The sequence below is a fragment of the Rhinopithecus roxellana genome, chromosome 14 (assembly GCF_007565055.1).
Source record: "Rhinopithecus roxellana isolate Shanxi Qingling chromosome 14, ASM756505v1, whole genome shotgun sequence".
NCBI lineage: Eukaryota > Metazoa > Chordata > Mammalia > Primates > Cercopithecidae > Rhinopithecus > Rhinopithecus roxellana.
Window position 1 is genome coordinate 76,337,946 of NC_044562.1, and position 126,626 is coordinate 76,464,571.

General features: G+C 39.4%; 1 protein-coding gene and 2 pseudogenes across 4 annotated transcripts; 2 read left to right on the forward strand and 1 right to left on the reverse strand.

Moving 5' to 3' along the window:
* Positions 1-915: 915 nt before the first annotated feature.
* Positions 916-113,448, forward strand: SLC25A12 (solute carrier family 25 member 12). 4 transcript variants are annotated; one of them, XM_030916591.1, is made up of 19 exons: positions 1,058-1,216; positions 2,168-2,221; positions 28,652-28,794; positions 40,158-40,273; positions 47,697-47,800; positions 51,481-51,620; positions 59,149-59,295; positions 61,519-61,657; positions 62,296-62,389; positions 73,435-73,519; positions 85,432-85,513; positions 87,128-87,286; positions 90,353-90,405; positions 90,944-91,024; positions 103,693-103,833; positions 105,866-106,004; positions 109,846-110,004; positions 110,132-110,222; positions 112,341-113,448. In XM_030916591.1, the coding sequence occupies exons 5-19, from the start codon at positions 47,749-47,751 to the stop codon at positions 112,540-112,542; spliced, it is 1,764 nt and encodes a 587-aa protein (XP_030772451.1). In that variant the 5' UTR covers positions 1,058-1,216; positions 2,168-2,221; positions 28,652-28,794; positions 40,158-40,273; positions 47,697-47,748; the 3' UTR covers positions 112,543-113,448. The 4 variants fall into 4 exon arrangements, with proteins under 4 accessions (XP_010375897.1, XP_030772449.1, XP_030772451.1 ...); XM_010377595.2 differs by lacking the exon at positions 47,697-47,800 and having other exon boundaries at positions 916-1,216; XM_030916589.1 differs by lacking the exon at positions 47,697-47,800 and having other exon boundaries at positions 916-1,216; positions 85,435-85,513.
* LOC115893339 lies at positions 39,435-39,534 on the forward strand (annotated as a pseudogene).
* On the reverse strand, positions 68,003-69,155 carry LOC104673521 (annotated as a pseudogene).
* Positions 113,449-126,626: the final 13,178 nt, after the last annotated feature.

The window sequence follows — 126,626 nt, forward strand, 5'->3', positions numbered from 1 at the left end:
CCAACCTAGTCAACATAGTGAAACCCTGTCTCTACTAAAAACACAAAAAATTAACTGGGCGTCGTGGCGGGTGCCTGTAATCCCAGCTACTCGGGAAGCCAAGGCAGGAGAATCTCTTGAACCTGGGAGGTGGACGTTGCAGTGAGTCAAGATGGCGCCACTACACTCCAGCCTGGGCGACAGAGCGAGACTCAGTCTCAACACACACACACACAGACACACATACACACAATACACATGTGATTGGGATTGTGGAGAAACATTGACCATCTGTAAGCCCCTAGAGGGTGGGGGCTATAAGTTATTTGCATTATTTACAAGCAGGACCATGTCAGGCATATAATGGATACCCACACAAGTTTGAATCAATATGTAGTCTAATACAGTCATATTGGCAAGACTCGGGTTTGGTTCCAGATAGAGTTACTACTTCTACTTCTTAGATAGGGCTATAAATCGAATGGAGAATTACTTTCTGTTCATGTATGGACAAGCGATTCATTGCCAGCCCTGTCAAAGACAAATGGAGTTTTTTCTCATTGTACACAGGATTTGGGTGATTAGGAAAGTGGAGTGAGTCTACTAATAAGCCGTTATAATAGGACGCAAAGCAAAAATAAATTCAGCGTATTCGTCCCATGCCAATTTAGAAGCATATTTCTCAAGTTATGTTTACTTAGGTTTTCCCTAGGGTGAGTGGTTCCCAATCTTTTTTTTTTTTTTGTCGGTATTTGCCATCAGTTGTCATTAATTCATTGTTATTAATGGGAAGTGCTCTTTGATCCGTGGAAATCTTGCCCAATATAGGCCCCAAATGTTCCTTTAAGCCTTGGGGAAAACGACTTTGGCTGGTCGGTGCCCAAAGCCACACCCACTAAGAGGCCTTAGGAAACCCGGGGCTTTCCTGGCGGCGACCTAGCTGTGGCAACCACGCGGCGCGTCAGGATCCCACGGGTCGCGCTTGTCCTCCCCGTGGGAGGCGCGTCCCCCTCCTCCGCCCGGCCGGTGGGCCCGAGGCCAGCTGCCTTTCTGACCTGGACACCTGGCCCGTCTCCGCACGCGGCGCGTCCCGAGTTCATTTGCATAGGGACGAGCGCGGCGACGGCGAGAGGGAGGGCGGGCGCGGCCGGGGAGGCGGCGCGCGCGCGCCCTGACAGCTCGGCCCTGCTCGCTCACTCGCTCGTCCCCGGCTTCCGAGCACAGCATGGCGGTCAAGGTGACTCCAACTCTCTGCTGCTGCTTTTATTGCATAAGAGACATTCCGAGCGTCCTGCCTGCAGCCCCCCGCTGCTTCCCATTTCATTCATTGCCTAGGTCTTAGATAGCTTGTCCTGGGGCTCCGGCTCGCTGCGGGGAGAGCTGTGCGGGGCTTGGACCGGAGGAGGGGATGCCCGGCTGGGGGAGGGGAAGGAGGAGGGATTGTGAGTTGAAGAGGCTTGTATGGTAACACTGGTCAGTGAAGGAAGAGTAATGTCCTGTCCTAGGTGCATGGGATTGTGAGCCCGGAGTTGGAGGGCATCAGAAAGGGCGTGGGAGGAAGTGGGGAATAAAGCTGGGGATATCTAGGGTATCAGTGAATTGCGGTGGGGGAGGGAGTAAGTATTGAGTAATTTGGGGCCTCAAGGCCAGGGCAATGGTTGGCTTTTGCGTAGCAGATTGCAGGGTATCGAAAGTATTTGTATTTGTGGCAGCTCTTATATTTTAGGTTGGATGGGGAGAGGGACGCGGAGATAATTACATGTTGGGTTTGCTCTTCATGGAGAAAGGCTGCTAGGCCAAGTGATTAATTTGGGTGATTTAACTTTCCTGTTGATCCACTCCTGTTAGCTTCTTGATTTGAAGGGTGGTTACAACTGTGTTGCTGGTAGATGTGGAGTCAAGTAAAAGATCCTCATTGCCTTCCCTTTCCAGTCCGGAGGAAGCGCTGTCCGGTAGATTTGCTGTGTCTTAGGCTATTCACACGTTTTTCTGCCCTCTAGTCATAGTTATCCAGTTTGACAGTTCTTATCAGCAATTAGGGCTTTTAGTTTGTTTTAAACTAAATGATAAAAGATAGGAGCATTGATTGTTAGCCATGTGAACTCTAATCTGAAGAGATTGTGTGGTCTCTGGTGAAGCATTAACTGGCTTTTTTTTTTTTTTTTTTTTTTGGCTTTTTTGCTTACAGGTGCAGACAACTAAGCGAGGGGATCCTCATGAGTTAAGAAACATATTTCTACAGGTAAATTGGCTTGCATAGTGTGCCTTTCATTGCAAAAACAAAAAACAGACATGTCCTTAGTCCTAGTCATGCCTTAACTTTGAGGAATGTTCAGTTTTCATGTATTCTTTCAAACATGACCGGACAGTATAGCTTATACTTCTCTTATTAATTTTTGATTAAAGGCCTTCTTTTAATTAAGGGTTGGTAAAAGGTTTTCCTCAAGCTACTGCTTTTTTTTTTTTTTACATGACTTAAGATATGTATTTAAAAAAAATAATTTCCAGCTTAAGCACAGAGACCAAGATAAAATTTCAAAATGTATTGGCACTCTTGTATGGTTAATAGTTATGATAACTAAAATTCTCTTCCTTGAAAGTTGCATGTTTACGAAGTTCTCCTGCTTATGAGCTATCCTTCATGTAATTTGACAGATAAGAATATTATAGCTATTCTTAATTTGTGTGTCTTATATTGTATCCTTAAGCCTTTGGGGATTTTGTTACAAAATGTTACCTCTTAAGATTCTTGCAATAGTCTACCTTAACTTTTAAGCTTTTAGGATCAGTGACTTGGCTGTAGACTTAAAAAGAAAAGAAAAGAAAAAAAAAGGTTGGCTTAGTTTTTTGTTTTGCTTTCTTTTCTTAAATTTCAAAAGTTTCCTATGCAGGAAGTTGTACTTAAGAAGTAGATGTAAAGGGAGGCAAGCTAAGGTGTTTCACCAAATACTGCGTTTCTCTCTGAAATCTTTTGAGAACTTTCTATTCTGGACGTAGGTTCTTATGAAGACACTTTGACCTTGGGCAGGTCCCTGCTGGGTATTATTTTCCTCTGTGAAATGAGAGGTGATCTCCAAGGTTCCTTCCCATTCCAAAAGTCTGATTCTATATTAGGAATAGATTCTAACATATGCTGATGAGCCTGGAATAGATGACGTTTTTGAGACATGTGGTTTGCTTAAGCTATTGTTGGGGAAGACGCTGCATAGTTGACCATACGTATGTGTAGTTTATGAAAAATAATTTGTGAAAATAGGAATCTTAAAGGTTATAAAATCTGAGAAGGGAAGCATTTTTTTCCAGAACAGAAGTAATTATAATGACAGAAATGGTCCATTTATGATTTGAAGACTTTATTCCTCGCAAGCATTGTTGAAAATAGCCAAAAATATATCAGTATTCACCATACCATGTGATTACACTCAATTTGTGAAGAGTTCATGTGATATAGTTAATTTTATATTCTACACTAAGTAGATGTGGAAGAAATCAGTTGAAATGCTGCATGATGTAGTGAAAAGAATACTGTCTAGGTATCTGAGTACTGCCTAGGAATACGGAGTTAATTCCCAGCCCTGCATTTATCTGGCTGTTGTATGCTTAGGCTAATCATATGGCCTTCCAGAGTTTCAGCTTCTCATATGGGACTCAGTGGTACATAAGGGAATGGGAATTGAGGGCTTTCTAGCTTTAAAAATTCTGTGGGAAAAAAAGTACTGTGATTCTGTATGGATTTGTTTTTTGTTTTTGAGTGGGGGTAGAGATGGGTTAGAGGTATGAGGAGAATGGCCAGGACTGTCCCTAGCTCTTTAACAACTTTTTAAAAATTTTTTGAGATGGAGTCTTGCTCTGTCACCCAGGTTGGCATGCAGTGGCGTGATCTCGGCTCACTGCAACTTCCACCTCCGGGGTTCAAGCAATTCTCTTGCCTCAGCCTCCCTAGTAGCTGGGACTACAGGCATGTGCCATCACACGAGGCTAATTTTTTGTATTTTTAGTAGAGACGGGGTTTCACCGTGTTAGCCAGGGTGGTCTTGATCTCCTGACCTCGTGATGCACCTGCCTTGGCCTCCCAAAGTGTCCTGGGATTACAGGTGTGAGCCACCGTGCCCGACCTTGTGTGTGTTTTCATTGTTGATTTTTTGAGACGGCACCCAGGCTGGAGTGCAGTGGCACAATCTTGGCTCACTGCAACCTCTGCTGCTTCTTTGACAACTTTTAAATCAGCTTTTCATTTACTGTTTTACATATTATTATCTTTTTACACATTATTTTGATGATGCCTTTATTTTTATATTGAAAATTTGTGGAATTTGTAACTGCTTATTTAGCACTAAGTATGAAACATTGACCCAAGCATTATTGATAGATAAGAGAGCGATAGAATGTAAATACTCACCTTCAGAAAGGTCTAACACAGCAAGAAAGATAACAATATAGGCTGAGTGCAGTGGCTCACACCTGTAATCTCAGCACTTTGGGAGGGTAAGGCCAGAGGATCCCTTGAGCCCAGGAGTTCAAGACCAACCTGAGCAATATAGTGAGACCTCATCTCTGCAAAAAATTTTAAAAATTGGCACCAAGCCTGGTGGCATCCACCTGTGGTCCCAGCTACTCAGGTGGCTGAGGTAGGAGGATTGCTTGATCCTGGGAGGCGGAGTTTGCAGTAAGCCAAGATCATACCACTGCACTCCAGCCTGGGCAACAGAGCAAGACCTTGTTTCTCTCTCGCTCTCGCCCTCTCTCTCTCTCTCTCACGTACACACACACACACACACACACACACACACACACACACAATACAGTATTGCTAGTTGGATCAATTTGAGGATAGTTACTAAGTAAAAGATGTTTATTCCTGGCTTGAATACTTCAAACTAGAGTTATTTGAAACTTTGCAGTACTGTTTAGAAACAGTTTTATAGATGCATATAGTTGATTAATATTTTAGCTATAATAGAAGACAAAAATACATGCTAACCATGTATTTCTTTAGCACTTAACATATTTACCCAACCAGTATTTACAAAGGGTTATTTGCTGTGTACCATGCACTTTTATTCAATACAATACTGTGGGGAAAAGAAAGATACCAGACTGTTACTATGTCTGTATAGAAAGAAGTAGACATAAGAGACTCCATTTTGTTCTGTATTTGAGATGCTGTTAATCTGTGACCCTACCCCCAACCTTGTCCTTGCAAGAGACATGTGCTGTGGTGACTCAAGGTTTAAGGGATTTGGGGCTGTGCAGGATGTGCTTTGTTAAACAAGTGCCTGAAGGCAGTATACTTGTGAAAAGCATCACCATTCTCTTAATCTCAAGTACCCAGGGACACGTACACTGCCAAAGGTCACAGGGACCTCTGCCTAGGAAAGCTAGGTATTGTCCAAGGTTTCCTCTCATGTGATAGTCTGAAATATGGCCTCGTGGGAAGGGAAATACCTGAGCGTCCCCCAGCCTGACACCCGTGAAGGGTCTGTGCTGAGAAGGACTAGTATAAGAGGAAAGAAGGCCTCTTGGCAGTTGAGATAGAGAAAAGTGTCTGTCTCCTGCCCATCCCTGGGCAATGGAACATCTCGGTGTAAAACCCAATTGTATGTTCTGTTTACTGAGAAAGGAGAAAACCACCTTAGGGCGAAAGGTGGGATTTGCTAGCGCAATGCTGCTCTTTATGCACTAAAAAGGTTTATGGAGATGTTTACATATGCATATCAAGGCACAGCACTTTTCCTTAAACTTATGTCACAGAGATCTTTATTCATATGTCTTACTGCTGACCTTCTCCCTATAATGATCTTATTATCCTGCCACTTCCCTTTTTCTAAGATGGTAAAGATAATGATCAATAAATACTGAGGGAACTCAGAGACCGGTGCGGGTGTGGGTCCTCTGTATGCTGAGCGCCAGTCCCCTGGGCCCACTTTTTCTTTCTCTATACTTTGTCTCTGTGTCTCATTTCTTTTCTCAAGCCTCTCGTTCCACCTAACGAGAAACGCCCACAAGTGTGGAGGGGCAGGCCACCCCTTCAAATACTGTTCAGTAGCAGACACCAAGTCAAATATCAAGAGAGAGAATAGAGCCAAGACCTAAATGCTGATGGACAAGTGATTGGACTAGCTGCTCTCTGAGGCCCATTCCATCTCCAATGGTCTGTGGTTGAGGGAATCAAGAATAGTGAAGGCAAAAGACTAACCTGTGGTAGAGCAATCAGATTGGCTTCCTACATCGTAGTGGCTGTGTAATAATATTGACAATGGCTAATATTTATTGATCATTTAGAGTGTGCTTGAGATTGGCCTAGTGCTTTAAGGATACTTTAGTTTTCGTAACAACTTTATGAAGCAGGTTTAATATCCTTGTTATATAGATGAGGTTAAATTAATGTCAGTTAATTCAGACTATGTGGTAGAGCCCAGATTCAAATCAATTCCAGAGCCCATACCCTTAACCCCTTACATTATACTACTGGTAGGATATTGAAATGGGGTGACATTTGAAAGACAGAGGTATGTCAGGGGATAATGGCAGTGTGTTTGTTAAGAAATTTTAAAAAATCTGGTTACTTAGGTGATGAAATTTTAAAAGTTTCTTTGCCCTGTAACTGTCTGGAATAGTTAGCCAAGGAATTTGGATTTGAAACAGTAGGGAGCCACTGTGGGTTTCCAAGTAGGCAAATTAAAGTGGTGAATTGTGGCAGCTTTTTGTATATGTTGGATAAAGTATGAAGAGATTGGAAGTAGGTTAGGTGATCAGCTGAGAGGCTATTGAAATAATACTTGTGAGAATTAATGACCTACAGTGGCTGATGACTGGGGAAATGAAAAGCAAGGACAGTACCAGCAACTTGTAAGGGAAGAATCTGTCAAATTTGGTATTAAATGTGGAAGTAAGGGAAGAAGTAGTGAACCTGTCAGTTTTAGGATAGATGTTAACTGATAAGGCATCTATTTGGATAATTTTTTTGAGGGGTGGGGTTAGTTTGGTTTCTAAACAAATGTATCTCACTAAGTTAAAGTTGGATTTGGACAGATACAAATTTGTGCAGGTGGTAGATGAATTCCTTGTAGTTAAAAGGATTAAATATAAAGCAAGGCAGAGGATCAGGGGCTGATTTAAAAGTGATATCTCCAATTGAAGTGGGAAGGAGGAGGAGGAGAAATAGGGAGAATGGTCCCATGAAACTTTAAAGTAGCAGTTTCACAAAAAGGGTGTAATTAAAGGTTAAAATTTAGATTATTCTGTTATTACTATGATTTAGTTTGGGGAGGATTTTGGGGTCACTTGAGTTTAGAATTATTTGAACTACGTAAAGACTATAAAGAGATGTAATTTTAAATTTTAGAATACAGTTGAAAACTCTTTGTAAAATATAGATCTGTGGCATTAACTGTCTAAGTTCACAAACAGTCAATAAAAATTCCTACTTTCAAATAAGAATATTTCGTTAGAGTCATGGGTCAAAAGTCATTTGTAAAACAATAAAATGGCCGGGTGCGGTGCCTCACACCTGTAATCCCAGCACTTTGGGAAGCTGAGGCAGTTGGATCACTTGAGGTCAGGAGTTCGAGACCAGCCTGGGCAACATGGTGAAAACCTGTCTCTGTAAAAAATATAAAAAATTACCAGGTGTGGTGGCACACGCCTGTAATCCCAGCTACTAGAGAAGCTGAGGCAGGAGAATTGCTTGAACCCAGGAAGGGAGGTTGCAGTGAGCCAAAATTGTGCCACTGCACTCCAGCCTGGGTGACAGAGCGAGACTCACTGTCTCAAAAAAAAAAAAAATTAAAAAATGCATATGTATATATTCTTATTTGAAAGTACTGGTATATCAGATGGGTGCAGCAGCTCATACCTGTAATCCCAGTGCTTTGGGAGGCTGAGGTCGGAGGATCACTTGAAGCCAGGAGTTCAAGACCAGCCTGGGCGACAAAGCGAGATTCCATGGCTACAAAAAGAAAAAAAAAAAAGAAGTATATATATATAAAAATTTAACTGGGTGTGGTGGTACATGCCTGTAGTCCTAGCTGCTCTGGAAGCTGAGATGAGAGGATCACTTGAGCCCAGAAGTTCGAGGTTGTAATGAGTTATCACCCACTCCAGCATGGGTGACAGAGCAAGACTTTGTCTCAACAAAAAAAAAAAAAAAAGGGAAAAAAAGAAAGAAACTGGCAACTGACTTATCTATATATCTATGTTTAGTGAAATTATATGAGAATTGGTGCGAGAGTTCATAAGCAGGGCTTTATAAGAGTAAAGCATTATTATTTTGAATATAGGGAAATAGGTTCATTTTTCCTGTGGTGTTCATTACTTCTCAAGTTTTGATGAGCTATGTTTCTATTAGTTAAAAAACATCAACAACAACAATATGCACTAAGATTCTGCCTTTTTCTGCCCACCTTCACTCTGCTAAGTTCATGAAATTGGAGTACAACAAATGAATTCTTATGTGTTAGGCTGTGCTGTAATTTTACAACCGGTTCAAGCTAAGATTTTACCATTACCACCCTTACAACTGTCATTTTTTGATTTATCCCTTTCTTCTTTTAACCTCTCTCACCCACACACTGTCATTGATCCAATTTAGCTACATCAGCAGTATACAGTAGCAAAAGGAGACAATAGAAGCAGTGAAGAAGGAGGTGAGGTGGGACAGCAGGAACATCACAGGCCGTTTGTTATGTCTGACAAATTTCTAAATGAAGAGTTAATTTTGTCTGTCCCTTGTGGCAAAGCAGATTTATCAAAAACATTTAAATGAATTATTTTTAAATTTCTCTCCTTTTAGTTAATAGGCTTCTTTGGTTTGCTGGTATATTGTATGATAAAGGCAATATATGTTAAGACTGCAACTATATTTGCCAGATCAAAAATTTACTGAAATGTAGACCTCAAATATTATTTTAATTTTGTTCTTTTTTCATTATCACCAGTGTAACAATGAAGATCGTATCCCATACAAAATTATGAAAATGTGCTTTTTTCCTGTCTTATTTTAAGTTAGAGAATAAAGAGGAGAAGATACTGTTAATGTAAAGCAAGGAGCGATTCCTCCTTAGAGTTTTTACAATAACGTATTACTTTTTAATGGAAAGATACGTTCTTTTATTCAAATAGTTTATGTATTTTATTTATTTTTGGCAGTAGGCTGGGGCTGAGAAGGCAATAAAGCAGGGCTTTTAGCAGGAGACCCTTACTCTTTGTTGAAATATACATTAGGGCTGTGTTTCCAAAAGTGTGGAAGGTGTACCACAATATTAGAGTAACAATAAGATTATCAAGTATTAAAGGGTGATACAGTATTTGTGGAAACAAAGACTCTGAAAAGCAATCTGGCAGTGGTTTAAAATAAAAAGAAAATATCATTTGAACAAACAATGGTATTTTCTTTTGGATTATTTATCCCAGAGAAATAAAAATATTTGTAAAAATATAAGACTAGCCGGGCACGGTGGCTCAAGCCTGTAATCCCAGCACTTTGGGAGGCCGAGACGGGTGGATCACGAGGTCAGGAGATCGAGACCATCCTGGCTAACACGGTGAAACCCCGTCTCTACTAAAAAATACAAAAAACTAGCCGGGCGAGGTGGCGGGCGCCTGTAGTCCCAGCTACTCGGGAGGCTGAGGCAGGAGAATGGCGTAAACCCGGGAGGCGGAGCTTGCAGTGAGCTGAGATCCGGCCACAGCACTCCAGCCTGGGTGACAGAGCGAGACTCCGTCTCAAAAAAAAAAAAAAAAAAAAAAAAAAAAAAAATATATATATATATATATATATGACTATAGGGCCAGACGCAGTGGCTCACGCCTGTAATCCCAGCACTTTGGGAGGCCAAGGCATATGGATCACGAGGTCAGGAGATCGAGACGATCCTGGTTAACAGTAGTGAAACCCTGTCCCTACTAAAAATACAAAAAAATTAGCTGGGCATGGTGGCGGGCGTCTGTAGTCCCAGTTACTCAGGAGACTGAGGCAGGAGAATGGTGTGAACCTGGGAGGCTGAGGTTGCAGTGAGCCGAGATCGCGCCGCTGCACTCCAGCCTGGGTGACAGAGGGAGGCTCCGTCTCAGGAAAAAAAAAAAAAAAAAAAGAATATATACGTACAAGGTTAACTGCAGCACTGAGTTTTTCCTCAAAAAAAAAAAAAAAAAAAAAAAAAAACAAAACCTGGGCAACATGGCAAAACCCCATCTCTACAAAAAATACAAAAACCTAGCTGGGTGTGGTGGCATGAGCCTATAGTCCCAGTTACTTGGGAGACTGAGGTGGGAGGGTCACCTAAGCCTGGGAGGTTGAGGCTGCAGTGAGCTATGATTGCACCACTGCATTTCAGCCTGGGTGACAGAGTGAGACTGTCTCAAAAAAAAAAAAAAAGCTATTATATTAAAGAGGAGTGATAGAAGACTTATGGAATAACCATACCGTGTAAGTTATGCAGATACTAAAAAGGATGAGTTAGGCCTAGACCACCAATTTAGAGAAAATTTTCAATGTACTATTAAGTGAGAAAGATGGAAATAAGTATATATAGCATGATTCTGATTTGTAAAACAAAGTCATTTTATATATGTTGTGTGTTATGTTTACGTATAATATGTTTGTGTATGATTTAATGAACACTGAGACTGAGAAAGGTATGAGAGGATAAATATTAGGTTGTTAACTTGGGGGAAGAATAAAGAGGAAAATAAAAATAGTCTCAATGTGTATGTATTAAGCCTTGAGCAAGTGAGTAATTTAAAAAGGAAGAATCTAGCAATTCAGAGCCTGAAGCTAGAAGAGGATTTCCCAGCATAATTTGGATTGAATAAACCCAGTATGAGACACACAGAAAAGGATCTACAGTTTCATTAACCATGTTATTATAATTGAGGGTCTTCACCAGTTCTCAGAAATATGGAACTTGAATATGATAACCTATTGATTGATTGATTGATTGAGACAGAGTCTTACTGTGTTGCCAGGCTGGAGTGCAGTGGCGTGATCTTGGCTCACTGCAACCTCTGCCTCCCGGGTTCAAGCAATTCTCGCGCCTCAGCTTCCTGAGTAGCTGGGATTATAGGCACATGCCTAGCTAATTTTTGTGTTTTTAGTAGAGACGGGGGTTTCACCATCTGGGTCAGGCTGGTCTCGAACTCCTGACCTCAGGTGATCCACCTGCCTCAGCCTCCCAAAGTGCTGGGATTACAGGCATGAGCCACCATGCCCAGCCTTTTCTAAATACTTTAGAAAGTATTTACCATAAACTATATAGCGTTCTCGTTAAAAAAACAAACAGTATTAGGCATTAAAGGCAGACTAGCAGGATGGTGAGACTTTGTCCTTGAATCAAGCAGAAGGATTCAAAAATAATTGAAAAGATATGAAAATTAGTGTTATTAAATGCCATGTGATGTTCTACTACCAATCAATACACTTTTTCTTTTTTTTTTTTTTTTTTTTTTGAGATGGAATCTCGCTGTCACCCAGGCTGGAGTGCAGTGGCTTGCTCTGTCACCCAGGCTGGAGTGCAGTGGCTCAGTCTCAGCTCATTGCCAGCTCTGCCTCCCGGGTTCACGCCATTCTCCTGCCTCAGCCTCCTGAGTAGCTGGGACTACAGGTGCCTGCCACTACGGCCAGCTAATTTTTTGTATATATATATATACATATATATATATATATATATATATTTTTTTTTTTTTTTTTTTTGAGACGGAGTCTTGCTCTGTCACCCAGGCTGGAGTGCAGTGGCCGGATCTCAGCTCACTGCAAGCTCCGCCTCCCGGGTTTACGCCATTCTCCTGCCTCAGCCTCCCGAGTAGCTGGGACTACAGGCGCCCGCCACCTCGCCCGGCTAGTTTTTTGTATTTTTTAGTAGAGACGGGGTTTCACGGTGTTAGCCAGGATGGTCTCGATCTCCTGACCTCGTGATCTGCCCGTCTCGGCCTCCCAAAGTGCTGGGATTACAGGCTTGAGCCACCGCGCCCGGCCCTTTTTTTGTATTGTTAGTAGAGACGGGGTTTCACCGTGTTAGCCAGGATGGTCTCAATCTCCTGACCTCGTGATCCGCCTGCCTCAGCCTCCCAAAGTGCTGGGATTACAGGTGTGAGCCACCGTGCCTGGCCAATCAATACACTTTTAATTGCCTACTATGTACCAGGCTAAGCACTTTACTAGGTTCTACCTTTATAGAGATAATATAGAGCTGCTTAGTGAGGGTAAGGACAATACAAAGGACTTCAGTGAAGGTAGAACCTCACATTCTTTCTTTTCTTTTTGGTGGGGGACAGAGTTTTGCTCTTGTTGCCCAGGCTGGAGTGCAATGGTGCAATCTCAGCTCACTGCAACAACTGCATCCCAGGTTCAAGTAAGTGATTCTCCTGCCTCAGCCTCCTGAGTAGCTGGGATTATAGGTGTGTACCACCACATCTGGCTAATTTTGTTTTTGTATTTTTAGTAGAGATGGGGTATCATCATGTTGGCCAGGCTGGTCTCAAACTCGTGACCTCAGGTGATCCACTTGCTTCGACCTCCCAAAGTGCTGGGATTACAGATGAGAGCCACCATGCCCAGTCTAGAACCTAACATTCTATGGGTGAGGTAGACAATAAAAAAAGCCCACAGAGCAGACCACGAGGTCAGGAGTTCAAGACCAGCCTGGCCAACAAGGTGAAACCCTGTCTCTACTAAAAATACAAAACTTAGCTGGGCATGGTGGCGGGCACCTGTAATCCCAGCTACTCAGGAGGCTGAGGCAGGAGAATTGCTTGAACCCGGGAGGTGGAGGTTGCAGTGAGCTGAGATTGTGCCACTGCACTCCAGCCTGGGCGACAGAGGAAGACTCAATCTCGGGAAGAAAAAAAAACAGGCCCACAGATTGGGTGGGCACACTGGCTCATTCCTGTAATCCCACCTCTTTGGGAGCCTGAGGCAGGAGGATCACTTGAGGCCAGCAGTTTGAGACCAGCCTGGCCAACAAAGTGAGATTCTGTCTCTACAAAATAAAATAAAATAAAATAAGAAAAAAAATTAGCCAGGTGTGGTGGCATATGCTTGTAGTCCTAGCTACTAGGAAGGCTGAGGAAGGAAGATCATGTGAGCCCAGGAGTCTGAGGTTACAGTGTGGCTAGGGTCATGCTACTGCACTTGAGCCTGGGTGATAGAGTAAGACCCTATCTCTTAAAAAAAAGAAAAAATAAAAGCTTACTACAGATTGTGACACGTGCAAGGAAATAAACAGAATGATGAGAAGGGCCATCGTTTTTAAAATCATTTTTCAAGAGAGTGGTCAGTGAAGGGCCCTTAGGAGGCAATATTAAGAGCTAAGAGGGAATGAGGGTGAAGTGGTGGAGGAAATTCCAGAGGGCTCGCACGTACAAAGCTTAGATATAGAAAAGGGTTTGATGTGTTCAACAAACAGAAAGGAATGACCAGTGAGAGCTGAGGCAGAAGGAGCCACATCCAGCAGGGCCTTGTGTAGACCATAAAGAAAACTTTTGATTTTTTTCTGACACCAGCATGAAAACCACTGAAGGTTGTTCACTTTGTGAGTGGAATGATTACATTTACAGTTTAAATAGATCATACTGCAATAAAAACTGTTTCTTATACATTTCTGTGCTTGTTTATGGATGACTGCTTTGAGTAGACAGTGATTCTTCAAATTTATTTTATTTTATTTATTTATTTATTTGAGACAGAGTCTTGCTCTGTCGCCCAGGCTGGAGTGCAATGGTGTGATCTCGGCTCACTGCAACCTTCACCTCCCAGGTTCAAGCAATTCTCCTGCCTCAGCCTCCCACGTAGCTGGGATTACAGGTGCCCGCCACCATGCCTGGCTAATTTTTGTATTTTTAGTAGAGATGAGGTTTCACCATGTTGGCCAGGCTGGTCTCAAACTCCTGACCTCAGGTGATACTCCTGCTTCGGCCTCCCAAAGTGCTGAGATTACAGGTTTGAGCCACTGCGCCCGGCTGATTCTTTCAATGTAATGTCCTCCCGTCTATAAGAGTTCCTAGAACATCTTGAGCTGGATGAAACTCCTTTTCTTTTTTTTTTTTTTTTATTATACTTTAAGTTCTAGGGTACATGTGCATAATGTGCAGGTTTGTTACATATGTATACTTGTGCCATGTTGGTGTGCTGCACCCATCAACTAGTCAGCACCCATCAGTTCATCATTTATATCATGTGTAACTCCCAATGCAATCCCTCCCCCCTCCCGAAACTCCTTTTCATCCAGGAGGCAGCAGAATGTACCTGGAGCATACATGGGATTTGTAGTCTAACCTGGGTTTGAATCCTCATTTGAAACCTTTTGGCCTCAGGTGTTTACTTTTGGAGCCTGTTTTCTCATCTGTCTAAGAAGGGATTACTACACCTAGCACATAGAGATGTTCTAAAGATTAAATAAAATAATATGTAAACTATGCAGAACCAAGTAAAGCTTAGTTCCTTGTCTCTTTCCTTCTCTTCTAAGTTGAGATTAGGGTGTTTTGTTTGTTTCTTGAGTAAGATCTGAGTCCTTTGTCTTCTCCAGATGACTGTGCTGGACCTAGTCAAGAGACTAAGATGTTAATATGTATTTATGATTATGTACATATAATCAGTTAATTACTTACATTCTTGAGACATCCATCTGAAGTTATTGACAAATACCTATTTCTCCCAAGTCTATGAGGTTCTAAGATGTTGTATAGTCACAGTCTAAGGCTGGGAGACCCGAGAGACCATGGAAGATGTTTGACGTTTTCTTCTGAAACTTCATTTGCTCAGTCTGGACATGAAAAAGAGTAACAGTCCAACCATAGGCTCTGAAATCCCAAGACACAGACTTGAAATACATATTATTTTTTGTGCGTAACTTTCTTTTCTTTTTTAAATTCACCACCTCCCTGTTCTGTGCAGATTTCTGTTAGTATTGTGGAAATTTCTGAAAGCATCTTCCACGGAAACCATTACTATGGCCAGCACTGGGTTTCTAGAACTGGAAGAAACACACATTTGGAAAAGATGTTAGTCAGTACTATTTCAGTCTTCAGTGACAGGAATTTTGGTTAAACATGCGTAGGCCTCGAATGTATTGGCTCTAGCCATGAGTGGATCAGGAGCTTAACTGCTATCACCAGGGATCATGTACCTCTCATCTCTTAGTTTTGGTTTCTGTTGTGCTAGCTTCATTCTCAAACAGGCTTTGCCATATGGAGCATCCCCAGATTAAAATCCTATCCATTCACCTGGAAGCCTAGGGGTGACTCAGGGAGGCTGGGAGACAGAGATGGCAAGAGATTCTGTGCCTCCAAGTCAACACTGCTGTATTTGGTAGCTTTCTAGAACATTCCAGTGCAGCTGTCATACTATCTGCAAAAATGCCTTCAGTGAAATGAGAAAAAATAACCAAAATTAGGACCCCTGAAGAAGAAATGTATCCTCACCTCATTTTTTCTTCAGATACCTCTCAGTCTTCTTTCTAGTCTTTTTCTTATGGTGATCTTCCTCTCCCCATCTTCTTTTCTGTCCTCACGCTACCTCTCCCATCCCATGGCTGATTATTTTCAGTAGCTCTATTCAACACAGATTGCTGTTGATTGTCCTACAAAGAGCCAGGTACTGTGCAAGGTGCTAGAGGTATGAAGATGAATAAGACATCCCTGTTTTTAAAGGACTCATAGCCTAGAGTTACTTAAATTACACATCCCTACATTAATATATTTTGTTTTGTTTTGTTTTTAAATAGAACATTCTGTATAAAGCTGAAGGCTTGAAGTCCTTCCTGAGCTCTACCCCAAAAGCCAATAATTCCCTGCCACCTAAGAGGTAACCACTGTTCTTCGTCGTGTTTCTTTCTGATCTTTCCCCATACATTTACATAGAAAATATGGAATTTTGGCCGGGCGCGATGGCTCACGCCTGTAATCCTAGCACTTCGGGAGACTGAGGCGGATGGATCACCTGAGGTTAGGAGTTCAAGACCAGCCTGGCCAACATGGTGAAACCCCGTCTCTACTAAAATGCAAAAATTAGCTGGGCATGATGGCGGGTGCCTGTAATCCCAGCTACTGGGGAGGCTGAGACAGGAGAATCGCTTGAACCTGGGAGATGGTGGTTGCAGTGAGCTGAGATCATACCACTCCACTACAGCCTGGGTGGCTGAGTGAGATTCCGTCTCAACAACACCAACAACAACAACAGAAAGAAAATATGGGGTTTTGTGGTTTTAAAAAACATAAACAATAATAGCTAATGCTTACTGTGTCACTGTTATGTATCAGGCACTATTTTAAGTGTTTTATGTAAATCATCATATTTAATCCTCAGAACAACTCTATAAGGTAGGTACTATTAGTATTCCCATTTTACAGATGAGGAAACTAAGCCCCAGAAAGGTTAAGTAACTTGTTCAAGGATATACAATAAACGGAAGAGCCTTGCTTTATATATTTTAATGCAATTTGCCTTATTAACTTATTATTATTTGGAGATACAGGTATGTTAGTGTGTAAAGAATTGTTTAATTATTTTTCTGTAGCCTTTTGAAAAACTTTGTTATGAAAAATTTCAAACATACACAAATCTAGAGAAAATAGAATAATGATAGATAGATACCATAGATGATTAGAGGGAGAAAGGAGGGAGGGGAATAGGGTGGAAAAACTATTGGGAACTGTGCAGACTCTCTGGCTGATGGGACATGTACCTACACATGTACCCTCTGGATCTAAAATATGAATTGATATGAGCCTGGTGTGGTGGCTCATGCCTGTAATCCCAGCACTTTTGAAGGCCGAGGTGGGTGGCTCACTTGAGGTCAGGAGTTCGAGGCCAGCCTGGCCAACATGGTAAAACCCCGTCTCTGCTAAAAATACAAAAATTAGTGTGGTGGCGCATGCCAGTAATCCCAGCTACTAGGGAGACTGAGGCAGGAGAATCACTTGAACCTGGGAGGTGGAGGTTGCAGTGAGCTGAGGTCTGCCTGGGTGACAGAGGGAGACTCCATTTCAAAAAAATAAAATATGATTTGAAATTTTTTTAAAAAAGGTTTGTTGTAATTCTAACTGAATTAATATTCTTTAAAATCATACAAAAAAAAAAAAAAAAAGAGAAAACAGTATAATGAATCACCAACTATCTGTCATTCCAGTGTCACCAATTATCATGGCTAACCTTGCTTCATCTGTATTACAGCCACACTGGCTTATTTTGAAGCAGTTCTCAGACATCATCTTGCAGTATCCATAAATAGTTCAGTATGTATCTCCAAAAGATAAGGACTCTGAAAAACCAACCAAATCATAATACCATTATCACACCTAAAAAATGTCTTATCATCAATTTCTTTTGAGTGTTGAAGTTCTCTGATTGTTTCATAGATTTTTAAGTAGCTTTTGTTAAAAACAGAATCCAGGCTAGGTTCATACATTGCATTTGGTTGATCTGTTTCTTAGATCCTTTAATACTTTCTGCACCCTACTATGTTAAAGGTCCTTATTTCTCTTTGGTAAAAATCTTGGTATTTAATCAAGGCTTATCAACATTGAGGCATTCCATCCCCCTAGGAGCAGCACCTTCATTGTCAAAATGACATGATTTGCCCAAGCTTATACATATATATGCTCCTTGTATGTTCCCATGGTTACATAGACCAAGAGACGAACGTATTTATTTAAGAAATGATGCAAATTAATTAGTCAACTTAATCTGCCCTGGGAAGCATTCTAGTTCCAGTTATTGGGTTCTTTGGGTCATTATTTTATTTCCAAGGTTTTTGGTTATTTTGAGTGGAAAATTGTGTTGGTAGATCTTCTTTATTATGGTAGCTTCAGTTGATTTCAGTGATTAATAAGGGTCTTGACCTCCCTGCTGTGTTAGAAATTGCATAATTCAGTAGCTGACAGTAGGGCTTACTATAGTGGACAGTGAAAATATATTAAAACAACAACAAAAATAAGCACATAGTATTCGTGGAAGCAATCTGAGTTAGGAAAGCAGAGCACTGAAGAATTTTTTTTTAGCAAAATCAGTAAAATGTTTTGTTTCTAGTTTATCCAAAATATGCAACTGAAAGTTTTAATCAAAATTAGATATATACAACTGCTTTTCCCTAACGCTCAGGTAGTTGATTTTAGTAACATCGGAAAATTTTTACATTACTAATTAAAATCCCTGTTTTAAAACATTAATATGGCTTAATAAAGTTGTTAAAAAGTCCAAGTGGCCATATGTGTTTAAAATAATTTTTTTCTTATAAAATATTTATGATAGAATGCTCTTTTATTCTAATTGAACTCACATAATAAGATAAGGCAAATTACACATTGTACTGTTTAACAGGGTTTGTGTGTCAGATCTGCTATGGTCTTTGCTCCTTACACAGAGTGCTTGTGTAGTAAAAGGGCATGCATTCCCTACTAAATTTGGCTTCCGTTGGAAGTAAGAGCCGTAATAGTGAAGGACAGTAAGAGAACTATCTTCATATGCTCAGTTCTTGCTTTGGTACATATCGTCTTCTTTTATTGTTCAAATAATTCATTTTTCTTTGTGGGAAATGCTCTATGAAATATCTGTAGTTACTAAGCTTCATGACATTGTCATTTGAGTTACTGAAATTAAAAGGATGTTAAGATCTGAAAATGTCAGTTCATCTCAGTTGGAACAAAGTCATGGAGGAACAGTTTGTTTTGACTCATATTACAGCCACATGTTGGTTAGACAGAGATAAAGCTGCCTAGACCAGTCAGGACTGATCTCATGGTAAGCCCAGGAATACTGGCAGCCAACCCAGGGAAACTTTGGCTTGGAGAGAGATGAAAGGTTAGAACAGTAATTTCTTCATGTTTGGGCGAAAGCAGAAAAATTCACTAAGCAAGGAGGGAAATTGAGATCCTATGCTTTTCTGTTTCTAAGCATTTTACAGTAACTATTTCAAATTATATTTTACAATTTTGAAGTACTTTGGTGTTCAAGGTGTCATTTTTGCCTCACAATGGGACAGCAGTTTTTCTGCAAACCCTTGTTAAAGAAGAGGCTCCAAGAATCTGCATGTTTTACCCAAAAATTCTCGAGTTAATGGCACAGGAGTTTAGAACCCAAGTTTTCTGACCCAGTTTTAGTGTCCATCATGCCATCATCTCTGAGCTACTTGACAACAGGCACTGTGTCTTGTTGATCTCTGCATCCCCAGTACTGGGCACCAGGCATAGTGGCTGGCACACAGTTTCAAAATCAATCCAAAATAACCTGAAAGATTTGATCTTAGCAGATTTTTGGCTTAAAAAGCAGTGTTTCTAGATATATTGCCTTAGTTTTGGTGTGCATACTTGAAAAATCCTTAATCTTGATATACCATATAATTTTTTAAAAGTAACCAGTTTTCTAGTCCTAACGCATCAGAATTTTTCTTTATAGTCTCTGGAATATCTTTTAGAGGTATAAAACATCAAAGGATCTGTTTATGAACTCAAACTATTTAAACAAGTAATTGGTATCATTTAGAGTATTTGGGCTTTATACTCATTGAAATCATTGAATTTTAAGTTAACCTTTTTTTCTTAGTGGAAATTTAGGGTTGTGTGTCAGTCTTTGTAATGTGTAGTTAATATAATAATATAGGTTGCATACATCCTTTTTCTGCCCCCCCATCCCCCCCCGGGACAGAGTCTTCTTCTGGTCCCCCAGGCTGGAGTGCAGTGGCAGGATCTCGGCTCACTGCAACCTCCGCCTCAGCCTCTTGAGTAGCTGGGATTACAGGCGCCCACCACCAGACCTGGCTAATTTTTGTATTTTTAGTAGAGATGGGGTTTTGCCATGTTGGCCAGGCTGATCTCAAACTCCTGAGCTTGTGATCCACCCACCTCGGCCTCCCAAAGTGCTGGGATTACAGGTGTGAGCCGCTGCGCCCAGCCAGTTGCATACATCCTAAAGGTCACATAAGGTTAAATTTGGTAAGTTGCAAAGGAGTTACTGCTATCCAGTTTATTACAGTCAGTTGAAGCCTTGGTATGTTGATCTGTTGGCTTGGTAGGCAAAACATTTTTAAATGGCATGATCTTCTCATTTGGAGCTAGAGGTAGTTCAGTGTAATTATGATACACATCTGTATATGAAACCCTGCCATCTTTTATAGACAATAATTTTGATTAAATGTGTAAGGATTCTAATCTCTCATAAGATCTATTTTATTTCTCAAGCTTTAGAATGCTAAGGCTTTCTCAAGCACATGCTAACTATACTCAATGTAAATTTAGGTATTTCTGGAAATGTCAAAGCTGTATGTTCTTTCACATTTCAGATACTTGAGTTGGGCTTGGAAAAAGTTTAATAAAGAAAATGGACCAGCTATTTCAGATACTGTCAACTACTTTATGTCAATGTCTTCCATGTGTCCTTGACTTCTTGCCCAAGAGGGAATACAACTGCTTAAGAGATATCTTTGAAATGGCAAATGATGAACTCTAAAGTTACTTGGAGTATAGGCATACTTGGGTAATTTCATCTAAAGTCATTTTAGTTCATCCTTTGAAAAGACAGGAACAAAATGAAAGTTATATTATGAAACTATTAAATTGCTTGATATACTAAGTGTGTATGTGTGTGTGTGTGGGGCAACCTAGTGGGACCCCATCTTTACAAAAAAATAAAAATTGAAAAACTTAGCTGAGCATGGTGGCACATACCTGTGGTCCCAGCTACTCAGGAGGCTGAGGTGGGAGGATCACTTGAGTCTGGGAGGTCGAGGTCTTCTGTGGGCCGTGATCCTGCCACTGCACTCCAGCCTGGGTGACAGAAAGAGACCCTGTTTCCCAAAAAAAAACAAAACCCAGACGCCTGATTTAAATATATCACCAATTTTTGAGGTACCAGCTTTATTAGCATAATACCTAAAATATTTTAGCATTTTTGACTGTGGATAGACAGATTCTAGTTTCAGATATAAACTCCCTCTTTGGTTCTGCTGTTCAGGCAACAGGCTTACAGACATTGCCAAGTAATTGTCTCTAATTTAATGAGTTAATTAGTTAACTGTCTCCTGTAGAAGTCAAGTACTGACTCCTTATGGATGGGAGAAGACTTTTTTCCTCTAAGCTGTACACTCTATCTTTCAGTTAAAATTAAGTTAAAATAGACTAGGAGAGCTGGAGAAAACACTGGCAAAATACCTCAGGGTAAGTGGTTCTTTGGCATCATTTATAACCCCGGATACTGGCACAGCCTATTTCAGTACATGTCAACTAAAGCATTTGTTTTCTTTGTTAGCCTCTGTGTCCTTTGTGCTTTGTGCTAAGGCTGCTCTATTTCCTGATAGTTTTAAAGTCAAGAATGTTGACATCTTGGCAATTCCATACATACAGTATACTTAAAAATTTTTTAAATTTTGGGTTCAAGAGGTCCATGTGCAGGTTTCTTACAAAGGTATATTGTGTGATGCTGAGGTTTGGGCTTCTGTTGATCCTGTCATCCAGATAGTGAACATGGTACCAAACAGGAATCTGTTCGCCCCCTGCCCTTTCTCTCTCTCCCCACTCTAATAGTCCCCAGTATCTATTGTTCCTGTCTTTATGTCCATGTGTACCTGTTACAGGTAGAGGGTCTTGACTGCAAGTTCTCCAGGTTCTTGGCATTTTAACAAAGAATTGGACAAAACGCCCAGCAAAGCAAGGAAAGAATGAAGCAACGAAAGAACGAAAGCAGGAATTTATTGAAAATGAAAGTACACTCCACAGTGTGGGAGCCAATGAGCAGCGGATTAAGGGCCTGGATACAGAATCTTCTCAGGTCCAAATACTTCCTAGAGGTTTCCCATTGGCCACTTGGTGCTTACCTCATGTAAATGAAGTGGTGGCCCACGATCGGTCTGATAGGTTGCTTTTTGCAACCAATCAGAGCCTGAAGTGAAGTTGTAAAGGACACACTCCTGTGCAAACATCTGATTGGCTGCAGAAAGCAACCAATCAGAGGCTAAAGGAAAGTTATGAAGTTACGAAGTTGTACTTATATGCAAACTGACTGCAGTCAGTCTGATTGGTTGTGAACAGCCAATTTCCAATCTGCCGTGCAGAAAAGGTAGGGGTTTGTAAAGGGAGTAGCCTCTGGTACTTTTGTTACTTAGGTGTGGAAAGTTAGGGTTATCCTTTCAATTTAGTTCTAGGAAGTTGGTGTGAAACGGCCTCCAGACCCTATTCTCCTGCCTCATACCCAATATTTAGTTCCCGCTTTTAAATGAGAACAGGTGATACTTGGTTTTCTGTTTCTGCGTTAATTCTGCTTAGGATAGTGGCCTCCAGCTGCATCCACGTTGCTGCAAAGGACATGATTTCAGCCTTTTTTTTATAGCTGCATAGTATTCTATGAAGTAGATGCCATACATGCAGAGCACTTTTATTGTGTGTTTATGTTTTCTATTTAGTGGTTGTAGTCCTGGAGGTCAAATTCAGATATTAGAGAATAGACACCTGTGTGGCAAAAAGAACAATTGTTGCCAAATTTTGTTAATACAAAATCTCTGAAATGTTTTCATGTGCTCGCCCCTTTTGTTATCTGTTAATGAAACAAAGAAGCAACACAAGCACTTGTGAAGAGAGAACAAAGATCACCATAATCCCATCTCTAGTATTTTCTTTTTTTAAGTTTGAGATGGAGTTCTGCTCTTGTTGCCCAGGCTGGAGTGCTTTGGTGCAATCTCGGCTCACTGCAACTTCTGCCTCCCGGGTTCAAGAGATTCTCGTCTCAGCCTCCTGAGTAGCTGGGATTACAGGCACCTGTCACCACGCCCAGCTAATTAGTATTATTATTTTGAGACAGAGCTTCACTCTTGTTGCCCAGGCTGGAATGCATTGGTGCAATCTCGACTCACTGCAACCTCCACCTCCCGTGTTCAAGCGATTCGCCTGCCTCAGGCTTCCAAGTATCTGGGATTACAGGCATGCACCACTACACTCGGCTAATTTTGTATTTTTAGTAGAGACAGGGTTTCTCCGTGTTGGTCAGGCTGGTCTTGAACTCCTGACCTCAGGTGATCTGTCCACCTCGGCCTCCCAAAGTGCTGGGATTACAGGCGTGAGCCACTGTGGCTGGCCAATTTTTGTATTTTTAATAGAGATGGGGTTTCACCATATTGGCCAGGCTAGTCTCGAACTCCTGACCTCAGATGATCTGCCCATCTTGGCCTCCCAAAGTGCTGGGATTACAGGCGTGAGCCACTGTGCCTGACCTAGTATTTTCTTACTTTGTATTTTGTGTTTAGTTTTTCCTTCTTTTTAATTTTTCATAGGAGTCAGGCCCTCCTTGTCAAAGGATTTGAGCGTTTTTATGATTATATATAATGTATACTTGTGTGTAGTACCTGTATATTGCTAAGTTTCTTTTCAAAAGGACTGAATTTGACAAAAGCAAGATGTATAGGACAGTATAAATAGTATGCTATCATTTATATAAAAAGAAATGGATAAGAATTTCATATATACACACATATATTTAGGTGTATATATATTAACATATACATAATTTACTCGTTTATGCATAAAACATCTTTAGAAGGATACATAAGAAATCGATTGCCTCTGGGGTGGGGAATTGAGTGGGAACAGAAGTAGGAGGAAGACTTTTTACTGTATATTCTTTGCTACCTTCTGAATTTTGAATGGTATGAATGTAATACTATTAAAATAATAAATAAAAAGCTATTAGCAATAGGTAAAAGTACCCACTGTTTTTTCTTTTTCATGCCCACTGTGTTGGTTCAGGCCTCAACCTCTTTCACCTGTATCTTTTATTTATTTATTTTTTTGAAATGGAGTCTTGCTCTGTCGCCCAGGCTGGAGTGCAGTGGTGCGATCTTAGCTCACTGCAACCTCCGCCTCCCGGGTTCAAGTGATTCTCCTGCCTCAGCCTCACGAGTAGCTAGGACTACAGGCGCCCGCCACCACACCCAGCTAATTTTTTGTATTTTTAGTGGAGACGGGGTTTCACCATGTTAGCCAGGATGGTCTCAATCTCCTGACCTCGTGATCCGCCTGCCTTGGCCTCCCAAAGTGCTGGGATTACAGGTGTCAGCCACTGCATCTGGCCCTCACCTGTATCTTCGTAATAGCCACTTACTACTCTCCCTGTTCCAAGTTAGTTCCTCTCTCTTCCACTCACCTTTCATGTTGCCATCAAGGATAGCACAGATCAGATATGTCTCTCCTTCTTAAACTTTTAGTAGTGTCCCACGGCTCACAGAATAAAGTTCAGACTCTTCTGTTTAGCATTCAAAGTCTTCCACCATTTGGTCTCAAACTGCCTTTTCTACTACATGTATTTCTATATGCTCTCTTTATTATCGTATCTCTCTCCAACTAACCCTTCTCCCAGAAAAAAAGGGTATTTTTTGTTTCAACATCTGTTCACATTAGTTTTTTGTGTTTTTGTTTTTAGTTTGAAGTACCCATTCTCTCCACTTGCAATTGAAATTGGATTTAACTTTTAAGTTCCATTCCAAGTGTTGCCTTTCTCCCTCCATTCTCTGGCCCCATCCCACCAGTCCTGGGAATGAATCACTCCTTTTTGGTTCCCATAGTATATTTCTCATGCCATTGTTTGCAACTCATATTCTAGTTACTGGTGGACAGAACTAGTAACAGTAACTAGTAATTGACTAGTAACTAACTTGTCAGTCTCCTTATATTCTGTTTTAAGACTTCTTGTATCCATCCTTCTTTCCAATTGCAGCAGTCTTCCTCATATTGTGCCTTTCCTCACTCCTGCCTGTGCTTAACTCTGGTGGTTTTGTGATCTTGGTGGAACATGTCCAATTATCTCATACATGTTAAGAAGAGGAAGAAAAGAAGCAATTGACAGGAATTGATGGAATCTACTTACTATTAGTATAAATATCTTTCAGTTTGCTTTTTCTTTATCCTATGTTTATATACTTTTTTTTTGAAACTTATTGTTTTTTTTTTTTTTTTTTTTTTTTTTTTTTTTTTTTTTGAGACGGAGTCTCGCTCTGTTGCCCAGGCTGGAGTGCAGTGGCGCGATCTCGGCTCACTGCAGCCTCCGCCTCCCGGGCTCATGCCATTCTCCTGCCTCAGCCTCCCGAGCAGCTGGGACTACAGGTGCCCGCCACCACGCCCTGCTAATTTTTTTGTATTTTTAGTAGAGACGGGGTTTCACCGTGTTTGCCAGGGTTGTCTCGATCTCCTGACCTTGTGATCCTCCTGCCTCGGCCTCTCAAAGTGCTGGGATTACAGGCGTGAGCCACCACACCCAGCCTATTGTTTTCTTTATCCTATGTTTATATATTTATTGTTTTGAAATTTTAAAGATTATTTTGTCTTCATTGTGTAAGTGTGTGAAATATCTAGAGGCCTGGGAGGTCAATAAACTTGTCTAGGGACTCACAAAGGGTTAGTGGTAGAGCCAAGGTTTAAACCCAAAACCCCTTCAAGAATGGCTTTTATAGTCATGTATAGAGAACATGACTTTATTTTGGGGTAATATTTCTTGAATGCTTTTGGTAGCACCAATTAGTGGGAAAAAAAAGTCCACGTTGGGCTACTTCTTTTTATTTTTGTTCTGTAGCACAAGTCATCAAGCAACCCCTGGGCTACTTTTTTTTTTTTTTGAAACAGGGTCTTGCTCTGTCTCCCAAGCTGGAGTGCAGTGGTGCAATCTTGGCTCACTGCAACCTCCGCCTCCCAGGTTCGAGTGATTCTCCCACCTCTCAAATGCTTTGAATGCTAACCAGAAGAGTCTGAACTTTATTCTGCAAGCCATGGAACAATACTAAAAGTTTTAGAAGAAAGGAGAGACATAATCTGATCTGTGCTATCCCTGATGGCAACATGAAAGGTGAGTGGAGGAGAGAGGAACTAACTTGGGACAGGGAGACTAAGAAGTGGCTATTACAAAGATACAGGTGAGGGCCCGGCACGGTGGCTGACACCTGTAATCCCGGCACTTTGGGAGGCCGAGGCAGGTGGATGACGAGGTCAGAAGATCGAGACCATCCTGGCCTAACATGGTAAAACCAGTCTCTACTAAAAATACAAATTAAGTGATTCTCCCATTCCTCTCAGTCTCCTGAGTAGATGGGACTAAAGGCACAGGCCACCACGCTTGGCTAATTTTTGTATTTTTAGTAGAGATGGCATTTCACCATGTTGTTCAGGCTGGTCTCAAACTCTTGACTTCAAGTGATCTGGCCGCCTTGGCCTCCCAAAGTGTTGGGATTACAGGCATGAACCACTGCATCTGGCCACTGGGCTACTTCTTATGCAGGCTGATACAGCACTTGTGGTGGTAGTCTCTGTGGCGTTTTTTGTTTGTTTTTCATTCTTTTGGACAGGGTCTTGCTCTGTCACTCAGACTGGAGTGTGGTGGCACAATCATGGCTCACTGTAGTTTCGACCTCCCAAGTTCCAGTGATCCTCCCTCCTCAGAATCCTGCATAGCTGGGACTACAGGTGTGCACCACCATGCCCAGCTACTTTTTGAATTTTTTGTAGAGACCTGGTCTCTCCGTGTTGCCCAGGCTGGAACTCCTGAGCTCAAGGGATCTTCCTGCCTTGGCCTTCTAAAGTACTGGAATTACAGGTGTGAGCCACTGTGCCTGGGCTAACTCTTTTCTTATTGAAAGAACAGGTGGCTTTGTTTAGTCAGATCCACAAAGGGAGACACTTGCAATACTTGACCAGAAAGCAAACCAACAATCATTTGCCCTGATTCTTCTTCCCCATCTTGTTTCCCAGAAGCAACCACTTGTAACTCTCTTAGCTATTTCTTTTGGTATTACCTTTCACATTTCTATATTGATATGTCTAGACATTTTTGACTTTCTGTTACAGTAGCTGAGGTCCTAGCTTCCTTATACTACTTCCTCTCACATTCCTCTCAGTATATTTATAATTTTTTCTTTCAAGACAGGGTCTTGCTCTGTTGCCCAGGCTGGAGTACAGTGGCATGATCTCTGCTCACTGCAACCTCCACCTCCCAGGCTCAACCAATCCTCCCACCTCAGCCTCCTGAGTAGTTAGGACTACAGGCACATGACATCATGCCCAGCTAATTTGTGTATTTTTGTAGAGAAGGAGTTTTGCCATGTTGTCCAGGCTGGTCTTGAACTCCTGGGCTCAAGCAGTCATCCGCCTTGGCCTCCCCAAGTGCTGGGATTACAGGTGTGAGCCACTGCACCTGTCCTATTTATAATTTTTATTAAATTAACATTTGATATCTGTATTATTATGACTATAAATACTGTTTATTTTGAGCCAAGTCATAGATTATGATATTTTCTATTTTTGTACAATAAAAATAATTTCTCATAGTTAAAAATTACCAAACTTTTGATTTGCCTAGTTATTTGTGTACCTATTACCAATTCATTCATTTGCCAAATATTTACTGAGTGCCTACTATAAGCCAGGCATCATTCTTGGTGTTTGGGATGTATCAGCAAACAAATTAGACAAAGATTCTTTCCCTTGTGACACATTCTAATTGGGAGATAGACAATAAACATAAGTAAAATATAAAGTATGTTAGAAAGAGGTGCTGAGGGAAAAAAAGCAGGGCTGTTGAGAAGCATGATGCCCTTGATTCATGATTCTTTATATGTGACCTGGTTTTTCTCTCTGAAAACTTGTGGAATTTTCACTTCATTTGGATGTTCTGCAATATAACAATGATGGGCCAGGCCCTGGTGTAGATGTTAGTTTTAATTTTTCGTGCTTGACATTTTGTGAGCCCTTGTATTCTTCAGTTCTGATCTTACTGCTTTGTTGATTGACTGAAGTAATGATCAATCTGATGCAACTCAAGGAGAAGAGCTTTGGTTGTTCATGTTTGGTTATCCCATAGTATATAAAGCACTTTAATGAGTTTCTTTGATGCAAGTATTATTATTACTTTATTTAAAAAATTATTGAAGTAAAGATTACTGATGTCAAAGAATATTTTAATTTATTTCCTATTTCCAGCTGCTGGAACTTGGTATGATGAAAGGTCTTGTTTGTTATTCCTTTTTCATTCATTTCACTTCGAAGGTTTGGCAGGTTACATGTCTCCCTGGTGCTCTTGTAGACGGGGAGCCTCTGGGAGTCACTTTCAGGTCCTGGCTGTCCTTTCACTTTTCTTAGTCTTTTCTTATCTTTTATCTCACCAATATATGTGTTTTTAATTGAGATAAAATTCACATAACATAAAATTCACCATTTTAACCATTTTAAAGTATACAATTCAGTGTTTTTTTTTTAAAGTATATTTACAATGTTGTATGATGTTACCACTATCTAATTCCAGAACATTTTCATCATCCCCAAAGAGAAATCTGATATCTAATAAGCAGTTAACGCCCATTCCCCCTCTCCTTTCAGCTCCTGGCAACCAATATTCTGCTTTCTGATTCTATGGTCTTACCTATTGTGGACATGCCACGTCAATAGTGTCACATAATACATGGCCTTTAGTGTCTGGCTTCTTTCACTTATCATAAAGTTTTCAAGGTTCATACATGTTGTGCATATGTTAGTACTATAAAATGTTTTAAAATCAGACTCTGAATATTTGATTTTTCAGTATCCAGATAAAAATTCTGCATTTATTATCTTTATTTTGATTTTAATACTGGCCTTTAATTTACCTTTTCACAAAACATCTATTGGATATAAAATGATATTGGATAATTTTTCAGTATACGTTATTTATTTGTTTTTTTAGTATGCCAGTACTGAGGTTGATGGAGAGCATTACATGACTCCAGAAGACTTTGTTCAGCACTATCTTGGACTGTATAATGACCCAAATAGTAACCCAAAGATCGTGCAGCTCTTGGCAGGAGTAGCTGATCAAACCAAGGATGGGTAAGTATCTTCATGCATTTTCTGAAAACTAATGTTCTGGAATATATTGTTAAAAATTTAAAAAACTGGCCGGGCACAGTGGCTCACGCCTGTAATCCCAGCACTTTAGGAGGCCGAGGCAGGCGGATCAGCTGAGGTCGGGAGTTCGAGACCAACCTGACCAACATGGAGAAACCCTATCTCTACTAAAATACAAAATTAGCCGGGCATGGTGGCCCATGCCTGTGATCCCAACTACTCAGGAGGCTGAGGGAGGAGAATCGCTTGAACCTGGGAGGTGGAGATTGTGGTGAGCTGAGACTGAGCTATTGTACTTCAGCCTGGGCGACAAGAGCAAAACTCCATCTCAAAAATAAAAAAAAAATAAAAATTAAAAAAACCCACAGCCTTACCTGTGAGTATCTAGAATTTTAATATTAGTAAACATGTAATTAGTAATTACCAGTTTACTCATTAGTAATTAGAAAATATGTATTTAAAATAAATATATTATTATTATACTTTTGGGATACAGAAATCATTACGAAAAATGTATTCAAAAAAATTTTTTTGGAAAAATAATGGGAAGCTTTATGTTGAAAAGAATGAAGATACCAGGCAAGTAAGTATTCTTTATAGGTCAAATTGTGAGCCAATAATTTTTAAACCACACTAACTGGAGATCTATGTTTTGTTTTGTTTTGGTCTACATTAAAGAAATATATATATATAGTTTTTTTTTTTTTTTTTTTGAGATGGAGCCTTGTTCTGTTGCCCCGGCTGGAGTACAGTGGCGTGATCTCAGCTCACTGCAACCTCCACCTCCTGGGTTCAAGTGATTCTCCTGCCTCAGACCCCAAGTAGCTGGGATTACAGGCATGCGCCGCCACACCTGGCTGATTTTTGTATTTTTAGGAGAGACAGGGTTTCACCGTGTTGGCCAGACTGATCTCGAACTCCTGACCTCAAGTGATCTGCCTGCCCTGGCCTCCCAAACTGCTGGGATTAGAGGTGTGAGCTACCATGCCCAGCCTTTAAAAAATGATATATATTAGTTGTATAATTAAACTATGTATTTTATTCAAAGTTTATAAAAATGGTGTTATTTACTGTGATTATCAAGGATACAGACAATTCTTTTTTTTGAAAAAATATTTCACGGGAAAAGCCACATTTTATGTTGAATAATCTGAGCAGAATGAGTTCCAAATAACCAAGTATATTTCTTTCATTCATTCAATAGATATTGAGTGCCTACTATGCCTCAGGTACTGTTCTTCGTGCTGGGATTATTAATATATCAGTGAAAAAGCCACAAAACGATAATAAGTGAATTATGGTTTGTTAGAAGGCTATAAGTACTATGATGAAAAATAAATTAGGGGAGAGTTTAGGGAGTGATATTTAGTCATTTATCTCTCTGTTTATTTGGCAAACATTAATTGAATAGCCATTGTTTGTCAGGCACTGTTGGGCCTTACAAATACAAACATAAATTAAATGAGGCTTCTGGCCTTCAAAAGAAGGTACTAGCTTAGTGAGAAAGAAAATGACTAAACAAATGAGGTGCTGTCATAGCTATATGAGAGGTGTAGAGGTAACCCAAGAAAGCATGGTTAACTGTTTTGTGTGGTCAGGACAGCATCACAGAAGAGGTGATACTTGAGTGAAATCTGGCAGGATGAGTACAAGCTTGTTAGTAGTTGGATAAGTAGGGACAAGAATTCCAGGAAAGGGAACAGGAATGGCATGAAACATTAAGGGGCACGTGTGTGTGCGCATTAGTGAATGGCAATGGAGGAGAGTTGTGTTGCAAGTACTTTGATGTGGCTGTGGCGTGGCATTGCCTTGTTGCTGGGGGAAATGTAGTTGGAGTGGCTGAAGGCTTTTGACTCTGTCCTGCAGGTATTTTTGGCCTGCTAGCGTGTGGGTGTGCGAAAACACAGAAATAACAAGGGGCATCTTGCTAGAGTGTCAGTTTACTCAACTAAGGGGAGAAAAGCAATCATTATTTGTATTAAAATCATATATGGCTGTATTATGGAGTGAATGTAATACTTGCATGAATTAGATAAAGAAAATTTTGGCTTGTTATGGCAGTTTCGATCTACATCTCCAGGCCTCCAGGGCCTAGGCTCTTTCTCCTTCCTGTTGAGGTGCTTATGTGACAACCTTTGAAAACTAGGCAGTAAGTAGTCTAAAAATTATTTCCATTGCCACAGATGTAAACAGATTTTAGAAATGGTAGGTTGGAATGGGACAAGACTCATATGCAATAGAATCAATTTAGGTGGCTATTGTAATAGTTAAAGTAGAAAGATTGGTGTCTAAGTTCTTTGAGTTCAGGATTAGTAATGTATTCAGTTTTATTGTCCCATAGAACCTTGCACAGTGTGTGAAATTTACTATGTGTTCAATAAATGTTTGTTTTGGAAAGATTTTATATCATTTATAAATGGCAGGTATTGGGGAACTTGTATACATTTTAGTTCTACTCAAAATATATCAGCTGATAAATCACTGTGGATCATTCAATCATAGGATCTTTCAACAGTGATTAGACAATAAAGCATATGAAAATTAATTATACCTATCAGAATTCCTTCTTCAAAATTAATAAAGGTAACATATATTTAGCTCTTTTAGAAATTATCAGAGTATTTATTATTATTAATCTGGTCTAAGACCTGATTTCAGAATATCCATATATTTTCAGATGTTTCCTTTTGTGACTGTCTGCTCTATTCTGTCTCAGTAGTGTATCTTCTTTGAGGCTTCATATGGTTCTCCTAGGTTGAGTTGCATTGTTAAAGTAGGACATTTTCTTTTCTTTTCTCTCTCTTTCTTTTGTCGGAGACGGAGTCTCACTCTAACACCCGGGCTGGAGTGCAGTGGTGTGATCTCAGCTCACTGCAACCTCTGCCTTCTGGGTTCAAGTGATTCTCCTGCCTCAGCCTCCCAAGTTGCTGGGATTATAGGTGCATGCCACCATGCCTGGCTAATTTTTGTATTTTTAGTAGAGACGAGGTTTCACCATTTGGCCAGGCTTGTCTCGAACTACTGACCTTGTGATCCGTCTGCCTCGACCTCCCAAAGAGCTGCGATTACAGGCATGAGCCACTGCACCCAGCCCATTTTTCTTCTTATAATCATCTTTTTAAAAAGATATTCTCTGCTGAGTGCAGTTGCTCACACCTGTAATCTCAGCACTTTGGGAGGCTGATGTGGGAGGATCGCTTGAGGCCAGGAGTTTGAGACCAGCTTGGACAACATGGTGAAACCCCATCTCTACAAAATTAAAGAAAAAAATTAGCCAAGTATGGTGGTGTGTGCCTGTAGCCTTAGCTACTTGGGAGAATGAGGCAGGAGGATTGATTGAGCCCAAGTGTTTGTGGCTGCTGTGAGCTATAACTGAGTCACTGCACTCCAGCCTGAGGGACAAAATGTGACTCTGTCTTAACAAAAAAGAAAAAAGATATTCTCTTTTCTCCCTCCTTCTGTTTTGTACCCCTTAACCCAGGGCAGTGATGAAATACTAGAATAGCTTACTTGGTACATTGTTTCCTGCCCCAAAATGTGTTCCTTGGTTCTATGGTAGTTTTTTGATGATGAGTCCTATAGATATGTTACGTGAAATGGCAACATATAATATTGCTTATAACCACTCAAGACCAAGTCTGAATAAGTGGAACTAGTATAGACAAGTTCAAGTGATTTGGTTGAGTGTGTGAGAAAAGCTGGTCTAGGAGTGGTTGAAACATGCTCTTTTGTGCTCTGCAATCCTTCCCCCATGTTTTCTAGGATGTTAACTGTTCCTTCTCTCTTGTTCCACATCTCCTTTCCCCCACTAGATAGTAAAATAAGTAGGAATGTTTGGATATGGGTGCTTGCTGTAGAAAGCCGTGTAACATACAATACAGCATTATATATTATAAATAGCACAATCAGTTGTCTAAAAGTAAAAGCCGGTAGCCAAGTATTATTTGTGGGATTGTGGCTTAAATTTTGAAGCTCTGGTATATAATGAAAAGCAAAATGATTTTATGCATTTAATACAGATCTCAGAGAGTGTAATTGTGTGATCTAATCTAAAATATTTAGACAGTTGCTTGCTTGAAATTGTAACTTGTAGAACCATAGTTTCTATATTTAGTCCTAGTCAGAATTTTATCTGGAGGTTCTGTTCTCCTGTGATGTAGAAAACTAGTTTTCTTTTCTACTAGTTTTTCCCCCAAGTGTTTTCCTTTATGTTACACAGGCATATAGAGAAACTTTTTATGCAGAAATCTTGATTGTTTTAAAAATTGTAAAATTAACATATTAATATTTTGTCATTTTATTAGTTCCTATTTACTAAATTGAAAAGGGGCTTCGTAGAAAATTTTAAAAAAACACACCAAATTCAGAAAATATATTTTTCAAAGTTATAAAAAGAATACATGTTCTTTCTAAAATGTCAGACAATGGGGTAATATGGTAAAAAGTGAAAGTACCTCCTTATCCCCATTACAAGAAAAACGAATAGAGTGTGAACTAATCAGTAGTTTCTTCACTCAACAGTTAGTAGCTTGTGGTTTGCATATGTTCTATTAAAATCTTGATTGGGCTCTTCTAGCAATAAAGGAATTCATGGCAGGATAAAGGGAAAAGGAGCCTTAAAAATATTCTGGAGCCAGGCCTGGTGGTTTACGCCTATGATCCCAGCACTTTGGGAGGCCAAGGCAGGAGGATCTCCTGGGGCTAGGAGTTCAAAACTAACCTGGGTAACATAGCAAAACCCCATCTATACAAAAACATTTAAAAATTAACCTGAGCATCATAGTGCTTGTCTGTAGTCCCAGCTACTCAGAAGGCTGAAACAGGAGGATCACTTGAACCCAGGAGTTCCAGGTTCCAGTGAGCTCTGATTGCGCCATTGCTCTCGAGCTGGGAGACAGATTGAGACCTTGTTTCTTAAAATAAATAAATAAATTAATTAATTAATTAAATAAATAAAATTCTGAAACATGCTTGCTTTAAGCATTGCAGACTTTCTTGTTTTCAGAAAAATATTGTTGCATTGTAATGCAGTAAGTATATAATGACTGTGGGCTTAAAATAGAGGAGAGTATCAGAGAGACTGTCAAGTGGCCAGTTTTTCTCTCATTCCTCCCAACATTTTATTATGAAAATTTTCAAGCATTCAAGAAAGTTGAAAGAATTTTATAGTGAATACCCATATATCTACCACCTAGACTACCACATAGATTATATTTATTATTATTTTATTATTAGTTATTATTATTATTATTATTATTTTTGAGACAGGGTCCCACTCTGTTGCTCAGGCTGGAATGCAGTGGCGTGATCATGGCTTACTGCAGCCTTGACCTCCTGAGCTCAAATGATCCTCCTACCTCAGCCTCCCAAATAGTTGGGACCACAGGTGCCTGCCTCATGCACAGCTAATTTTTATTTATTTTGGTATTTTTTGTAGAGATAGGGTCTTTCTATGTTGCTTAGGCTGGTCTTGAAGTTTTGGGCTTAAGCAGTCCTCCTCCCTTGACCTTCCGAAGTGCTGGGATTACAGGCATGAGCCACTGCAGCTGGCCAGATTCTACTATTAACATCTAACTATTCTTGCTTTTTCATATATCCATCCATCCCTCTGTCCTTCATCAGTCCATCTTATTTTTTTATACATTTCAGAGTAAAGTGCAGACATTGATACAGTTCTTAAATATTTTAGCATGCACATTATTTACTAGTGTTTAATATATGTTTTGAGGGTTTTTTGTTGTTGTTGTTTGTTTTGAGACAGAGTGTGTCTCTGTCACCCAGGCTGGAGTGTAGTGGTACGATCTCGGCTCCCTGAAACCTCCGCCTCCCGGGTTCAAGCAATTCTCGTACCTCAGCCACCCAAATGGCTGGGATTACAGGCATGCGCCACTATGCCAGGCTAATTTTTCTTTGTATTTTTAGTAGAGACGGGGTTTCACCATGTTGGCCAGGTTGGTCTCCTGACCTCAAGTGATCACCCGCCTCAGCCTCCCAAAGTGCTGGGATTACAGGTGTGAGTCACCATGCCCAGCTTTTGAGTGTTTTTCTTTAAATGTAAGACTCACACACAGTAAGAAAATGTGAATCTCAAAGGTGTATTTGCTGAGCTTTGACAAATGTACACACCTAGGTAACCTCAAGTGATTTTTTTTAATCGTGTTAAAATATACGTAACATGCCGGGCGCGGTGGCTCAAGCCTGTAATCCCAGCACTTTGGGAGGCCGAGACGGGTGGATCGCGAGGTCAGGAGATCGAGACCATCCTGGCTAACACGGCGAAACCCCGTCTCTACTAAAAAATACAAAAAAACTAGCCGGGCGAGTTGGCGGGTGCCTGTAGTCCCAGCTACTTGGGAGGCTGAGGCAGGAGAATGGCGTAAACCCGGGAGGCGGAGCTTGCAGTGAGCTGAGATCCGGCCACTGCACTCCAGCCTGGGCGACAGAGCGAGACTCCGTCTCAAAAAAAAAAAAAAAAAAAAAAAAAAAAAAAAAACAAAAAAAAAAAAAAAAAAAACAAACAAAAAAAAAAATATACGTAACATTTACCATTTTAATAATTTCTAAGTGGACAGTTCAGTGGCTTTAAGTACATTCACATTGTTATGCAACTATTATCGTATCCAAGGCCAGGCGCAGTAGCTCATGGCTGTAATCCCAGGACTTTGGGAGGCCGGGGTGGGCGGATCACCCGAGGTTAGGAGTTCAAAATCTGCCATGGTTAATATGGTGAAACCCCGTTTCTACTAAAAATACAAAAATTAGCTGGGTGTGGTGGCACGCACCTGTAATCCCAGCTACTGGGGAGGCTGAGGCAGGAGAATCGCCTGAACCCAGGAGGCGGAGGCGGAGGTTGCAGTGAGCCAAGATCGTGCCATTGCACTCCAGCTTGGGCAACAAGAGCAAAACTCCATCTCAAAAAAAAAAAAAAAAAAATTATCATATCCATTTGCAGAACGTTTTTATCATTCCATACTGAAACCCCATACCCATTACATAATGACTTCTCATTCTCTTTCCTTCCACTCCAACCAGCCTCTGATAACCAGTACTCCACTTCTTATTGCTGCTATTTTAGCTACCTCACATATGTGGAATAATGCAATATTTGTCCTTTTGTGTCTGCCTTGTTTCACTTAGCATAATGTTTTCAAGGCACATCTATGTTGTAGCATATGTCAGAATTTCATTCCTTTTTAAGGCTGAATAATGTACTCAGTTGCTTTATTTTTTATTTATTTATTTTTTAGAGATAGAGTCTCACTCTGTCACCCAGGCTGAAGTGCAGTGGCACAATCACAGCTCATTGCAGCCTTGAACTTGTCGGCCCAAGTGATCCTCTTGCCTTAGCCGCCTGAGTAACTAGGACTACAGGCATGTGTCACCATAACAGGCTGATTTTTGACTAATTTTTAAGTTGTTGGTGCGTTTGTGTATTTTCATGATACATCGGAATATATATCTCATGTGATACAGATCTGAATATATCTGAAGGTAACTGAGTGTTTTTTTTTTTTTATTTTTTTGAGACGGAGTCTCGCTCTATCGCCCAGGCTGGAGTGCAGTGGCTGGATCTCAGCTCACTGCAAGCTCCGCCTCCCGGGTTTACGCCATTCTCCTGCCTCAGCCTCCCGAGTAGCTGGGACTACAGGCGCCCGCCACCTCGCCCGGCTAGTTTTTTGTGTTTTTTAGTAGAGACGGGGTTTCACGGTGTTAGCCAGGATGGTCTCGATATCCTGACCTCGTGATCCACCCGTCTCGGCCTCCCATAGTGCTGGGATTACAGGCTTGAGCCACCGCGCCCGGCCAGTAACTGAGTTTTGAGGGATGGCTGAGTATTACCCCAATAGCTTCTTACAATAATGGTCTGCTTACTAATGCCAGATACCCTTTCTGGTTTTCAATTATAATTTTAAAATTGGGAGAGGGTTAGGAGATAATACAGTAATGGAAGAATACCAAATTGAAGGCAGGAGTTAGGAGTCTTCAGGTAGCCTCACTGATTTGCTAAATGTCTTTGAGGAAGATCATTTAAGGTTTGCCTTTCTAAGGGTCCTTCTGGCTCAAAAGTTGCGTGAATATATGATTTGCCTTTTGAATATGCTGGCAGACAAAATGTAGATAATTTAGTAAATTCCATAGACTTTCTATTTTAAACAAAGGGCTACTTAATTGGAAACCTATAAATACAAAAAACTAGCCGGGCGACGAGGCGGGCGCCTGTAGTCCCAGCTACTCGGGAGGCTGAGACAGGAGAATGGCGTGAACCCGGGAGGCGGAGCTTGCAGTGAGCTGAGAGCCGGCCACTGCACTCCAGCCTGGGCGGCAGAGCAAGACTCCGTCTCAAAAAAAAAAAAAAAAAAAAAAAAAAAAAAGAAACCTATGTGACAGGAGTCTCAAATCCACAAGGACAGTGTGGTCTGTAGATATATGACTGATGAGCCCTGTTTGGTTGCTTTTCTGAAGGAAAAAGACTGCTTGTCTTCAAGGGGCTGGTGCTACTTGGGACCAGAAACCTAGTGTTGTTTACACTTGCAGTTTATCAAAATAAACCAGAAAAAATTGAGTATATATGGGAAATCTTGTGATTTCTTAATGTCAACTAATGCAACTAAAAAATAGTACTTTTCATGCCAAAGAAAACACATCTTTGGACCAAATTCAGTCTGCCAGCTAATAGTTTGTGACCTTTGCTAGTTAAGGAAGAAGTTTTTGGCCTCTTCTCATAAATATAGAAGGTTTTATATTTATGAGAAGGTTTTATATTTATAAGGTTTTATATTTTTATATTGGTTTTACTACTGAGCATGAAATTTGTTTTAAAGCTACATATTCTGTGTTTCAGGGTAGGTGTATTTTTTATGTCTTGATGCTATTTTGTAAAAACCAATATGTTATGCCTTTTTAAAGAAAACCCATAATCAGCCTATTTTTTATTTTAAAAATTATTGGCCAGTCTGTTTTTTTCTTCCTCAAACAGAAATCACATGAAAGATATACTATAGAAAATCCTTGTGTCAATTAACACATTTTGAAATATATAGAATAATTAACACTGGACAATCAAGGAAAGATGAGTTTCATAGGAAAATACTTCATTGAAGACCAGTATGCAGATCTGTGTGCATATGAGACACATTTTTATAATGCTGTTACTTGGACAGTCACTACTAATGAGCAGCAAGATGGTATGGAATCTTTGTAGCAAGCTTGCTGTGAAAGATCTAGCATATGCTGGCTCTGTAAGGTCACTGAAGGCAATTTCTGTGTAGTTTTGACCACTGGTTAATTTTATAACCTTGAGTATGATAGGACACGTTAAGTTCTAGAAACCCAACATATGAGTTTCTCCCACTTTTTGTTAAGTTTTGTTTTGTTTTGAAATGGGTCTCACTCTGTTACCCAGGCTGGAGCGCAATGGCTATTCACAGGCACCAGCATTGCATGCTACAGCCTTGAACTCCTGGGCTCAAGTGATCCTTATGCCTCATCCTTCTGAGTAGCTGGAACTACAGGTGCAGGACATTGCACCTGGCTCCCACCGTTTTTGTTTTCATTTTTCCTTTTAACATTTTTATTTTTAAAAAATTAAAATTTTTTTGAAACAGGGTCTGGCTCTGTTACCCAGGCTAGAGTACAGTGGCATGATCTCAGCTCACTGCAACCTCTGCCTCCTGGGCTTAAACTGCCCTCCCACTTCAGCCTCCAAGTAGTTGGCACTACAGGTGCACACCACCACGGCTGGCTAATTTTTGTATTTTTTGTAGAGATGGGGTTTCACCATATTGCCTAGGCTGCTCTTGAACTCCTGAGCTCAAGTGATCTGCCCGCCTCGGCCTCCCAAAGTGCTGGGATTACAGGCGTGAGCCACTGTGCCCTACCTCTAAACGTTTTATTTTAGTTTAATTAATTTATTTGCTGAGACAGAGTCTGATCTGTCACCCAGGCTGGAGTACAGTGGCATGATCTTGGCTTATTACAGCCTCTACTTCCTGGGCTCAAGCAATCCTTCCACCTCAGCCTCCTGAATTGTTGGGATTACAGGTGTGTGCCACCATGCCCAGCTAATTTTTTATTTTTACTTTTTGTAGAGACGGAGTCTCCCTATGTTGCCCAGGTTGGTTTTAAACTCCTGTACTCAAGCAGTCCTCCTGCCTCATCCTCCCAAAGTGCTGGGATTACAGATGTGAGCTTCTGTGCCTGGCCAAAATTTTTATTAGTAATATTTCAAACATGTATAACACAGAGAATAATGTAAGTTCACCTGCTTTTAATCATTACCCAAATAATTATTTGTTTTTTTATATCTCAATCTCTTCTCCATCCTCTCGATTATTTTGAAGTAAATTCTAGATGACGTATTTCATTTGCAAATGTCTCACTGTGTCTTCTCTAAAACATAAGAATGCTTAACAACAACCAAAAAAACCTCCTAAAAACATTGATTTCTTAATATCATCAAGCATTTGCATTATGTTGGTATTTCCATTTCCCAAATTGTCTTATAAATTAAATTTAAAAACTTTTTTTTTTTTTTTTTACTTTGTTTAAATTGGAATCCAAATAAGGATGTGTATTGTGATTCATTGTTATATCTGTTAGGTCTTTTAAGATTGAGATTCCCTGTGCCTCAGCAGCACATATAATAAAATTGGAATGATACAGAGATTAGCATGGCCCCTTAAAAAAAGAAGAATCCTCTTCATAGCTTCATTAAAAGTTATTTTTCAGCAACTATGGAATGTTTCTTCTGTCATTTCCTACAGTCTGCATTTATGTGGTGGTGGTGAATATGTTCCTTTGTTCGTTGTATTTTCTGTAAATCAGTGACTAGTTGTAGAGCAGTGGCTCTCAGCAGGGGTGATTTTGCTCTCCAGGGGATATTTGGCAATGTCTGGAGACATTTTTGCTGGTCACACTGGTCACAACTTGGGGATGCTATTGGCCTCTAGTGGATAGAGGCCAGGGTTGCTGCTAAACGTGCTACAAAGCACAGGAAACCTGCACAGCAAAGAATTATCTAACTTAAAATGTCAACAGTACTGAGGTTGAGAAACTGATCCAGAGACTTGATCAGATTCAGGTTTAATTATATTTTGCCTGGTTCTCTCTCTTTTCATGATGTTAGGAGCTATTGATTATTGCCCAGTTTCATTAATTTGCTAGGGACTTACAAAAGTGTAATATTCTAATTCTCCCTTCCTTATCTGACGTACCTCTATAAAAAGAAACTACCCTTTATCAATTAATTGGTTACCCTGAGCTACAGTTCATATAGTAAAGGCAGATTAAATGCCTGATGCTTTCCCTTTCTTCACCAGCCAATGACATTTTATATTTTATTCCAGGTTGATCTCCTATCAAGAGTTTTTGGCATTTGAATCTGTTTTATGTGCTCCAGATTCCATGTTCATAGTGGCTTTCCAGTTGTTTGACAAGAGTGGAAATGGAGAGGTGACATTTGGTAAGGGAAAAAGAAGATTATAAGTGATAAGTTAATGATGCTGGTCCAGTCTTCAATTGCTAAATCTAGTAACTAAACATAGATTACTGCTTATTTAGGACCTGATCCACAATTGAGTTTCCTAAAAGGATTTATGCAGATAAAGATGGCTTTATTTTTTCAAAGCATTAAACTGTTGCCAAAGATGAGAAAGTGTAGGAATGCTGTTGCTTTAGCTCATTGAGTCACTGACACTTTCACATTCCTAAAATAAATGGTGTAAGATTTTCTTGTCCTGGGCCAGCCTGGGCAAAATTCCTCACGAGGTAGATTTTGAACAACTTGAAACAATTTTCTCATTCTTTAAGTGATTTTTAGATAGGGAGTTTAGAGCTTCTCTTGTAGCATCCTTGGAAAATTGCTGCTATGTCATTGTAACACCAAGAATGGAACTGAAGGAGTATATCAAGGCAAAATTAGTGTTCTCTGAACCTGAATTTTAGATTTCAGTTTTAGGAAAGAGGCTAGAATATTAAAATTGCCATCTGACTTGGATGTAGAAATTTATTTAAATCCTCTAGTAGACGCATAATCTAACACACTGTTGATGTTTCACAGGTGTATACACTAGGATTTTTATTTGTAACTATATATTAAAGACACTTTTTTACAGAAATTAGTATATGTTTAGTAAAAGTATTGGCTAATTTTTCTTGGAACAATTTTTTAAATAAAAACCAGGTAGTAGTTCAAGGACCTTGAGTACTGTCCCCACCTTTTAAAAATATTTGAATTGTTTTTGTTGTGGCAAAAAACACGTAAGATAAAATTTACTGTCTTAACCATTTAAAATGTACAGTTTAGTAGTATTAAGTATATTCACATTGTTGTGAAAGAGATCTTCAGAAATTTTTCATCTTGCAAAATTGAACTTAAGCCCCCTTTTATAGTGTGAATTGGCATGGATATTTGTAGAAATACCCTTGAAAAATCAGACTTTCCCTGAGCTGTGGCACTAAACACTTATTCAATCAGAAGGACCAGTAGTGCCTTGACTGTAATTTTGGTGGACACATTTTCTAGCTTGGCATTGATTGTTTTCTTCTTCCTTCTGCCCATTGACTCAACTATCTTCTGTATGAGAAGACTTTCCAAGAAAATGCTATGCAGAGTTTTTGTTTTGTTTTGTTTTTGTTTGTTTGTTTGTTTGTTTGTTTTGAGACGGAGTCTTGCTCTGTCGCCCAGGCTGGATTGCAGTGGCATGAACTTGGCTCACTGCAACCTCTGCCTCTCGGGTTCAAGTGACTCTCCTGCCTCAGCCTCCCAAGTGGCTGGGATTACAGGCATGTGTCACCATGCCCAGCTAATTTTTGTATTCTTAGTAGAGACGGGGTTTTACCATGTGGGCCAGGCTAGTCTCGAACTCTTGACCTCATGATCCGCCTGTCTCGGCCTACCAAAGTGCTGAGATTACAGTCCTGAGCTACCGCGCCTGGCCCGCTATGCAGAGTTATTTAGATTTTTGCATATAAATCTTGGCATCCTCCTCCTTTGGAGCAAGCTTCAGCCATCTTGCCTCCTGAAGAATGTTGACTTTCCTCAGAAACACCTAGGTTCTGTGGTTAAAGACACAAAACCTCCATCATCTCATTCAGCATTAACCATGTACTACTAGTAATGCTGCGTTTTCTATTTTCAGTAGGTATCACACATGCTCACATATCTCACAAATGTGATGCAGAAATGCTTGGAAAATAACTTGATTCAGATATCTGAGTTAGTGAGAGTGCCCTGTGCTTATATCCTGTGTGCATTAAGAATTAGATCTCACAATCAAATTCTAATTTTTGTCCCTCTACCTTAATATCATGGTTCTTTGTGTCTCCTCCATTTAATTACTTTTCCTAATTTCTATTATTATAAAATTAGTAACTCAAGTCACTTCATCCAACAGACTGTCAAGACCAACTTAATAATAAAGACACATGCCATTGTTGATAAACAGATTAAAATGAGTGTAGGAAGTAGCTAAGTTTATATATGCCTTATTTAATGTAAATGAAAGCTTGTAGTTATTAGATCTCAACTTTAGTTAGTTTTTTTTTTTTTTTTTTGGAGGTGGAGCCTCACTCTGTTACCCAGGCTGGAATGCAGTGGCGCTATCTTGGCTCACTACAACCTCTGCCTCCTGGGTTTAAGCGATTCTCCTGCTTCAGCTTCCCAAGTACCTGGGATTACAGGTGCCCGTCACCATGCCTGGCTAATTTTTGTATTTTTAGTAGAGATGGGGCTTCACCCATGTTGGTCAGGCTGGCCAGTCTCAAACTCCTGACCTCAGGTGATCTACCCACCTCGGTCTCCCAAAGTGCTGAAATTACAGATGTGAGCCACTGTGCCCAGCCAACTTTAGCTTGTTATAGGTCTTCTGTTTTTCTTTCAGACTATTATTTATGAGTTAGAATTTTTAGAAATATAATTAGGATTAAACACAAATCAGTTTTAGTTTTTATAGTACCGGGTATAAACTGAAGAACATATCAGCCCTCAAGAATCTTGCTTTCATTCTTTTCCTCCATAATCTAGAGACAGGAATATTATTATGGAATAAGAAAAAGATGAAGCCAGGTACGGTGGTGCGTACCTGTAGTCTCAGCTCCCAAAGGAGTGATTTCAGCTCCTTGGGAGACTGAAATGGGAGGATCTCTTGAGCCCAGAGTTTGAGGCCAGCTTGCACAACATAGTGATACCCAGTCTCTAAAAATTAAAAAAAAATTTTTTTAAGCTGTACCCTGTTTCTGTTCTGGGTTCCCTGGCTAGCTGGTTGGCTCTCTTGATGGTGCTCACCTATTTCCTAAGGACTTTGACCATTTTACCGTCTGTCCCTGCCTTCCTAGTTTTAAGGATCCACTTTGAGACAAATTTTCTTAAGTAGAATAAGAGAAATAATAAAAGAAAGTTTCCTTTCATATTTTTAAGAAGAAAAATATTGAAATCTTGTTAAATGCCATTTAACAAGATTTCTAGGGACTGCTTATTTCAAGCCATATTCAAGACTACAGAATTTCTACATAAGGAAATAATTAACTTGGAGTTTATTTTTATAGGATTTTGGATCTGGGGTGAAGGTCAGTTTTCATGTTTGTACCCACTTAATAAAATGAATTGTGCTTATGTATTTATAGGCACATGTTTAGGTAAATGGAAATTTTAGATCAATTCTAAATAGAGTTAAATCCTTTTCCACCAAATGGCCTTCTGTTTTCTAGTTTGGAGCTATTTATAGTTTTCTCTTATGCACATGAGAGAAAGTTGGAAGACAATATTAGATGCAAGGTGTAAGGAAGGGGAGAAAACCTGTTATGCCATCAGCATCTCTTCTAGACTATGATGATAATGTTATCTCTGTACTTCCTGTATATTCTCATTTATGCTTTTTTTAGATATGATTTTATACTCATCAAATTATATACTTAAACTGTGCATCTTTGCAAGTATTTATATAAGTAGTAATATTGAACATTTACTTGAGTGCTTATATGAGGTTTTTTGTTGTTAAAGATACCTCTGCTCTGGGGAGAAGCCTTAGATTGAGGCCTTGGAAATCCGTTTCAGAATGTGAAAGCTCAGGAAAGGGTTCTGGAGTTTTTTTAAGAGTGAATAAAATATTAGTTAATTGTTTCCTCTTTGATGTTTCTTTAATAAAACTTCTAATGCATGCTGTGGATAATTACTTAATGGCTTGTATATCTGTTACTGCCAGGTGGCATGAGCCTTGTAGAGGCCATTGCATGACTGGTGTGTGCTAGCTACAGTGTAAGTTTGCCTTGGTCTCACCATTATCCACAAGTGTACTGGAGATCCTGTTCAGTACTATTAGATTCAGGTAACCTAGATAAGCAGTTATATTACATTGTGTTGTCAGTAGCTGCCGTGCATTGAAAATCCAAGTTAAAAAAAAGGCCGGGTGCGGTGGCTCATGTCTGTAATCCCAGCAGTTTGGGAGGCCAAGGTGGGCAGACTACTTGAGCCCAAGAGTTCCAGATCAGCACGGGTGACATAGTGAAACCCCATCTCTACTAAAAACACAAAAATTAGCCGGGCGTGGTGGCGCATGCCTGTAGTCCCAGCTACTCGGGAGGCTGAGGCAGGAGGATAGCTTGAGCCTGGAAAGTAGAGGTTGCAATGAGTTGAGATTGTGCCATTACACTCTAGCCTGGGGGACCAGAGTGAAACCCTGTCTCAAATTTTAAAAAAAGGCCTGTTGCCTTACTAAAGATTTAATCTTTTTTTTTTTTTTAAAGGGGCCAGGTGCGGTGGCTCACGCCTGTAATCCCAGCACTTTGGGAGGCCAAGGTGGGCAGATCACAAGGTCAGGAGTTTGAGACCAGCCTGGCCAACATGGTGAAACCCCGTCTCTACCAAAAATACAAAAATTAGCCAGGCGTGGTGGTGGGTGCCTGTAATCCCAGCTACGTGGGAGGCTGAGGCAGGAAAGTAGCTTGCAGCCGGAAGCCGGAGGTTGCAGTGAGCTGAGATTGTGCCACTGCACTCCAGCCTGGGTGAAAGAGTGCAACTCTGTCTCCAAAAAAAAACAAAAACAAACAAAAAATCCACAACAAACTGTTGTCTATTTACTAATAAAATGAGTATGAAACATGTTATATGTTCTGAGTTCTCTATTAAAATCAACATTGTGTTCCAAATTTGGTGTTTGCCTAGGGATGGACACTCTTCAAAGTAAGTTTTTCCATGGACACATCCTCACCCTCTTACTGAAGAAACCTCAGAAAGCAGAGATTCCTTTAAATGTAGTACTATGTTTGACCGTTAATACATATAGCAAATAAAAATGTGTTCCATTTCTGCCCCTGAAATAGGCTGTTTTTCCCTGAAGGAGAGAATAAATTGGGGTGGGTTAGGCACAACCTCTGTTATTATTTTAAGGAGCCAGGAGATGGAAGTGTAGTTATGAAAAATGTACCCTTTCTCACTGGAAGCAAAGCTATAGACATGGAATAATATGAAATTCTGTGGTGGCCAGGTGCAGTGGCTCACGCCTGTAATCCCAGCACTTTGGGAGGCTGAGGTAGGAGGATCACCTGAGGTCAGGAGTTCAAGACCAGCCTGGCTGGGCTGGGTGCAGTGGCTCATGCCTGTAATCCCAGCACTTTGGGAGGCTGAGGCAAGCGGATCACAAGATCAAGAGTTTGAGACCAGCCTGGCCAATATGGTGAAACCCCGTCTCTACTAAAAATACAAAAAAATTAGCCAGGCATGGTGGTGTATGCCTGTAATCCTAGCTACTTGGGAGGCTGAGGCAGGAGAATTGTTTGAACCCAGGAGGCGGAGGTTGCAGTGAGCCGAGATCAGGCCACTGCACTGCAGCCCAGGCGACATAGCAAGATTCCGTCTCAAAAAAACAAAAAACAAAAAACAAAAAACCCAGCATCGCCAACATGGTGAAACCCTGTCTCTAGCAAAAATACGAAAATTAGCTGAGCGTGGTGGCATGCACCTGTAATCTCAGCTACTTGGGAGGCTGAGGCAGGAGAATTGCTTGAATCTGGGAGGCAGAGGCTGTAGTGAGCCAAGATCATGCCACTGCATTCCACCCTGGGTGACACAGTGAGACTCTGTCTAAAAAAAATAAAGGAATTCTGTGGTGGCCAGGCATGGTGGCTCATGCCTGTAATCCCAGTACTTTGTGAGGCCAAGGCAGGAGGATCACTTGATGCCAGGAGTTCAAGACCAGCCTGGGCAACATGGTGAAACCCTGTCTTTACTAAAAATACAAAAAAATTAGCCAGTTATGGTGGTGTGCCCCTATAACCCCAGCTACTTGGGAGGCTGAGGTGGGATAATCTCTTGAACTCGGAGGCAGAGGTTGCAGTGAGCCAAGATCACACCACTGGGCCGGGCGCAGTGGCTCACGCCTGTAATCCCAGCACTTTGGGAGGCCAAGGTGGGCGGATCATGAGGTCAGGAGATCGAGACCATCCTGGCTAATAGGGTGAAACCCCGTCTGTACTAAAAATACAAAAAAATTAGCCAGGCGTGGTGGCGGACGCCTGTAGTCCCAGCTACTTGGGAGGCTGAGGCAGGAGAATGGCATGAACCTGGGAGGCTGAGGTTACAGTGAGCTGAGATTGTGCCACTACACTCCAGCCTGGGCGACAGAGCAAAACTCTGTCTCAAAAAAAAAAAAAAGATGACACCACTGACTTCAGCCTGCATGACAGAGAAAGACTTTCATAAAAAGAAATGAAAATTCTATGATAATAAATATGTACTTTAATTTGGTAAGAAGTAGAGCTTCACCTGAGTATTCAGATTAAATCAGGAAGAATTTTTGATATTTTTTTTCTTTGTGTTGTTTTTGGATATTGCAGAGAAGTTTTTTGGGTACTTTTTGCTTTTTTTTTTTTAGTACTCAAGGCTATTAGAGTAGCTTAAGAGTTCAAGGTTAAAAAAAGATGGATTGTTATTAGTTTTTATGCTATTTGATGATAGACTGTTGAAGCATCTAGCTTCAATAATAATAGTATGTATGTATGTATTTATTTTGAGACAGAGTCTTGCTGTGTCGCCCGGGGTGGAGTGCAGTGGTGTGATCTTGGCTCACTGCAACCTCCACCTCCCGGGTTCTAGTGATCCTCCTGCCTCAGCTTCCCGTGTAGCTGGACTGCAGGCATGTGCCACCACGCCCGACTAATTTTTTGTATTTTTAGTAGAGACAGGGTTTCACCATGTTGGCCAAGCTGATCTCAAACTTCTAACCTCAGGTGATCCCCCTGCCTTGGCCTCCCAAAGTGCTGGGATTACAGGCGTGAGCCACCATGCCCAACCGATAGATAGTCTTTAAATATGAACTCATCTTTCCTGAGAAATAGACCTTTACATATATTTGACAGCAGGACTACTCTATTGACTATGCAGTAGTCCCTTCTAGAGGTAGGTAAAGGGCTAATAGAAATACTTTCTCTCAGAGAAACAGGAGGTCATTCAGAAAACTAATGACCATCTGAGAGTAGAACCCAGAAGTCTGGGACTGAGTCTGCATGCCATGTTGGTTGGGACTTCCTCTACAAGTTCCTGTTGTTGGTCTTTTTGTTGTTGTTGTTTGTTTTCCTTTGTTTTCTTTTTTGGCTCCCAGTTGTGCCTCCTCTTTCCTCCCAATTTTTCCTTCACTGAAAAACTTACTTCTACAAAGATATTCACCATTCATGGTGGGAGTCCTAAAAACGTCTCTGACTTCACTTTAAGAACTGTGCAGGTGAAACTCAGCTACTGAGGAACTATTCCCCCTGACAATAAGAATGTTTGGTCTCAAGCCTATAAGTTGGTTGTAGTGGCTCCTGCTGGGCTGGAATCCTTGGAATAAGGATGTCATTGGGCTGATGGTAGGTGGGCTGTGTCACAGGGCTGATGGCTTGTATACCTACAGGAGGAGTTCTCTGGCCACACCGTTGGTACAGCAGCTCCTTCCAGGCTCATTCATGGAACAGGCATGGTGGCAGTCTTGGAGAAGAGTGCCAGCCCCGGTCAGAGGTAATTTTGTACTGCAGAAAGGTGAACAAGACCAGTAGGAGGTGCCCATAAGAACCAGGGGAGGGATGAGGGTGGATGAGATGGGGAGACACAGTATGGGCTGCTGGGGAAATTAAAACCTCTGTTAAGACATATTTACATAATATATATGATTTAATGTGTATTTCATCTAGTCCAATCATCATAAGTGACTGATACAGCTAAACTGACTAATGTTACACATCTGTGAACATTTTTACTTAATCACAGTTGTCACCATTACCTGCTCTCCTGACAAATCATTGTGCTCCTCTCCTTTGAGCAAAGAGAACATAATGACAGGCTACTTTTGTATCTGGCCCCAGTTCCCTTTTCAATGGAAGTATAAACCATCCCTTTCATAAGCCCATGCTCTGCAGGAAGTGAAAAAGTTGTCTATTGTTCTCTATATGTCAGAAAACTAATGGATTCCTGGTTCTCTTAGCTATGCCAACCTAGTATAAAATACTATATCGTGATTTTGCTGCCAATAAGTTGTGACTGTCATTTCCCTTTCTTCCAGGCCAGAACTATGCTACAGAAATAGCATTCTTAAACATGGCAAAAAAGATCCTTGTTTGCCACTGGAAAGATGGGATTCTCTCTGGGGGTGGGTGGAACTTGCTATGCAGTTTCAGTTAGATGTATTTGATGTATTTGAGACTATTGGTGTTCCCTTTCATGTCATGCAGGATCTGATAAAGCTGGGTAACATAAAAACACCAGTTGTTTGAGTTATTACCTCATACAAGTATAAGCTCTCCAGTTCTGGAGCTTTTATATAATTTTATTTATCACATTCTGATAAAAGTAAAGTGGCAATTTATGAATTGGACTTGAAAACAATAGTTTTAGTAATTATGTCTGTGTATCTGAATCAGCCTCAGGCACTTGGTAGTAGAAACAATAATAACAGAAGAGAAGTAGAACACATTTCCAGAAGTGCCAAAGTAGGTTTGTAATCTTACTAGTTCTAGTAATTATAGTAGTCCATGATGTGGCTTTAAAAAACCCTAAAAGTATCAGGGTAAATAAACTACAGCATGTAATAGTGATCATAACAAAACCGTATACAAAACTCTCAAGTGACCACTTTGGGAGAAGTAGAAAATGTCCAAATACTCATGGAAAATGACACTTCTGTATTTGGGGAGATCACTATGACTAATTTAGTCCATCATTTTGATTGTTTCAGAGACATTCTAAGATCTTATTTAGAGATGGCTAAGAAGTTTATGAAATAGGATATCTAAAGTTTTTATTACAGAGATATTTTCCAGATGTAAATTATACATTATAAATTTAGTTCATAAATATCTTTTTTGTGATAATAGAAATAATTTTTTTTTGTTTATTTTTGTTATGTGACAGAGCCTTGCTGTGTCACCCAGGCTGGAGTGCAATGGCATAATCTCGGCTGACTGCAATCTCCGCCTCCTGGGTTCAAGCAATTCTGCCTCAGTCTCCTGAGTAGATGGAACTACAGGTGTGCGCCACCATGCCTGGCTAATTTTTGTATTTTTGGTAGAGGCAGAGTTTCACCATGGGGGCCAGGTTGGTCTCCAACTCCTGACCTCGTGATCTGCCTGCCTTGGCCTCCCAAAGTGCTGGCATTACAGGTGTGAGCCACTGTGCCCAGCCAAAAAATTTTTTATAGTTAAATTTTCTTAGCTTGGATGCTTTTGCATTTTGGACTTTATTTTATATAGTTTTGCATTTGAAGTTCTGATATTTTCTTATTATATAAAAGGGATTCAATTTCATTCTACCATTATATAAAAATTATCTAGGTAGTAATATATACATTTATTATCAAATAATTATATTTTAACTTTTGAAATAACCTTTAAAAGGTTACCATGAAATAACTATTCCCTTTAATAATTGTAATGTTACTTAATTAAATAAATGTAGTAATTTGTTCTAATGTGCTTTCCATTTTTAATTTTTTTTAACTTGAAGATGAAACACTTCTTTTTGTTAGACCTTAAAAGTAATAAATTAATTAATTTGGGACTAGAAACAGCTAATTAAGTTAGATCCTAAAAATCTTTAATGATCTGCTACAATATTTGTAGCCCTGAATATTTTCTGCTATCTTTATTATTTTAATTGTTTTATAAACTTTAACATCTTTTACAACTTGGAAGTTTCACATAGATTTAAGGATCATCTTTTGTGTTGGTTCGAAACCAGGATCCCACAGATTGCTATTGGGTTAATTCTTCGCTTTTTAAATTTGTATTTATGTAAGGTTGAAAATGCTTGACCTATTTGAAAACTCTGAAGTATTTGTCCCTACTTAGGGAGGAAATGAATCCTGCATTCCATTTGAAAGAAAAGATGAGAATCCCATCTCCCCAGTGACATCCAATGCCTTCTTCCAACTTGGCTGATTGCTGCAATCTATTCAGAGCTATTATATTGACTCTAGGCTGGTAGAATGTTCAGTTCAGAATTCTTACATTCCCCTATCCCAATAGTAATGCTTTTATAAAGAAAAAGTGTATGTATATAAAACTAAAGGGAATCCATTAAACCATTTACAATATGAGATCAGTATCTTCTTTAAAGAATTTGCAGAAATTAGAGAAAATAGCATAGTTGGAGATTATAAAACCTTAAACGTGTATTTACTGATTCTGTAGTATAACTGATAGCTATTGATGGCAAAACCCTTTCACTAATAAAATTGGCTGAAATTTGAAAATAATTTTGTTCTTCAGACATCAGTAAAACAGGCTTCCTGCTTTCTTAACTTCGTTCATGATTTTTTTTTTTTTTTTTTTTGGCATGAGCTTCTAAATTAGTTTATCCAGTCTATGCTTGTTAAAGTACCAGTCATTTGTGAATTGACTTTTATTGTAAGTATAGATCTCTGTAAGAATGTAAATGACGTTGTTAGTGCATGAAGACAAGCTGTCAGAGGGTTTTGGGTGTATGTTACACAGTGCGACTAGTTCCTGTCTAAAAATTAGTGTACTGTATTTAACTCTTTATTTAAAAGTGAATCACTAATTTAACTTATCTCAAAATATTTTAATAGTTCAGACTAATAATCATGGATTTTATGGGGATTTCGAAGCTTTGTGTCAAGACCATATTTTTAACAATATCAGAAGCTTTTAATAAGGTGCTTGCTGCTGAGCTAATGATACGCTTTTGGTAGTTTTTCTTATACCTATCTTCAATAGACATTCAGGCTAGTGTGAATGTAATAATCAAGCCTCAATCAAACCATACTTAGTATGACAAATATTGCATTATACTGTAATTTAGGTATTCATGCTTCTGATAAAGGGTTTAATTCGACTCCTTGAGGAACTGGGAAAACACTATTGATTTTGTACAGGATGTAAAGTAGCAGCCATTTATAATGTGAGATAGAAATCACTTTCTAATTAAAATTAAATAAAGAGAAATTAAGAATCTCATGGCCTTATATGCAATGATACATAATCTTAAGTGTAAAATTATATTTTTTTGTATCAATTGTGTTCCTGTGCATGGTTTCTGGGCACAAAAAAAATTGCAGTTATTTTAATAGAAGCAGATAATACTGACTTTTAAAACTTCTCTTATTTTTTTTCTGTAGGAACATTGCAGTGGGATAAAATACTTATTCTAGATGTAATTGATTTACTTTTGTTTTCCCTTTTAAGAAAATGTCAAAGAAATTTTTGGGCAGACTATTATTCATCATCATATCCCTTTTAACTGGGACTGTGAATTTATCCGACTGCATTTTGGGCATAACCGGAAGAAGCATCTTAACTACACAGAATTCACACAGTTTCTCCAGGTAAGCTTAGTTTTCATAACAGGTATCAATATATATTCTGCTTCTGTCTCCTTCCCTTTTGTATTTATTAAGCTTATTACAAAAATAGAAGTTATCCATGGTATTTCACCCCTAGTTTTTAAATTTTCCCCTCGCCAGAGGCAACTTCTTTAAACTCTTAATAACTATTTCTTTCAGTGTTTACTTCCATTTATTTAAATAGTAAAGCACTTCTACTTTTTAATTTTCTACTTTTAAGTATTTTTTAATTGTATCCTAACTATAGAAGATTAGAAGCTAGTTCTTTCACGACCGGGTGCGGTGGCTCACGCCTGTAATCCCAGCACTTTGGGAGGCCGAGGCGGGTGAATCACAAGGTCAGGAGATCGAGACCATCCTGGCTAACACAGTGAAACTCCGTCTCTACTAAAAATTCAAAAAATTAGCCGGATGTGATGGCGGGCACCTGTAGTCCCAGCTACTCAGGAGGCTGAGGCAGGAGAATGCCATGAACCTGGGAGGTGGACCTTGCAGTGAGCTGAGATCGCACCACTGCACTCCAGCCTTGGTGACAGAGCGAGACTCCGTCTCAAAAAAAAAAAAAAACAAAAAAAGAAGCTAGTTCTTTCACTTCTCTCCTCTCACTGTCTATCACAGACTTGGACTTCTGTCCCCTTTCCCCCTAATACAATTATGTCATGATTCTGCTTAGGTCAGTAATCCTATGAGTTATTAGAATTTTGTAAATGCTATTGGTGGCTGAAGTTATTACTATTATATATTTTTTTGAGACAGTCTGGCTCTGTCGCCCAGTCTGGAGTGCAGTGGTGTGATCCTGGCTCACTGTAACCTCCAACTCTTGATTCAAGCAATTCTCACGTCTCAGCCACTCAAGTAGCTGGGATTACAGGAGTGTGCCACCATGCCTGGCTAATTTTTATATTTTTAGTAGAGATGGGGTTTTGCCATGTTGGCCAGGCTGGTCTTGAACTCCTGGCCTCAAGTGATCTGCCCACCTTGACCTCCCAAAGTGCTGGGATTACAAGTGTGAACCACTGCACCTGGCTTAATGTTATTGTTCTTGGAGTTTCTAGTTTTCATTTGTTTAGTTTTCTATGTACTAATACTAAGTCATTCTCAAACCTTGGCCCTATTATTAAGATCTCTTTTTAATACATTTAAAACACATTAGGTATTCTGTTAATTTCATCTTCTTGGAGCTCTCCAGGAGCTTTCTTTCTTTTTTAAAACAAATGAGGTAAAATTTGCATAAAATTAATCAATTAAAAGTGTACAATTTAGGTCAAGTGTGGTAGCTCACGCCTGTAATCCCAGCACTTTGGGAGGCTGAGGTGGGCAGATCACTTGAGATCAGGACTTTAAGACCAGCCTGGCCAACATGGCGAAACCTTGTCTCCACTAAAAATACAAAAATTAGCCAGGCGAGGTGGCAAGTGCCGTAATCCCAGCTACTGGAGAGGCTGAGGCAGGAGAATTGCTTGAACCCAGGAGGTGGAGGTTGCAGTGAGCTGAGATTGCACCACTGTACTCCAGCCTGGGTGACAGAGCGAGACTCCGTCTACAAAATATTAAAAATAAAATAAAAGTGCACAATTTAGTGCATTTAGTACGTTCACAGTGTCTTGTATCTAATTCCAAAACATTTTTATCATCCCAAAAAGAAACCTTGTCCATTAAGCAGTCACTTTCTATTTCTGCTTTCCCCCGAGCTCTGGCAACTTCCAGCCTACTTTCTGTCTCTATGGGTTTACCTATTGTGGATATTTAATATAAATGGAATTGTACAATATGAACTTTTTTTTTTTTTTTTGAGAGACAGAGTTTTGCTCTTGTTGTCCAGGCTGCTGTGCAATGGCACGATCTCAGCTTACTGCAACCCCTGCCTCCCAGGTTCAAACAATTCTCCTGCCTCAGCCTCCTGAGTAGCTGGGATTACAGGCGTGCGCCACTATGCCTGGCTAATTTTATATATTTTTAGTAGAGACAGGGTTTCACCATGTTGGCCAGGCTAGTCTCGAACTCCTGACCTCAGGTGATCCACCCACCTCAGCATCCCAAAGTGCTGGCATTACAGGTGTGAGCCACCATGCCTGGCCAAACAATATAAACTTTTGCATCGTTTTTTTTTTTCCACTTAGCATAATGTTTTTAAGAATTATCTATGTCAGCCGGGCGCGGTGGCTCAAGCCTGTAATCCCAGCACTTTGGGAGGCCAAGACGGGTGGATCACGAGGTCAGGAGATCGAGACCATCCTGGCTAACACGGTGAAACCCCCCTCTCTACTAAAAAATACAAAAAACTAACTGGGCGCGGTGGTGGGCGCCTGTAGTCCCAGCTACCCCGAGGCTGAGGCAGGAGAATGGTGTAAACCCAGGAGGCGGAGCTTGCAGTGAGCTGAGATCCGGCCACTGCACTCCAGCCTGGGCAACAGAGCGAGACTCCCTCAAAAAAAAAAAAAAAAAAAAAAAAGAATTATCTATGTCATAGTATATAGCAGTGCTTTATTCCTTTTTTGGGGCTAAATACTATTTCATTGTATAATATAGTACAAATGTACTGTATTTTGTCTATCCGTTCATCAGCTGATGGACCTTTGAGTTGTTCCCACCTTATGGTTATCGTGAATAGTGCTGCTGTGAACATATGTATACAAATATTTGTTTGAATACTTGTTTTCAGTTCTGTCGGCCATATACATAGGAGTGGAATTTTTGGGTCATATGGTAATTCTGTTTAACTTTTTGAGGAACCACCTGACTGTTTTCCACAGCACCTGCACCATTTTCCTATTGCTTCCTGACCTAGTTCAGGGCCAGAAGCCAGACTGTGTAAGCTTGCTGCATGGGAGTAATTCTGTGATCGCCCTTCACTTTTATCTTGGAGAATCCATTTGCCGTTCTGTTACGTTGAACCTCCTGTTTGCTGCATGTTGTCTCTTCTTTTATGGTAGTTTACTTATTTATGGTAGAATACTTCCTGCAGTGGCTTCCTGAGGAAAGTAGAATAAAATATTTTTGAGACTTTTCATATGTAAAAACCTCTTGTTCTAGCTGAGGGCAGTGGCTCACACCTGTAATCCTAGCACTTCGGGAGGCCAAGGTGGGCAGATCGCTTGAGCCCAGGAGTTCAAGACCAGCCTGGGCAACATGGCACAATGCCATCTTTACAAAAAATACAAAAATAAGCCAGGTGTGGTGGCACATGACTATAGTCCTAGCTACTCAGGAGGTGAGGTGGGAGGATCGCTTGAGCCCAGGGAGGTAGAGGCTGCAGTGAGCCATGATCCCACCACTGCACTCCAGCCTGGGTGGCAGAGTGAGCCCTGTCTCAAAAAACAAACAGTCCGGGTGTTTTGGCTCATGCCTATAATCCCAGCACTTTGGGAGACCGAGGTGGGCTGATCACTTGAGGTCAGGAGTTCAAGATCAGCCTGGCCAAGTTGGTGAAACCCCGTCTCTACTAAAAGTGCAAAAATTAGCCAGGTGTAGCAGGTGCCTGTAATCCCAGCTACTCGGGAGGCTGAGGGAGGAGAATCTCTTGAGCCTGGGAGGCAGAAGTTGCAGTAAGCCAAGGACAGGCCACTGCCCTCCAGCCTGGGCGATAGAGCGAGACTCCATCTCAAAACAAACAAACAAACAAACAAACAAACAAACAAACAAACATATCCCTCTCGTTCCACCATTACACTAAGATGGTTTGGCTGGTTATTGAATTCTAGTAAGAGTTTATTTTCCTTATAATTTTGAAAGCATTGCTCTTTTGTTTTTAGTTTCCAGTGTTGCCACAGTGCCATTCTCATTCTTGATTTAGTCTTGAAACTTTTTCCACCCCGACTCTGGAGTGTTTTAATATTTTTTTCTTTTCTTTGGTGTTTATGAAATTTCATGGTGGTATTCCTTGGTGTGAGTTTATTTTTATTCATTGGTCTGGGCTTTTCATTCATTGGGCTTTTCTAATCTGGAAACTTACGTCCTTCAATTCTTGAAAATTTTATTACTTATTGTATTTTCTTAGTTTCTAAGACTATTAAATGTTACATTTATGACCTTTTAGTTTTCTTTTCTCTCCTATTTTCCTTCTGAGCCTTGTATTTTGTATTTCTGCTGTATTTCTAATTTTCAGGAGCTCTTTTTGGTTTTTCTGAATATTCCTTTTAAAAAATAGCATACTGTTCTTGTTTCATGGATGTACTCTTTTCTTTCACTTCTTCAAAGATATTAAAGACAGGTTTCTTTATTGTTGTTTTTTTAAAGCTTTCTTCTTGCATAGTGTCTGCTTTCTCCACATTTTTTTTTTTTTTTTGAGTCAGGGTCTTGCCCTGTCCCCCAGGCTAGAGTGCAGTGACAGGATCAGAGCTCACTGTAGCCTTGGCTTTCCCAGGTTCCAGCGATCCTCTCACCTCAGCCTCTTGAATAGCTGGGACTCCAGGCGTGTGCCACCATGCCTGCCTAATTTTTTGTATTTTTTGTAGAGATGGGGTTTTGCCAGGTTGCCTAGGCTAGGTCTTTTATTTCGGATTAGGGAATCAGGGGAAAATTATCTGGTTTCCAATCTGGAATATTAGATCTGGCTTTTGATGTTTTGGTTGCTGAGTAATAAGTAGTTGGAGGTCTCAATGTTCAATTTTGCAGAAGGACTTTCAGTTTATTACCTTTTTTCACTGTAGTATTCTCCCTCTCAACTGTGTGTAGTCTATGCTGGTTCAGAGGTCCTTTGTTAAACTCCTCAGACAGTAGACCTCTAGTCTTCTGCCAAGGTTGGGAAAGGGTGGAGGCCTTATTTGGAGTAAAGCAGATAACTAACTGCTTCTTAAACAGACTTCCATTTAAGCCCCTTGTTTTCAGCTCTACCTTCACTATCACTTCCAGAGGTACCAATGCAGCTAATAACTGAACCTTTTGGGGGTCCTGTCATGTACATTGGTTTCCTTTTTGGCTTTTTCTGCTTAGTTTTTTTGAGTCCATTAAGTCGGTTGTCATTTGCTTTTCTGCTTTCTGATCTTAAAAATATAGTTGTTATCTTCTTTTCTGTTGTCTTTGTCCTTGCGTTTCTGTTTTATTTTGTTTTGTTCTTTTATTGTTATTTAAGTGAAGAGTGGCGTTTTGGAAGACAGTGGAGTTAAATGTACAAGTTCAGTGTAATCCAAAGTCACACTGTTTCTGAAGTTCTGCTAATTTTCATCTCATAATTAGCTGAAATGCATTTTCAAGGGCATGGGATCTTTCCCTTCAGCATAACTGCCTTTCTTTATCTTCCCTTTAATTCTCCTATCCACCCACCCACCTACCTACCTACCTACCTTTTAAACCCAGGATTTATCTATTTTACCTTTTATAAGCCCACAATATTGTTTTTCTTCATTAGGACGATCACAGATTTGAAAATGTGGGCTTTAGGTGTGGGTATTTGGAGATGCCAGTGCTTGTTCTAACACTTTCCCTGTTAGTGCTTATCTAACTCACCTTATAAAATTCTCAAACTTGAAAAGTTGAAAATATATGCATTTGAGAGCTGACTTTTTTAAAAAAGGAAATGTCTGCCTGACTAGTGTTTAAGATTCTTCCAAAGATTACTTTCTCTCTCTTTCTCTCACTGTTTTCCTTGCATTTACAGAGGCTATTTTACGATATCTATTATACCCTGATGTTTTAATTATACTATGTAAACTGAGAGCCGCATGTATGTAATTCCTTTTTTTCTGTGTTTAACTTCTCATTTTTAAGTCATTAATTTTATTTTTTAAAACCTTTTTATTTTGGAAGACTTCAAGTATACTTAAAAGCAGAAAGAATAGTGTAATGAACGTCCTGCACCTATAACCAGCTTCAATAATTACCACTTCTTGGCCAATCTTTTTTATGTATACCCTTCACCCTGCCTCCTGCAGGATCATTTGGAAGCCAGATGCACATACTGTATGATTTTTTCATCTATAATCCTTCAAATATGTGTCTTTAAAACATAAATAAGAGTCCTTTAACTGTTGACCTTTTAGAAAACAGACAATCTATTCTACTAACACTACTCCTTCAGTGAGCGTTCTGCTTCATCTTGAAGGTAAAGGTCCACATCTTCTTTAGTACTGAGTGTTATTAATAAGGCTAAATTGTATCCATGGCTACCATTTGATATTTCTGGGAGATTAAGACATACAGGGAAGAAAAAGACATAAGAAAGAGATAGAAAGGAGGTAGAAGGAAAGAGAAAGGTATATAAGACAGGGGGTGAACCTGTGTCTGCTTTTGATGCTCTTTAGGAATATCTTTGCCATGGAGACCATTTTCAATCCATCTAATGATGTAGATGTATACACTTTATTTGAAGGGTGAAGTGATTGGAACTGAGGTCATGGGAAAATGGAGTGAGTTATCACAAGTCCATAGGAAATATAATTAAATAAAAATGGTGAGACTTCTATAAAAAACATTTTTAATGTCAGGAAAAGGTAAAGCAACATTAATTTGTAGTCTTTGATAAGTAAATGTGAATGAAAATTATGTAATCTTATCTTTAAATAATATGTATATACTTAGATATGACTATTATTTCCAGAGTTGCAAAGAGTATGACGGTGGCATCCAATAGCAACACCATTATTATGTTTGCTAACAAGTTTTTTGGATTTAGTCATGGATCCCCACAACAGAAATGCTCTGATTTTGACTTTTATGTGGTATACAGGGGATTCTGGCACATTTTGTTGTTTTTGTAGATATCACTTATTACAAAGTTTGATTGCCCAATAGTTCAAAAGTTCAGAGATATTCTGGGCTGTCTTACAGTTTGAGTAACGGTGCCCAGAGCCAGTGATAGCTCAACACTACTTTTGTAGTTTGTTATTCCTGACTTTCATTTTAGAATGACTGACTATTGCACTTACCAGTTGGTAGAGTTTCTCACTGAGTTTATTTGAAAAATTTGTTTGAAAAAATGGTCTCTAATTCATTTATAGAATGAGAGAGAGAGAGAGAGAGACTTTGATTGCAACATTTAAAATTGAAAAACTGAAAATGAACCTAAACTCTTAATTCATGAAGTACTCTTTGATGACAGGTAAGCCTTCAAGCAGGAGAGATAAATTACTGTATATTTTAAAGGCTGAAATGAAGCACCGAAAACATTATTCTCTGTTTTCAGTAATGAAAACTTGTCAAGTAAAATCTAAGGGTTATTTTTTCTTACCTTTCCTTTATTGACATGCTCTCATTCATTCTTTTTCCTGAGGAGTAATGTGTAGTACATTTTTAAGAAAGCACATGCTTTTGTGAGCTGAGATCCAGCCACTGCACTCCAGCCCGGGCGACAGACAGAGCGAGACTCCGTCTCAAAAAAAAAAAAAAAAAAAAAAAAAAGAAAGCACATGCTTTTTCAAAGAAATTAAAAGCTTTGTTATAAATTCAGATCTGTGCATTGTTTGTTTTGTAGTAAGTACATGTGTGGGAAGGATATCTGTCCTTCCTTCCTTTCCAGACCATGTACTTGGAATGTTTTAACCAGCTTAATGCCCTGTTTCTAATTTCCTCACAGGAGCTACAGTTGGAACATGCAAGACAAGCCTTTGCACTGAAAGACAAAAGCAAAAGTGGCATGATTTCTGGTCTGGATTTCAGTGACATCATGGTTACCATTAGATCTCACATGCTTACTCCTTTTGTGGAGGAGAACTTAGTTTCAGTAAGTAAAAAGCAAGTTCTTTAACTTTCTGTTTCCTCAAACCTTTTGATCCATTGAGTCCTGGATTGCCTCCAGGGACTCATATGACTCTCAACTATTCAGATTTCATGCTTGGTTGGTAGAAAGTAAACAAGTGTGTGTGTGTGTGTGTGTATATGTGTGTGTGTGTAAGGGAGGTAGAGGTGATGGTGAGTTATCTTTTCCCAGATCATAGCTTTATTCAGAGCCACCATCTTGCTCTCATGTATTTCCAAATTGTTTATTTCCATTTACAGAGTCCAGTTCAAGGGAAACAAGAGTTTATAGACAAGGGTGAGCAATTACTTTTTCCAGTGGGCAGTAACTCTCCCAGACACTACTGCCTTCATCTTGACCTCTTTCCACACCACCAGGCTCCCAAGGTCTTGCTACAAAGATGGCTGCTTCTTTTGTTGCCTTCAGGGTGCTATCTGCCGGAGGGATCGTCACTGGCTTCTGCACTGTTCTAATAACCATACCCATGGCAGAAGGTATGGAGGAAGTATGTGGCCATCAGCCTCTGTGGCTCACTACTCCTCTCTCTGCCCCTTCACCTGTGCATTCAGTCTGTATGCACCAGACATAGTTTTTTGTTCTGTCAAACTGCTAATCTCTATAAAGTAATCATCTGGACCAATAGCAAACTCATGTCATCCACTTCCTCACATAGAGTGGTGAAACTTTCCTCACTTACCCATTTTCTTGTCCATGCATTTTACTTATGTGTAAGTTTTTGATTACTGCTTGTTTTGAATGGAGGGAAGCCAATGAGTGCCTTTGTTGTTTCAGCTGAAGATCATTATCCCTGATTTAGACTGGGGTAGAAAGATCAACTTCTGTTCTTTTTCTTCAGTGAATCTGAACATGGAGCATGTCACTTTCTCCTACACGTTTCACCTCCTTGACACCTTCCCCCACTCCCCTGCCCTCACCTCATACCCCAACAAAAAAATGAAAGAAGGAAGGAAAGAAGGGGATAAAGTGAGAGAGAAAGAGAGAAAGGAGGGAAGGAGGGAAGAGGGGGGAGGGAAGGAGGGAGAAGGGAAGAGAACCCTAGAGGGAGGGACTCAGTACCTTAGTGGGAAGGGACTCATTTAATCTTTTCCAACTAGGTTAGATAGACCTACTATAATAGCCTCAGTTTACCAAAAGCCAATTCTAATCCTCAGAGGAATATATGAAATAATTTGAGTCCAACTTTTGGGTTGCTGATATCCAAATTCAGGCTAACACAAATATAAACTGTATTTAGGTTAAGGCATGTGTGTGAGGGGTGGTGGGATGGGATATATTTGCTCATCATTACCTACACTATTTGTATTAGACCTTTATGATTAAAGTTGTCACATTGTTATTTACATAAGCATTTCTTTGCATTTTTAAAGGAGAATGTTTTCAATCATATGGGTTCCTCTGACTTGTGGCTTGGGAATGAAGCTTTTGCAAACTATGCAAAAGATTCTCTTTTGAGTGTATGTCCAAGTGGTAGGCAGAGAACAAATTACCTCTTCATCCTGCAGAGGTAATGAAGACTACGTTGCCCCCCATCTCATGCATGAGGGAGCCTCTTTTGCACTATTCCATTGAAAACATAACAGTGAATAAATTCTCTCCAGATTTTCTACATTTTTTGGAGTTTTTGATAATTGTACCCTTCATGATCCAAATTTAGAGCTTAGCACAGACTGTTAAGTATTTTAATTATAACAATGGCCTTAACAATTAGGAAAAGTTGATGTAATAAAATTGTCTTAAAATTTAAAGTCATCAGTTGGGTTTTGTGTATGTGTATGAAGGGAGAAAACAAGGTTAAAAAGTGTTCCATAGGTTGTACAGTGATGTTTTGTTTATCCAGGACTAGCAAGAGTTTCACAGTTGAGGGTCTTGAAGATCCTGTTTAAATAACTATTGTTTTGATCTGTGATAATTATATTTGTTGTTTTTGACCTTATAGGTAGATGAACCATGAAGTCCAACTTCCAGATGTTGCTTTCTTCCTTCAGACCTTAATTACATAGGCTTCCCTGAGGACATGCAATGCACTGTTTCAGTGTGATACTTTCCTTGTATTTATGGACTGGTTGTTAGCATCATTTTAATAATGAAGACTCCTTTGAATCCTCTTTGAGAAAAGTACAGTGTCCATAAACGTTTGCCTTTTTGTTTTTGTTTGTTTTTTAAACTTTTTGTGTTGTCATTTTCTAGGCAGCTGGAGGAAGTATCTCACACCAGGTTAGCTTCTCCTACTTCAATGCATTTAACTCCTTACTGAATAACATGGAGCTTGTTCGTAAGATATATAGCACTCTAGCTGGCACAAGGAAAGATGTTGAAGTCACAAAGGGTAAGATTTAAAAAAATATGTAAATAAGAATCTCAGCATTTTCACTTTTCTTCATTGAGGCATGATGTTAATCTAAGCTTACCACTCTAAAGCCAGATCTAGAAAGTATGTTACCATGTATATGTATGTTTTACTTGGGCTCCAAAAATCCAGGTGGATTTAATGTGATACTGAGGTCAGGAATGGAAAAGTGGCTTTGACAGTTTTGAAAAGAACCTTGGCCCAATCTGTCAAACAGGTCAGTGGCACTGTGGCAGCAGCTTGTTTGTACTAGGAAGGAGTTGCCACAGAAAGATGGGCAAGCCTACTCCTTTTGGTGAGTGGTATTAGGATGTTTTGAATGACTGGAGAACACCTACATTTTTTGCATTGTAACTCTGGAGACCAAAGTGAATAAGCAAGATAAGAGGAGATTCTAAAGAGATTGTTTTATTCTTAAAGTTAATTTATCTTTTACTAGCCTTCAGAAATGCATATTCTTGTATAGTTGAACTTAAATATTTAAATTCAATTTTAGATTTTAAAAATGATACTAAAATGCCTGTAGCTTTCAGGTTGTATTATAGTTGGTGAAGGTAGAACTTTGTTTTATATTAAGAATCATTCAAGACTTTAACATTTTTCTTTCTCTGTTCCAGAGGAATTTGCCCAGAGTGCCATACGCTATGGACAAGTCACACCACTAGAAATTGATATTCTATATCAGCTTGCAGACTTATATAACGCTTCAGGGTAAGTATTTCAATAATTCTTCATGATGTTTATTATAGAGTAGCTCTAAAATGTGAAGCTGTGGTGTCCTTTTAGTTTATTCTAACATGAGTTTATTCCATGTATTTGAATAGTTTATATTCAGAATATAAATTCCAAGAAAGACAAGCAGATGTAACAAAGGAGAAGAAAGAAACACAAGAAGACAGATAGAGGTAGAAGAAGATGGAGGGAGGGAAAAGGAGAGAGAGAACAAGGGAGAGAAGAAAGGAAGGGAAGGAAAGGGGAGGGAAAAGGAGGCAGGAGTGAGATGAGATAAGGGAGTAAGGGGTTGAGGTGCGTACGAGAGGGAAATGGGAGAAGAAAAAAATCTGACAGAGAAGAGAAGGGAAGTGAGAAGAAGAAAGGGAGGGAAAAAGATTGATTTAATCTGGGCTCTCTGGAGGTGTTACTAATTTCAAGAGATTTGTGGAAATTTGCCCAAATTTTTAACTTTATAAAATAGACTAAGATACATGGAAGAATCTTGTAATCTTTTTGGTTCACTGTAAATGATCCTTCACTAAACAGTATATGCCATTTTGTATTGGAGAGTATCATTTTCTTTTTTTTTTTTTTTGAGATGGAGTCTCTCTCTGTCACCTAGGCTGAAGTGCAGTGGCACCATCTCGGCTCACTGCAGCCTCTGCTTCCCAGGTTCAAGCGATTCTCCTGCCTCAGCCTCCTGGGTAGCTGAGATTACAGGTGCATGCCACCACACCCAACTAATTTTTGTATTTTTAGTAGAGACAGCGTTTCACCATGTTGGTCAGGCTCGTCTCGAACTCCTGACCTCCTGATTCTCTCACCTCAGCCTCCCAGAGTGCTGACATTACAGGCATGAGCCACTGCGCCTGGCCGAGAGTATCGTTTTCTTGAGATATGCCTGTGACATTGTCATCAGAGTTACCATCATAGACAAGCTCAGATGTTTTATGTCTTTACTTTATAAACATAAAAGAACAAAGCACATGCAAATCCAAAAGAAAAACCCTTGTCTATGGGCATCCAGAAGGATCTGTGGGAAATGGGACTTATGGCTGTTTTTGTTTTGTTTTGTTTTTGAGACGGAGTCTCGCTCTGTTGCCCAGGCCGGAGTGCAGTGGTGCGATCTTGGCTTACCACAACCTCTGCCTCCCGGAATCAAGCTATTCTCCTGCCTCAGCCTCCCGAGTAGCTAGAACTACAGGCGTGTGCTACCATACCCAGCTAATGTTTGTATTTTTAGTAGAGATAGGGTTTTACCATCCTGGCCAGGCTGGTTTTGAACTCCTGACCTCATGATCCCCCCTCCTTGGCCTCCCAAACTGCTGGGATTATAGGCGTGAGCCACTGAGCCCGGCCAGCAACTTACAGTCTATTAAGAGACATGATTTTTAAAAGTCACCTCTAGTAGTTCTTTCAGTATGATAATATCTAAAAAATGAGCGTTAACCCTGCAACTGAGTACTAATAGAAGCTGGGTCTTCATAGGTGATTTGTTGTTGCTTTCAGGCTTTCTAATGAGTTGTGGGACTGAAGATGATACTAAGTATCAGCCAGTCTTTGGTGATTGACATGTAATACCAGGCCACATCTCATTCATCTGTAATATATATATATATATATTTTTGAGATAGAGTTTCACTCTTGTTGCCCAGGCTGGAGTGCAATGGCATGGTCTCAGCTCACTGCAATCTCCGCCTTCTGGGTTCAGGCAATTCTTCTGCCTCAGCCTCCTGAGTAGCTGGGATTACAGGCACCCGCTACCACACCCAGCTAACTTTTGTATTTTTAGTAAAGACGGGGTTTCACAATGTTGGCCAGGCTGGTCTCAAACTCCTGGCCTCAGATGATCCACCCGCTTCAGTCTCCCAAAGTGTTGGGATTACAGGCGTGAGCCACTACGCCCAGCCTGTAATTCGTTTTTTTAAACAAAGGTTTTGATCTTCCTTCATGATGACACATTTCAAAAAGTAGTTCTCAAAACTGGATATAAAGTGACCTTATAGCTAGTTCATGGAATTTCAGGTTTTGGGAAACAGTAGTGCATTAACATTGTTACCAGTAGAGGGTCTTGACTATGAGTTGTTCATGTTCTTGGCATGTTGAACAAGGAAATGGACAAAACCCGCAAAACAACAGAAGACAAAAGCATAGATTTATTGAAATGAAAGTATACTCCACAGAGTGGGAGTGAGCTGGAGCAAGCAGCTCAAGAGCCCTGGTTGCAAATCTTCTGGGGTTTAAGTACCCTTTAGAGGTTTCCTGTTGGTTACACCCTATGTAAATGAAGACTTGGCCCGTGACCAATCAGAGGCTGAAGTAAAGTTACCTATGGAAATGAAGACTTGGCCCATGACCAGTTGGAGGCTGAACTGAAGTCTCAGCCTGCAACCAGTCAGAGGCTGAAGTGAAGTTACAACCTATGCAAATAAAGGCTTGGCTTGTCTGACTGAAGTGAAGGCTCCTTGTGTCCAGACCCTTCCTGTGTTTCTTTCTTCTCATCTGTTATATCTGCTTGTCTTTTTTTCTTGGAATTTATATCCTAAACTATTCAAATAAACTGTTCTTCTGCCTCATCTCCCCCTGAGAGGCATGATCCTCATAAATCCTTATGGGAGGCAGAAGGACCAATTGTCTTTCTTCTGTAACTAATTCATGCTGATTGGGGCACAGTCCCTACCTATTGGGGACCATGGAACTCTAGCACTGCTCTGTCTAGTGGAGATAGGGTTACTTCTTGATGGCCAGGGTGGGCGTCATCATCTGGAACTGGCTGGAAGCCCTGCTGCATGATCATTTGAAGCTTAATCATCTCTAGGTGAGAAGAAATAATCTGGTAAAAAGATTTAACAAACATGATCCAAAAAGTCAATGCAAGTATAATTATTAACAATGGGCTGGCTAAGGGAAGGAGCCATGAAGCCCAGCTTAGTGCCCTTGACCAGGAGCCCTATGATGTGGACAGCTGTTGTTATTTTAGAAGTCCTGTCAGCTAATTTTCAAGTGGCATCCCTAATTAATCCTGATTGGTTGATATAAAAACAACATTCTTGTAGGAAAACACATAAGCCACCTTTTTGAGCAGTTGGAGATCCAGTCCCCTTCTATTTTGTAAAGTGACTGCTGCCAAGGAGTCTATTTGATTTTGTAAGGTGATGATACTTTGGGCAATGTCTTCCAAGCTGTCTGAAAGATCCTTGGACGAGCATTGGTAATAGGATAGGGAAGTTGGAAACCCGCTAACTCCCATTGCTATTCCTGCAGTTATTCCTAGCCCTACCAAAAGGGGTATGAATTGGATGGCGCATTTGTGCTTGGCAGTTGCAGTTAAAGGTATAATGAGAGACTGGTTATTGGGAGCTATGTTGATTTTGAGGGGGTAAATATACAAGGGTACAGGTTCCAGTCCAGTTGGCTGATAAACATAAGTACAACTAGTTCCACACAGGAAAAAGGATCTTTGTTTTTTGAGACAAAAATTGTTGTCTGTGGTGAACATATGGGTTAGCTTGTTTTCACTTTCTCAAGTGATTAAGGTCCCTGCTAAGGTGGCCCCAGTTAAAGGCTGGAAAGGACCTTGGGAAGTATCCTGAGTTGCCCCAGCAGAAATTTTCCAGTGGAGGTAGTTACACTTAGTGTCCACCAGCAATGACTTAGAGGTATTTTCGTACTGGAGAATGAAAAGACAACTAGATGTCTCAGGATTAGTATAGTTTTTCCCAAGGGAAAGTGTGAACACAGCTACTGGGCCTATCTTGGCAGTACTTAGACTCTGTATCCTTTAAAGTGCCCTGAACTACGAATGGTTTCCATGAAACCATACAGGTTTACCAAATGATGCACTCTGGGTAACTGCATAGCTTACATGACCATGTGAAGGGTTAATCTCTAGGGTGTAGATTTTAAGCCAATTAGAGCTCCTTTATATGAACATCACACACACAACACTTGTAGACAGGAGAAGATCTAGCTGTTGTAAGTTTTTCTTTCCCTTTAGTTTTTTTTTCTTTTCTTTTCTTTTTTTTTTTTTTTTTTAAGACAGAGTCTTGCTCTGTCGCCCAGGCTACAGTACAGTGGCACGATCTCAGCCCACTGCAACCTCCGCCTCCCAGGTTCAAGCGATTCTTGTACCTCAGCCTCCCGAGTAGCTGGGACTACAGGTGTGTACCACTATGCCTGCCTAATTTTTATATTTTTAGTAGAGACGGAGTTTCACCATGTTGGCCAGGCTGGTCTAAAACTTTTGACCTCAGATAATCTGTCCACCTTGGCCTCCCACAGTGCTGGGATTACAGACGTGAGCTACTGGGCCCAGCCTCTTTCCCACTTTATGAATCCTATCACAACTTCCACAGACGGTCTATGACATACTTAGACTTTCTGACTTGTCCTGTCTTTCCCTCTTTCCTAAATAATTAGGCATTCTACTTTAGGACAAGAATTTGCCATACAAGATTCTTTCTCATATAAAATTTCTTTTCTTCATAACCTTCCTTACCATAAATACATCTTCATAGCTATAACTTTCTTTATATCTCTCCTACTAATTTCTGAAGCCCCCAAAAGTCAAAAAGGTCAGGTAGTGTGATGCAAAACTGAGCAGAGCCTTAGATTTTGAGAGGGACCTGTCTGCCTACATTTCTTAGGATTCCATGAGGAAAACAGGGGTTTCTCCTAAAATGAGGTCTGTGGCACCTTCTGTTTTTCCCAAGGAGTCCCAGGCTGTCAGAAATTACCTTAGGTCCTTTCATGGGCATCAAGAGTGGCAAGAAGATAGACTGGGGAAATAGTCCAGTCAACTGAGAAGAGAAGCAAAACTTCATTGTAAAGATGGATAAACTGAGGCATGGTGCAGTTTAAAAATTCACATTCAGATAGAGCTAGGCTCCGCAGCTCACTGCTCAGTCACTGATGCACTTGTATGGTAGCTCATGGTGTACTTCACCAACAGTTTTCCTGCCCCCTCAGAGCTTACAACCTGGGTTTCATTTCCTGCTCTACAGCTATATAATTTAACAATTTTCCTCTCAATGTGTTGGATTCTAATCCTATATATCTCAAATTTTATTAATATTACTGATTTTTTTTTCATTCAAGAGAATTAAATCGTTTATTGATTACACATGATAATGGATGATACACAAGCTTCATTCCCATCTATAATTTTATCTGTACCGTTATTCAATTTAGATATATTGCATAGGATGTGCCAACAATCACTTTTATAACCAATAATTCCATGATTTTGCTTGGGTAATCCCTTTTAATGGTGAACTTCAGGTCACGACAGTAACTATCAGTTCAACTACACCAAGGTTTCCGAAGACAATGGTTTCTCCACCCAAGCAGGTTGTATATAAATTCCAAATAGAACCTGGCATCACCCTGAAGGAATTCTAACTTCACACTGTTGGGGAAATTTACCAAGATGGCTTCAGAGTAGACTAACTTTACACAGCACATTAAAAAAAAGACATTTATTCAGCGTCACAATCAGACTATTGCATTTAGCAATCAACAGCATGGGTGCAAAAAAAAAAAAAATAAATCTACATTAAAACCCTTTGTTGGAATGCTTTACACTTTCCACAGAACAGAAGCTAAAATAGCCTGTTATACAATTAGTCACAAATACAGTCCTCAAGTTTTTTGCTCATACACATGAGTATTTGTCTAAAACATGTCTTCTTTGTAGCAGCTAGGCCCTGCCACCACTGTGCTTGGCTGAGTTCACAAATCTGTTGTAACCTGTAGCTTCCCTGTCATTTCTCTGGCTCTCCTCTCCTGCTAAGCTTTGTTTCCTAATTAAAATCTTCTGCCACTGCCATAGCTACTGCTGCTGCTGGAACCGCCATAGCCACCTTGGTTTCGTGGTTTTGCAAAGTATTGGCCTCCACTGCCATAGGGGCCAGAGCTTCTGCCTCCAAACTTTCCTTCCTTCATAGGTCCAAAATTTGAAGACTGATTGTTGTAATTGCCAAAATCATTGTAGCTTCCACCACCTCCAAAATTGCTTCCATCATCACCAAATCCATTATAGTCATCCCCACTGCCACCATATCCACCACCACCACGGCTGCCACCATAGCCACCACGACCACTGAAGTTTCCTGCACGACTGAAGTTATTCCCACCGAAACCACCTCCACGACCACCATCAAAGTTTCCAGAACCACTTCGACCTCTTTGGCTGGATGAAGCACTAGCCATCTCTTGCTTTGACAGGGCTTTCCTAACTTCACGGTTGTGGCCATTCACAGGATGGTATTTCTGAATGACAGTCTTATCCACGGAGTCATGGTTGTCAAAGGTTACAAAGGTAAAGCCCCTTTTCTTGCCACTGCCTCGGTCAGTCATGATTTCAATCACTTCAATTTTCCCATACTGTTCAAAATAATCTCTTAGATGATGTTCTTCAGTGTCTTCTTTAATGCCACCAACAAATATCTTTTTCAGTTAAGTAGGTACCTGGTCTTTGAGAATCTTCTCTTGAGACAGCCCTCTTTGGTTCCACAACTCTTCCATCCACCTTGTGTGGCCTTGCATTCATAGCTGCATCCACCTCCTCCACAGTGGCATATGTGACAAACCCAAAGCCCCTGGAACGCTTGGTGTTTGGATCTCTCATTACCATACAGTCCGTGAGCGTTCCCCATTGCTCAAAATGGCTCCTCAGGCTCTCATCAGTTGTTTCAAAGCTCAACCCTTCAATGAAGAGCTTCCTCAGCTGTTCGGGCTCTTTAGGAGACTCTGACTTAGACATGACAGCAGGGAGAAGAGAGACTTTAACGATGCTTCTTTGGCGGCGTCCACAGGCAGAAAAGAGCAAGCTGACGAACGTATCAATATTACTGAATCTTAAAGGGAACCATGATGTCTTTAATCCTCAGAAACATTAACCTGGCCAGGTGTGGCGGCTCACACCTGTAATCCCAGCACTTTAGGAGGCCAAGGTGGGCAGATCACAAGGTCAGGAGTTCGAGACTGTTGTGGCCAACATAGTGAAACCCCGTCTCTACTGAAAATACAAAAAATTAGCCTGGTGTGGTGTGCGCATGTAATCCCAGTTACTCTGGAGGCTGAGGCAGGAGGATCGCTTGAACCTGGGAGGTGGAGGTTGCAGTGAGCTGAGATTGCGCCATTGCACTCCAACCCGGGCAACAGTGTGAGACTCCATCACAAGATAATCAATCAATCAGTCAACCAACCTGTAAACAAAGGAATACGTGAGGTTAAACAGTATTCAAATTTCCATATGCTTTAAAACATTGAGAGAGTATATTGAGAAACACACCTAAGAAACTCCAGTCAATCTACTGTTAACAAAAATTTAGAGAATATCTCTTCAAAATAAGCTATCTAGTGGTATTTATACATATTCTTACATATATCACCTGTGTTTTACATGCTTGTAACATTAAACATAATTGAAAACTGTCAAGATTATAGGGCTTATACATTTCTGTGGGCTTGAAAATGATGCAATATAGATTATTTGTTTCTATAAAGTAGTAAAAAGTACAAACTTCTTTTTTTTTTTTTTTGAGACGGAGTCTCGCTCTGTGCCCCAAGCTGGAGTGCAGTGGCTCGATCTCGGCTCACTGCAAGCTCCGCCTCCCGGGTTCATGCCATTCTCCTGCCTCAGCCTCCTGAGTAGCTGGGAGTATAGGCGCCCGCCACCGTGCCCGGCTAATTTTTTGTATTTTTAGTAGAGACGGGATTTCACCGTGGTCTCAATCTCCTGACCTTGTGATCCGCCTGCCTCGGCCTCCCAAAGGGCTGGGATTACAGGCGTGAGCCACCGCGCCCGGCCAAAAGTACAAACTTCTAAATGGAGTAATCACTAACAAGAGAGTTCACACTTAAGGTAGTAATACTAGGAACAAAAGAGGGCTCAACACTGCCTTCAGGAGAGGAAGGGTCCAGATTGGTATATTTTCTAAAGGCTTCCTCCAGCCTGCCATAAAACACGGCTAGATTTTCCTCCTTGCCTTGTGCGACCTCCCTTACTTTATCATAATTTACTGCCTTAGTTATTCCCTTTTTCATTCCTCCAAGGAGAGCCTTATGAAATTTGGCCTGGTTGTTCATTCCCATGGGGGTGTTATAGTCCCAGTTAGGATCAGTAGCGGGGACTGTGTCTGGGTTTGGGCGATAACCCTGAGGGTTTTGGGCAAGTAAATTGCTTCTTGGCAAGTGGCCTCAAAGATTCATTCCTTTTCCAAGGGGGTGCAACAAGTTGCTAGAAGAAATTGAACATCTCTCTATGAGAGATGAAAGGCTAAGGTCAAAGCTTGGAATCTATCTGCAAGTTTTCTGGGGTTCTCTGAAAAACTTCCTAGCTTTTTCTTTACATTGTTGTATGTCATTTGTGGAGAAGGGGACTGACACTCGGACCAGCCCCTCGGCTCCTGCTGCTTCCCTAAGGGATAGCAGGGCTATAGAGGTAGTTGAATAGGGTGTTCCCCTCTGAATGTGAGGGGGACTTAGCAGGGCCCTTGGCTTTAGCTCTTGGATTTGAGCTTCAGAAACACTTGGCAAGGGTTATATGGGAGTGGTTGCCATTGCCCCAAGAGACAGGTGGCCCTTGCATAAAGGAGGTCATCCACAATATCCGGTTCTGCCTTAGAACCTTCCTTTTGTGGGTAGGTTCTGGGAGTTTTGCAGATTGTTGGGTTTTGACATATGGCCATAAAGGCCTGCACGTGTAGGATTTCTGACCATTTACACTGCCTTTTGCAAAATAGGTCTAATTGCAGGATGGTGTTGTAATTAAGACTTCCCATTATTCCCGGCTGTCCAGCTAATTTTGGGGCCATACAGTATTACAGTGAAAAAAAAAAAAAAAAAAAAATCAGGTTTTTTCTCCTTAGATTGTCAGGGTCAAATTGATTCCAGTGGTTGAGAATGCAGCCAAGTGGGGAATCAGAAGGAATGGATGGAGAGTTGCCCATAGTGGTCTAGAACCTAGTTTATTTGGTGACTCAAATTTTACCGGGGCATCCCCCTGCAAAATCTCTGGGCCTTGATTGGGGTCCTCAGGGGTATCCCCCTTTAGGGCCCCATCTTAGTCTGACCTTAGGTGGGTGCTGGTACCACTTTGGGAAGGTTCTCTCCACCACTGATGACCCACTGTGAGCTTTCCTTTTGTCCCCTCATGAAGGCCTTGACTTCTAGCATCCTTTTAATTTGATAAGGCCATTGTTTCCTGTTCCACTGGAGTGATAGCCATGAACTTTAATAATAGGAACTAGAGGTTGGATGGATTTCTTTTGTTGTGTGGATTACAGGTAGTCTCAGGGGGGAAAGGTAGATTTGGAGCATGAAAAATGAAATAATAGGGTTGGCTATTCCACTCAGGCCCTCAACAAGAGAGGAAATGTTTAAAAATCCACCATCGTGACAGTGGACCCCATATAAGGGCAGGTCATTCTGTAAAAGTAATATGGTGATGACAGAAGAAACTAGATGTAGAATGTATTCTAAAGATTGTGGGTCCCAAAAGTCCTCAGCAAGTTGAAGGGAAAGTCAGAATGCCTAAGAGATATCTTTTGCCATTACAAGCTACCTCTTTAGGAGAATTTGGCATAAGGAAAGAGGGCTTAAGTTGACTGAAACATGTGTGAGTTTGTTCTAGAAGCACTGCCACTGTCAATTTCGTCATATGTAGGGATTAGGGACTGTAACCAAGAAAGACAGAAAAGAGTACTTATCCATTCTGGGCAGGGCAGCTATCTCCATTCACTTCTTGGCCTTCAGGTAACACCAGAGAGTGGCCCTGGCTAGTTGCCCTCAGTTACCAAGGATCTACTAGGAAACAGCCTCTGAAAGACTGAAAAAAAGAAAAGGACTCAGGTCCCTCACCCAAACCAGGCAGTGGTGGTCAGGTGCTTCCACATGGATACCTTTCAGTCTCCCGGGAGAGTGGCCCTGGCCAGACACCTGCTGTTGCCTTCATGCTTAGATGCTGTCTTGGAGAATCCTGTGTTGGAAAAGGGAAAGACAGCGGAAAAGGTTCCCCTCTGTGGAGTGGAGGGAGCCCTGCATGGAGATAGCTCCGGCCTGTGTCCGAAAAGAAAAAGGGAAAAGGAAAAGAGAAATAAATCCCCAAATTTGGGCTTACCTCCTGGCTGACTTGCCAAGGTATGTTACCAGTGGAGGGTCTTGACTATAAGTTGTCCAGTTTCTTGGCATGTTGAACAAAGAATTGGACAAAACACACAAAGCAATAGAAGACAAAAGCATAGCTTTATTGAAGCAAAAGTATACTCCACATATCAGGAGCAGGCTTGAGCAAGCAGCTCAAGAGCCCTAGTTGCAAATCATCTGGGGTTTAAGTACCCGTTAGAAGTTTCCTATTGGTTACACCCTATATAAATGAAGACTTGACCCACAACCAATCGGAGGCTGAAGTGAAGGCTCAGCCTGTGATCAATTGGAGGCTGAAGTGAAGGCTTAGCCTGCAACCAATCAGAGGCTGAAGTTATCCTACGCAAATGAAGAGTTGGCCCATGAGGCTGAAGTGAAGGCTCCCTGTCTCCAGACCCTATTCTCCTGCCTAAAAATGGGTCAAAACTCAAAGGCTTGGAAAGAACATATCGTTGAAAAAAAAAAAAGAAGTCTCCCTCCTACCCTTGTTCCTTTCCTTGGAGGCAACCAGTATTTATCAGATTTATATGTATCCTTCCCAGATACTTCGCACCTGTGCTTTAAATAGATATCCTTAGGGGACACATTTAGTGGGTACGGACAGTCAACCTCTATATTTTGCTTCTGGCAATAATTATTTGATTTTAATATCTATCACTGGAGTCTTACTAAATTCATGCACTCCACATTATTTCTCTGGAGTCTTTTGGGTTTTGTTGATGAAAACAGAGTTAAAAGGGTTTTTGGTCACTAAAATGATTTGTGTAAATAGGGAAGTAATGATTTTAAACTATAGTTCGGAGGTTTTTTTTTTTTTTTTTTTTTTGGAGAAAAGATTTTGGCATGAGCAGTTTGTCAGTGTCTAACAATTCTTTCCTATATTTTTCCTGAAGGCGCTTGACTTTGGCAGATATTGAGAGAATAGCCCCATTGGCTGAGGGGGCCTTACCTTACAACCTGGCAGAACTTCAGAGACAGGTATGAGTAGTCTCATAAATATGATCACCTTAAAAAATGCTGAACTAGTAGCCTGAGTAGGAGCTGACAGCTTCTGAATGCTGTAAAAATTAAAAATTACTTTCCAGAGAAAGACTTTACTTAGCTTAAAGATTACCTTTATAGAACTACTGTTACCCCCACTTTTATAGAATATATATGTGTATATATTTTTTAGATGGAGTCTGGCTCTGTTGCCCAGGCTGGAGTGCAATGGTGTGATCTCGGCTCACTGCAACCGCTGCCTTCTGGGTTTAAGAGATTCTCTTGCCTCAGCCTCCCGAGTAACTGGGATTATAGGCGTGCGCTACCACAACTGGCTAATTTTTGTATTTTTAGTAGAGACAAGGTTTTGCCATGTTGGGCAGGCTGGTCTCAAATTCGTGACCTCAGGTATCCATCCACCTCGGCCTCCCAAAGTGTTGGGATTACAGGCATTAGTCACCACGCCCAGCCTATAGAATATTTTTATGAGATAACTAGATTTATGTTTGTGTTTTGTTTTTTGTTTTGTTCAGATAAGGAAAATAAGAGTTCAAACATACATCGGTTTGACCCCCTTCCCCTTAGAATTAGCATTCTTTTCATTTGCCTCGTCACATTTGAAGATTATTGTTAGGTTTACTTTGTATCATTAAACTGGCATTTATAGGGTTTCTAAAATAAAAAAACTTCCCTCAAATGAAATAAATGATTCACTGGGATTATACCTTACAGATTACAACCTGGGAAAAAAAAAAAAGTAGTGAAACCGGAAAGAAAATCTTGTCTGTTATTACATTTTTGGTAAATATTAGTTTTGTTTTTTATAAATGTTAAGAATGATTAAAACAGTAGCTTCTGAGTCCTATAAAATTAATACAGTCCCATTTCTGATTACAAGTACTATCTTGGTAAGAAAAAGAAATTCCATGAAATTACCTTGAAGAGTGCAATGGAACAGTTTTTAACAAATCTTGTTTTAAGTTGAAACCTCTACTTCCATAGCACTTACGAAGTTTCAGTGGTAGCAGATGATCACATTGCTTTTGTGTGTGGGTAAGGGTTAGGAGGGCCAGTCATTGTCCTCCTGGTACTTTCCTGCTCTAATAGACATGGAACCTGCGTTCCTCATAATTCTCTAGGAGAGTGTGATGCCATACTAGGGTAGGCAACGTGGGGAGGGCATGGATAAAGAAGACAGGATACAGAGAGAAAGACAGAGAGAGAGAGCGCACGCTACTAAATGTGCATGCTATAGAAAGAGGCTATGTCTGCTCTTTCTTCATTGCTGCCACATTGGTGAGTAGCCAGGGTTGGTTTGCTGTTATTGTTCACCTTCACCAAATGTGTTAATGAAGCATCAAGATATGTTTAAGTGTAGTTCACTTTGGGAAGACTTGGTAGGAATCCTTTTTTCTACTTGAGCTCCATGGAATGGTGATTCTGCCTGTGAAACTAATTAGAATTTCCAGTTCTACTTTACATAAGGAACAAAAACATTTTGTAGTCAGGTTGAAGCAAATTGAAAATGGAAAAGAAACCATTATATCTACGTTTTATGTTAATACTTTGTTTACTTGATGTGTAATAAAGCTTCCTGCAGATTAAAATGTATTGTAACTCATTGCAATTTAGCTTCTTTAGTATCAGAAAAACTCATTTACTTGCTGCCATCCAAGTTTATTTACAGGCCGGGCCCAGTGGCTTATGCCCGTAATGCCAGCAATTTGGGAGGCTGAGGTGGGCAGATTGCTTGAGCCCAGAAGTTCCAGATCAGCCTGGGCAACATGGCACAACCCCATCTCTACCAAAAAAAAAAAAAAAAAAAAAGGCAAAAAATTAGCCAGGTGTGATGGCATGTGCTTGTAGTCCTAGCTACTTCGGAGACTGAGGGGGAGAATCACCTGAGCCCAGGAAGTTGAGGTTGCAGTGAGCCATGATTGTGCTACTGCACTCCAGCCTGGGCAACAGAGTGAGACCCTGTCTTAAAAAAAAAAAAAAAAGAAAAAAGTTTATTTCCATTATGAGGTCTCAGATCCTTTAAAAATAGATGGATTTATTTCAATTCAGTGATTTTTAAAAAATAACATTTTATAAAATTACAACATTTAATAAAAGGAAAGAAGGTGAAAAATTTTTAATAAAATTAAAAAAGACATTGAAATATTTAAAGAGCTCTTACTGAATTTAATTTTATTTTTTGTAGTATATACATTTGTGAAAATTTGCTCTTGAATTTTGAAAAATTGCATTTCAAAAGAAGATATTTTGCAGTGTTACATGTGTCTATTGATACAACTCTCCCTGAAGGTGTCCTTAATATTTGTAATTGGGAAATATTTCATTTAGCTTGTTAAAAACATTGTAAACTGAATTTGAAAGTCTCAACTCATTTCCTCCTCCTCAGTTTTTCTGCCCACCTGTCTTGCCCCTAGCAATTTTCCTAGAGGCCATGTCTGAAGCTTGTTTTGCAATCTTTGGCATCCTGAGTCTGTGTCCTTCACATTTCTTCATCCTTAGGAAAGTGATGTAATTTTGCTACTGCTGTGAATTCTTTTTAAGACAGATTCAAGATGATTTGCCTGTCTTCAGTGGCGGTGCTGATGCTTTTATGCTGGGGTGGTTGGCCTCAAGGGTCTTGTCAGATATTTAGGAAGTGGGCAGTGATAAAAACCACCATTTTCTTCTTCCCTGGGTCTCTGATTGGTATCCAGAGTGATGGGGAGTGCTTTCTCTGACTTTCCTTAACCGGTGAGATGGTACAGGGATCTAGAATATCTAGAGAGCTGGTAGAGGTCTTAGGTATTCTTACATTGTCCCCAAAGGAAGAACCTCAGAGTCTCAGGACACTTTTTCTTTTTTTTTTTTTTGGTGGAGACAGAGTCTCACTCTGTCACCCAGGCTGGAGTGCAGTGGCACAATCACTGTTCACTGCAGCCCTGACCTCCCCCCTGGCTCAGGTGATCCTCCCACCTCACCCTCCTGAATAGCTGGGACTATAGGCATACACCACCATGCTCAGCTAATTTTTTTTCAGTAGAGACAGGGTTTAGCCATGTTTCCCAGACTGGTCTCAAACTCCTGAGCTTACATTAATCCACTGGCCTTGGCCTCCCAAAGTGCTGGGATTACAGTGTGCATGAGCCACTGCGCTCAGCTAAAATGTTTAATGTTTCCTCTCACATAGAAGATAGTCTTTCTACTGAGGCTTAGGTACAGAGAAATAAAAATTAAGATCTTAAGTATATATTTTCCTGTACATTATTATAGGAACAAAATCTGAGAAAATAGAACTCAACCAAAATAATAAATAATTATTAAAGTTTTATAGAAACAGATTTGTGAAGGTTAAGGATTCAGATTAATGTCCACTAATGGCCGTTGTGAAATCTGACCTTTACTGTCCTTGAGATCTGATACAAGTTTATTTGGGCCTCAGTTTTCCCTTTAGTAAAGTGAGTATCTTCATGTATTTCTGAGAAGCCTTCAAGCTCCTGCATTCTGTAAAATGGTATGTATCAATGGATTTTATTTTCAGAATTCTGAATTTATCCTCCTTTTTCCTTTGTAACATTTAAAATTTTGTAAGGAATTCAGGCTGGACTCAAGTAGAATAATATGAAAATATGCTTAAGTTCTTATAGCAACCAAAGTAATGGAATAAACTTTCTTCAATTTTCAGCCTTGAAAAAACATTCTCAGTTAACATATTTCAGGTTTATGAGGCATTCTAAGGCAGCCATATAGACTACAATCCTAGTGACTCAGTTTTTAACATTCTTTAGTTCACAGAATTACAGTAATGCTAACCATAGATATTCCCATGTTACTTCCAGAAGATATCTTGATGATTCTCTTGTGATTTTTCCTATATTGCCAAATTAGTAGTACATAATTACTTACATATATTATGCAGAGTATTCTCTTATATGAATCTATTAGAAACCTAAATATAAAATAGGAAGAAGGATATATGTTTTGTTATCTCACCTTATGAAAGGTGTTATGAAAACACTTCTTTATGATGGAGAATCTGTGAGTCCAGAAATAGAAGTTATGAGGGAGACAGTAGTTAAGAGGTTGGCCACTGATTATGTAACATCCTCTCATTCTGTTTCCTCCTTTATTAAATAGGGACAGTACTCCAGGCACAGTGGCTTGTGCCTATAATCCCAGCACTTTGGGAGGCCAAAGTGGGCAGATTGTTTTGAGCCCAGTAGTTTGAGACCAGCCTGGGCAATATGATGAAACTCTGTCTCTACAAAAACATACAAAAAATTAGCCAGGCATGGTAGAATAAGCCAGGTACATGGTAGCACCTATAGTCTCAGCTATTTGGGAGGCAGAGGTGGGAGGATAGCTTGAGCGCAGGAGTTTGAGGCTGCAGACAGCTGTGATCATACTACTGCACTCCAGCCTGAGTGACAGAGCAAGACCCTGTCTCAAATAAATAAATAAGTAAATAAATAAATAAGGATAACAGTATTCATCTTTACAGGATTATTATGAGAATTACACGAGTAATAATACACTTACATTAAGCCTAACACCTGGTAAGCATGCAACAAATGTTAACTGCTACTATTGTGCTTATTACTATTATCAAATATGAGAAGCCTATATAAGCAAACTCCAAGATCGGCTGAAACATATATGTGACACAATCGCTTAATCTACTCTCATCTACTTCCATTAGGTAAAAGGGGATGAGAAGTGAGGAAAAAGTATTAATGTATCTTTGTATTTTTTTAAGTGCCTGAAATGTTTTATATTTTAATTTTTTGATGCTGGTTGAAATTCTACCAGGCCTATTTTTAAAAATTTTTAGTTAATGGTGGATATTCAACAAGGAAAAAAAATCACTATCCCATACCATACACAAAAGTCTTTTCCTGTTCCTAAATGTGAAAGATTAAAGAGGATAACACGAGAGATTCTATTTATGATCTAGAGATAAGCAGAGATTTTGTAAATAGTACAGAACACCAGTCATAAAGAAAAAGATTCATAAGTTAAACTTCATTAGATTTAAGAACTTTTATCAAAATATACCACTAAGAGTGTGAAAAGACAAGTTACACAATAGGCAGAGATATTTGCAATACATTTAAATAATAGAGGATCTGTATCCAGAATATATAGTATAATAAACTTCTGCAAATTTATAAGCAAAAGGCAGGCAATGCAATAGAAAAATTGGCAAAATGCCTGAAGAGAAACCTCACAAAAGAGGATATCCAAATGGTACGGAAAAATAATAGAAAAGTTTAATACCATTAGTACAAGAAAACACACACTAAAACTACAATGGGATGCTATTTTGTACTATCCAGATTAATCAAAATTATACTCTGACAATGGCAAGTGTTGTTCAAGAGGTGAAGGAATGGAAATTGCTAGCATCACAACTTTGGAAACTATTTGTCAGTACCACTGCAGTTGAAGAAACACATACCCCGTGACCTGTCGGTTCCTCTCCTAGGAGTCGTCCCTAACAAAAATGTTTACACAAGTGTGTTAAGAGATATGTACAGGCCGGGCGCGGTGGCTCAACCCTGTAATCCTAGCACTTTGGGAGGCCGAGACGGGCGGATCACAAGGTCAGGAGATCGAGACCATCCTGGCTAACACAGTGAAACCCTGTCTCTACTAAAAAAAAAAAAAAAATACAAAAAAAAAAAAAAAAAAAAAAAAAAAAAAAAAAAACTAGCCGGGCGAGGTGGCGGGCGCCTGTAGTCCCAGCTACTCGGGAGGCTGAGGCAGGAGAATGGCGTGAACCCGGGAGGTGGAGCTTGCAGTGAGCTGAGATCCGGCCACTGCACTCCAGCCTGGGCGACAGAGCGAGACTCTGTCTCAAAAAAAAAAAAAAAAAAAAAAAAAAAAAAAAAAAAAAAAGAGATATGTACAAGAAAGTTTAGGCCGGACATGGTGGCTCACACCTGTAATCCCAGCACTTTGGGAAGCTGAGGTGGGTGGATCACTTGAGGTCAGGAGTTTGAGACCAGCCTGGCTAACATGATGAATCCCCATCTCTACAAAAAATACAAAAAATTTAGCCAGGCATGGTGGTGTGCACCTATAGTCCCAGCTTCTTGGGAGGCTGAGGGATGAGAATTGCTTGAACCCAGGAGGTAGAGGTTGCAGTGAGCCAGGAATGTGCCACTGCACTTTAGCGTGGGCAACAGAGAGAGACTGTGTCTCAAAAAAAAAAAAAAAAAAAAAAAAAAAAAGAATGTTTATAGCAGCATTATTTGCAATTGCAAAAATATTGGAACAATCTAAATACCATCAGTAGAATGGATAAATATGTTGTGCTATTAAGATGACCTACAGTGAGAGAAATGGAAATTTTGATTTGAGGGAAGTGAGATAAAAGAGAAAATGGATTGCAGAAAGAAGACGATGTATATTTTTGAAGCATGTTAATAGTTTGGATATTAAAACCAGGTTATAGACCAATTTTGGCCCTATGTGAAAATGGGAAAACCCTCTCTTTTTCTTTACTGTATATTACATAATTACTTTTTCAACTGTATGGGATAAATGATCTGTGATGGACCTGCTTGGGTATATATGTACTTTCTTTAAAAAAGTTTTGTTTCTATGGGAAATTATATTAAAGCTATAGGCCACTCACTAAAATAACTATGGAATATAAGCTGGATTGTGTTCTGTCAAAACATTATTAGAATTATTAAGAATTATTATTTTAACTTTTAAGTTTGGGGGTACATGTGAAGGTTTGTTACATAGGTAAACGTGTCATGGGATTTTTTGTACATATTATTTCGTCACCCAGGTATTAAGCCCAATACCCAATAGTTATCTTTTCTGCTCCTCTCCTTTCTCCCCTACTCCTCTCTCAAGTAGACTCCAGTGTCTGTTGTTTCCTTCTTTGTGTTCATAATAAGCTCTTATCACTTAGCTCCCACTTGTAAGTGAGAACATAACGGTATTTGGTTTTCTGTTCCTGTGTTAGTTTGCTAAGGATAATGGCCTCCAGCTCCATCCATGTCACTGCAAAAGACAGGATCTCATTCTTTTTTATGGCTGCATATTATAATTATTTTAATCTTTATTTTGTGTATAGCATTCCTTAGACATAGGACTTTGTTTTCTTTGTGTAATTTGCATTTCTGTGGCCCTTCTTTGAATTTTGGATTCATGAGCACATACAGGAAGACATTACAGTCCATTTAGGAATTCCTTTTTTTGGAACATTTTACCTCTTTCACCTGTGATATTTTACCACAAAAGGAAGTCTGTTCTCAAAAAGAAAATTAGGTTTATGTATTAGCTATTATTTATTAGTCATTTAACTCATTTAAATTATTAGATTTGAAGACTTACTGTAGTCTTTAACACAACTTAACTCCCTTTTTACTGAGAGAAAAGTATGTATTGTTTAGCATTCAGGAAAAAAAAAAAAAAAAATATATATATATATATATATATATATTTCTCTTCATCTCCTTCTCCTAACTGTCATGGCTTTAGGTTTTAATCTTACTTTGTAAGGCCAAGAATATTGAATTCAAATTCCAGACTATTGAAGTCATAGATGTAATTTGCAGACAGGAAAATTTTGTTTTGTTTTCCCTAGCCTTATTTTGCCATTCCAGTCATACATTTTTGTTTTTATAGAATCTAGCCTTTTTCCCCCCTTCCAATGCTCGAGATAAAAACTTTAGCTTGGGAGGCCGAGACGGGCGGATCACCAGGTCAGGAGATCGAGACCATCCTGGCTAACACGGTGAAACCCCGTCTCTACTAAAAATACAAAAACTAGCCGGGCGAAGTGGCGGGCGCCTGTAGTCCCAGCTACTCGGGAGGCTGAGGCAGGAGAATGGCGTAAACTCGGGAGGCGGAGCTTGCAGTGAGCTGAGATCTGGCCACTGCACTCCAGTCCGGGCGACAGAGCGAGACTCCGCCTCAAAAAAAAAAAAAAAAAAAAAAAAAAAAAAAAAAAAAAAACTTTAGCTATTTTTCCCTTTTATTCTACCCATTAATAGTGTGTCATTTGAAAGAGGTAGTTCTCCCTATTGAGTTGGCAGTGTGGTTTGACTTGTTAACTGACATAATCTTGCCTTATCTAATGCATCATCACTGCTCACTGCAGCCTCAACCTCCCAGACGTAAGTGATCCTTCCACTTCAGCCTCTTGAGTAGCTGGGACCACAGGCATGTACTACCATGCCTAGCCATTTTTGTATTTTTTGGAGAGATGGAGTTTTACCATATTGCCCAGGCTGGTCTTGAACTCTTGGGCTCAAGTGATCTGCCTGCCTCAGCCTCCCAAAGTGCTGGGATTACTGGTGTGAGCCACCTCACTAGACCTAATTCTCACTTACCAAATGAGATACCTATAACAAAAAAATGAAGAGAACATCTCTTTAAATGAGGTCTCAACTTATTTCCTATCACACACATATGCTTAGGGAGTAGGTTAAAAATCATTTAAGATTCTCAACTCTTGTTTTGAAAAACACTTAATTAACCTTGTTAAATATCAAACTTTATGATCATAATCATAACCTTAAGGGAAAGAGCGTCTTTTCCTTTGGCACATTTGTTCACGGCAGGCAATCTTCTTAGTGCTGAGTGTTTTCCTTCAGCCTAAATGCTAAAAATTCAGTACACAGTCATTAATAGGGATGACAGCGATAGCATTTCATTTATGAATATTCATGAAGTGAAATCCATAGCATTAATTACATTAATTTACATACCTGAATACAAGCAAGCCATAAGTGATAACTAAGCCTTAAAAAAAATGTTGCTGACCATATACTGTATATTTTCTTTTAAATGTTATTTAATAAGGGCAAAGGTGACATTTCTGTCAAAAGGCATTTGGGTATTTATAGTTAGAAATGTTTTTAGCAAAGAATTAAAACACAGTATAGTCCTTCAGTTTTCATAGGATTTTGTAGGGCTTATAAACGTTCTTTAAAGGAAGAAAGTATAAAGAAAAATACATGTGGTTGAATACAGGAGAAACCTTTTATATGAATAAGGGAATTAGTGGTTACTTGATGCTTATTTAGGATCATAGGCTTTTTATTCTATGAGTTTTAATTCAACATATTTTGAAAGGATACATGATTGAAAATAATTCATAATCTATGATAATGAGATTTATTTTCATCCAGTTTTGTGATTGAGAAACTCTTAAGTGGGGGCAATAACGTTCTATATACATTTTTTTTTTTTTGAGGCGGAGTCTTGCTCTGTCACCCAGGCTGGAGTGCAGTGATGTGATCTCAGCTCACAGCACCCTCCACCTCCAGGTCCAAGTGATGCTCCCACTTCAGCCTCCCAAGTAGCTGGGATTATAGGCACCTGCCACTACACCTGACTAATTTTTGCATTTTTAGTAGAGATAGAGTTTCACCATGTTGGCCAGGCTGGTCTTGAACTCCTGACCTCAAGTGATCCGCCCACCTCAGCCTCCCAAAATGCTGAGATTACAGGTATGAGCCACTGCACCGGCCCAGTACATTTTTAAAGAAGTTAAAAACATATGCCAATGTGTTTAGTAGGTAGCATAATAGCTATATAGATTTTAAAATGTAAGCTAAAATGCCTATCTTTGTTTGGGCTCCTATTACAAATTACCATAGGTGGTTTAGATAACAAACATTTCTTTCTCATAGTTCTAGAGGCTAGAAAGTACAAGATCAAGGTGCTGGCTGATTCATTTACTGGTAAGGGCCCTGTTCCTAGTCTGTAGACAGCAGGCTTCTTGTTATATCCTTGTTATATGAGGGAGAGATAGAGGGAGGTCATCTTTCTTGTGTCTTTTCTTATAATGGCACTAATCCTATCATGAGGGCTCCATTTTCATGACCTAATTACTACCCAAAGTTGCCACCTTCACATACTATCACACTGGGCAGTAGGGTCTCAACACATGAATTTTGGGGAGTCACAAGCATTGAATCCATAGCAATGCCATAACTTGAATTCCTTCAAAGTATATGAGATTAAATATCATCACTGCCTTGAAAGGACAGATTGTGTTTATGTTTTCAACTGTTGTCTTTGAAACAAAGTATCAGAATTAACTGGTTAATCAATATTTTAGAAACTCATTGAAGCATATTCAGTTAATTATACTGAAGCATATTCAATATAGTGGGCCCTCTATCTGCTTGAGTGCCATGTCCTTGGATTCAACCAACTGTGGATGGAAAATATTTGGGAAAAAACAAACAATAAAAAATAACACTACAACAATAAAAAATACAAAATTTAAAAACACAGCATAACAATTATTTACATCTTATTTACCTTATATTAAGTATTAGAAGTAATGTAGAGATGATTTGAAGTATACCAGAGGATGTGCATAGGTTATATGAAAATACTACACATTTTAGATCAGGGACATGAGCATCCATGGATTTTGGTATTGGAAAGCAATATCAGGAATATTTTTGTGCCAGGTGAGGTGGCTCATGCCTATAATCCCAGCACTTTGGGAGGTTGAGGTGGGAGGATTGCTTGAGCTCAAGAGTTTGAGACCAGCCTGGGCAACATAGACAGACCCCATCTCTACAAAAAATTTAAAAATTAGCTGGGCATGGTGACATGCACCTGTAGTTCTAGCTACTTCAGAGGCTGAGGCAGTGGGATGGCCTGAACCTGGGAATTTGAGGCTGCAGTGAGCCGTGTTTGTGCCACTACATTCCAGCCTGGGCATCAGAGTGAAACTCTGTCTCCAAAAAAAAAAAAAAAAGAATATTTTTGCATTAATTAATACGTGAAATATAAAATTACTTAGAAACATTTATCTCATTCTTTTATAATTTCTATTTTTGTATATACTTTAAAATACATCTTATATATAATTGTATAATGTATATTAGATTTTTGTATATATAATTAAGACATTGGCAAGTATGTTAACTTTTTATTTAGTTTATTCTGTCATTTCATACTGTTTACATAGTATAGAAGGTCTTTTCATAATGAAAATATTAAAGAACAAGACTGACACACTAGTATAGACAAGTTATCTTAGATCCTTTCTTTATGCTATGGGATACCTGTGAAATAACATCTAGTGGAATTTTTCTCATTATTATTACAGATTTTATGTTAGAACTATGACAGTAGTCATTAGAGATGACAGATTATGATCAATATTCTCTGATTTAAGAATCAAGTTAATTTTTATACACTTTAGAAAGCTTTTTAAATTTTAAGTCAAAGAAGGAAAAAAAATTTATAACTGAAATGCTTGTTTACCTGAAAGATTCACTTCTGTAAACTGATAGTGTATTCCCCCAACAGTAGCAGATAAATGAGGCATTAATAGGCTTGTAAAAATTGGGGTAAGGGGCCGGGCGTGGTGGCTCAAGCCTGTAATCCCAGCACTTTGGGAGGCCGAGGCGGGCGGATCACGAGGTCAGGAGATCGAGACCACCCTGGCTAACACGGTGAAACCCCGTCTCTACTAAAAAAATACAAAAAACTAGCCGGGCAAGGTGGCGGGCGCCTGTAGTCCCAGCTACTCCGGAGGCTGAGGCAGGAGAATGGCGTAAACCCGGGAGGCGGAGTTTGCAGTGAGCTGAGATCTGGCCACTGCACTCCAGCCTGGGCGGCAGAGCGAAATTCTGTCTCAAAAAAAAAAAAAAAAAATTGCGATAAGGGGGAAGCTACTGTGTATTTGGCTTAATATGGCTTTTAAATGCTGATGATAGAGTTATCTATTTTTAAATACATTGCTTTCGTTTTTGGCTGCATGAATATCCTATTTTCTTCTTTTGGAAAATATACTACTGCATTACCAATATCACTTTTAGGTTTTGTTTTTTCTTGTCTTAAAATAGTCAAATTGTAGTTTTTTTCACTTACTGTGTGCTCTTTCAAGATTTTTTTTTTACTTGCTTTCTTCTTCTCTGCAGCAGTCTCCTGGATTAGGTAGGCCTATCTGGCTCCAGATTGCCGAGTCTGCTTACAGATTCACTCTGGGCTCAGTTGCTGGAGGTGAGTGACATGTCTGTGTGCTGTTTGAGGCTTGTGTTAACGTAATATTATCTCACTAGACTGTGGCAGATCAGCAAAGGTGTAGTTCATTGTTCCCATGGGTCATGACTTCAGGGCTTTCTGAAGTGTTCTTTATTTTTACCTATGATCAGGGGACTTGTAATAGCAATGACTGTGGACCATCTGGCTCCAGTCTGTCTTCAGGACAAAACCTCTGTAATGATGTGAAAGTCTGGGATACAGTGCTGCACTCACCTTAATCATACTGGCATAAAAAAATGGAAAATGAGACTGTGTTTATGGGGCAGGTTAAGAAATTGAGATTTGCTATTATCCTTATCATACGCAGGAACGGAAAACCAAATACTGCATGTTCTCGCTTATAAGTAGGAACTAAATAGGAACTTACAAACACAAAGAAGGAAACAGACGCTGGGATCTACTTGCTGGGGAAGGTGGCAGGAAGGAGGGGAGCAGAAAAAATAGCTATTGGATACTGAGATTAATACCTGGGTGATGAAATATGTACAACAAACGCCCATGACATGTGTTTATCTATGTAACAAACGTTCATATATACTCTATACCTACAATAAAACTAAAAAATAAAAAATAAAAAAGAAACTGAGATTTGGGATATGAATCCCAGAACCTCATGAAATAAAACAGCCTCTCAAAGTGATTCACTTGTGCTTTTCTGCTTATATGTTTTCCTTTCCCTTATCACTTGTTTGACAATATCTGGACTTGATGTTTATTTGCAAAAATGAACTTCCCTTCCCTCCCTGTTCACAGTCAAAATTTGAGAGACTGTTTTTGCTTAAATACTCTACATAGAAAATGTGTACAATCTGAAGTTGCTTTGTTGAGAAGAAACTAGCAGGTGTGATTAAAATGCTTACGATTTTTTAAGATAAGCCTGAACTCAAAATACTTTTTTTTTCTTTTCACTCTCAGTTTTAGAAGTTACAAACCAGGTTTCGGCTTTCAGCAGTCAAAGTGTGTAATACTCTCGTTCATGTAAATAAATTTTTCAGTCCCTGAGAAATTCTAAAGAACAGCCGTATTTTCTTTCAAACCAAATTCTATACATAGGGATAGGATAATGTTGAAATGTGTCTCCAATATTATGGTTGTAACTATGATTAATTTACCGAGATGCTTTATTAAACTAAATTTTAAAATTGTAGCCATCTAGTGTACGGATATAGTCATTTTAAGAAGTAACTGGCATAATATTTAGGCATTTAATGGAAAATATAAGTAAATGTTTTATATAATAGTTTAATGTTGTTATTATAGAAAACTGAGTGTTAACTATCTAATTTGGGAAGTGACTCAATAATCCACTCTGTAATTTATGAACCTAAGATATCAAAGAGCATTCTTGACAGTTGTTCTCTGTAGCAGCTGTATTTATGGATTTCAGTGGTTGCTATAGCCTGCTATCCCTAAGGTGTGTGTGAGGGAAAGAAAAATACTAACATAAAGTCTCTTTTGTGAGAATACATATTGTGTTCTATTTTTTCATCCTTTAAGATAAGATTTGTCATCCTTATGGACTCTCCATTTAATTGTGTTCTTTTTTAAGCCTAAAAATTGTTCTGTTTGTAGCTGTGGGAGCCACTGCAGTGTATCCTATAGATCTGGTGAAGACCCGAATGCAAAACCAGCGTGGCTCTGGCTCTGTTGTTGGGGAGCTGATGTACAAAAACAGCTTTGACTGTTTTAAGAAAGTCTTGCGCTATGAGGGCTTCTTTGGACTCTACCGGGGTGAGTAAGCAAATCCCAGCTGCTGAAGTTAGTGATTTGATCTCACCAGCAGCAGATTTTAACTCACTAATTATGGAAGCCAATATGTAGTATGCCTAACCAGACTAGGTCTGTTTCTCTCTTTTTATTTTCTCTTTGCTCATTTACCTTTTTACATTCTTTCTGGTGATTAGCAGTATTAATCTGCAAACAAGGTCTTCATTTCTTCTTCTTGCTATTTATATTTCTTGGTATCCAAATTATGTGTTTGTCCCAACATGGGTCTATGTCACCACGCTTCTACAAACCAAGGCACATATCTGCAGGTGGAATACAAGGATGATAGCTAAGAAATATAGAGCTGCTTTTCTCAAACAATTAAAGAGAAGAAATACATCTCTTTTCTGTGAAAAAGAAGCCAGGCTACCACTCAAAGATGAGTTTACCCTCCATGTATTTGTTTCACCTGAAAGAAATATCAAATGTTTTTGTCTCTTTCAGGGAACATTTATAAATTTTTTCCAATGAGTCATCTGAAGGTTTAAAAAAAAAAAAAAAAAAAGGGAAAACCCTTTGGTTCCAAGTCTAATTCTTGCTCCTTTCCCCCACTTATCTCAGAGGTGTACAGTCAAAACAGAGATTTTCTTTTGCAGGGAATGTTAGCAGCCATTCTAGACTGAGCACAGTGCAGTTGGCAACAGAGGTAGCAGCCCCATGCAGAATTCTCCCCACCCCCAGTTGTCTTTGTAGGAACTTGTCTCTTTGGAGAGAGAATGACTTTCATGTATGTGTTTTCACATTAGAATATAGGGTTTCCTTTGGGAGGGAGATTAATTTTTTAATCTCTTTGGGCGCCACTTGGGATTCTTTGAAAATGCTCTCTACATGCTCAAGTCCAGGCCATTTATGTAATTTACTGTACTTGTTTGTTTGCACACACAAGCTCATTAATCCCTAGCCTATTCTGAGCTCTGTTGAACTATTTGGCTTAGAAATCTTCCTAAGAAAGACTGGGCCCGAACAAAGCTTTGGGCTCATGGACAGGAGAAAAAAAAGCACCTCTGGTTAGCATTATATACAGGTATTCAATCAAAAAATATAACTCCGATAAACTCATAATTGAAGTAGAGGGTCACAAGGATGTCCATATTTAGCATTATGTATAGAATAAGAGGAGAGAGTCATTCTGAAATCAAACTAGGCTCAAGTACCCTGCTCTTGAGAATGAATGTGATGAGTTTTCCTCAAATATTCAGAACTGTAGACTCTTTGAATTCCACCTGTACAGCATGTACCATGTGGAAAGGGGTACAATATCCAGAATGCAGATCTTTCTGTGTGAATGCTTGTTTTAACTGATTAAACCCTGTATATCCATATTTTATTTAATGGGGAATCAAGGTTAAGTGGCATTAAGGTTGTTTTTTTCCTTGATATCTCCAGTGTTTCTTTGTTGAGTAATGATGTTTCTCCTCTTTGGTATACTTTTAAATTGCAAAGAAAATGTCCCCTATTAAAAGGAACCTAGATATTTACTGCACAGTTTAGCCTTCTCAATGAATAGGTGCTTACAGATTTCATTTGAGAGGGATGTCATGTTAATTAAATGGATGCAATATAGCAAGTAGGGGAGGGGATTGTTGGTTTTATTCAGGATGTAAGCTCAAAAAAGCAGTTCTTTAAATGAGAGACTTTTGTATTAGGGAGAAGATTGTAGGAGTCCTGTATGTGAGCACTATGATTATTGAGATTGTCATATATTGCTTGGAACTGGTCCATTATTCTGTCAGATGATTGACAAAATTGTTGACAGATTAGCTAAATTTCTTTGCAGGCAACAATGATAAAATGACACAAATCGGTACTTTATTAAATTCCATGAGCCTTATTGAGGCGAGTTGTAAAACAAATATGCATGCTGACATGGTTGTTTGGGAGTTAGATTAAAAGTAATTGAGTCTGATAATCACGAGGGTTAGAAAGTTAAGACTGCCATCTGCTGATTTGTTCTTTTAAATCAGTCTGCTACCCATGAAAAGTGTGTGTGGATTTGTGTGTATCATTGATAATTCAGTCTGACTGACAGTAGCCAATATGTATGATTACTTGCTGGCTCTCAGCTTAAGGAAAATCACTCAGCAGTATCCTCAAAGCAGGCTGCAGATCAGCAGTCAGCAAGCAGGCAAACACATATATAACTCCGCTTTGGCTGGATGATTTAAAGAATATAAAATGTTTATTGTTAGCATCTTTTAAAAATGTATGGAAAAAGTATGCTAACAATTCGGATAAGCTGTGTGCTTTAGAAAGCTGAGCCCAACAGATGTTGTTTATTTTTTTCTTTTCCAGTTTACAACCAGCCTGGGAAATGTAACTTTCTAAGGATTATGATTTCCTTTGTTTTGAGGGGATTCTTTTAAAATGTCTTAAGCTTGACATATATTAGTAAATAAGAATACAACAGGCATATGCTTTTGCTTATAGGAGATATTCATTAAACAATACTTAAAACTGCATTTTTCTTTGCAGTTTTGGCTTCCTTTTAAATAAATGAATATTGAATGCTGTGTTTCTCTGAAGAGATTATAGGAGTTAGTATTCTGTAATAACCAAGCCACTGTATGCCATTATGTAGGTAGTATAGTTTGTGGCAAAATCTGGGTATGCTTAACAGCATGCTTTTCAGAGCTTTTCCAAGTGTACAGTGTCTGTGTATGTTTATATGTTTTTGGTTATAACAAGGGAGGGAATTTGGTTACATTGTTACTGGCAGTGTTCCCAGAATAGAGAAGACCCGTGGCTCTGTTTCTTCCTCATGGACTTTTTGGGAAGTGTTGGATAACCGGGCTTTAAAGTCAGCATGCTTAAGAAGAGGATTTATAGCCTCAAGAAAACATGACATTATACTGCATTTGTGAATAATGATTGCATATGTATACAGAGTTTTCAGGGTGATCTTTTTCCCATTTTAATGAAAACTCTAAAATGTTTGACGGGTAAATAATACGGGGGAAACTCCTTGTTGTTGGGCTTGTGTTTTCATGTCTGGTACATCTATATTGCTGATAATTCTGTCCCTTTACCTAGGTCTGATACCACAGCTTATAGGGGTTGCTCCAGAAAAGGCCATTAAACTGACTGTAAGTTTCTCTCTAACTGAATTTATGTCATTTGTTTAGATTACCATTAAGCCAAAAAACTGAAGTCAAGGCTCGGCATGGTAGCTCATGCCGATAATCCCAGCATTTTGGGTGGTGGGAGGATCACTTGAGACCAGGAGTTCCAAACCAGCATAAGCATAGTAATAATTCAGCAGTACCAAAACAACAACAGCAACAAAAATTGAAAATTAGCCAAGCGTGGTGACGCATGGCAGGAGGCTGGTATGGGAGGATTGCTTGAGTCCAGGAATTTGAGGCTGTAGTGAGCTATGATCATGCCACTGCACTCCAGCCTGAGCAACAGCTTGAGACCCTATCTCCAAAACAAAACTAGAATTGATGCTGCCAACACTGGCACACTATCACAGAATTTGTAAAACTTTAACTTTACATGTAAGCATTTGATCATTTTTAATTTTATCATAAGACAAGTATTTTGCTGACTTGGAAAAGCAACAGTGTGCCAGAAGAGAAACGGTTGGGAATTTTGGTTAACTGATGTTGTCTTTCTAATTAGGTTAATGATTTTGTTCGGGACAAATTTACCAGAAGAGATGGCTCTGTTCCACTTCCAGCAGAAGTCCTTGCTGGAGGCTGTGTAAGTATTACTCTTAGGCGCTTCTTGTGACAAATATATTCTGTTAACCTTTTTGCACAGATATGATAGATATCTGAGTGGCATTTCCCTTGAACTCAAGGGATTCTAAGCAGGTTTTCTCAGTAATCATATGGAATAACTTTTAAATTTTATTGTAAAAGCTAACTGGTTTTGAGTATAGAAAAGAGGTAGCATTTTCCTCCAATTAGAATGGTGATCATTAAAATGTCAGGAAACAACAGATGCTGGAGAGGATATGGAGAAATAGGAACGCTTTTACACTGTTGGTGGGAGTGTAAATTAGTTCAACCATTGTGGAAGACAGTGTGGTGATTCCTCAAGGAGCTAGAACTAGAAATACCATTTGACCCAGCAATTCCATTACTGGGTATATAACCAAAGGCTTATAAATCATGCTGCTATAAAGACACATGCACAAATATGTTTATTGCGGCACTATTCACAATAGCAAAGACTTGGAACCAACCCAAATGCCGATCAGTGACAGACTGGATTAAGAAAATGTGGCACATACACACCATGGAATACTATGCAGCCATCAAAAAGGATGAGTTCATGTCCTTTGCAGGGACATGGATGAAGCTGGAAACCATCATTCTCAGCAAACTATCGCAAGAACAGAAAACCAAACACATGTTCTCACTCATAGGTGGGAATTGAACAATGAAAACACTTGGACACAGGACAGGGAACATCACACACCAGGGCCTGTCGGGGGTTGGGAGTTTAGGGGAGGGATAGCATTAGGAGAAATACCTAATGTAAATGATGAGTTGATGGGTGTAGCAAACCAACATGGCACATGTATACATATGTATCAAACCTGCACGTTGTGCACATGTACCCTAGAACTTAAAGTATAATGATAAAAAAAAAAGAGGTAGCATTTTCATCGGCTCTATCTCTTTGATGCTCCTAAAGCATTACCTTCCAGACTTTTTTAAAAGTTCTAATTCCTATTCCTTTTAAGAAATGGAGTACAGAAAATATAGTAGTGGGTAGAGTAACCATTCGTATATGTTAACTGGAACTTTAAAACAAGTGTGAGATGGCTGATTAATTGGGCGCTTATATCTTAGGTATAGGACTGAGTAAGCCATTGTTTAATTATAATTTTTCTTCTTTAGAGGCCAGAGGGTATGGCAAACAATAATAATGGTAACTACATTTCAGCTGTTGACAGAAATTCTGAACCCAGAGACTCTGCTATTTACTTAGCGCACAAAGGTTTCTGTCTTTAAAGTGTAAGCATGACATTGGCTTTGGACCAATTCTTAAATCTGTTTGCAACTCAGCTAATTTCATTTGTGGTATTTGTTTCATATTTGATAACATATGGTTCGTTTAAGACTTATTTAGTCCATTTTATTCTTGGAAACATTAATAACTTCCAGTTGAATTGGCTGACAGTCTTGGCTAAAACTTCCTCAGTTGCCTGTGAAACCTGAAGTGATGAGGTCAGTGACCTTGGCAACGTTTAATTCAGAGACACTGCCTCGGGGGTCAGAGAGAGAGAGAGGTTGCTTCAGGTTCTCTTTGATATGTGTCAGTGTGGCACATACCTGAGTCCTCACCTTTCTTCAGAGTTGCTTTGGTAGAGGTGGACTGCTGTGTGGGTGTGTGTGTGCCTGTATGCATGCCCCAGCACATTCTCAGGAAGGAAATCTCTTTGGCTACATTTCTTTTTTAATGAAGAGTAAACAGTGGACATAGAATAAAACTTTTGCTTAGGTGGATCACCAAAAATGAAGTTTCTCTTTTTCCTTTATTCCAATTAGATTCTGTAATTGGTTCTTGTCTAGAGAGAGAACCTTTGCCAATCATAAATATTCTTTTTCTTAGTCGTTTTAAGTTTCTGTTTGGTTAAGCTTTCTAACTCATTTTTATCACAGCACATGCATACCTTTGCCAGAAATCTTCTAAGTCATGCTCTTTCTGTTCCATATAACGAATTATTTGTTTCCATTTGCAATATCCAGGTTTTTGGCCATGAAGCTGACCTGTTTCCATGTCTAACATGTGACCTAAGTGGTTAAACCAAAATAAGATATTTAGTTCCTTTGTTCTTCCTAGCTACAGACCCTGTTTATAGGTTTGAACTTTAGGAATTTTTATTGAAGTCTAGGGTGCCTTGAGGGTTGTGCTGATATTCTAAATCTCTTCCTTAATCATGACTCATTTCTGGAGGCTTTGATGGATTATCTAGTGAGAAATTGACAGCATGAAAAATAGTCAGATTGGACTCTAGGCAGAATGATAAGGTTGTCCCCAGTTCTTCACTACAAAGGTTTTCTGCTTCCCCCTTTACTCTAAATCTCTTCTTTCAGGGAAGAAGAAAAAAGTGCAATTATTGAGTTTCTACTGACAAATTCAGTTATACTATGGTATAAATGATTGTTAAAGCATAATTCAGTGTTTCTCCCCAAAGTCTATAAATTTCAACAGAGAATAAAGTCTTCAAAAGGATGAGTCTCTCTTTATAGAATATCAGGCTCTGTGGGACATAGGATACTCCATTTCCTAAATGATACCTGGCAAACAGCCACCAGATTAACCCTGTGAAGAGTGGCTGCCTGTGAGCCTGACCCTGAGTCCTCACCATCCTGGGTAGTGGTGGTGATACGGTGTATGATGTCCTTGTGGCTTTTGGCTGAGTGCTGTCAGTGCCACTAGTGAGAAGAATACTGCTGTTCTTCCAAAAATTACTCAATTTTAAAGATGCACCTAATGCGTTAACCTAATGTAGGTTAATTAGGAAGAAATGTCTCAAACTGAGTTCTAGGCATTTTTTCCCAGAGGAAGGATTAGCTAGGACCTAGGCCTTGAGTTCCCTGTAGATGAGAGGGAAATTTTATAGCCATCTTACTGGGTGAAAAGTGATACCTTATTGTGGTCTAATGACTGACAGTGTTGAGCATCTTTTTGTGTGTATATTGGCCACCTGTATATCTTCTTTGAAAAAATGTCTATTCAGAATTTTTGCCTATTTTTAAATTGGATTGTTTTTTGGGTTACAGAGTTCTTTATATATTCTAGATGTGAGTCCCTTTTCAGATTTTTTTTACTTTCTTGATGATGTCTTTTGAAGAACTGGGCTTTAATGAAGTTCATTTAATGTATTTTTTCTTTTGTTGTTTGTGCTTTTGGTGTTATATCTAAGAAATCATTAATCCAAGATCATGAAGATGTATGCCTTTTTTTTTTTTTCTGGTATATAGAAATTGACTTTATATGTATGCCTCCTTTTTTTCTTTTCAGAGTTTTATAGTTTTAGCTTTTACATCTAGGTCTTTTCCGATTTTTAAGCCTTAGTTTTTTAGGTTTTTTTTTTTTTTGGCCTGAACAGAGAGAGATATTACTAAATGTCAGTTTTGTTTTATTTTTGATTGCTAATGTTTTGGTGTATTTCCTTCTAATGTTTTCATATACATGTGTACGTGCTCTTGTGCATAGACATATGTGCGCACATGCATATACACACACATACATACACACACACTTTTTAAAACCAGATGGAAGTTTTTTTGACTCTGACTTCCTGATTGGAAATGCAAGCAACTCTCACTTACCACAGGAAAGAGGGAGTCACAGTGGAATGTCTTATTTTAGAAGTAGTATATAACCTTTGGGAATAGTAGTATAAACAGATTGTGCATTTTCAGATTTTTATTTTTTTGAGACGGAGTCTCGCTGTGTCGCCCAGGCTGGAGTGCAGTGGCATGATCTCGGCTCACTGCAAGCTCCGCCTCCCAGGTTCAAGCGATTCTCCGGCCTCAGCCTCCTGAGTAGCTGGGACTACAGGCACGTGCCACCAAACCTGGCTAATTTTTTGTATTTTTAGTAGAGACGGGGTTTCACCGTGTTAGCCAGAATGGTCTCCATCTCCTGACCTTGTGATCCGCCTGCCTCAGCCTCCCAAAGTGCCGGGATTACAGGCATGAGCCACCGCACCCGGCCCATTTTCAGATTTTTAAATCTCATTGTGAACATTAACCAAACTTTTGTTTTATATCTATATCAAAATCTTCTCAAAAAACTTACTAGTTCAGAATTTATGATAACTTAGATGTTCTATCCCAATGTTTTTTGTTTTTTTGTTTGTAGTATCTATAAATTGACCTCTAGGTTAAATTGCCTGACCTTGGCTAAGTGTGGTAGCTCACGGCTGTAACCTCTGCACTTGGGAAGGCTGAGGTGGGAAGATGGCTTGAGCCCAGGAGTTCAAGGCCAGCTTGTGCAACATAGTGGGACCCCCATCTCTACAAATAATAATAATAATAATTTTAAAAAATTGCTTGACCTTTCTTTAGGTGGAGATGGGGTAAGATTGTATGTGTGTGTATACAGTTGCTCAGTAAATATCTCTTATGAATGTTGAGTGTTGTATGAGTATTAAATATGTAACAATAGGTTTTAAATAATTTTTCCTCTTGTCTCATAGGTAAACCATTCTTATCAGACCATATATTTTTCTGTTAGAAAATCTCTATCTTTCTCTACACACACACATACCCCCACACCCAGATGCTCCTTGACTTACAATGAGGTTACATTGTAATAAACCTATCATGAGTTGGAAATTTTTGGGTCAACAATGCACTTAATCCACCTAGCCTACTGAATGTCATAGCTTAGCCTATCGTACCTAAAACATGCTCAGAACACTTATGTTAGCCTGTAATTGGGCAAAATCATAAAGCACAAAGCCTGTTTTATAATACAGTATTGGATATCTCATGTAATTTGTTGAATACTGTACTGAAAGTGAAAAACAGAAAGGCTTTATGGGTACTTCAAGTATTGTTTCTACTGAATGCATATTGCTTTTGCACCATCGTAAAGTCAAAAAACCATAAATTGTATCATTGTTAAGTTGGGGACCACCTGTATATATATGTTTATATGTAATATTTATATGTACAAATGTATGTTTATTAGAAGACACAAATATAATTGAATGTTTGATTATGATACCTGTTGTGGGCAAAAATAGTACCTTAATGTCAACCTAGAATTTTCAAAGTACATTATTATGCATTATTGTCACCCTCTGTAAAATAGGTAGATGAGAAACAGAAGTCCAGAAAGGCTAACTCTCTTACCCCAATTTACACAGCTAATATATGCTGGAGGTTTCATGTGAACCCAAGTATTCTGATTTTTTTAGACCAAGTCCTTTTATTCTATAATGTCCTCTTGGGGGAATCAAAGCATTGATTTGTGTCAAAATAAATCTAGATGACCCTATTCCACTTTATAGTGACTTTCTTGCTTCTTTCCTTCCTTCCTTTAATAAATATATGAGTATGACATATTTATATATTTGGTTGTTTTTTTAGGTATAATTACCATTTTTCAAAGGAACAGATTTTAGGTATTCAGCTCAATGAGTTTTGACAATTGTATACACCCATGTAATCACCACCTAAGATAATGAACATTTCACCCCAGAAAATTCATTCATGCCTCTTTCCAGTCAGTCCCTTCTCCCTTACTCCATGCAACCACACTTCTGATTTCTGTCTCAAGATTTGTTGTTCTTGGATTTCATGTAAATGGAGTGCACAGATGCATTCTTTCATGGCTGGCTTCTTTTGTTTAACATGTTTTCAGAGAGTCATCCTGGTGTGGGTATCAGGTTTGTGTTTGTTTTACATTTTGCTGGGTAGTATTTCATTGTACAAATTTACCACAGTTTATCCATTTTTCTATCGATAGATGTTTGAGTTTTTGTCTGTTACAAATAAGTTTGCTATAAACATTCTTGTACAAATCTTTTTGTCAACCTATATTTTCATTTTTCTTGGGTATCTAAGAGTAAAATAGAGTCAATGTACATTCAATTTAAAATAAACTACCGGTTAGTTCTTAGAAGTGGGTGGATCATTTTATAGTCTCCTCAGCAGTATACAAGTATTCCAGTTGCTCCACATCCTCACTGATGTTTGATAGCTATAGTGTTTTTGATAGTAATCATTGTAGGTATGTGAAATAGTATCTTATTGTGGTTTCAATTTGCATATTCCTGATTCCTAAAGATGTGGATTATCTTTTCATGTGTTTATTGGCTATTCGTGTGTGTGTGTGTGTGTGTGTGTGTGTGTGTGTGTGTGTGTGTGAAGTATCTGTTCAAATCTTTTGCCTACATTTTATTAGGTTTCATATTTTTTACCATTTGTAGAGGTTGTTTATATGTCATGGATACAGCCCTTTGTCAAATAGATGTGTTGTGGATATTTTTTTGCCAGTCTATGACTTGTTTATTGCTTTTATTAATGATGTTTGTAGTAGTTTTTAAAGAAAAAGTAATTATGTAGTTTTTTGGATAGATCCAGAAACTTAAGTGAGAATAAATTTAAATGTCTTTCCAAATTAACAAAACAGAATATTAAAAAAATCTAAATGGACTAACCTATATATACCTTCTAATGGTCTCTTTGGTAAGTACCTGTTCTTTTTTAATTGTTAAACTCAAATCAGAGATTAGCAATAAACTTACCTAGCTGACTCCATTACCTCTTTCAGAGAGTATATACCCCTGAGTGGATGGAAGTCATGAAACTCAAAACTTATTGCTCAGCAAAGTGCTAATGTTGCAGGTGAATTTCCACAACCCTATGCAAACACACTTTCTGGAGAACAGAATTTCTGGAGAACACATTCTTTCCCTTTGTGTTTTGCTTTCAGTCTGCATGGTGCTCTCACATGAGTTAGTAGTGCACAAGACCTCTGTGAGGCAGATAGCACAGTTGTGGGAATGGAATGGTTGTGCTGAATGCAAAATCTATGACAATCTAGGTCAGTAGTCTTCCAAACCTAGAATCTTTCAATTCTCCCATGCTTTTTCTCAGCTTAAGCATGTGTGTGCCCACACTGCATACACACACCCTCCCTTCATATCGATAAAGCAAAAAGCCCACATGTTAGGTGGAGCAGTTACTAATCCTGGGGTCCAAGATCTGTAACTAGCCAGCTCCTTATGATGAAGAATTCTATGTCTTCCTCAGCAAGCCGAGCTTGTATATCTCTAAAGAGTAGTTTGGAAACAGCTCATCCACCTCCCATCCCCAGGAATTAGTGTGGTCCAACTTTATGCCTACATACTTAATGTGAACACATATAGATATGCATACAAGTTAAAAATCCTTAGATATTTATGTCAAAAGTGGCTTATGATAGGTACACAGGGATTTTCATTCTTGCTGTCTTAGTTAATTGTGGCTGCTATTAAAAAATACCTTCGACTGAGTAATTTATAAACAACAGAAATTTACTGCTCACAGTTCTGGAGGCCGGAAGTTCAAGATCAAGGTGCCAGCAGATTCAGCGTCTGGTGAGGGAGGGCTTGCTCTCTGCTTCCAAGATGGCACCTTGCTGCTGTGTGCTCGTATGGTAGGAGCGACAAGGCAGCTCCCTTCAACCTCATGTATAAGGGCACTAATCCGATTCACTAGGGCAGAACCATCATGACTTAATCACCTCCCAAAAGGCCCTACTTCTTAATACTATAATGTTGGATATTAGTTCCAACATATGAATTGGGGGAAACACCAACATTCAGATCATAGCACTTCCCTTACCCTAGTTAGGGGTATATGTAATGTTAATTCGTAACACCCTCGCATATATCATCACTCAGCAATGAGCACATTGCAATTTATTTCTTTTAAGCTATCACTATCCTATTTTAGAAAGAACCATAGCATTTCCTATTGCTTTACAAAAATATGAATGGTTGGTGGTGTGCAAGGCTAACTCACTGTCTGTTCCTGTTCCTCTTGAGTCAGTCCTAGTGACACCTAGTTCTGTGACTTTTATTGTTTATCTGGTTATTTTATGTGCACATATGGTGTTCATCTGGAGTTGATGTGACCTTAAATAAATTGAAGTTAGATTTTCATCAGTCTCTATAAGGGAAGACTTTATAATGAGTTGCTTAGATTGGATATTTTGTGGTTGGAGGGAAATCATTTCAATCTATAGGAGACAACAGATCAAAGAAGGAAATAAACAAAGGACTTGGCACAAACAGGGCCCAGTCTCCAACCTCTTTGTGAACCTTGCCCCGGGGGTAGGATTGAGAGGGCAGAAGGTTGAATAGGCCTAATCCTGTGTATAGCCCCTCGGCCTTAGGCACTGTGGAAGCATGGTGATATCTCAAAATTACATCCTTTTCCCCACTAACTTTTGCTGTCAGCTTTAGTTGATTTTCTCATTAAAAAAATCATATAAGATTAAATGGAAGTTTTTTATTCTTTCCATTTCTGTTATATATGGGTAACCCTCATTCAAAATGAGATTTGTTCCCTTTTATGTATCTTTTAAACTCAGTTCTAGAACAAAGAAATGACAACAGAATACTGAAAAATAGAAAGCATCTAAGTCTGTTTTAATATTAATGCTTGTATCTCTTTTAAAAAAATAAGCTGCAAATTTAATGAGGGAAATTTAAGCAATTAGAGAATTAGAAGCTAATTTTGGTGATTTCATGAGTGAAAAAAATTCAGCAAAGGTATGGTATTGAATGGTATGTTATCTAATATAAGCATTAGTAAAAGAAGCAGCAGGATGTCAAATTTAGCAATGTCCATTTAAATTTATGTAGCTGTGTATCATTGTGGTTTAATTTAAAATTTTATATATCTTAGTATTGATTATTTCAGATCACTAGCTATATTTGGTTAGGTTTTTTGATGTTCATATATAATAAGCTTTTTAAAAAACCTTAGGTCCACAGTAACTAATGCCAACTATTTTAAAAAATATATTTGCCAAATTACCAAATTTACCATGAAGAAGAATATGCGAGAGAAGACTTAGTCTATAAAGAAGCCATTGTTTCTAAGACCAGATCTGTTTCTTGTTGTTGTTCAATAGTTAATACATTCATATGTTTTGAAATTTAAAAGGTACAATAGAGTATGCTATGAAAATTATTTCTCCCAACTATTCAGTTTCTTTTTCCAGGAGGCAATCAATGTTTTAATCTTTAAGCAACTTTGATTTTGAGAAACTTAGGTAAATTTTGACATATTTATGATCAAATGTGTACCTAATATCTTATGTTCTGTTTTTGTCATTTGGCATGATTTTATTATCAAATCATATTGCCCAATTAACCGCATAAAATTGTATCTACTTGGCTGTTTTATTGGGAATTTGAATTTCTTCCTGTTCAATTTTGCTATTAAAAATAGCAAATGTTAGCATATTTGTAGAAATACAGGTACTATTTTTTATTGAAAAGTTACTATATTTATGGAATTCTATATATTAAAGATTATATTCACTGCAAGCAGTGGTTTTCCACTTTGGAAAGCTGTTATTAATGATATCATTTATAATCAATAGAGTCTTGGAAGAAATATGCTATTTCTCTGTATTTGTTTCTCAGAGAGGAAACACCCAGTTCAATAGTGTGATAGCATCATAGTCCCTCATTCTGTGTTGCTTGATTTCTTACCAGTATAATTGAACTAATCTCAGATTTTACTCCCCCTTCCCTATCCCCAATTTAATATGTAGGAGAGAGAGACAGAGTGATTAACCTCAGAATTTGAAAAAGAACAGTGCATATTTGCCATGTATGTTTCCCTTTAAGCATTATGAACATACAGAGTTTTAGACAAACTATTATGTTGGTACAAAAGTAACTGCGGTTTTTGCAGTCTTTATCTTTGCTAAAATTATTCAGCGTTTCTGGAAAGTATTTGCCTTATGTTCCTAGGCCTATCATGAGGTTTTAAAAATGTATACTAATTACTAAAAAAATTTAAGAGGTAGGGGTCTTACTCCATTGCCCAGGCTGGCCTTGAACTCCTGGGCTCGAATAATCCTCCTGCCTCAGTCTCTTGAGCAGCTAGGACTACAGGCATGTGTCATTGCACTTGGCGTGTATGTTAGTTTTTAAAGCATATACAAATGATGTAATTGTTAGAAGTGTTCCTCCTTCAAACATAGGCATGAAACAAACTTATAGATGTGTGCCTTGCTATAGTGTCATTGTTTGCACTCTTACTTGCCAGATTATATGTGTTTATAAATGCACATCAATTGAGTTTTGTGGTTATGTCCTGTGCATTGTTGGGATTTGGTATGTGTGCTAGGTAACTAATCTTCAAATCATACAGCAATTAAGGTGTATGTATTTTTAAAATGTAGTCCCACCTGGGTGCAGTGGCTCACACCTGTAATCTTAGCACTTTGGAAGGCCAAGGCAAGTGGATCGCTTGAGCCTAGGAGTTCGAGATCAGCTTGGGCAACATGGTAAGACCCCCATCTCTACAAAAAATACAAAAATTAGCTGGGCGTGGTGGTGCACGCTTATAGTCCCAGCTACTCGGGAAGCTGAGGTGAGAGGATCGCCTGAACCCGGGGAGGTTGAGGTTGCAGTGAGCTGATCCTGCCACTGCACTCCAGCCTGGGTGACAGAGTGAGACCCTGTCTCACAAACAAATAAAACATCAATTATTTCTCTTTATTGTACCATTTTTGTAGTTTCAGTAGAAAGCCTGTTACTTGTATACTTCAAAAAATTTGAAGCATTGTTAAAGGAGTATAAATCTCAATCAATTGGCAGTTATTTCTAAAAGGGTGCATGAGAGAAGGAATGGGAGGAGGCAGCTGTGAGGCGCAGGTCGGGGACACGGATTGGAGTACTCCTGTCCAGCAGGATGTTATAATTTACTAATGATTACAAACATGAAAGACCTTTGTATTTATTTAAACATAATGTCCACATTTAACACTTGACACCCAGGGACTGACACTGTCTGGTAGTGGCAAATTTGGGGGAATTAGAATAAAAATTTTCAGTTCTATTCATTTTTAAATCTGCTTTAGTTAAAACATAAAGCACATTTTCCAAAAGATAGTCTTTGCAACCATTATTTAAGCAAGAGATTTCAGAGAAGTAGTAAACTTTTTCAATTGATTTGGTCTTTAATACTAGCTACAGGAGCAATTAGTTGGATTATCATTTTAACATAATTTTTCACCCAGCAATCCTTTTGAAAGTATTGTTTGCTTAGATTGAAACATTAAAGTGCTTCCTTCTGCCTGCAGTGCAACAGATTAAAAGAGAGAGAAACGCAGGCAAATGAACATGTAAAATTGGGTCAGTACCTAGTTGGGGGACCTGTGTGCCAGTGGTCTGGATTGTGTTGAGTTGAGGAGTTAGAGGAAACCATGAGAGAGAGACAGCAAATTGCTGCACCTCCCTGCTCGAAGGACAAAAAGGGGATTGAGGCCCTAGGGAATCCAGAACAATAAGCTGTCCACGAAGAGGGAAGGCATTTAGTATCAGTGCTGGCAATTTTGAATATTGAAAGGAGTTAAGGAGTCAGGATTGGAATAGGGGTAGTTGGGCGATTTATAGTCCCAAGGCAATTAGGAAAATGGACTGAGCCATGTTGCTGCCCCTTGGAAGCGGGTCTGGGAGGGCTTTGGGTTTTAGATAAACGAGCAGGAATGTGGGCAAAGGTTGAGCACTGAAGTGCCATTGAAAGCTGCATGTGAATTTTTAGGTATTGTTTGTAATCTTTCTGTACCTGTGGAATTACAGTGTCCCAGATTTCATATTTCACGTGTGATTATATACAATGATTATGATATGAATATCATTATGAATATTATATGAATATGGTTATGATTACATAATATAAACAGCTACAGTTGAAGATGTACAAATGGGATTTTTCATTTCATGAAAGGAGATATATATTTTATTTATTTTTAGATATTCATGGTCACACATTTTTTTCTTTCTTGTCTTACAGAAACCACAAAAAAGAAGTTGGTAGAAGTTTTTGTTAAACTTTTTTTTTTTTTTTCTCTACTAGTTAACAGATTTCAGATGCACATTATCCAAATTCAAATCTGTCACTCACCACAGGAATATGGAATGTGGCTTTGATCTTGAGGGTGTTGTACTCATGGTAACTAGATGCTCCATTTCTCAGCTTTACCTTGAAGAGTTTTTCTGGTTTTGTCTTGAAATGATACTGAAGTTTATCTTTCTAAATTCTTCCCTTTTGTGTGGGTGTAGCCATGTACCTGTATCCGAGTTTTGCTTAGGATAATACATTTTAGAATTTGAACTGGAGGAGACTTTTCCCCTTCTGACTTAAGGCACCAAAGTAGTTTTAATTGCTCTACAATCCAAGGAAGCAGAAGCAAGTGGGTTTGCTGCCAAGAATGCTTACCACAAAGAGGAAAAAAATAATTGTAGCTCTGAATTTTAGCTCTGGCTTGTAAAATATGACAGTCTTCTACTATCTCTTTTTCTTTCATTGAGTTACCTTGCTGCCACATCTGTCTCTACTTTTTTTTCCAAATGGGTTTATTAGTTTTGTTATTTTGAATATGGCTGGGGTGATCCTGGAAACACTGGTCTGAGAAATAGTCTTGACATTTCAGCTAGAAACAAACCTGGGGGTAGATTGATCTGAGACAGAGTTTGAGACCATCCCTCTGAACCTCTCCAGGGTGGGCCTAAGTGTCAAACTGTCATTCCCCCATGAGGAAGGAGGTTTCACCTTCTTCTTTTCAAGATAGCAAGATGTTGAGGCTTTGCTGGATTTTCCTTTTTTACGCTGCCAGTCGGGCTCTGATATGGAATCTGCCTATCTCTTCTCCCTTGCCTACAGGCTGGAGGCTCTCAGGTCATTTTTACCAACCCATTGGAGATAGTGAAGATTCGTCTGCAAGTTGCTGGAGAGATCACCACGGGACCTAGAGTCAGCGCCCTGAATGTACTCCGGGACTTGGGAATTTTTGGTCTGTATAAGGTGGGTAGGTTTAGGTTATAATGTACTCAATAAAATGTGAAAGAATGTGGAAACCAGACTTCTTCCCTCCAAGTTGAAAAGCAATCTTGTCCAGCAGGGTAGTCTGTGGAGTAGAAAATCAAACAAAAGAAAAGAATCAGGACACTTATATGAGAGGCTATGGGATACACATGCAGCTTCTCCTGTTGTCATCTTCAGGCTTTTGTGAAACTGCCAGCAAGGAGGCCGGCACCGCAGACCTACTGGCCTCAGGCTCACAGCCTTTCATTTGCTGGGGGGTTTGGGAAGACTTTCCTTGGTGCTCTCTTTGGGCTGGTTTAGGGCTTCAAAATAGTCTTATGTTTCTTTTCAGTCTGAGTTATCTCTATTGTTAACTTCCCAGTGGGAGCTTTTCTTTGTCTTAATTTGACCACAGTAAAACAGTAGTAGAGTTTGGTAGGATTCAGGTCTTTAAGAAGTTAAGTGGTAGGATTTGTCAATAATGAATTCCATTTAGAAAAAAAAAAAAAAAAAAACCAACAACAACAGAGTATACTGTACTTTAACAAAATGCCAGTCAACAGATTCCTTCCCTGCGGGCATACTTACTCCCATCATTACAGATCAGATGTAATGGAGCAGAAGCTATTATTTTTCTTAAACAAGGAAGAGTATTTCTTTCCATTCCTTTGCCTCGTATAAGAGGAATACGTAAATTTAGCCCCCATAGACAACTGTGTTTCCACAGCATCTGATATAGATCCATCACTGCAGAAATGTGTAAATTTGTTTCTGTAACTGCAAATTAGAAATTAGAAATTCTGTAGATTGGAATCACACAGCTACAGGGTTCTCTGGAGATCAGCAAACAATGATGCCTGTCTCAAGAGAGTTTCGTACACATTTTTGCTTCCTCCTCCCCAATCCCAATTTCCATCCTTTTTGAATTCCCTTTGAGAGATGAATTTATTAATATTGCTTCTGTCTGTATTATCCTTTAGTGAGTCCTTGGATTTTTTTCTTTTTTCAATGTTTGTGTTTGTCTTTTCAAAAAAAAGCCAGGGCTGGGAGCACTGGCTCACACTTGCACTCCCAGCACTTTGGGAGGCCGAGGCAGGGGGATTGCTTGAGCCCAGGAGTTCAACCAGCCAGGGCAAAATGTCTAGACCTTGTCTCTACTTAAAAAAAAAAAAATTAGCTGGCACAGTGGTGCACACCTGTCATCCCAGCTACTCAGGAGGCTGAGGTGGGAGGATCACTTGAGCCCAGAAGGTCAAGGCTACAGCAAGCTGTGATCGCGCCACTACACTCCAGCCTGGACAACATAGTGAGACCCTGTCTCAGGAAAAAAAAAAAAAAAAAGAATAAAACAGAGTCATTAAAAAAATAAGCACCAAGGTGGAGTGTTTGCCTAGCTAGGCAGTGGAATGGTGTGGGCTTCTGACAGAGCTGAGAGAGGTGTTCTTTGAGACCTCAGTCATTGGACAAGCTGCCCCTGGGTAATGATTTTCTACTCCTGTGGAAATCTGCTGCTAAAATATTTTGTCTGCTATTTAGGACATGGGGAATGAGGAGGGAAGATTTGGGTTTCTTTTCCCCGTGCTCTAGAGTAGTTACCTTCCTTCACCACTGCCTCTAGCTTTTTACCTGGCACTGCGGGGACTCTCACCTGATGTAAAAATTTAAGAGGGTAGATCTTGTGTGTTTTTACCATAGTAAGAGATTAATTGATTTTAAAAACCCTGAATCTATATAAAAAATGCCAGAAAGTTCTTAGTTTTCAGTTAGTATCATTACCCAGTTATTAACTCTAGGACTGCAGGATTCACCATGCTTTCACAAGCTTTGAGATATACGGATTTCCTTATTCCCCACTCATCTCCTGCCTCCCCCATTTCCCTTGCACATCAGTTCTAATGCTGTTTGAGGGACACCTCAGGCTTGTCACTGAGGGACACCTCAGGCTTGTCACTGAAAAATGTCACATGGATCCCATTTGGGCATTCATACTCAGTTTCACACTGTTTTGCACTATTTCCTCACTGTGTGACAGGGTGCCAAAGCGTGTTTCCTCCGAGACATTCCCTTCTCTGCAATCTATTTTCCTGTTTATGCTCATTGCAAACTACTTCTGGCTGATGAAAATGGACATGTGGGAGGTTTAAATCTTCTTGCAGCTGGAGCCATGGCAGGTAACTACGAATTTTTTTTTTTTAACTGCAAGAATTCTCCCATTATTTAAAAAGTACAGAATCTCTATGTACTTTCCCCTTTTATTTCTGGAAGGATTATTGTTTGTACCTGACTTAGTTTAAATATCACTTTTTCTCCTTTGTGGGATGTGCTGTAATTCTGATGAGAGTTAATTACATTTGCATAATGTGGATAAACAGCTTAATGCAGCTTAGCAACTCAGAGCCAAATTAGATCTGCCCATCTAAATTGGGCTTTCATCATTAACATGTTTCTTAGTCTCCTGTGCCCCTGAAACCTTGAGTACAGCCAAGCTAAGCATTAAGGTGGGAAAGTTTTTCCTCAAATCAGTTGCTTTGCTGTATCTCATGCTTATGCACAGATCTAGCATGCTCTTACTTTCTCTCTCTGTATATTGGAATCTACATGGTTTGGCCCAAAATTGAGCTTTTGTCATGAAGGTGTCCCTCTTTTTCCTACCATTGCCCTCATTAGACCAAAGTAAGCAGTACCCCTCAGCAAACCACCTTGAGCTCAATTTTTATACTTTTTCTAACCCTTAACACTTTGTCATTAGCCAGGTGTAGTGGTGCGTGCCTGTAGTCCCAGCTACCCGGGAGGCTGAGGTGGGAGGATCACCTGAGCCTGGGTGGTCAAGGCTGCAGTGAGCCGAGATGATACCACTGTACTCCAGCCTGGGTGACAGAGTGACAGCTTGTCTCAAAAAAACAAAAAAAAAACAAAAACAGTTTGTCTTTTATTAATAGGTATTTGCATAAGTGTTATCCTCTGTACTAGGCTAATAGCTTCTTGAGGGTAAGAGTTTCATTCTCTTCATCCTTGCCTTTCCTATGTGGCCAGTGTAATAGTAATAGGTGCTCAATAAATGTCAATAACATGAAGGAAAACCTTCATCTCATCTAAGATACCAAATTAGGCACAGAAGAGATTCCATTTGAAAGAGGAGCCTTGTAAGAGCAGGGAGGTACTAAGATGCTTCCTTCTGACCTCATAGGTACAACCTGACTCTTGAGTTAGGAAGGAGCTGACTTGGAATAGAAGGAGAGAACCAGGTGTCCTTGGCTGCACCAACACTCTGAAAAGACAAAGGAAGGAAGGGGTGCATGTTTGCTCTCTATACAACCAGTAATGAACCATTGCAGAGCTCAGTGTGGCTCTGACCAGCCAGGCTTATGTTCACTGTGTGGCTCTTCATTGCTGGGCTCATTCTCCTCTGGAGGCTCTGGCTAAACATCGGGGCAACCTGAGCAGCTCCTGGAGTGTGCTGTGCTTGGTGTGTGGCAGGAGCCCTTGGGCCTGAGAGTGTTGGGATGGACCACATTGTTGTTCTTGCTTGTGAAGACAGGGATGACTTGTGATCATTCAGAAATGGCCCCAGGGACCTTACCGCCCTTACTTGGGGCCCAGCAAGTCCTTTCTCCTCTAGTGGTGGTGATTTCAGTAAGTTTTGCGTTTAAAAGCCAGTAAAGTTACCTGCTCAGTCTTGGCAGTGAGTTGTGTATAGCAGCCCCTTTCTGGTACTTAACCAGTCTCCCACTTTTTTTTTTTTTTTTTGGTGAGACGGAGTCTTGCTCTGTCACCCAGGCTGGAGTGCAGTGGTACAATTTTGGCTCACTGCAACCTCTGCCTCCCGGGTTCAAGTGATTCTCCTGCGTCAGCCTCCCAAGTAGCTAGGACTACAGGCATGTACCACCATGCCTGGCTAATTTTTGTATTTTGGATAAAGACAGGGTTTCACCATGTTGGCCAGCACAGCTGGTCAGAGCCACACTGAGCTCTGCAATGTTTCATTACTGGTTGTATAGAGAGCAAACATGCACCCCTTCCTTCCTTTGTCTTTTTGGAGTGTTGGTGCAGCCAGGGACACCTGGTTCGCTCCTTTTCCAAGTCAGCTCCTTCCTAACTCAAGAGTCAGACTGAGGCCAGGCGCGGTGGCTTATGCCTATAATCCCTGCACTTTGGGAGGCCGAGGTGGGCAGATCACGAGGTCAGGAGATTGAGACCATCCTGGCTAACACAGTGAAGCCCCGTCTCTACTAAAAATGCAAAACATTAGCTGGGTGTGGTGGCAGGTGCCTGTAGTCCCAGCTACTTGGGAGGCAAGGCAGGAGAATGGCGTGAACCTGGGAGGCGGAGCTTGCAGTGAGCCGAGATCACGCCACTGCACTCCAGCCTAGGCGACAGAGTGAGACTCCGTCTCAAAAAAAAAAAAAAAGAGTCAGGCTGTACATGTAAGGTCTCAGACTCCTGACCTCAGGTGATCCACCCATCTTGGCCTTCCAAAGTGCTGGGATTACAAGCGTGAACCACCACACTTGGCCCAGTCTCCTACTTTTAAATGGGGGCAACATTTGCCTTCCAGGCTTTTCCTTGGGCTTTCCAATCAGCAACGAAAAACAGCCAGAGAAGAAGAGTCTAATTGTGGACAGGCGTTTGCCAGTGGTTGACTGAACCAACTAAATAATTCCATGGAACTGTCAGCACCAACTTTTTCCCCATAGACATTTGATGTCAGTTTTCAGAATGAAATTATTTTTTCTAATTTTTACCAGTCAAGATTTGCTAGCAGGGGCCGGGCGCGGTGGCTCAAGCCTATAATCCCAGCACTTTGGGAGGCCGAGACGGGCGGATCACGAGGTCAGGAGATCGAGACCATCCTGGCTAACATGGTGAAACCCCGTCTCTACTAAAAATACAAAAAACTAGCCGGGCGACGTGGCGGGCACCTGTAGTCCCAGCTACTCAGGAGGCTGAGGCAGGAGAATGGCGTGAACCCGGGAGGTGGAGCTTGCAGTGAGCTGAGATCCGGCCACTGCACTCCAGTCCGGGCGACAGAGCAAGACTCCGTCTCAAAAAAAAAAAAAAAAGATTTGCTAGCAGGAACTGAGAACATTCAAAAGTCTGCCTCCAAAGGCAGGCAGTTTACCTAGTTTCATCTGAATAGGGTGCAAGGCCATGCCAAGGGGAGGTATTTGCATTCTTCTCTAGCAGAACCCCCTACAAGGCTGCCAGCTCTATCTGCCTAGTGAGGATACAATGATATTCAGGCCAAATTGAATTTCTTTCCCCTGGGGAAGATTATTTTGCTCCTTTGCTCTCCGTTTTATTTTATAAGTAAAAGGTGTGGTTGTGAAATCCGTCTTCTGTGTCCTGCTGCTGATCAATCTCAACATGACCCCAGAGAGCTCGGGCACAGGGGCCTTTCCCTGACCAGCTCCCCTATTGTTTCTTAACTGACTGCCTGGCCACCTCTCGCTCCAGTTGTAATGACTTTTGTCATGTAAGCATGTCTGAAAGGAGTCACAGTTAACTCTCAAGGTAGCCCTTCAAACAAGCGAGTGATTATGAGTATTGATATTCACCTCCCACGCTACAGTTAACAGGAATCAGGAAAAACAGTAGTTTGGTGTCAGATACATTTAGTGACTCACTAAAATGACATTATCCTTTTTTTATACATAAAAAATACTTGTATCTTATTTAAAATAAAAAGGGAGGTAAAATAATTGAAACTGAAAGAGAACACTTGGGAATTGTCTTATTAATATTGCTACTTTTTTTTCCTTTCACAGTTATTTGGGATCATGCAATGTAGAGTGATTTTTTTTTAATTCAGGAAAAAAAATAATTTTCCACTGATTACACTGAAACAGCTAATAGGCTTCTATGTCCTTTTCCCATTAGTGGCCAGACATCTATTTAAAGAGTTTTGAGTTCCGCTCAAGTGACTGAAGTTGCAGACTCTATAGTAGATGTTAGCAGTATTCCTATCTTTTATAAGGTACTCTAGATAAATTAAATGTAGTTTTCTTCTGAAAGGTGTCCCAGCTGCATCTCTGGTGACCCCTGCTGATGTCATCAAGACAAGACTGCAAGTGGCTGCCCGCGCTGGCCAGACGACATACAGTGGTGTCATCGACTGTTTCAGGAAGATTCTCCGGGAAGAAGGGCCCTCAGCATTTTGGAAAGGGACTGCAGGTAGGCAGGGGCTGGAGCCATACAGAATAGCTGGCTGGCTCTAGCATCCTCCCCTGTGACTCAGTGGCTGTCTTTACCACATTTGTTCTGGCTTTAAGTCTCCCCTGCCCCTGTTTCTCTTTTTCAGCTCGAGTGTTTCGATCCTCTCCCCAGTTTGGTGTTACCTTGGTCACTTATGAACTTCTCCAGCGGTGGTTTTACATTGATTTTGGAGGCCTGTAAGTCAGCTGCTCAACTCCTTTACAAAGAAATCACTAAAACCAAAACAAATGTTTGCTCTGTCTACAAAGGCATTGTTGCAACTCTTAGAAAACTGATAAGACAGAACCTTTAATAAGTTCTGTCTTATCAGAATAAATGATAAGATCAATAAATGATAAGACCAATGCATTTAAAACAGTGAGCTTAAGAGGCATTTGTGTTAAGCGAGTAAAACTGTGACAGAGTGACATCATACATAATATTAAGCAGCTATTGGGGGATTTTAGGGAAGCAGCAATTTTTTTTTTAAAAGACAGGATATCCTCTGTTGCCTAGGCTAGAGTGCAGTGGCATGATCTTGGCTCACTGTAGCCTCAACCTCCCGGGCTCAAGTGATCCTCCCACCTCAGCCTCCCAAGTAGCTGGGACCACAGAGGCATGCCACCACACCCAGCTAATTTTTGTACTTTTTTATAGAGATGGGATCTTGCTGTGTTGCCCAGGCTGGTTTCGAACTCCACCAGCCTTAGCCTCCCAAAGTGCTGGGATTATAGGCATGAGCTACCGTGCCTAGCCAGGAGGCAGCAGATTAAAATGCTGTGTAAATAATTGTCTTTTTTCATGTAAGCAGATACTGAACTTCATGGCGTTCTCCTTATGTGGATTTTATTATATGGCCCTTTCACAGAAGTAATGTAAATGTATACCAGTAACACTTCTGTGCATTTTCTTTAAAAGTCCCAAGCCTTTTTGGATCTCTGGTACTTCATTATTCACCACAACTTATTATTAGTTAGGTGTAGATGTTCTGGAAGCTAATTTACTGGAAAAACCAATAGGCTTGAAGAGAGATTTGGCCCATGGATATAATCACTAGTGAGCTGTAGGCCAGAAATTGGGCTTCTAAAAGTTTATCACTTGAAGCTTGCACTGAGAAGAGGAATTATTAGTTGAATTTTCTGGGTGGGGAAGTTGTACCCAAAGCAAGCAATTATTAGCTTTTCAGCAGAAGACCAAGTACCGTTCCTGAGTCCTCACATCAGAAGCCTGTGAACTCCTCTGTGCCCAAAGGTCATATATGGAATCAGCTGTTGAACCAAGTGGAGGGACCTATGCAAAAAAAGTGAGAACAGTAGGTCTTACAGTTGCATTGTAGAAATGTGAAGCTTCAGGCTTTTCCATGCTTTCATCTTCTGTAAAAGAACTAAAGCTATTTATTTCTCTCTCTCTCTCTCTCTCTTTTTTTTTTCCTGAGTCTCGCTCTGTCGCCCAGGCTGGAGTGCAGTGGTGCGATCTCGGCTCACTGCACCTTCCACCTCCCAGGTTCAAGTGATTCTCTGCCTCAGCCTCCCGAGTAGCTGGGACTATAGGCACGTGCCACCGTGCCTGGCTGATTTTTTAAAAATATTTTTAGTAGAGACAGTTTCACCGTGTTAGCCAGGATAGCTTCTATCTCCTGACCTCGTGATCCACCTGCCTTGGCCTCCCAAAGTGCTGAGATTTCCGTGCCCTGCCTATTTCTCTTTAAATAATTTAATTGATAATCTTTATGAGTCTACTACGTAAAAAGTTAACTTCTAAAGTTATGTCAAAAGAAAAATATATACTTTAAAAATTACTTTCATATATGCTAAGTGCAGAAAATTTGGAAAACCATGAAGCATAAAAGAAAAAAACCAGCCTGGGTGTGGTGGCTCACACCTCCCAGTGCTCTGGGAGGCCAAGGCAGAAGGATCGCTTAGACCAGAAGTTCGAAACCAGCTTTGGCAACATAGCAAGACCCCATCTTTACAAAGAGAAAAAAGAAAAAAATCATCCATAATCCTACTTCCCAGAGAGTCTCCATATTTGAGTGTCTTTTCTTCTGACTTTTTTTCTATGGATCTGTTTATATATATGTATACAAGCGTTGGAAATAAGGCCATTTCTCTTGTAAATCAAATATGTGGATAAGTTGCTGTCAAAGCAGCCATAAATCATGACTGTGGTTTCTAGTCATGCAGCACAGGTGCCATGGAAATAGTTGAGACAAACACTCTTCTTTGTGGCACATGGGTCAAACCGAAAATGTCCAGCTGTAAGCTGCCCTCATCCACCTTCAGCATGCTAACCATTGGCTTTTTTTCTGTCAACAGCAAACCTGCTGGTTCAGAACCAACGCCTAAGTCACGCATTGCAGACCTTCCTCCTGCCAACCCTGATCACATCGGTGGATACAGACTCGCCACAGCCACGTTTGCAGGCATCGAAAACAAATTTGGCCTTTATCTCCCCAAATTTAAGTCTCCTAGTGTTGCTGTGGTTCAGCCAAAGGCAGCAGTGGCAGCCACTCAGTGATGAGACATCTGTTGAGTGTGGCAAAATGGCACCTTGAAGAAAGAGGCCTAGGAGAGCAGCCCTGTAATGTATCCAGTCAGCTGCATGGTGCTGACTGAGCTGAGGAGTCAAACTATTCTTTCTATATGACATATACATATACTTGTTTATAAAATAATCATTTGCCCAGGGAAAAAACCACAATGCTGTTTCAAGCTTTAGTCTTATGTGTTGAAATGTTTTTGTAAGCCTTGGCATGAATTAGTGTTCTAGACTCTGCTTTGCACAGCTTGCACTTACAGTGATTGTACATATTGTACATCTTTGTACAGAGACATCTTGGCACCTCATCCCAACAAATCACATTTGTAGAAATGTAATGCGGTTCTGAGTGGCTTGAAATGTACAGAATGTTTTGAAAGTGTTTTATTAAGAATCACACAAAAATAAATGTATTAAAATTAAATTCATTCTCTTATTGGTGACTTATGAAAATAAAGCATCAATATTGGATGTATTTAATTCCTAGTTTGTTTTCCATTCTGGAATAAAAAGGTATTTGCTGATAAAAGGCATAATGAGACATAGTGCTGATACCATTGAATAAGTGATACTTTGGAAAGATGCATGCCAGTGGATGCCAGAGGACCAGGCTAATGACTTGTGTGTGCTGATATGTTTCCATTTGTATTTAATGTGTGTGTAGACCCTCCTCTGTTCATCAATCAAAAAGCATTTCCTAGGCAGCTCCTCTCCTGTCAGTGTGCATATAGAAACAGGGACATCTCCATCATTACTGGCTTAGTTTTGCTTTCCTTTGACACAGCAAGGCAAAGGCCAAGCTTTCAAAAGAGTAAAGGATACTTCCACAATTTTCCTTCATATGGATATGATTCCAGTCAAAAATAAAATGCACACCAAAATGTATACATGTAGTTTGATTTTTCTTCATAAATATATTGATAATGCTTTTTGTTCTGATTGACTACTGATTCCAACTCATGATCAGGTTCGCCCTTTGTTCCACCTTTATAGAAAATAGAAAAATTAGTTTTAGAAAGGGTTAGCGCAGAGTGAAAGGAGGGAAGAAGAAAGAGAAGAAAGCCTCTATATGGTGATTTAGTGGGGTCTAGGTTCTTACTTTAGAATCCAAATGCAAACTGTTCTAAAAGTCACTCACCAAAGGCGTGATTACTAATTTGGATCTAAACATACATCTTGACAGCCACATCTACACTTTGATATGGATGTGATTTGATGTGCAGCATCAGAATTTATTTACCTTACCAAAGTGCTCTTGGAAGACATTGCTACTGCCAGTAAGCTGGAATATGAGAATGTATGCAAATATTTTCAAGAGGTGAGCCTGGAGACAGACCAAGTTACTTAGTATCCTGCACAGGGCTCCTTGATTGATGGCTGACAGCCCTGTGACCACAACTGTAGGCTGTTTGAAGGCCCTCCAGGAACAAAAGAGTTAGCTTTGAAAGCAAGTTATTTTCAAATGTATTAGATTGATCTCATAGGAATGGAATAAATAATAATACAGTTGTTTTGCTACTACCACTTGTTAGAAATATATGAGTAGTCCATGGATATGTGATTACAAAAGAATCCTATGTATGTATCTAGAGTAAGATGGGAAAGTGTCCTGCTTACCCTCCTTCTACCTCCACCACTTCCTGGCCCAGAGGTAATCACTGCTAATAGGTTACAGCATGAATCTGTAGTCCGTTTTTCATAACTCTATATAAATATATGTACATACTTATATTTTAACAGGATTATGCTGTGTGTGTGTTATTCTGTGTCTTGCTTTTGTTTACTTAGTGTGTTTTGGATATCTTTCCATGTCAGTTTATAAAGTTTTATTTTTAATGGCTGCATAGTATTTCATTGTATGGGTTATAATACTTTTCATAAATCTCCCCTTATTGATATTTATTCATTTTTTTCACTATGGCAAACAATGCTGTAGTGAATGGCAGACATCTTTGTACACATATCTTGAGTGCTTGTGAATTTCATTAGGATAGATACTTGGAATTGGAATTGAAAACTTTTAAGACAACCTTTATGTTTTTATACATATTGCCACATTGGTCTTCAAAAAGGAATTATTAATTTACTTTCCTATTGACAGCATATGAGAATGCCTATTTCTTTGCAAACAGCCAAGAGGGATATTATCAGTCTTTTACATTTTCAGCAAATCAAGAGAGCTGATCATGGTTATTTTATTTTTCTAATTACTAGTGAGATTGAATGTCTTTTCATATTTACTGGTCATTTGTATATTTTCTTATTGTGGAATATAGACAAAGTACGTGAAACATGTATGCATGTATACAACAGATATGTACACACATACATATTTTTAACATATCATAATGTGCATACCATATGACCAACGGGTAAAGAAATAGAACATCTCCAACACCTCAGAAGCTCCCTATATGTCCCTCCCTAACACAACCTGCCGTCCACTTTAACATCATCCCTACTCTTCGCTTTGCTTTTCTTCACAGTTTTACCATCCATGTATATGTCTCTAAAGACCGTATTTAGTTTCTGTTTTTGGAATTTATGTGAATCATATGTACACTTTTGAGACTGGTTTCTTTTGCTAAGCATTATGAGATTCATCCTTATCATTGAATGTAGCTATAGTTTGTTTATTCCATTGTATGAATGTATTACATATACTTTTTTCATTTTACTTTTGATGGACAATCTGGATTTTTTCCACTTTGGGGATATTTCAAACAGTGCTTCTATGGATATTTTGAACATGTCTTCTGGAGTTTGCATCTTTAAAAGGACATATACATAAGAGTGGAACCTAGATCATGCCAACTGTTTCCCAAAGATTCTTGTACTGATTTACATTCTTCCCAGGGTGTATTGGCTTTCCCCCAGCCGCCCCAATCTGGTAGATGTATAATGGTATCACATTGTAGTTTAAATGACCATTTTCCTTATATGGAAAAAATATGAAAGGTGTTCATGAGGCTGACCACATTTCATATATTTTTTGGCCATTTGGATTTCATCTTTGGTGAATGAAATATGTTAAAATTTGACTATTTTTCTCATTAATTTGCAGGTGATTCTTTATATATTCTGGATACTACTCCTTTAAGAGTTGTGTTGCAGAATCTTTTCCCACTTTGTGGCTTGTCTTTTCACAGTGTTTATAAAATATATTAACATTTTAATTTTAATATCTTCAAATATATCAATAGTTTTCCTTTATGGTTAGCTCACTTTTTTTAATCATTACGTTAAAAATATAGTTAATACTCTCTTGTTACATGCTTTGTAGTTTTGCCTCTCACATTTTGGTTTCATCCCACTTGGAACAATCTTCAACATATAGTATGAGGTAATTTTTTTGCTGCTTTAAGGCTAGTCTGTTGTGCCAGCACTGTTTATTGGGGGAAAAAAACAACAAAAACAAAAACAAAAAAAAACCTTCCTTATCCTATTGCTTTGAAGTGCCTTTTCTGTTATATATTGTCCATATATGCAAAGATCTTTTATGAGTTCTTTATTATATTGTTTTTTCCCCTGTGCTAATGTACACTCTCTTCATTACTCCATAATCTTCAAAAAAATTTTTGATATATCAAAGTCCTTTCACGTCCTTGTTATTCATCAATAGCTTGTGGCTCTTCTTGGTTCTCTGCTCTTCTTTATATATTTTAGAAATAGCTCATCACGTTTCACTAAAAAATACCAAACACATTGAAAATTTGATTGGAGTTGCAATGAATCTATAAGCTATTTTGGGAGAATTTATATCACAGTGGGCCTTTCAACCCATGAACATGATATATCACTAAGTCCTTTTAATGTCTTAATAAAATTTTATTAATCGCCAAGACGGTCTTGTAAATCTTTTGTTACATATATTCCTAGGTACATCATACATTTAGATACCGTTATAAATTTCTTGTTTGGAAATGTCATTTCTGGTATGTGGGAATATAACTCAGTTTTTTCATAATGCTGGAAGCCAGTTGTCTTACAGAATGTCTCACATTGTTTATCTGATTGCTTCCTCCTGGTATCGTCTGACTTGTTCCAGTACAATAAACTGGAAGTTAGTCTAGCAGTACAGTTTTCTTTCTGACGGCTTTACTGAAGGGGTATTTACAGAGCTATGTAACCATCACCACAATAAAATTTTAGTGCGTTGATATCATGCTCTAAATGTAAAATGTATCACTTTATACTCCCACCAGTAATGGATGAGTGTTACAGTTTCTCCACATCCTTACCAATACTTAATTATTGACTATCTTATTATAGCTATTCAGTGGATGTGAAGTGATACCACATTGTGGTTTTAATTGTGTTTCCCTAATAACTAATGTTGAGTGTTTTTTCATGTGCTTATAGGTATCTATGTTTCTTCAAATCTTTTATCTATTTTTCAATTGGGGTTTGTCTTTTTATTACTGAGTTGTAGTACTTTTTTTTTTTTTTTTGAGACGGTGTCTCCCTCTGTCGCCCAGGCTGGAGTGCAGTGGCCAGATCTCAGCTCACTGCAAGCTCCGCCTCCCGGGTTTACGCCTCCAGAGTAACTGGGACTACAGGCACCCGCCACCTCGCCCGGCTAGTTTTTTGTATTTTTTAGTAGAGACGGGGTTTCACCGTGTTAGCCAGGATGGTCTCGATCTCCTGACCTCGTGATCCACCCGTCTCGGCCTCCCAAAGTGCTGGGATTACAGGCTTGAGCCACCGCGCCCGGCATGTAGTAGTTCTTTATACGTTCTGGATGTGAGTCCTATATCCGATTTGCAAATATTTTCTCCCAATCTGTTTTCTTATTGGTGTCTTTTGAAGCACAACAGCTTAACATTTCTATTAAGTTCAATTTCATGTTTTTGGTGTCATCTAAAAACTGGTTAAACTAAGGTCATGAAGATTTTGTTTTCCTTGAGAAGTTTAATATTTTAGTTCTTACATTTAGGTCTATGATCTATTTTGAGTTAATTTTTGTATATGGTATGAAGTAAGGATTTAAATTCATATTCTGTATGTGAATATCCAATTGTCCAATTACTTTTTTTTTTTTTTTTTTTTTTACTTTTTGTGGAGATGAGGTCTCACTATGTTGCCCAGGCAGGTCTCAAATTCCTGGCCTCAAGCAATCATCCTTCCTTGGCCTCCCAAAGTGCTGGGATTACAGGTGTGAGCCACTATGTCCAACCTCAGCACCATTCTTGAAAAGACAATCCTTTCCTCAGCCTTGGTGTTCTTGAATCAACAATAAATTGACAATGCCTGTAAGAGTTTATTTCTAGACCCTCATTTCTGTTCCATTCATCTATATCACTATACTTAAGACAGTACCACAATCTTGATTACTGTAGCTTCACATTAAGTTTTGAAATAAGGAAGTGTAAATCCTCTAATTTTGTTCTTTTTCAAAACTGTTTTGCTTATGTTGGATCTTTTGTATTTCCATATAAACTTCAGGATTAGCTTGTCAATTTCTTCAAAAAAGTCAGCTGTTCTTTTTTTGATAGGGATTTTGCTGAATTTATAGATAATTTGGGAAGAACTGCCATCTTAACAATCTTGAGTTTTCCAATCCACACACTTGGGATCTCTAATTAGATCTTTAAAATTTCAGCCGTGTTTATATTTTTTAGTGTACAGGTCTAATACCTCTTTGTTAAATTTATTCCTAAATGTTTTATTTATTTTTTTGAGACAAAGAGTCTCGCTGTGTCACCCAGGCTGGAGTGCAGTGGTGTGAACTCAGCTCACTGCAACCTCTACCTCCCAGGTTCAAGCCATTCTCCTGCCTCGGCTTCCTGAGTAGCTGGGATTACAGACATACACCACCACACCTGGCTAATTTTTGTATCTTTAGTAGAGATGGGATTTCACCATGTTGGTGAGGCTGATCTCAAACTCCTGACCTTGTGATCTGCCCGCCTTGGCCTCCCAAAGTGCTGGGATTACAGATGTTAGCCACTGCACCCAGTCCTTAAATATTTTATTTATGATGTTTTTATTAATGCAATGTTCTTCATTTTCAGATTGTTCATTGTTATATAGAGAAACAGCTGATTTTTATATGTTGATCTTGTATCTTACAACCTTGCTGAACTCACTGGTTTTGATAATCGGGTTTATTTTCTATGTCTCTTTTTTTTTCTTGTTCCTCTCTTTCTCCTTTACTGCTTTCTTTTGTGTTAAAAATATGTATTTTATAGTGTTCCATTGTAAGTTTTTTGTTTTAACTATTTTTTGGAGTTATTTTCTTAGTGATTTATCTAGGGGTTAAAATATATATCTTAATTTATCACAATGTACTGATTAATATTTATTCTGGAAAATATATTCCAGTAAGTTCCAGTAAAATATAAAAATGTAGCTCTAATATAGCTCCATTTCTTTTCCTCCTTTTGCTATTGTCATATAACATTTGTATATGTTATAACCCCACAGTAAAGTTTTATAATTACTGCTCCTTGCAGCTGTATTTTAAATCAATTAAGATAAAAAAATGTAGTCTTACATTTACCTATGTACTGCCTTTATAGGTGTTTTTCATTCATGTGAATTCGAGTTACCATCTGCTATGGTTTGAATGTATCCAACAAGGTTCATGTGTTGAAAATTTAATCCCAAATGCAACAATGTTAAAAGGTGGGACCTTTAAGAGGTGATTAGGTCATGCAGGCTCTGCCCTCATGAATGGATTAACATATTTATCTCAGTAGTTGGTTATCACAAAAGTGGGTTTGTTATAAAAGTGGGTTTGGCCCCTCATGCTCTCACCCTGTCTTGCCCTCCACCAAGGGATGATGGAGCATGAAGGTCCTTGCCATATGCCAGCACCATGCATGCTTTTGGACTTCCCTGCCTCCAGAACTGTGAGCCAAATATCTGTTCATTATAAATTACCCAATCTGTGTCATTCTGTTATGGCAGCATAAATGTTCTAAAACACTACTGCTATTTCTTTTCAGACAATAGGACTTCCTTTAATAATTTCTTGCAAGGTAAGTTGTCTAGCAACAAATACTGTCAGTCATTTGTTTAATGATGTCATTATTTTAGCTTCATTTTTGAAGACTAATTTTGCTGGACACAGAATTCTTGGCTGACAGTTTTTGTTTTTTTTTCTTTCAGCTTTGAATATGTTATCTTCCTGCCTTATGGCATTCATGGTTCCTGATGAGAAATCAACTGTTGATCATATTGTTGTTCCCTTATATATGGTAAGTCATCTTTCTTTTATTGCTTTCAAAAAATCCTCTTTTTGAATATTACATGCCTAAATGTTGATCTCTTTTTATTCCGTTTGCTCACTGTCTTTTTTGTTTGTTTGTTTTCCTGAGATGGAGTCTTGCTCTGTCACCCAGGCTGGAGTGCAGTGGCATGATCTTGGCTCACTGCAACCTCCACTTCTTGGGTTCAAGTGATTCTCCCACCTCAATCTCTCAAGTAGCTGGGACTACAGGCATGCGCCACCAAGCCCATCTCATTTTTTTATTTTTAGTGGAGATGGAGTTTCACCATGTTAGCCAGGCTGGTCTCAAACTCCTGACCTCAAGTGGTCCGCCTGCCTCAGCCTCCCAAAGTGCTGGGATTACAGGTGTGAACCACCGTGCCCGCCCTCATTTTCATATATTTCAAAATATTTTAAATTTTCTCTTGAGATTTCTTCTTTGACCCATGTGTTATTTAGAAGTGTGTTGTTTAATCTCCAAGTATTTTAAGGTTTCCAGCTATCTTTGTTACTGATTTCTAGTTTAATTCCTTTGAGGCCTGAGAACAGACATTATATATTTATTCTTTTAAATATTTTAAAGTGTGTTTTTATGGCTCAGAATGTGGTAGTTGTGAATGTTTCATGTAAGCTTGATAAGAATATGTATTCTGCTGTTGTTTTAAGTAGTAGTCAATAGACATCCATCACATCCAGTTGATTGATGGTGTTGCTGAGTTCAACTATGTCCTTACTGATTCTGCCTGCTGGATCTGTCCTTTTCTGATAGAGGGGTGTTGAAGCCTGTAACCATAATAGTGAACTCCTTGAAGTTCATTCAGTTTTTGCCTCACATATTTTGATGCTGTCTTGTTGGGAGCATACGTAAGAACTGTTTTGTCTTCCTGGAGTATTGACCCCTTTATCATTATATAACGCCCCTTTTTATTCCTGGTAACTTTCCTTGCTCTGGAGTATTCTCTGTTTGAAATTAGTATATCTACTCCTGATTTCCAGGATCCCTCACAAATACCAAAATTCAAGGTTGCTCAATTCCCCCAAATAAAATGTTGTAGTATTTCCATATAACCTACGCTCATACTCCTATGTACTTTAAATCATCTCTAGATTACTTGTACCTAACACAATGTAAATACTATGTAAATAGCTGCGTTGGGTTTTTATTTGCATTATTTTTATTGGGTATTGTTATTTTTAATAGTTTTTTCCCCAATATTTTCAAGTTGGTTAGTTGAATCCATGGATATAGAACCTACAAATATGGAGGGAAGGCCAGTTGCAATATAAAGTAGCATTTAGGAGAGAGCAAGTTCACCTTCAGTGTTCACTTTCAAAATTATGTTGCTTATTTTTCCATCATTTCTCTTGCATGAGTTACACAATCAACATTTTTTCAAGTTCTAGTTAAAAATTCTGTTGGAATTTCCTTGGAAAGTTATAATTTGCTTTAGGATGTATACTGATTTTATAATATGGAATCTTTCCATCTCGGGTCTATTTTTTAGATTTTAAATATAAAATTCAGCAAAATTTTATATTAAGTATTAAGTAGGTTTTACAAACTCCTTTTATTGTAGTATGCTTAGGTTTAAATATTTTCATTCCTATTATGAACAGAGTTATTGCCCATTACATTTTCTAACTAATGTAATAGGCAATTTGGATATGCTAATCTTATACTCAGTCATCTTAATGAACTCTTGCAATATTTTTCAGTTGACTGATTATCTTGTCCTCTTATGGTTAAAAATTTTATCTGCAAAGGTGGTTTTGTGTCTTTTCAATATTTACGTTTTATTTTCTTAATGCAGATGCTTGGACTTCTACCACCATGTTAAACAGAAGGAGCATGATACTAAGCATCCTTGCATTTCTCTAGCATTAGTGAGAATGATTCTAACATCTCACCCTTAAGTGTGATGCTTTGATGCTTGCTATAGATTTCTGATAGATACAATTTTTTTTTTTTTTTTTTTGAGACAGAGTTTCGCTCTTGTTGCCCAGGGCTGGAGTGCAGTGACATGATCTTGGCTCACTGCAACCTCTGCCTCCCAGGTTCAAGCAATTCTCCTGCCTCAGCCTCCTGAGTAGCTGGGATTACAGGCATGCACCATCACGCCTGGGTAATTTTGTACTTTTAGTAGAGATGGAGTTTCTCCATGTTGGTCAGGCTGGTCTCGAACTCCTGACCTCAGGTGATCTGCCCGCCTAGGCCTCCCAAAGTGCTGAGATTATAGGTGTGAGCCACCATGCCGGGCCAATAGATACTCTTTATTGACTTAAGAGTTTTCACTATTCCTAATTTATTCTGGTGTTTCTTTTTTATTTTAAAATCAAGAATAGGTATTAAATTTTATCATATACTTTTTTGCCTCCACTGAGATTTTCCTCTTTAATTTTTACATGTGATTAGCAATATTAATACATTGTCTCATAGTGAAACATTAAAAAATTTCTAGGATTAACCCTACTTGGTTGTGATATCTTAATCCTTTTAAATAGTGTTATATTCAATTTTTGCATTTTTGTTCATTCCTGAGATTGGCTTATTCTTTTGTTTTCACTTTGTACCATCCATGTCTGGTTTGGTGTTCACTCCATTTTCCATCATTTTCTAGTTTCTAGAATAGCTGTTACTAAAGCTCTAGAAATTGTGCCTTTAAAGCTTATGTCTTTCAGCCAGGCGTGGTCGCTCGTGCCTGTATTCTCAGCACTTTGGGAGGCCAAGGCAAGTAGATCACTTGAGCCCACCAGTTCAAGACCAGCCTGGGCAACATGATAAAATCCTGTCTCTACAAAAAAGCACAAACATTAGCCAGGAGAGGTGGCATGCACCTGTGGTCCCAGCTACTGAGGCTGCGACGGGAGAATCATTTGAGCCCTAGAGATAGGAGGTTGCAGTGAGTTGAAATTGTGATGCTGTATTCCAGCCTGGGTGACAGAATGAGACCCTGGCTGAAAAAAAAAGCTTATGTATTTCAAGGGAGTAATCTTTGGTAACCTTTTCAACTTCTTTTTGGTTTACTGGTCTATTTAAATTTTTACTTCTTAGATCAACTTCATCAATTTATATGTTCCTTAGTTTTTCTTCTATATTGTCAAGGCTTTCAAATCTATTAACAAAGGTATATGCTGTATTGACTTAACTTTTGGAAAAATTCAAACGTATACAAAGTAAACAGAATACTGTAATATTTACAATTTTTACTCATCACCCAGCTTCAAAAATGATCAGCTCATAGCTAATCCTGTTTCAATTATACTTCATCCATGTCTCTTCCACCCTTACTGAATTATTCTGAAACAAACCCCAGATATCAGATCATCCAGAAATATTTCCTTATATACCTCTAAGTGTTAAGGACTTTTGAAAAAAATACATAACACCACCATTTCCCCAGCTGTGTCAGTCTCTTTCCTTCTGTCTCTCTCTCTCTCGTGTGCGCATGCACACAGACACACACAGACACACACAGACACACACACACACACACACACACACACACACACACACACAGTTTGAATCAGTATCCAAGTAAAGCCCATACATGGAATATAGTTGATATCTCTCTTAAATCTAACACCATTTCTCCAACTGTCTCTTTTTCCTTCTCCCTTCTCTCTCTCTCTCTCTCTCTCTCTCTCTCTCTCTCTCACACACACACACACACACACACACACACACACACACACACACACACACAGTTCGAATCAGTATCCAAGTGAAGTCCATACATGGAATATGATTGGTATCACTCTTAAATCTCTTTTTAGCTTTTGGTTTCCCTCTCCTCCTCTTTTTTACTTGCACATAAGACTTCAGCCTGTTTGTCCCATAGTTTCCTACATTCTCAGTTTTGGTGATTGCATCCTTGTGGTAGTGTTTAGCTGTTTCTATTTCCCTGAATTTTGTATAAATTGGTAGTTATATTCTAGAGGCTTGACAACACTGAAGATTTTTTTTTTTTTTTTTTTTTTTTTGGTAAGAATACTTTGTGGAGGCCAGGCGCAGTGGCTCACGCCTGTAATCCCAGCACTTTGGGAGGCTGAGGCAGGCGGATCATGAGGTCGGGAGATCGAGACCATCCTGGCTAACACGGTGAAACCCCGTCTCTACTAAAAATACAAAAAATTAGCCAGGAGTGATGGCGGGCACCTGTAGTCTCAGCTACTTGGGAGGCTGAGGCAGGAGAATAGTGTGAACCTGGGAGGCAGAGCTTGCAGTGAACTGAGATTGTGCCACTGTACTCCAGCATGGGCGACAGAGCAAGACTCCGTCTCAAAAAAAAAGGAATACTTTGCGGGTGTGTTACAGGTACATCCAAAAGAAGGCACATAATAATGTCTCTTTTGGTAATACTAGCAGGCCTTGATAATTACCTTCAACCATTATTTCATCAGGAGTTGCAAAATGGTGGTATTCTATTATAGCTTATATATTAGCTGAGATACTTTTACAAAGAGAAACGTAACAATTATTTGGTAAAACAGGATAAATGCTTGATTTTTTCTATTTTCAAAATATTTCCCCAGCATCTTCCAGAGATGATGAGAGTTTCTTTGAAAAGCGTCAAAGAATTAAACATACTTGAAAACCTTTGGGTTTTTTTTCTTTTTTCAGACAGAGTCTTGCTCCGTCACCCAGGCTGTAGTGCAGTGGCATGAGCTCAGCTCGCTGCAGCCCCGACCTCCAAGGTTCAAGCGATTCTCGTGCCTCAGCCTCCCAAGTAGCTGGGATTACAGGCACCTACCACCACGCCAGACTAATTTTTGTATTTTTAGTAGAGACAGGGTTTCACCATGTTGGCCAGGCTGGTCTCCAATTCCTGACCTCAGGTGATCTGCCCATCTCAGCCTCCCAAAGTACTCAGATTACAGGTGTGAGCCACCATGGCTGCCTGGCCTGCAGTTGTTTTTTTTTGTTTGTTTGTTTTTAATACTCAAGTTGTCACATTTTCAGCTAGTGGGAGCCTCTTGCAATTAACTTCTGAGTCCTACTGGTATTACCTCAGGATTTTTTTTTTTTTTTAAGAGATGGGGTCTTGCTATGTTGCTTAGGCTGGTTTCAAACTCCTTAGCTCAAGTGATCCTCCTACCTCGGTCTCCTGAGTAGCTAGGACTACGGATGCATGCTACTGCACCTGCTGGGTTTTTTTTTTTTTTTTTTTTTTTCGATTTTTTGTACAGACAGGGGTCTTGCTATTAGGTTGCAGTTTCCAGTTACTTTTGCGCCAATCTAATATATTGCTCAGGTTGGTTTCAAACTCCTGAGCTCAAGCAGTCCTCCTGCCTTGGCCTCTTAAAGCACTGGGATTAGACATGAGCTACTGTGTTTGGCCCTCAGGAATCTGTGATAGCTTCCTAGCTTTCTGGTATGACAAGATGCTCCAAACTCTTGCTTTTATTTCTTGCCAAGACCAGACATTAGTCATTTCTCCACAGAGCCCTAATTCTGTATTATTTTTTAATTAATTATTTGTAATTAAATTATTTTTTATTTACTTTTACCCTGAGTTATTTAGAAGGGAATTTGAAAACTTTCTTTTCGGCAAGCCTTGCATTTAAAAATGTACATTTTAGTGCACTACGGTAAAAATATACCTACAATCACTCCTGTTGAGATATTCTGACACTTTTGGTCAATGATTCATATTTAAAAGGGATAAATTCTTTTATAGTCCTAAGACTTGTACCTTTTCAAACCAAAGAAAGCTATTCTAGTCTATATTTTTCTATGTCCCATCTTTTATCTCCTATTTAGATACTGGAATTTTGGGACACATTCCTGCATCGTTGAGCTTTCCTTGATACTTTCTGTGTTACTACTTTTTGGTTGAATCTGAGAGACACCTTGTGATTATTCTACTGATAGCTTTACTCTTCAGCTGTATCCCTCTACTATTTAGCTTCTAAAACAACTTTAACAACCATAATTGTAGAATCTAAGATTGGATTGGTTCTTTTATAATAATAACCTGTACTTATTTTATGGCTGTATCATCCTGTATACTCTTGGGATGTTAAATACACTTATTTGATGTCTTCTTTAATATACTGTTATTTGGACTTTTTTTTAAAAAGGTTTGTTCAGGGCCTTCCATATTACTGGCTTTCTTCAAATATTTTAGTGATTCATAGTTGTAATTTTAAGTTATTTAGTTGCTCATTTTTGTATCTGAGAGCCTCTTTTCATGGATGCCATATTTGTTTATCATAGCCTGTGATGAGACTGGTGGGCTGTGCTGTGTTGAGGATATGCCAGTATTTTGGCTCTGGGTACAGTAGTCCCCCTTATCTGCAGGAAATATACTCCAAGACCCCCAGTGGATACCTGAAACCATGAATAGTACCAAACCCAGTTGCTGTCAGTTGGAACACTTTCCATTCACATCTGCCATCCACAAGTTTAATGCTCTTTACACCTTAACGAAGTGCTTACCTGCACTGTGGAGTAACTTCCACAGTTTAAGGTGCACAGCAAAACTAGCATGAATTTATCTTTCCTTCTTCACAATTTCACAGATGGAAGATTTGTTCATACCTTAGACCTAAGCCATACTTTAGATCTTAGCAACCTCAGCATACAATTAAAAAAATTGTCAAGAACTGTTACATTTTCACTTAAAGGAAGCAATTTACAGTTTTTTGGCACATCTGAATTGCCAGCATCACTACTGGTATTTTGAGGTCATTATTAAGTTAAATAGGGGTTGCTTGAATGCAAACACTGAGATACTGTGACAGTTGATCTGATAACGAGGACAGCTACTAAGTGACTAACAGGTAGGCAGTGTAGACAGTGTGGATACACTGGACAAAGGGATGATTCACATCCTGGGAGGGACAGAGC

Coding starts and splice junctions, on each gene's coding strand:
- SLC25A12 (XM_010377595.2), top strand. Junction 73,520..85,431: donor TGGCAGAACTTCAGAGACAG/GTATGAGTAGTC, acceptor TCTTCTCTGCAG/CAGTCTCCTGGATTAGGTAG. Junction 106,005..109,845: donor TGCAGCTGGAGCCATGGCAG/GTAACTACGAAT, acceptor TTCTTCTGAAAG/GTGTCCCAGCTGCATCTCTG.